The sequence below is a fragment of the Brassica rapa genome, chromosome A09 (assembly GCF_000309985.2).
Source record: "Brassica rapa cultivar Chiifu-401-42 chromosome A09, CAAS_Brap_v3.01, whole genome shotgun sequence".
Classification (NCBI taxonomy): Eukaryota; Viridiplantae; Streptophyta; class Magnoliopsida; order Brassicales; family Brassicaceae; genus Brassica; species Brassica rapa.
In genome coordinates, this window is record NC_024803.2 from 33,608,669 (window position 1) to 33,714,862 (window position 106,194).

General features: G+C 33.7%; 6 protein-coding genes, 3 long non-coding RNA genes and 1 other non-coding gene across 16 annotated transcripts; 7 read left to right on the plus strand and 3 right to left on the minus strand.

Annotated features, from left to right (window-relative positions):
• Window positions 1–24,683: 24,683 nt before the first annotated feature.
• On the minus strand, window positions 24,684–34,740 carry LOC117128554. The gene is made up of 2 exons (XR_004451917.1): window positions 32,221–34,740; window positions 24,684–32,143 (listed from the first exon to the last, which is right to left on the minus strand). It is a non-coding gene; the product is annotated as an uncharacterized LOC117128554 (long non-coding RNA).
• Window positions 34,741–35,210: 470 nt separating this feature from the next.
• LOC103841171 (lipase-like PAD4) lies at window positions 35,211–39,783 on the plus strand. Its single transcript, XM_009117694.3, has 2 exons — window positions 35,211–35,664; window positions 38,303–39,783. The coding sequence occupies exons 1-2, from the start codon at window positions 35,344–35,346 to the stop codon at window positions 39,623–39,625; spliced, it is 1,644 nt and encodes a 547-aa protein (XP_009115942.1). The 5' UTR covers window positions 35,211–35,343; the 3' UTR covers window positions 39,626–39,783.
• Window positions 39,784–42,622: 2,839 nt separating this feature from the next.
• On the plus strand, window positions 42,623–47,924 carry LOC103841172 (dof zinc finger protein DOF3.5). Its single transcript, XM_033281193.1, has one exon. The coding sequence runs from the start codon at window positions 44,546–44,548 to the stop codon at window positions 45,272–45,274; it is 729 nt and encodes a 242-aa protein (XP_033137084.1). The 5' UTR covers window positions 42,623–44,545; the 3' UTR covers window positions 45,275–47,924.
• A 1,544-nt stretch (window positions 47,925–49,468) lies between these two features.
• LOC103841173 lies at window positions 49,469–52,004 on the plus strand. 6 transcript variants are annotated; one of them, XR_627777.3, is made up of 8 exons: window positions 49,486–50,053; window positions 50,140–50,331; window positions 50,414–50,478; window positions 50,579–50,760; window positions 50,850–50,897; window positions 51,032–51,156; window positions 51,241–51,372; window positions 51,740–52,004. It is a non-coding gene; the product is annotated as an uncharacterized LOC103841173 (long non-coding RNA). The 6 variants fall into 6 exon arrangements; XR_627776.3 differs by having other exon boundaries at window positions 49,469–50,331; window positions 51,696–52,004; XR_004451870.1 differs by having other exon boundaries at window positions 49,491–50,331; window positions 51,244–51,372; window positions 51,696–52,004.
• A 458-nt stretch (window positions 52,005–52,462) lies between these two features.
• LOC117128531 (receptor-like protein 51) lies at window positions 52,463–57,706 on the minus strand. The gene is made up of 2 exons (XM_033281183.1): window positions 57,476–57,706; window positions 52,463–57,071 (listed from the first exon to the last, which is right to left on the minus strand). The coding sequence occupies exon 2, from the start codon at window positions 56,620–56,622 to the stop codon at window positions 55,816–55,818; it is 807 nt and encodes a 268-aa protein (XP_033137074.1). The 5' UTR covers window positions 56,623–57,071; window positions 57,476–57,706; the 3' UTR covers window positions 52,463–55,815.
• Window positions 57,707–57,966: 260 nt separating this feature from the next.
• Window positions 57,967–59,577, plus strand: LOC103841174. The gene is made up of 2 exons (XR_627778.3): window positions 57,967–58,011; window positions 59,215–59,577. It is a non-coding gene; the product is annotated as an uncharacterized LOC103841174 (long non-coding RNA).
• A 1,405-nt stretch (window positions 59,578–60,982) lies between these two features.
• LOC103841175 (E3 ubiquitin-protein ligase PUB22) lies at window positions 60,983–66,053 on the minus strand. The gene is made up of 2 exons (XM_009117697.3): window positions 61,677–66,053; window positions 60,983–61,143 (listed from the first exon to the last, which is right to left on the minus strand). Exon 1 carries the CDS (start codon window positions 63,109–63,111, stop codon window positions 61,804–61,806), a length of 1,308 nt encoding a protein of 435 aa, XP_009115945.1. The 5' UTR covers window positions 63,112–66,053; the 3' UTR covers window positions 60,983–61,143; window positions 61,677–61,803.
• Window positions 66,054–88,847: 22,794 nt separating this feature from the next.
• Window positions 88,848–90,955, plus strand: LOC103841177 (NDR1/HIN1-like protein 10). The gene has a single exon (XM_009117698.3). The coding sequence runs from the start codon at window positions 89,554–89,556 to the stop codon at window positions 90,460–90,462; it is 909 nt and encodes a 302-aa protein (XP_009115946.1). The 5' UTR covers window positions 88,848–89,553; the 3' UTR covers window positions 90,463–90,955.
• Window positions 90,956–95,897: 4,942 nt separating this feature from the next.
• On the plus strand, window positions 95,898–96,034 carry LOC117128745. Its single transcript, XR_004452138.1, has one exon. It is a non-coding gene; the product is annotated as a small nucleolar RNA Z247 (small nucleolar RNA).
• A 3,782-nt stretch (window positions 96,035–99,816) lies between these two features.
• Window positions 99,817–102,287, plus strand: LOC103841178 (NDR1/HIN1-like protein 12). 2 transcript variants are annotated; one of them, XM_033281199.1, is made up of 2 exons: window positions 99,817–101,088; window positions 102,184–102,287. In XM_033281199.1, the coding sequence occupies exon 1, from the start codon at window positions 100,316–100,318 to the stop codon at window positions 100,940–100,942; it is 627 nt and encodes a 208-aa protein (XP_033137090.1). In that variant the 5' UTR covers window positions 99,817–100,315; the 3' UTR covers window positions 100,943–101,088; window positions 102,184–102,287. The 2 variants fall into 2 exon arrangements, with proteins under 2 accessions (XP_033137090.1, XP_009115947.1); XM_009117699.3 differs by having other exon boundaries at window positions 99,817–101,085; window positions 102,181–102,287.
• Window positions 102,288–106,194: the final 3,907 nt, after the last annotated feature.

Here is a 106,194-nt window from a genome sequence, read left to right on the forward strand (position 1 = left end):
ACCAAAGTATTCAAGTAAACTGGTGATCTTCCATCTGTGGAAGGACTCTCCAAATATAGTGATCCATGTTTGTGAAGAGGGCACTTGTTTGGAAAAAAAGCTGGATTGGATGGTATCTTCGAGAGAGCCCAAACCTGGATAGCTGGAGGACATTAAAAAAACACATGATTTATCGATTCTCATGAGCTCCACATCTTGCACAGCAAATATCCCCTTGAATCCCCCTTGCTTGTAAATTCTTCTTCACTGCTATACACCCTGTCACTAATTGCCATATAAATGTCTCAACTTTGGTGGACATCGTATTTTCCAACAAAAAGCCTTCAAAACATCAACTGTGGGGCCAATCAGTAATGGTGGTCTTTCTCTATCCGGATAAATCCTCTCTACCTGATATCCTGATTTGACCGAATATTTCCCATTTTTTGTAAAGTTGCCATCCATCTTTATCTACCCGCTGAGTCCTGCTCAAATGGAATGCTTTCTATAAGTTTCGCATCTTGGGTATCTACCAAAACCCGAATTGCCTCCAAATTCCAAGTACGTGAAGTAGAGTCAATGAGAGACTCGACTTTAAGGTCCGGATATAAGTTGTGTTGATTTTTATTAGCTGGTCTCGAACGAGTGGTTGGGAGCCAAGGATCATTCCATACAGAGATAGAAGATCCTGATCCCACCCTTTTGATTAGTCCTTTGCTTACCAGAGATCTAGCAGAAATAATACTCCGCCAGCCATAAAGACGGAGAATATGAACGAATCGGTTTCCAAGGGTGAAGCATTCCTATAATACCGACCTTTGAAAACTCGAGAAAATAAAGTGTTGGGCTTTTCAATCAGTCGCCATAACTGTTTACCAAGCATCGCCGTATTGAAATCAGTGATGTCCTTGAAACCCAAACTCCTTCATCCTTATCTGCGCATACTTTGTCCCATGATTTCCAATGCATGCCTCTAGTGCTTCCCCCTGGGCTCCACCAGAATTGTGAAACGCACTCGTTATCTTCTTACAGTTGCCTTCGGTAAACGATAGCAGGACATCGTGTGATTTGTAATGCTGTAATCACTTTAAATGTTACTCCTTTCCTCCTTTCATCCTTTTGTGAAAACCTAAACGTCCACTCATTAACTCGATTATTTAACCGTTCTTGTACATAACTAAAAACTTGAATCTTTGAGCCTCCCATATTTTCCGGCAGACCAAGGTAAGATCCCATTCCTCCAAGATTCTGAATACCCAAGATATCCCTTAATTCTTGTCTAACAGACTCTTCAATCTTGTGTCCAAATTGAATTGAAGACTTATCAAAATTTATTAATTGTCCTGAGACTGCCTCAACTCCTTTAAAATCCGAAGAATTGTTTGACACTCTTCTATTTGAGCTTTACAAAAGAAAAGACTATCATCCGCAAAAAGCAAATTGATATCGCCGGACAAGCTCTCGCTATCTTCATCCCCGTTAATTGTTGGCCCCTCTCTGCCTTCTTTATATTTGCAATTAGAGCCTCAGTACATAAAATAACGTGATAAAGGATCTCCTTGCCGTAAGCCCCTATGGGGAACAATGAGGCCACGTGGTTGACCATTTATTAGAACCCTATATTGAACCGATGATATACATTCCATCATTAATTTGACCCAATGAATGTCAAATCCTAACTTCTGTAATAAGGCCTTAATAAAGTCCCATTCCACTCTATCATACGCTTTACTCATATCCGTTTTGATTGCCATATACTTTCCTTGACATGCTTTATTGGTCCGTAATCCATGAAACATTTCCTGAGCGATAAGAATATTATCAGAGATCAGTCTTCCTGCCACGAAAGCCGATTGAGTTTCTGAAATGAGCAATGGAAGATAGATTTTCAATCGCTGACACAAAACCTTCGAAATAATTTTATAGCCTACATACATAGACTAATTGGCCTCAATTCCGTCATCCTCGTAGGTCTCTCTGTTTTTGGAATCATACATATGTTAGTAATATTCAATCTCGTGTCCATATCTCCCGAGACCAAAAAATTATCACCATCTCCACTAAATCATTCCTTATAATATGCCAGGAGTGTTGGAAAAAAAGAGCTGTCATGCCGTCCGGCCCTGGCGCCTTTTCTGGATGCATCATAAACAAAGCTTCTTTGACCTCCTCCTCCGTCGCTAGTCTCAACAAGTGTTGATTCATCTGAGGAGTAATGGCCGGTGTAACCTCTGTAAGAAAACTATCAAATTCCGATGGGGAAGTGGTACTAAATAGATCCTCAAAATAATTTATTACCACTTTTTCCACCCCACTTTCCTCTGTAATCCAATTCCCATCCACATCATGTAAACCAACAATTCTATTGCGAACCCGTCTTTGCCTTGTTAAAGCATGATTTTATTTTTTATTAAGATCTCCAGATGCATACCACATGTTCCGGCTTTTCTGGTGCCAGTACCCTTCCTCATCCTTTTATGCATCCTGTAATTTCCTAGATACCTCCAGAATATCCTCCTGAGACCTAGAATTATCTGTTTGTACCTCCTCAAGAGCTTGTTGTAGTTCGTTTATTTTTTCCTTTCCATAAGGAGGATTATCTTTCCGCCATTTAGCAATTTCGTGACGACAGTTACTAATTTTTTCCACTATATTATGTGTTCTCCCTTCAATTCTTCCTTCATTATAGTCTATCCAACCTGATGTAATTGATTCCATGAGGCCCGTCTGTCCAATCCACCTCTTATCGAACCGAAATTGTCCTTTCCTCCTGGTAACTTTATCCTCAAGATAAGCCACCACTGGCCGATGATCAGATGCCACCATTCCAAGATACTCTGTAAAAGAACATGGGAATAAAGTATGCCATTTTTCATTCGCTAAAGCACGATCTAGACGGCATCTAACCATCACTGCCCTTTTTCCTTTTCCTCTTCTCCCTTTCCATGACATTTTGTTCCCCCGGGCCGGGAATTCGAGTAAACCGCTATTTCTTATCATGTTATTAAAAGGAATAAACGAATCTGCACTCCTCATAGACCCCCCCATCTTTTTCATGATTTCCTGTAATCTCGTTGAGATCACCAATAATAAACCATGGTTCAGATCGCGCCAGTCCATACCTAGTCAACCGTTCCCACACTTGCTCTCGCATTTTTTGAACTGGATCCCCATATACAAAAGTAAGATAAACCTTTTTGCCAAGAGCCTCCGCTTCCACATCAATCATTCGATTGCTAGAATATAATACCTTCACCTGAAACTCATTATTATAAAAAAGTGCTAAGCCTCCACTTCTCTCCAATGGATCCACTGTGACCAGATTATCATATCCAAAGTGAGCTTGAAATTTTTGAACAAAATCTGGTTCTTGCTTAGTTTCTGCTAAAAATAAAAAATCCGGTTTATGTTTATGCCGTTTCTCGCTCAAATAGCTTATAGTCCATTTGCTTCCCATTCCTCGACAATAAAAAATCCGGTTTATGATAATTATGTTCTATTAAGCTAATTTTTTTTGTATCATGTTTTTCTAATACCCTTTAGTATTTTTCAAAATAAATCAAATAAATAGTTTTACAAACAAAAAAGACTTAAAAATAGTAACTTGAAATACCTATATCAACTTATTAGTATTTCTTCAGTTCTAAAAATGTTTAAATCATAATTTTATATTTTGTTCTATAAAAATTAAAATTGACATTCTACACAGTAGAAAATGTAATCCACTTTTTTTATTGAATCTAATATGTTTAAAATACGTGATCTACATAAATAATATTAATCTAAAAATATTTGGAAAACACATTCCGCACTTAACCTATCATTCTAAAATTTGTAGAAATCGTAATAATTTTACTTTTTATTAGTTTTGAGTCGTTTGTAATTTACATGCATAAACTAAAAAGAAACTATTATAAGTAATAATATGCTGCTGACATTTTGGCAAAGGCTGAGATATAAAGTAATAGACTATTTGTATCTCATTATTTTGTACCAACATTGATTAATAATTCTCTGCATGAGGATTATATACATTCAGCTTAAAATCAATAAAATCGTCGTTATAAAAAAGAATATGCTGCTGACTTAAATGATCTCTGATTTTGAGTACAATGGTCATGGTTGATTCATTTACTAGTTGTTTGGATATATTAAATTGTATTATTCGTCTAAAATGAACAATAACTATTTAATTTTAATTAGGTTAAAACTCATTACATATAATTTGATATATGTTATTTTGAGAAAAAATTGGAAACTGTTGTCAAATCGATCGAAGTTGCATAAGTAATCTATACAAAGATTATGCATGTATACAAATTTTTGTGACCAAACTAAATCATAATAATTTATTAATACATTGGTTTTACTTACTTATTAGTTTTGAGTTGTTTGTAATTTATATACATAAAAATAGATAGAAGACTATTATAAGTAATGATATGTCACTGCTTAAGTAAAACTCTGATTTTGAGTATAAATAAAACTCTGATTTTGAGTATAATAATCATGATTTAGTCACTTATTCTTTTTTGGATATATTGAGTTGTACTATTTGTCTAGAATGAGCAATAACTTTTTTATTCTAATTAGGTTTAAAACTCGTTATGTATAGTTTAATATATATTATTTTGGGAAACAAATAGAAAAGTATTGTCAAATTGAAGTTGCATAAGTGAACATAATGGATAACCTATTCAAATTTTATGCATGTATATAAATATTAATGACCAAAATAAATCATAATAATTTTTTAATATATTTTTTTATTTGCTTATTAGTTTTGAGTCATTTGTAATTTACACGCATAAAATAAATAAAGATTATGATAAGTAATAATATGCCGCCGAATTAAATAGAGCACTGATTTTTTTAGTATAATAATCATGATTGATTTACTTACCCGTTGTTTGTATGTATTGAGTTGTATTATTTGTCTAAAATGAACATTAACGATTATCATTCTAATTAGGTTAAACTGATTAATTTTTGTTGCATTCATTTTATTTTTAAGTTCTAGATATGAAAATATAATATTCTCTTTTTAAAACAAACTAGATTTTGATCCGCACATTCGTCCGGATATTTTTCATTTTATGATTGTATACTTTTTTATATATTATAAATATTTTAAGCATATACTTTTAATTTTACTGTTATATATTGCGAATATAAACCTATTATTTTAGTAAATTGTATACATGGTAGCATCCATCATATTATTTTAGTAAATTTTATTGATATAGAATATTTTTTTGATGTTATGATATTAAGTTTTCTTTTTTTGTTATTAAATTAAGACTTCAAAATATTAGATTACTTTAATTTTTATAACATAGTTTGCTTTTTCGTGTTACATTTCAAAAAGTTATTCTTTATTATATATGATTATACCTTTTGAAAAATTTAAAACATTATCATTTTAAGTTTGCATACTTATTTTAAAATTTTATATTTTGTCAAAATTATTTGGAAAATTACACAACTATATTTGAGATGGGAGATTATATGATTTTCGAAATTTTTTGTTACTAAATTAATACATTATTTTATATAAATAATTTTAATTTCGGTAAGATTTTTATATATCTCTCAGAATATTTTTATAATTAATATAAATATTAAAATTATAATTAAAATTTGATTTGTCATTAATATTTTGAATGAATTATTAAAATTTCATAGTTTTCTAATAACATATTTTAAATAGTATATGAACTAAAGGTTAGTTATAAACCATTATATTTTTGTATATTAATTTTTTTAAACAATATATTGTTGAGAGTTTCAAAATAAAAAATAAAATAATATATAGTTGCAGATGTAAAAGTTTAACCTATGTTAATAAATTTATTTTTTCTAAAAAACATAATATAGTTTACGAATTTTAATGATGAGTGATAATTTATTTAAATGAAACTATTTTAAAAATAAAATAGATAAATTTACTCATATTTAATTCATATAGTACTTCTATTTTAATATAATCCATAATATAATTAAAATATATATATATATATATAAATATAGTATAGAATTTTATTTTCTTGTTTTATAATAAATTTTTAATTAACATTGAATTATAATGTTATATTAGTATTTACAAAATTAATTAAGTTTTATTTTATAAAATATTTAGAAGGTTAGTAGGATTTTGTTAGATTATTTCTCAACAGAATTTGTTATACTTAATAATAAATTGATATTTATATTTATTTTATTATTAATGTAAATAATAAAATATGTTAGTAGTTTTTTAGATGGTCCTAGTATGACTTGTTAACAGTAGATAAAAAATAGGACTCTGTTTTAATAGATTTGTACCTTTTTTTTTTTTTGTGAAGCTATGTTTTTTTCTTTTTGACAAAATGCTTATTTATATTTAAGAACTAATATGATCCTCATGGAGGTAGTTTGCAATTGAAATGGGAACATAAACGTGATAAGTGTAAGAAGAGAATGCTTGAGATGACGTATTGGTCAGAGCATCAGCATCTTTGTTGTTTTGTCTTGTTGTCCAACAAAGATACATGATTCAACTATTGTTTTCCAACACTATCTCTCTGATCCAGTTGTGGAGTCTGAAATTCTTCTTCCTGCAAGTACCCAAATCATAAAGTTGCTTACTGTAACCTTCAAAAATAACATACTTATCACTTGTGTCCATTCTCGTTCCATTTCAAATAGTAGCGCTTGTAGTTCCGCCTCCAAACTTTCTTTTAACTTAAACTTGACCTGCCCCTTGATACATTCCATCAGAGTCTCTGAATATTCATCCTGCTTTCAACAAAGAATCCTTGTTTGACCAACCTCCATGATATAATACAATGGAGGTTTCTGCCAATTGGAAATCCGAACATGATTAATAATAAACGGGTACCATAAACCTTTTATTAAGCCCAGCTCCATTCTCCCATCTCCTATTTAGCTCTAGATAGATCAATGCTCCAATGGTGATGACGGTGTTCATAGACTAGAGAGTTGCGTCTTTTCCATATTCTCCGTAATACCCATAACGGATACTACCGATGATATGAAGAGAGATTGATATTGAATTTGCACTCGATGATAGTTTTCATCTTTGATTCAATGTCTGCAGTGATGTCAAGAAATGATGTTATTAGGAAAACTTGACCTTCTCCATATCGCTTGGTGCATGTGGACAACTGAAGAACAAGTGGTGTGCAGTTTCTTCTTCTAAACAACAACGCCGGCACTGAGCATCACGACTAATGTGACAATATTTGAGGTTAGATCCAGTCAGTAATGTATTTGAAATGATCCTCCATAGAATTTCATCTTTGGCTGTGTGTAGTTTCCAAATCATCTTCTTGATCTCCACAGAACCGTTGGGTGGATTGACATTCCCTGGCTTCAATTTTGAGTGCAACCTATAGCCAAACTTAACAGTGTATTCTCGTGAATCTGTGTACTTCCATCCTAGAATCATCATTATCTTATTTGCCCAGTTTGATCTCCTTTATTATGATAGGCACTTTCTGGTAAAATGATTGTATATATTAGTTCATCATTCCAAATTTGTGTTCCTAGATGAAATAGTGAACTTACTGATATCTTTGTCATCTGAACTCCAGGGTTAATTCTTGGTGGGAAAGGAGGATCTGTTGGAAGCCAATCATCCGACCACCCATGTTTCTTGTCCATCTCCAATAACTACTATCATTCCTCTTTGAATTAGATTAACTTCTTCCATGAGTGACCTCCAGCAGTATGATGGTTTATTTCCTAACCTAGCATTGAGTATAGATTGTTGAGGAAAATAACACCCTCCAAAAGTCTAGCAACCAAACTATTGAGAGTTTGCATGATTCTCCATACTTGTTTTGCCAATGAAGCAATGCTGAAAATATCTGGATCTGGAAACACATTCCTCCTTTGCAATTACTTAGGCGGTCCAACTTAGCCAATGCATTCTCCTCCCTTGGCTCTTGCTCCACCAGAAACCTGCCAAAGTTTTATTGATTTCTCATATATTTCAGCTGGAAGCTTCAAAACATTTATAGTAGAAATAGGTAATGCCATTGCTACTGTCTTGATCAGGATTTCTTTCCCTGAATTTGTCAGATATTTTAAGGACCACCCTTTGGTTTGGTTCTGAATCTTCTCAATAATATACTGGAAACTGTCTTTCTTATTCTGACCAATCTATTCATGAAGTCCCAGATATTTTCCATTGCTACCGACATTATGGATATGAATAATACGTCGGAGATGATTTGTTTTCTCTGATTTGACCTTACTTCCAAATGTAACATCAAGCTTATCATAGTTAACTGCATATCAATATTTCTTCATATGTTGAGAGGATGCTTTTGATTGTTCTATAAGAATTTGGATAAGCATGGCAAAAGAACAATGCATCATCTTCAAATAACAGGTGATTGACTGAAGGACCAGTTTTGAGAGGTTGCATTTATGAGGAAATGGGACAAAACTTCACTGCAGAGAATGAACAAATACCAGACAGAGGGTCGCCTTATCTGATTCCTCTACCAAGGTGTTATATGTCCCCCAGGGGAGCCTTTAATCAATGTACAGAAGGTTATTGTCTCAACACATTTCATTATCCATTCTATCCATTTAATTTGTCTGTGAATCCTATGTGCTTCATTGTATCTCTCCGAAAGCTCCATTCCAGCTTGTCATAAGCCTTGGCAATGTCTGTTTAATAGTCATATATGACTTGGCCCAACGTTTAGTCTTGAGTGAGTGTAACATTTCCTGAGCAATTTGATATGAGATACGGTCTTGCGATTAGAATTACGGATTTATGAATTTCCTTTTAACATTAGATTAAGATATTGGTATTGTTCCTTTTTAATTAAGCTTAAGGTACTTATCCTTTTTAGTTTAGGTTAAGATCTCTTGTATCTTGATCTATAAAATAGCTTCTTGTGATTAATAAAGATTCAACTTTCAACAATTAACCTTAATCTCCAAGAGAGTTTAGGGTTAAAGGAAGCTTATAATTGTGATTAATAAATTAGCTACTTCTCTTTCTCTTCTTAACGTATAAAGACGAGATGGCAATCGGCTCATAATTGTGATATGTATGGAATGAAAGCCACTTGATTCTCTGAGATGATGGAAGATAGACGAGGGTGCAACCTTCCCACTAGAATCTTTGAGATTATTTTATAGCTAACATTACATAAAGCTATTGGCCGATATTCACTCATCCGTCTAGGGGCTTCTACGTTTGGTATCTGGCATATATTTGTGTGATTATGCCTTGGATCAAGAACCCCTACTTTGAAAAATATTTAAAATTCTTGAAGGACTACATCTTTAATCGTTGGCCAGGTTTGTTGGTAGAAAGCTCCAGTAAACCCATCTGGATCAGAGGCCCTATATCAAAAACAGCATTTCCTAATCTCATCCTCTGTGATATACTTTGTGAGTGCATCATTGATTCCTTTTGTAACATTCCCCTGAAAATTCTCAAAAGCAGAGGAATAATCTTTGGAGGTATCACAGGAAGAAGAAAAGAAATTGGTGAAATCAGTCTCAGCTGTAAGCAGCTGGAAAGAGTAACCAAGGTAGAACATCAAAGAACCTCAAATGTATCTATCCAAACTCATTTGGATGATATCATGAAACTAATTGAAGGAAAGAAATACATGTTCAAGCATATAAAAAGAGAAGAAAACATGAGAGCAGATCATTTAGTAACTCTAGCTAGAAATAAGAACTCTCCGTATGTTTGTAGCTTGGTTATTCTAAACTTTCTTGTAATTTCCTTAAGTATTCAGTTACAAAAAAAAAAAAAAAATTCCTTAAGTAATAAAATACAAAGTTGACAAAAAAAAAAAATCAATAGAAGGTTCTTATAAGTTATGGTTTTTCTCCACAAGATTGGACCGCTAAAGTTTTAGAAGAACATTTTATAAGTTTTCAACGATAATCTTCCGTATAAAAGTTAAACAATTATCTTAAATTATTGTTCCAAGAAGGGGCGGAACCAGAAAACTATTTTACGGGGTGTCAAAATATCAATGGAAAACTGTTTTTAGACCAAAAAATGATAATTATGTTTTTTTTTTTTTTTTTTTGTCATCAACTTTACAGACTCATATTGACTCTATAAACCAAACCGGGTGATCTGCATCCATGTGAACGACAAAAGACGGTTGCTTCCTAGCACTACGTGCTAGACTATCCGCCTTTGAATTTTGTGTCCGAGGTACATAGATAAGCTCTGATCGGGTGAAGCACTCTTTCAGGATCTTGATGTCTTCCAAATAACTTGCAAAAGCTGGCCACTCCTCTGGTTCCGAAACCATCTTCACCAATTGAGAACAATCCGTTGCAAACGTAACCTGAAATTGACGTAAATTCCTCATGCATTCCATTGCCCATAGTAACGCTTCCATCTCCGCATGAAGAGGCGAGAGACTAGCCCTAACATAGAGCTGGGTTGCGGGTCAAACCCGCCCCGCTGACCCGCCAACCCGCGGGTAAACTGATTTTTTTTACTCAAAAAATTTGACCCGCTTGACCCGCAAGAAAAAAATATGAAATCCGCACCCGCCCCGCTAAAATCCGCGGGTGATCCGCTAGACCCGCGGATAATATTAATAATATTAAAAATTATTAATTTAAATATTTTTTATTAAAATAACAATAAAATTTAATATTTTAAATATTTTTTATTAAAAATAATAAATATTAATCTATTTATAATTAAAATTAAATTATTTTTTAAAAATTTTCTATTTAAAAATAATATTTAAAAAAAAAAACTTTTTTTTTTAGTTTTTGCGGGTTGGCGGGTACCCGCACTGAATTTTAGCTGATCCGCACCCGCCCCGCATAAAATCACTCAACCCGCACCCGCTAACCAAATTTTTCAAATCACTCGACCCACACCCGCCCCGCAGCGGGTCAAATGGAGCGGGGCCCGCGGATAATGATTCATATTCCCAGCACTACCCTAACATTCCTTGACCCCAACAATCCATCAAAACCTTCCAAAGTACTGAGCCAACCTTGTCCTGAAAAATTAAAACCCTCTTTCCACGAGCCATCCGTAAAACACCATCTTCCTGGAATTGACGGTAATGTCATATTTATTTGTGGAGCCGTTCGCTGATCATGTAATACTTGTGCTTCAGCCCACAGTCTCAATTCCGTTTCTGCCAGTTTAAGCGTATCCATGGGATCCATGTCCAAATTACTGAAAACTTTATTATTCCTAGCTTTCCAGATGTACCAAAGTATTCAAGTAAACTGGTGATCTTCCATCTGTGGAAGGACTCTCCAAAATAGATGATCCATGTTTGTGAAGAGGGCACTTGTTGGAAAAAAAGCTGGATTGGATGGTATCTTCGAGAGAGCCCAAACCTGGATAGCTGGAGGACATTAAAAAAACACATGATTTATCGATTCCTCATGAGCTCCACATCTTGCACAGCAAATATCCCCTTGAATCCCCCTTGCTTGTAAATTCTTCTTCACTGCTATACACCCTGTCACTAATTGCCATAGGAAATGTCTCAACTTTGGTGGACATCGTATTTTCCAACAAAAAGCCTTCAAAACATCAACTGTGGGGCCAATCAGTAATGGTGGTCTTTCTCTATCCGGATAAATCCTCTCTACCTGATATCCTGATTTGACCGAATATTTCCCATTTTTTGTAAAGTGCCATCCATCTTTATCTACCCGCTGAGTCCTGCTCAATGGAATGCTTTCTATAAGTTTCGCATCTTGGGTATCTACCAAAACCCGAATTGCCTCCAAATTCCAAGTACGTGAAGTAGAGTCAATGAGAGACTCGACTTTAAGGTCCGGATATAAGTTGTGTTGATTTTTATTAGCTGGTCTCGAACGAGTGGTTGGGAGCCAAGGATCATTCCATACAGAGATAGAAGATCCTGATCCCACCCTTTTGATTAGTCCTTTGCTTACCAGAGATCTAGCAGAAATAATACTCCGCCAGCCATAAGACGGAGAATATGAACGAATCGGTTCCAAGGGTGAAGCATTCCTATAATACCGACCTTTGAAAACTCGAGAAAATAAAGTGTTGGGCTTTTCAATCAGTCGCCATAACTGTTTACCAAGCATCGCCGTATTGAAATCAGTGATGTCCTTGAAACCCAAACCTCCTTCATCCTTATCTGCGCATACTTTGTCCCATGATTTCCAATGCATGCCTCTAGTGCTTCCCCCTGGGCTCCACCAGAATTGTGAAACCGCACTCGTTATCTTCTTTACAGTTGCCTTCGGTAAACGATAGCAGGACATCGTGTGATTTGGTAATGCTGTAATCACTGATTTAATGATCACTTCCTTTCCTCCTTTTGTGAAAAACCTAAACGTCCACTCATTAACTCGATTATTTAACCGGTCTTGTACATAACTAAAAACTTGAATCTTTGAGCCTCCCATATTTTCCGGCAGACCAAGGTAAGATCCCATTCCTCCAAGATTCTGAATACCCAAGATATCCCTTAATTCTTGTCTAACAGACTCTTCAATCTTGTGTCCAAATTGAATTGAAGACTTATCAAAATTTATTAATTGTCCTGAGACTGCCTCATACTCCTTTAAAATCCGAAGAATTGTTTGACACTCTTCTATTTGAGCTTTACAAAAGAAAAGACTATCATCCGCAAAAAGCAAATGTGATATCGCCGGACAAGCTCTCGCTACCTTCATCCCCGTTAATTGTTGGCCCCTCTCTGCCTTCTTTATATTTGCAATTAGAGCCTCAGTACATAAAATAACGTGATAAAGGATCTCCTTGCCGTAAGCCCCTATGGGGAACAATGAGGCCACGTGGTTGACCATTTATTAGAACCCTATATTGAACCGATGATATACATTCCATCATTAATTTGACCCAATGAATGTCAAATCCTAACTTCTGTAATAAGGCCTTAATAAAGTCCCATTCCACTCTATCATACGCTTTACTCATATCCGTTTTGATTGCCATATACTTTCCTTGACATGCTTTATTGGTCCGTAATCCATGAAACATTTCCTGAGCGATAAGAATATTATCAGAGATCAGTCTTCCTGCCACGAAAGCCGATTGAGTTTCTGAAATGAGCAATGGAAGATAGATTTTCAATCGCTGACACAAAACCTTCGAAATAATTTTATAGCCTACATTACATAGACTAATTGGCCTCAATTCCGTCATCCTCGTAGGTCTCTCTGTTTTTGGAATCATACATATGTTAGTAATATTCAATCTCGTGTCCATATCTCCCGAGACCAAAAAATTATCACCATCTCCACTAAATCATTCCTTATAATATGCCAGGAGTGTTGGAAAAAAAGAGCTGTCATGCCGTCCGGCCCTGGCGCCTTTTCTGGATGCATCATAAACAAAGCTTCTTTGACCTCCTCCTCCGTCGCTAGTCTCAACAAGTGTTGATTCATCTGAGGAGTAATGGCCGGTGTAACCTCTGTAAGAAAACTATCAAATTCCGATGGGGAAGTGGTACTAAATAGATCCTCAAAATAATTTATTACCACTTTTTCCACCCCACTTTCCTCTGTAATCCAATTCCCATCCACATCATGTAAACCAACAATTCTATTGCGAACCCGTCTTTGCCTTGTTAAAGCATGATTTTATTTTTTATTAAGATCTCCAGATGCATACCACATGTTCCGGCTTTTCTGGTGCCAGTACTCTTCCTCATCCTTATATGCATCCTGTAATTTCCTAGATACCTCCAGAATATCCTCCTGAGACCTAGAATTATCTGTTTGTACCTCCTCAAGAGCTTGTTGTAGTTCGTTTATTTTTTCCTTTCCATAAGGAGGATTATCTTTCCGCCATTTAGCAATTTCGTGACGACAGTTACTAATTTTTTCCACTATATTATGTGTTCTCCCTTCAATTCTTCCTTCATTATAGTCTATCCAACCTGATGTAATTGATTCCATGAGGCCCGTCTGTCCAATCCACCTCTTATCGAACCGAAATTGTCCTTTCCTCCTGGTAACTTTATCCTCAAGATAAGCCACCACTGGCCGATGATCAGATGCCACCATTCCAAGATACTCTGTAAAAGAACATGGGAATAAAGTATGCCATTTTTCATTCGCTAAAGCACGATCTAGACGGCATCTAACCATCACTGCCCTTTTTCCTTTTCCTCTTCTCCCTTTCCATGACATTTTGTTCCCCCGGGCCGGGAATTCGAGTAAACCGCTATTTCTTATCATGTTATTAAAAGGAATAAACGAATCTGCACTCCTCATAGACCCCCCCCCCCCATCTTTTTCATGATTTCCTGTAATCTCGTTGAGATCACCAATAATAAACCATGGTTCAGATCGCGCCAGTCCATACCTAGTCAACCGTTCCCACACTTGCTCTCGCATTTTTTGAACTGGATCCCCATATACAAAAGTAAGATAAACATTTTTGCCAAGAGCCTCCGCTTCCACATCAATCATTCGATTGCTAGAATATAATACCTTCACCTGAAACTCATTATTATAAAAAAGTGCTAAGCCTCCACTTCTCTCCAATGGATCCACTGTGACCAGATTATCATATCCAAAGTGAGCTTGAAATTTTTGAACAAAATCTGGTTCTTGCTTAGTTTCTGCTAAAAATAAAAAATCCGGTTTATGTTTATGCCGTATCTCGCTCAAATAGCTTATAGTCCATTTGCTTCCCATTCCTCGACAATAAAAAATCCGGTTTATGATAATTATGTTCTATTAAGCTAATTTTTTTGTATCATGTTTTTCTAATACCCTTTAGTATTTTTCAAAATAAATCAAATAAATAGTTTTACAAACAAAAAAGACTTAAAAATAGTAACTTGAAATACCTATATCAACTTATTAGTATTTCTTCAGTTCTAAAAATGTTTAAATCATAATTTTATATTTTGTTCTATAAAAATTAAAATTGACATTCTACACAGTAGAAAATGTAATCCACTTTTTTTATTGAATTTAATATGTTTAAAATACGTGATCTACATAAATAATATTAATCTAAAAATATTTGGAAAACACATTCCGCACTTAACCTATCATTCTAAAATTTGTAGAAATCGTAATAATTTTACTTTTTATTAGTTTTGAGTCGTTTGTAATTTACATGCATAAACTAAAAAGAAACTATTATAAGTAATAATATGCTGCTGACATTTTGGCAAAGGCTGAGATATAAAGTAATAGACTATTTGTATCTCATTATTTTGTACCAACATTGATTAATAATTCTCTGCATGAGGATTATATACATTCAGCTTAAAATCAATAAAATCGTCGTTATAAAAAAGAATATGCTGCTGACTTAAATGATCTCTGATTTTGAGTACAATGGTCATGGTTGATTCATTTACTAGTTGTTTGGATATATTAAATTGTATTATTCGTCTAAAATGAACAATAACTATTTAATTTTAATTAGGTTAAAACTCATTACATATAATTTGATATATGTTATTTTGAGAAAAAATTGGAAACTGTTGTCAAATCGATCGAAGTTGCATAAGTAATCTATACAAAGATTATGCATGTATACAAATTTTTGTGACCAAACTAAATCATAATAATTTATTAATACATTGGTTTTACTTACTTATTAGTTTTGAGTTGTTTGTAATTTATATACATAAAAATAGATAGAAGACTATTATAAGTAATGATATGTCACTGCTTAAGTAAAACTCTGATTTTGAGTATAAATAAAACTCTGATTTTGAGTATAATAATCATGATTTAGTCACTTATTCTTTTTTGGATATATTGAGTTGTACTATTTGTCTAGAATGAGCAATAACTTTTTTATTCTAATTAGGTTTAAAACTCGTTATGTATAGTTTAATATATATTATTTTGGGAAACAAATAGAAAAGTATTGTCAAATTGAAGTTGCATAAGTGAACATAATGGATAACCTATTCAAATTTTATGCATGTATATAAATATTAATGACCAAAATAAATCATAATAATTTTTTAATATATTTTTTTATTTGCTTATTAGTTTTGAGTCATTTGTAATTTACACGCATAAAATAAATAAAGATTATGATAAGTAATAATATGCCGCCGAATTAAATAGAGCACTGATTTTTTTAGTATAATAATCATGATTGATTTACTTACCCGTTGTTTGTATGTATTGAGTTGTATTATTTGTCTAAAATGAACATTAACGATTATCATTCTAATTAGGTTAAACTGATTAATTTTTGTTGCATTCATTTTATTTTTAAGTTCTAGATATGAAAATATAATATTCTCTTTTTAAAACAAACTAGATTTTGATCCGCACATTCGTCCGGATATTTTTCATTTTATGATTGTATACTTTTTTATATATTATAAATATTTTAAGCATATACTTTTAATTTTACTGTTATATATTGCGAATATAAACCTATTATTTTAGTAAATTGTATACATGGTAGCATCCATCATATTATTTTAGTAAATTTTATTGATATAGAATATTTTTTTGATGTTATGATATTAAGTTTTCTTTTTTTGTTATTAAATTAAGACTTCAAAATATTAGATTACTTTAATTTTTATAACATAGTTTGCTTTTTCGTGTTACATTTCAAAAAGTTATTCTTTATTATATATGATTATACCTTTTGAAAAATTTAAAACATTATCATTTTAAGTTTGCATACTTATTTTAAAATTTTATATTTTGTCAAAATTATTTGGAAAATTACACAACTATATTTGAGATGGGAGATTATATGATTTTCGAAATTTTTTGTTACTAAATTAATACATTATTTTATATAAATAATTTTAATTTCGGTAAGATTTTTATATATCTCTCAGAATATTTTTATAATTAATATAAATATTAAAATTATAATTAAAATTTGATTTGTCATTAATATTTTGAATGAATTATTAAAATTTCATAGTTTTCTAATAACATATTTTAAATAGTATATGAACTAAAGGTTAGTTATAAACCATTATATTTTTGTATATTAATTTTTTTAAACAATATATTGTTGAGAGTTTCAAAATAAAAAATAAAATAATATATAGTTGCAGATGTAAAAGTTTAACCTATGTTAATAAATTTATTTTTTCTAAAAAACATAATATAGTTTACGAATTTTAATGATGAGTGATAATTTATTTAAATGAAACTATTTTAAAAATAAAATAGATAAATTTACTCATATTTAATTCATATAGTACTTCTATTTTAATATAATCCATAATATAATATAAATATATATATATATATATATAAATATAGTATAGAATTTTATTTTCTTGTTTTATAATAAATTTTTAATTAACATTGAATTATAATGTTATATTAGTATTTACAAAATTAATTAAGTTTTATTTTATAAAAATATTTAGAAGGTTAGTAGGATTTTGTTAGATTATTTCTCAACAGAATTTGTTATACTTAATAATAAATTGATATTTATATTTATTTTATTATTAATGTAAATAATAAAATATGTTAGTAGTTTTTTAGATGGTCCTAGTATGACTTGTTAACAGTAGATAAAAAATAGGACTCTGTTTTAATAGATTTGTACCTTTTTTTTTTTTGTGAAGCTATGTTTTTTTCTTTTTGACAAAATGCTTATTTATATTTAAGAACTAATATGATCCTCATGGAGGTAGTTTGCAATTGAAATGGGAACATAAACGTGATAAGTGTAAGAAGAGAATGCTTGAGATGACGTATTGGTCAGAGCATCAGCATCTTTGTTGTTTTGTCTTGTTGTCCAACAAAGATACATGATTCAACTATTGTTTTCCAACACTATCTCTCTGATCCAGTTGTGGAGTCTGAAATTCTTCTTCCTGCAAGTACCCAAATCATAAAGTTGCTTACTGTAACCTTCAAAAATAACATACTTATCACTTGTGTCCATTCTCGTTCCATTTCAAATAGTAGCGCTTGTAGTTCCGCCTCCAAACTTTCTTTTAACTTAAACTTGACCTGCCCCTTGATACATTCCATCAGAGTCTCTGAATATTCATCCTGCTTTCAACAAAGAATCCTTGTTTGACCAACCTCCATGATATAATACAATGGAGGTTTCTGCCAATTGGAAATCCGAACATGATTAATAATAAACGGGTACCATAAACCTTTTATTAAGCCCAGCTCCATTCTCCCATCTCCTATTTAGCTCTAGATAGATCAATGCTCCAATGGTGATGACGGTGTTCATAGACTAGAGAGTTGCGTCTTTTCCATATTCTCCGTAATACCCATAACGGATACTACCGATGATATGAAGAGAGATTGATATTGAATTTGCACTCGATGATAGTTTTCATCTTTGATTCAATGTCTGCAGTGATGTCAAGAAATGATGTTATTAGGAAAACTTGACCTTCTCCATATCGCTTGGTGCATGTGGACAACTGAAGAACAAGTGGTGTGCAGTTTCTTCTTCTAAACAACAACGCCGGCACTGAGCATCACGACTAATGTGACAATATTTGAGGTTAGATCCAGTCAGTAATGTATTTGAAATGATCCTCCATAGAATTTCATCTTTGGCTGTGTGTAGTTTCCAAATCATCTTCTTGATCTCCACAGAACCGTTGGGTGGATTGACATTCCCTGGCTTCAATTTTGAGTGCAACCTATAGCCAAACTTAACAGTGTATTCTCGTGAATCTGTGTACTTCCATCCTAGAATCATCATTATCTTATTTGCCCAGTTTGATCTCCTTTATTATGATAGGCACTTTCTGGTAAAATGATTGTATATATTAGTTCATCATTCCAAATTTGTGTTCCTAGATGAAATAGTGAACTTACTGATATCTTTGTCATCTGAACTCCAGGGTTAATTCTTGGTGGGAAAGGAGGATCTGTTGGAAGCCAATCATCCGACCACCCATGTTTCTTGTCCATCTCCAATAACTACTATCATTCCTCTTTGAATTAGATTAACTTCTTCCATGAGTGACCTCCAGCAGTATGATGGTTTATTTCCTAACCTAGCATTGAGTATAGATTGTTGAGGAAAATAACACCCTCCAAAAGTCTAGCAACCAAACTATTGAGAGTTTGCATGATTCTCCATACTTGTTTTGCCAATGAAGCAATGCTGAAAATATCTGGATCTGGAAACACATTCCTCCTTTGCAATTACTTAGGCGGTCCAACTTAGCCAATGCATTCTCCTCCCTTGGCTCTTGCTCCACCAGAAACCTGCCAAAGTTTTATTGATTTCTCATATATTTCAGCTGGAAGCTTCAAAACATTTATAGTAGAAATAGGTAATGCCATTGCTACTGTCTTGATCAGGATTTCTTTCCCTGAATTTGTCAGATATTTTAAGGACCACCCTTTGGTTTGGTTCTGAATCTTCTCAATAATATACTGGAAACTGTCTTTCTTATTCTGACCAATCTATTCATGAAGTCCCAGATATTTTCCATTGCTACCGACATTATGGATATGAATAATACGTCGGAGATGATTTGTTTTCTCTGATTTGACCTTACTTCCAAATGTAACATCAAGCTTATCATAGTTAACTGCATATCAATATTTCTTCATATGTTGAGAGGATGCTTTTGATTGTTCTATAAGAATTTGGATAAGCATGGCAAAAGAACAATGCATCATCTTCAAATAACAGGTGATTGACTGAAGGACCAGTTTTGAGAGGTTGCATTTATGAGGAAATGGGACAAAACTTCACTGCAGAGAATGAACAAATACCAGACAGAGGGTCGCCTTATCTGATTCCTCTACCAAGGTGTTATATGTCCCCCAGGGGAGCCTTTAATCAATGTACAGAAGGTTATTGTCTCAACACATTTCATTATCCATTCTATCCATTTAATTTGTCTGTGAATCCTATGTGCTTCATTGTATCTCTCCGAAAGCTCCATTCCAGCTTGTCATAAGCCTTGGCAATGTCTGTTTAATAGTCATATATGACTTGGCCCAACGTTTAGTCTTGAGTGAGTGTAACATTTCCTGAGCAATTTGATATGAGATACGGTCTTGCGATTAGAATTACGGATTTATGAATTTCCTTTTAACATTAGATTAAGATATTGGTATTGTTCCTTTTTAATTAAGCTTAAGGTACTTATCCTTTTTAGTTTAGGTTAAGATCTCTTGTATCTTGATCTATAAAATAGCTTCTTGTGATTAATAAAGATTCAACTTTCAACAATTAACCTTAATCTCCAAGAGAGTTTAGGGTTAAAGGAAGCTTATAATTGTGATTAATAAATTAGCTACTTCTCTTTCTCTTCTTAACGTATAAAGACGAGATGGCAATCGGCTCATAATTGTGATATGTATGGAATGAAAGCCACTTGATTCTCTGAGATGATGGAAGATAGACGAGGGTGCAACCTTCCCACTAGAATCTTTGAGATTATTTTATAGCTAACATTACATAAAGCTATTGGCCGATATTCACTCATCCGTCTAGGGGCTTCTACGTTTGGTATCTGGCATATATTTGTGTGATTATGCCTTGGATCAAGAACCCCTACTTTGAAAAATATTTAAAATTCTTGAAGGACTACATCTTTAATCGTTGGCCAGGTTTGTTGGTAGAAAGCTCCAGTAAACCCATCTGGATCAGGGGCCCTATATCAAAAACAGCATTTCCTAATCTCATCCTCTGTGATATACTTTGTGAGTGCATCATTGATTCCTTTTGTAACATTCCCCTGAAAATTCTCAAAAGCAGAGGAATAATCTTTGGAGGTATCACAGGAAGAAGAAAAGAAATTGGTGAAATCAGTCTCAGCTGTTCTTCCTATTTCCAATTCTCCTCGATGGATACAATAACCTTCCTCCACATGTATCTTATTCCTTGCGATTCTTGTCTTAGTAGCTGCATAAAAGAATTGTGTATGCCTATCTCCTGCTTGTAACCAGTGGTTCCTATTTTTTATAAGCCAATATTCTTCTTCCTCTCGGTAAGCTTCATTAAGTACACTCCTGATATGTCTGGTCTCCAGAGTAGAATATGAGCAAGTTTTCATCGCACAATCCAACTTTTTTAAGCTGTTTTATATGCACTGCTGCATTTGCTTCTACTCTTCCACTTGGACATTGAGAACCGGCAGTAATGTAAATTGACTTGTAATGGAGCATTGGGATCAAACCATTCCCAACTCCGTGCCATAGTAGACTGAAACCCATCTTTGTTTTATAAGCTTTTACCATAACAAATAACCTGGTCCTCTCTGCATTTTCCTTAGCATTACAAGCAAAGGCCAATGGTCTGATGCTTCAAAAGCTAAAAATTTTACTTTTGCTGTCGGGAACATGGTTAACCACTCTGAGTTGGCCATGGCACGATCCAAGAAACATTTAACATCATGGGTATAAAAATCTATATTTTAATTTCTTATAAATATTTACTTTTTTTTTATTTTATAGCTTCAATTGGTGACTACCTTTTATGAACAAAATAATGGTGAAATTTTTATTCTTTAATTTTTATACAAATCATGTCGATTTTTTTTTGTCAAATTACAGACGCATGGGTCACACTCTATTCATCTCATTTCCTTAAGATTGAAAAAAATTATGAAGAAAAAATTCCTCCTCCAAATTTGATGGGAAATGAATTGAACATAAATTCATATATTTCTATTTATTCATTTTCTCAATTGGATTTTTTCATTATATTATTCATTTTTCTGTTGAATTTAACGGTCACAAGCTGAATCCTATGTTGTTTATGAAAATATGAAGAGAATAACATAAAAAATCATTATATATAAATTATATATATTTCCTTTTTTATTATTCACACGTAATTTTTCAAAAAAATTAAAACGAAAATTAAATTAAAATTAGAAAATCAAATTGAATATTTTTAAGAATAAAAGAAATAAAACTATTTTATAATGAAAATTATGTATAATTTATCATTCATTAAAGTTAACTTTGTAATTGACCAATGTGAAAGTGACATTGACATATAGGACAAGATTTTTTCAAACAATATTATAAAGATTAATTCATAGAAGATAATTGTTGAACCAATCTATTCCATAATCCTTATTTCATATCTGCTAAGACTTGCAACAGAGATTGTTTTACATATACATTGGGTAGGAAACAAAGCACTATATATTAGAAAATCTGAATTCAGCAAAAAAAAAAAATTATTTTTGGCAGAATTATGAACTAATGGTGCACAAAAAGAATTATTTATTAACGTTTTTCTCTTTGATGCAGGCTGAGGAGGTTTAAAATGTGATGGATTATGACATTGGGTTGGGTTAAGTATTCATCATAAAAACCGTCAATCATAAGGTATATAACCAATTTAGTGAAACTTATGCAACCAAAAAAATCAGTAACCTTGCATCGATTTAGATATTTGAGATTTCGTTTCCATATGTGTAAGTTTAGATCTTTCCATATGCATTGATTTAGATTTTTGCGATTTTGTTTCCATATACATTAATTTAGATCTTTGAGATTTCATTTTCATATTTAGATCTTTCAGATTATATGCGTTGATTTAGTTAGATCTTTCGGATTTATTCCTCGATCTTTCTTTCCATATTTTGGTTTATTGTTTCCATATTCGCTGATGTTTGACATATTGTTTTGAGATTTTGTTTCCTTATTGAATATTGGTTTAGTTATAGACATTTTGGGATTTATGCCTTGATTTAGAGACCTTCCCATACTTCGTTTCCAATATTTTGGTTTCCATTTCCATTTTAGAGACATTCCCATAATTTGTCAATGCTTATAATGGATTGTTTGTATATGTGTTGATCTCTGTGTCTTTGTTAATAGGAAGTTGCTGCTGCTCTGGCTGGTTGTTCCCCTCTCCAGTTGGCATGGGTCACTGATCGATTTCTCCTTGGAGATGTTGTGTCCGTGAGGGTCTTCGTGAAGTCGCTCATCATGCGTCTCACCGAGGGCGAGAAGAAGACTTTGGCGAGCAACTTGATCCGAATTCCCTCTACTGTTAATCATCATCGCTTTGATCTTTGATCTCTCCATGCTTCTTCATGTTTAGAACTATCTTCTTTGATATCAAACTACTATGCTTTGTGTTTATATATTTTAATTACTTTTTAATAAAATTCGCTTTTGTTAATATATTAATATATATATTTTTAATTATGAGATAGATTAACACATGTCACATTTTTAAAATATATAATTCTCATGTGTCGCGATCATGTTAATTAAAAATTTTGAAAACCAAACTTTTAGAAAAGGAAAATTCTATTAAATAAATGGTTTTCAAATTTTTAGGATTTTGTAAAAATAAAATTTCTAAAATAATTACTACTAAATATTAAAGAATAAATTTTACTATTAAATAATTTTTAAAAGTAGTTTTTATCAAAATTCGTTTTTATTATCTTATTGTATATATATATATTTAATCATTATATATTTAAACACATGTCACAATATTATAAGGAAAGTTATTATCGAATAATTTTTTTCTAATTATCTTTTGATTAGGATTTAAAAAAAGAAAAATTACTATTGAATAATATTTTAATTACTTTTTAATAAAATTCATTTTTGTTAATATCTTAGTATATATATTTTTAATTATGAGATAGATTGACACATGTCGTAATCTTAAAATATATAATTGACATGTGTCGTTGTTAATTAGCAACTTTGAAAAACCAAATTTTATATTATATAATAATAATATAATAAGATATGTACATATAGCTCTTTTCCGTTCTTTGAGTGGTGGTCATGTACATAATACATTACATCCAATCAGTTAAATTTTTGATTTGGGTTAAAAGTTAGATTGTAAATTATTGTTTCCGATGTAATGTTTAATTGGGCCGTATACTTGGGTTAAAAGTAGATTGTAAATATTTTCCTAAAACAGAAAGTAAAAGGTTAGAGCAATTTATTTAATTTTTATTTTATAAGCGAATGAAAAATTGGGTAAATAAATCTATTGGCTGAGTTCACATCGTCTTCTAGCGATAAAGAGAGAGAAGAGAGAGATCTGGTTTTCCGGCCGACGGAGGGGCTTCCACAGTCACCGTCGGTCCGGCGTTGTGTTTTCTCTACCGTGTTGATTTCTTTGCTCTGTTTGATGTGTTTGGTTTTGAGAGGTAGGGAGCGTTTTTTCTCCTTTTAGCTTGGTTTTCTGGGAGGTAGAGGCTTATATAGCTCTGCTGTCGTCGGATCTTGTTCCCGGGAGGTGGAGGCTCTCTTAGCTCTGCGTCGCCGGCATCTGTGGCCTTTGTCCATGAAGGCGTTTGGTGGGTTGGCTCTGCAGGAGTCGTTGTAGTCGGCTCGGGGTGTCCCGAAAGATGGAGACGGTGGTTCTAGAGATTTGGGTTTCATTTCACTTTTCTTGTGTGCTTGGTGGTCAGATGAGATCTCGATGTTTGATGAGCTCTCTGACAGTCTGAAGATGGTTCTAGTATGGCGGCTTCGTTTGGGTTAAGGATGAGATCTCGATCAAAATCGATTGATGCTCTCCGTTAGAAGAAGCGAGAATGATGAAGTGGTATGCGGCGGATAAGATTTCGATTCGGTCGGTGAAAGTTTCTCCGTGGATCGGAAGGTTAAGAGTTCGCGATGTGGTTCTAGGTCCGGTGGGATCCGGTGAAGCTGCAGAGTTTGCGTGGCCGTGTCAGTGGCGGCACCCGTCTGCTAGGGTTTCTGTTTTGTTGGGCTTTAAGCCCGTAGTTTGTTAGCGGCCCGTTTGTTTTGGGCTTTTTCTTTTTTTGTTGTTGTTGATTTGGTGGGCTTTGTCCCTGGGCTTGGCCCGTTTATAATAATATCGTTGGGAAAAAAAAAAAAAATCTATTGGCTGAAAAAGGGGGAAAAGTACAATTCTCTGTGAGTTCTGATTTTCAATATAAAAAGAAAAAAAAACGCAGATAGACAGAGTTCAGGAACAATAGATCTGTAAGCTATGGTGGGGTTATCTTTCCGTATTGCTGTGGTGAAAGGTTTGACGAAGAAGAAGATGAAAAGATCCAAACTCAAACGGAATAGAAAAGTCCTCCTTCACAAGCCCGATTCAAAACCACCAGTAGCCGTTGACCTTCCGGAGCTCCCTGAGGATGTGTTGATGCAGATCTTGGCGAGATTGCCCGCGAATTTATTGATGCAGTTCAAGTGTGTCTCTAGTCTCTGGTATTCCATCATCTCATCCAGTTATTTCGCTAATCATTTCCGTAAAGTTCCATAGCCACTACGTGAACGGCGTCTGTTCATGTACCTAGTGGACAGGGATGGCCACGGCGACTATGCCCTGCTCTCTCAATTGATTACGAACTTGAAGGCGACAGTCTTCCAACTCGAGGAATATGTGACAATACCAGGAATGGGAGGCTGCTTGGTGAACCCTCTTGAGGGATTGATGTGTTGCAGAATTGGGAGAAGCGTGAGGATCTGTAACCTCACCACCAAGCAGCACGTGGAGTTGCCAATAGTTGTTTAGAATATCTTGGGAGATGATTCCAATATGTGGAACCACTTTGGATACGATCCTATTCAGGAGGAATACAAAGTGATTAGTCTAACTTGGGAGATGGCACAAGAGAGAGTAGTGAGATCCGACCATCATGTGTTGGTACTTGGCCCTGGAGCTTCTTGGAGGAGAGTCACCCAAAGCGTCGCTCCGCATCGTCCTTGCTCGCAAGGTATCTCCATGGACGGTGTCTTGTATTATGGTGCATGGACTGGCGAGAATACATTTGTGGTTGTGAGTTTTAACATGAGCTCCGAGAAGTTCAATTTGATCAAATTACCCCTTCATGCTGGCACCAATCTAATGAACTATAGAGGAAAACTTGCTGTCTTCGACTACTCCCCACATCTGGCGAGTGATCTGCGTTTGGACCTGTGGGTTTTGGAGGATGTGAGTCAATGGTCAAACAAGAAGACTTTTGTTTTGCCTATTTCAAACATCGATGTTATCATCCCGGGTGAGTTGTCCGTGAAGGGTACTAGTCGTGAGGGTATGGTTATGGTCTTCTCTAAGACTGATTACTGTTCATTGCATCTCATTTGCGATCTGTATACTTGTAAGAAGATAGAAGGGGTTATATTGTCCAAATTGCGGGAGCGCCTCCCTTTTGAGACTGAGTCTTTGCATACGACTTATTGGGATGATTTTGAGAGCATTATGTATTTGGAAATCTGAGCTACTTCTGTTTATTTGCAATCTTTCTAAAAAAAACAATTATATTTATACATTCATATTTGTGTATCACAACGTCTCAAGCGTATAAGAACTTGCATTTGCCCTGAAGGTTTTATATATTAGACATTTGATGCAAGCACTTACAAAGTTACAAGCGACAATTTTGCATAACGTTTTTATCAAAAAAAAATATATACATATATATTGGTGTTATTCAGTCATTGTATTTTAGAGGTTGATTGTTTGTAGTTTTTAAAATGATTTTTGGTTTTTGTTTTTGAAAAACTAGTTTATTTGCCATTCAAGATTTTACTAAAAATGATCCCCTAAAAACTAATTGTACACAAAAACCAAAATCTGTGTGTGTTTAGATTTCTGCCAAGTTCCAACTATGATTTTATTTTATTATATTTTTTATTTATCATTTTCTTTTTAATGGTTTTTTTTTCATATTAATCTCATGGTTATGCCTCCTTCCCACTCTCATACGTTCACTTCACTATAACATCATCAAAAGAAAATTGTACGTTATTAAAGTGATTATACATACAACTAGTTTGTAAGTACTAAAGAAGTTCAAAAATATTTCAAAAGGTAATTTTATTTTGAAAATTACTATTTTAATTAATTGCTATAGAAATTATTTATACAACAACCATAAAAATATATGTGCAAAATTATTTTAGAAAAAAAAATCATCAAATGTATGATATTATTATTTTATTTATAACACTTAATTACTTCTATAATAGCATTTGAGATCAAATATGAAAGGCATTCAAGATAAAATTAATGTATATTTATATGGAATTTATAATAGTTTTATTTTGTATTTACATTTTTTCAAATAATTTTGTAAATAAATTTATGTGTATTTTGATGACAGTGATTTATATTTTATTATTTTCAGAATAAATATTTTATTATTAATAATACTTTTATTTTATTAATTTTTAAAGTAAAAACCAAAAACCAAAACTAAAACAACCATTCGTGTTTTTCAAAAAACCAAAATCTACTCCACAATCAAAAACCAAAAATCAGAAACTAAAATCCAGAAACCAAAAACCAAAAACTAGAATCTAAACACTAGAAAAATAATCATCATCTTAATAGAATTTAAATGTAAGTAAAATCCATCGTTATTCCAATGATGATTATAAATTATATTTTAAAATCTAGTGTTATTGGATATGGTATTTATAAATTTAATTTAAGCTCTGGTGTTATTCCAATGAATAATTTAAATCTAGTTTTTAAAATCTAGTTTTATTCAACTTCAAAATATTTTAAAATTCTTTGTATTTAAAATTGATTTCAAATGATTTGTGGTGGATTTTCATGAACAAATAATTGAAATCAAAATCCAAGTACACTGCATAGATTTTAGAATTCATTAACTAAAAACAATGTTTAAATTTAAAATTTTAATTGATTATAAAACTTGACAATTGATTTTAAATCACCTATTGAATAACACTGATATCACTCAAATTACTCTAAATGATTTGTACTCTCTCAAATAAGAGGTCGAGTTGTAGTAATTAGCGATCAAACCCACAAGGATCTCTCGGGCACACAAAATAGATTAAACAGTTTATAGTTAAGCTAGGTCAATTATGAAAATAGTAAATTATAGTGGTAAACAAGGCAGTTGTTCCGTTGATTGTATTGAGGTTTTGTAAACAATTATGAGAAAGCGTTAGACTTATGGTTTCTATTCAAGTAATCATGATTATAATAGTATATAAGCTAGAGTAGTTTATTGGATATTCTAGAACTCAAACAAAGTAATAAACTATCAACTTTCGTTGGTTTAGATTATTTATTGTCTGGATCTTAGATCTCAACTGTCTTTTGTTGATCTGGAAAAAGTATCGATCGATACTATCAATGGAATTCATCGCAAATAAAATAAAGGAATTCATAAATATATTAAGGCTAGAAATAGTGGAGTTCCAATACGAATCTCTGAAGGAGTTTTGGACCTTCTCTCCAAATATACTAAAACCTTTGTTGTGTGAAACTAGAAAATAGGAATATTATAGAATGCGTGTGTTGCCTAGAACAAAGGTAGAACACATAAATATTAGGTTAAAAGTCAGCCAGGAGTATTTTCGTAATTATGTCTTGACTTGAGTTTTAAGCCGGTTGGTATTTGCGCGCTACGCTGTCGGTTGATAGCATAGAGTGTGCATCGATCGATGGTAGACTCTGAATGTCGACCTCGAACTTGTTCGATAGTCAGCTTCGAGCTTCTTCCCATTTTATCTCCAAAATGCACTCAAATCACCACTTTTCTCCAAATCATCCATGAACCTGTAAAAGTGCTAAAAGAACTCCAAAAAAACATAGATAGTTCCTAAAACACATATATACCATGGCTTAAAGTGGGTAAAATCCATGGTATATCACACCCCCAGACTTACCTTTTTGCTTGTCCTCAAGCAAAACAAAGGGTAGCATTTGCAAAGAGGATTTAAAACCAGCATGGACTCACACAATTTAAAAACTCATATCATCACCTCTACAATGTTGCAAGCCACATCAAATCAATTATAACTTTAGAAGTATCTTATATACCATATCTTAGCTTAGCAACCAAATCCATCTAACCAGCAACTTAGCTAATAATGTCTGACTCGTCTTTCTACTGGTCTCATTTAATACATATATAAAAGATGTAGGCTTTACCTTGGGAGTATCGATCAAAAGACACATGAACTCTTACTCAAGCAAGTTTCTGAACACACATGTAGTCTTATCTGATCCATTTCTTCCCTCTTTCTCTCTTCTCTAAATCTCAATTCAAATGAACAATGATGCTGATACATTCCATCTATATTCACCTTCATTTCGATTTTCTTTTTTTTTCTTTTTCTTTTCTTGGCAAAGTGTAAGCGAATAGTGGGTTCCTCGGTAATGTACCTACCTTTTGCTTCCAACGATGTGTGATCATTCCATTAGAGTAGAATAATGGGATCGCATGAGACACTCCTATTCCTCTAACCCGCAGGAAATCATTTCAATCTTTTATTTATATAGAGGCCCAAAAGAGAGAGAGAGAATTGAATCAGAAACACACAGACTTTTACCTTCTTAGATTTATTGATTACAGAGTGTATTAGAAATACCAAAGTGGATCACCTGCCTAGATACCAAATATATACCAAAGTAGATTTATTATGCTAGAGAGCGGTTAGATAATAAGTGAAATTGTAAAGTTCATTATCACTTTCTTGACTTAATAAAACGATTTTGAAAAACATTTTATAAAACTCATATAATAAACTAAATATCAGTAAACCTCCCCCAGACTTAGTTACACTGTCCCCGACCAGTGTCTATCCAGTCGGAGTTTGATGGAAAATAAATCATAAGTGCATAATGTAACAAGGTAGAACGATATACCTACTCGCTGATGTTGATTGTCGATCGACCTGTGTAAGTGCTCGTCGGTCGATTTTGGTGTGGTAATGTCGAACGATGTCAATCTGCTCTCATCGGTCGATAGACTAGGCAATCTTCTCCTTGGGTCTCTTTTTTTTTTACCTGCAATAAATTAAATGCAAAAATAAGTAACAATTTCGAAATAAAACTAAGTAAAATTACCTATTAGTGGGTTGCCTCCCACTCAGCGCTTTATTATAGTTCATGTTCGGAAACTCGCTAGGCGCTATCCGTACGGCACACTCGGGCCTAGCGAGTTAACATAAACTCGGAGATTAATCACAGACTAATCGGGATTAAGTTTTCATCATTTTATGTTTATATGCGTATATAAACTTGTATTTGCACTAGATTAATCAGAAATGCTCCAGCTCAAATGGTAAAAGTGTGGTTTTCTAGCGAAAAATACACCCCATTTCGTCTTGCATCGACCTGAGGGAACAGCTGGATGATCCTTGCTGGATGATTCTACAAGAGAGATCAGTGTTGGTTATTAGAGACAGATAGCGCATTATTTTTCAAACACAGGAAAAAAGCATAAAATAAATCATCGAAACATAGACAAGATCGCAACACAGGAACACAAGCTTAAATCATCAAAACATAGACAAGATCGCAACACGTGAACATATATTAGGAGGATTATAATTTTTCAATATCTAAAATCTGTCTAGATTGTCATTGTCTCACAAAAATCAAAACAGAGTAACCTGATCTCAAAACAAGGAATATAATCAGATTTTAAATCATCAAGAGAAAGACAGACCTGGCCATTCTAATTAACATGAAGGATAAAACCGTTGCACATTACTTAAATTTAAACCATTGACAACAACACAGCGCTGACGTTGGATGGTTAGCAATAGAGATAGCATTCATGTTAATTAGAAAGGCTCTGTTTTGGGATCACATATGAGTCATGAGTAACTAGTTTATTCAGTGAGCATAGTCCCGCACCCCAACGTATATTAGTAATATCTATAGCAATCAACTTCATTTGTATGCAGTGGAATTGTATTCCATAACTAATAAAAATACATATATAAGGCCTATCATTCCATCGATGTGAATCGTATCTTAAACATCACCTCCACGACACCCGCCATTCACTCATACTTATAATATATATATATATATATATATATATACTAAACCCGGAAAACTACCAAGGCTAACCGAACCTAGCAGGGAAATAAATATAACCACCATATCCATTAGATATTCCAAGATCGAACACTAACGCTGCATGCAGTTACACGGCCTCCAGGGTGCGACCCCATCATCGTGTCTTCGTGATCTTGTTCCGTATCACAAGAACAATTCACGGTAATGCGGGAACTTTCGGGAGAGTGAGTATACAATAAGACTTCACATGATTTATACTCATATATTTAATACTATACGTATGTATTAATACTTGAGAACAAGTACTTAGGTTTGGTATAAACCTCTATGATCATTCATAAATATTTATTAAGTGTTTACACTAAGTAAACACCTCGCCAATTCAATATTGATCAAGAGACAAAGCCTATCAATCATCTACATTCAGTATTGATCAACCATCTATCTAGACTCACCTTTGATTCTATGAGATTGGCTAATAAAGACTAGACTCGAGCTCAGGCTAATCACACTCTACTTCCGGTACACTTGAGATTCAAAACGGTCACAATTATCTGACTGATCCGACCACTCTCCTTGATATCTGAATTCAAACCAAGTGACTGAGCGGCTACAAGGAGTGACTGGACCGATCTAGCAAAACTTCACAACCAACTGATCAAAACAGAACACAAGTAATAGGTTTAGTCACTCTGTTCAGTTCATTAGCTTACACCTTTGCTAGGTGGTTCTAAGAAAATGATCAGTCTACGATCAAGTTCTTACCTAGACAGAAAACGGTTCTACTTAATGAACCAGTCTTATCCTTTAACTTTACTCGACCACTGACCTGAAACAGAGCAGTTCGTAACATGATCTTCAATCCAACAGTTCGGTTATGAAGAAGATATTTAAATCAGTTCCTAACAGCTTGGTTTACAACAAGGTTAATCAGTTTAGCTCAGGTGTAGTCCAGACCATGACCAGTTCATTTCAGATTAAATCCAATCAGTTCATAATAGATGAGATAATTCTATTCCAACAAACTGATTTATTCTGAAATAAATAAATCTAAACCGAAGAAACGTTAGACAATTGATCCATGACAACCGCTTAACTAAATAATATCTGATTCTGATCAAGACATGTCCGAGACAAGAGATTGAATCAGTTCCAAACAGCTTAGTTTACAACAAGGTTAATCAGTTTAGCTCAGGTGTAGTCCAGACCATGACCAGTTCATTTCAGATTAAATCCAATCAGTTCATAATAGATGAGATAATTTTATTCCAACAAACTGATTTATTCTGAAATAAATAAATCTAAACCGAAGAAACGTTAGACAATTGATCCATGACAACCGCTTAACTAAATAACATCTGATTCTGATCAAGACATGTCCGAGACAAGAGATTGAAGCTTACAACAACAACTGATGGCCATATGAACTCAGATAATCCTCCCCTTGAAACTGAACTCATGGCTGGACTGTTTTAAAAGCATAAATCAGAATCGATTCATCACAAAAACAGAACAAGACCTAGGGTTTACTCTGGGTACCTCACCTTCTGATCTTCTACACAGCAGGGAACTGAGCTAGAGGATGGAACAAAGTCATCTAAGGTCGTGGCTAATTTTCCCATATTTTTTTGTTCTGATTTTTCTCACTTTTTCTCTTCTTTCTCATTGTTTTCTCTCTGAAAATTTCTCTTGTTATGCTGCAGGTTATGAACGTCCAGAGAAGAGAAGAAGGTGTTTTAAAGCATAAAGAGTTACTTCAGATGAGGGTTTATTCCCACACAAGGCAAAGCTGAAGCTAGACAGGTGGAGACATGCTTCAGCACACCAAGCAGCACAAGCAGCTGAACTTTTTCTTTCCATGAAGAAAGCTACAAGCAGCTGAAGCAAGTAGTTTGTGACCAGCAAGTGACTTATTTAATGAACAAGTAGGCAGATAGCTTGTGACAGACACATTATAATCTAAATGAATCAAGCAGGCAGGCAGCACACATGACTCACAAGCGGCTGAAAGTATTCCTGACCAGTTCTCGATCAAATGTTTTCCGTCCATCGGTTCTCGTCCAGCTTAGATAAAACTCGACCATAATAATTAACATTTAGTCAGAACTATTATGAGCAGGTATTTTGGCCACAAGACAGTCTCGTCAAGAATAATTCACCGGGTCGATTTTTATTTTTAATTCTGGTCGAACCAACTCCAAAATGGTCGAGCGAGATTTTTCTCGACCAAAATTCTATTTGCTCGTGAGGGTTATGACACCACCACTGCTGTCCAGCTACCGCTGCGTCTTCCTTCCAACGTATTTAGTGTTTTATCAAGATCGAAACAGTTTTCATATTTTGCATAATCTCTGTTTGCTATTCTTGTATTTTTCGTTGGATGTGACCTTAAGCGCTTAATCTCAATTACAAGGTGACAATAATAACCATGAACTGAGTTCTATAACAAAAGAAGCAACTTGATTCATCTTGAAGAAATTACGAAACATGACAGTTACAGATATTGCGTTAGATGCTAACTCATAGATATATCAGATTAACTGGGAAAAAAATACATGTATGCATAGGGAGACCATAACTTGAAAAGTCATGCACTTGACTGACATAACTGTGTCAGAGTTAACGAATAACATATCTAGTGCCAAAAAAGAAAAAAAAAGTTTATTTGTCCACACATCTTTGTATTCACCATAGATGCACATGTTCTCTTAAGAAAGCTATGATTTGCATTTTGTATTGTCCTTCACGGATCCGAGCCCCAACAATGACAAAAAGACAGTGATGGAACTTTCACTGTTTTTTCCTTTATTGATTTGAAGTCTGGTAAGACTTTGGAAATTACCAAAACTTATGATGATAAAGAAAAGGAGACTTGGGACAACGAGCAAATTGATATAACGAAAGCGTCAGGAAAGTGTAACATCTCTCTAGTGGTGCCTTAGTCAGAACTTAACATCATCGGTTGATGTATGATTATATATCTTACGGAGAGATGTTGAGGAAAATACCAAACCTGATGATTACAAGATTTTTTTTCCCATCGGATGAAATTCATTCCAAATAAAGTTCACATTTTAATACAACAACTAACGGATGAAAGGTAATTTCCAGACACTAGAGCCCACATGATGGCGGCGACTTAAACCCACTCTGGGATACCTTACTGCAATACAACAACTAAGTAAAACCAGAAGAAAAACTAGATACTCAACTTTCAACTACCTAAAGGACGTAACAAGTTGACTTAGCAAAATTTAGAACTAAGAATAGGTTAGTGAACGAGAATTGTTTATCGCTGCTGCCTATAGTCCGCCACACGAGAAACTCCACTTCCTACACCCCAACACCACGACTTACCGCTGCTGCTCATGCCCGCCATACGATAACGCCCAAGAAACCAAAACTCTACGACTTCATAATCCGACAGAACGAACCTTTACCCGGTTCACACAATCTTCGGATACGGATGTGGCGCTTTTAGCGCCCACTAACTCTTAGATAGAAGCAATGATTATAAGATTACATAAAGATGATTACAAGATTACCTTACAGTTTTTTTGACAAAAGGTTTTCTTTAATGAATTAATTGGGTTTACATAAAGCAAACAAGCACCTAAACTAACCAAAAAGGGGGAGAGAGACCAGCAAACTGATGGTAAGAGTGAGGACACCATGACATTACTTATTCTACAAGAAAGGAAAAAATAGTTTTTTTTGTAGCTTCTTGTGATTAATCTCCATATCTTTGCCGATAAGTTACACTATGGTCCCGGCTCTCTGTCACTGGATTAGGCATACACAAAGTAAACATTTTGTCTCAGTTGAGATATGGTAACAGTAGAATGATCATTGTTCAAATTTGATATTTCATCTTGTTTTTTTGTCAATGATATTTCATCTTGTTTATGCAAGAGATTTTAATATATGTATAATAGTTTATCTTCCAATGATTCAAAGTTCAAACTATTTTTGCATTCCTTGTTTTTATCATTGCCCAGATTACATTCTAGTTATCCTTAATAAAAAGATGAGATGGACCTTTTACTCCTTTTATTTGATTAACAGTAAATTACCAAGTCATTACAAGGATCTATCATCTATCTATATCTGCTGAGAGCCATATACCAAAGTTCTAAGTTTCCTTTTAAGTCATGGTTAAGTCTTTACGTTGTAAGACTTTTATGGCCCCCATTAAGTCAATGAAAGAGTTTTAAGCTAAAAAATATTAGTTCCTTACTTGAAAGTCTCAGTCACATATTCAGGTTGTAATTTTCCATTATAGATAGATTCTTTCGAAAACTCTTTGCATATTAAAAGTTGCAATCTATGCCTAAGCCCAAACCATTCAGGTTACTGGGGATTATCAAATGCTTTGGCCTGCATATTTACTATATTTTGTCCTGGCCTGCATAGAGTGATAGAACTACAATAATGATTACAGAAAATACAAGAGGGACCCTTGTCCCTTTAGAATCATTATTTTACTAACTTTTTTATATATAAAAACCAGAAAATATTATCAAATTAATATTGATAAGGAAGACGACGATTCATCAAAAAGACAAGCACCACGAAGCGACATAGAAAAGACGCACGAAAATATGAGAAATTTTCATAAAAAATCTCTTTAAAAGCTAATAAATTTTAAAAATACAGAACACGACTCCATGGAAGAGTGCCGGTTCGAGACGAGCGAGTTACAGGCTTCGTTCATGATGTCGACTCCTTTATGGTCCAACTCATGGATTTTATGCAACGCCGCTGATTCCGCAGGAAACATTCAGATCCAGCACGTCGCAGGAATCATGTACGTTGCTTTACCGAAGGTGGAGATGAATCAACCTGGGAGTCTTGTGGACGTGGAAGTTGTCGGAGATGGTTTTTTCTCAGCCTTGTCCTCATCGTTGCCCTCTGGTGAGCCTCCTCTTATGGTCAACGGTGCAATACGTGACCTTTTTGTTTCATCGGGGCGCCTTATTCAAACACAGGTTTCTTCTCTCTCTATCTCTTTGTTTGAACATTTCTCTCTTTTTAAAAGCCTTTTGTTGTTTTTCTGATTATTTGTGATGCAATATTATTGTTTTTTTTCTTTTAAAAAGTATTATTGATTTTTAGGAAGATTAGTATTTTACGTATCTATTATTCGCCATTGAAAATGAAGTTCAATTAATGCGTTGACGTAAAATTCAACTAATGCTTCGACTAGGCACCAGTATGACAAATTTTATTTAGAAGGTAGAAAAAAGAGCACCATAACGATTTTGACATTTTTTTTATCGAGATTCTTAAATATATTTTAATATATTTTAAAACATTAATCATTTTCAAAACTACAAATGAATTCGAGTTTCCATTAATTAATTTGCCATTAAGCATTTGTAATATGTTAAATATACTATGAACTTTCATATATTTGTATTCAGAAAAAAAAACTTTCATAGATTCGTTAAAACTATCTCAAACTAAAGAAGATGATCTTTTCTCTTTATATTTTCTAAATTTTATTATAAACTCAGCAATTAATGATGTTAATTATGTTCCAGATTTGATTTGTGAGAAAATAATTTAAACTCTGATTGGTAAGATTTTAGAGTCAAATGGTGGAACCAAAAGTAAAGGAAAATTACTGTAGGACCACACTATAAGTGGAGTAGAAACTTTTCAGCCAAAAGGAAAGCAAAACACTTGATAACAATAACCTTTTTTTTTACCATTTTACTCCAATTTATTTTACTCTGATGGTTTACCAATTACAACCCTGAACTAACTCTAGTGAAAATGGTAAAGCAAAAAGCTGACCAAAATATTAATCTTATTTTATGTTTGTTAATCTCAGTCTTTCTTTAGCCAGATAGACAAACTGTCTTTTTCAGAACATCACCACCAACCCCTATAAGGCTATAGACTATATAGATACATAAAATAAAATAATATTTTGTTAGAAGAAATCCCTGAAAGATTCGAAGACATATCATTTTCCACGATCTCGTATTTCATATTATGACATTGTCGTGACCTCGGATATCACAAGCAACTGAAATTCAATTTTTGGTTTGGGTGCCACGTCCGTCCAAGTCATTTTAAAGTGATTAAAGGCTGAGTGAATGAATGTAGTGGCAACTTTATGCTAACGGTTCAATTAGCTTACCAAAATTGGGTTTTCTGGTTCGGTTTGTATCAGTTTTGCGCACCACTAGTCAAACCAGTCAATTAGAAGATAGGTTAGTCTCTCAATCGGTTTATAGCAGTAGAGAAAGCAAATGCGAACTGTCAAACTAAGAATTCTAAAAAATCTACTTACAAAAAGATTATTTGACCTATTCATTAACCAATTAAATTTTTGATCCTATCTTATATTTTCTATTATTTCTCTAACTATACTAACAATATAATTTTTTTCAAGAAATAAAATCCAACGTTTTTTAAGCACAGATCAAAATCTAGTTTATTCTGTTAAAATAGAATCACTATTTTTATATACTGTGACAAATCATTGTAAGACCATTTAATTAATTACACAGTCTGACATATTTTATTATTTACATTAATCAATCAAATAAATAACATTTTTATAATTTTTTAACTTTCTAAAAATCTTGATAATCAATAAAGATAGTAATAAAAAAATAATTTTAACTATAAATTTGAATTTTATTTTTAGTTATAACAAAATATGTTGACAAAAAATTTAACAAAATCAAACTAAATTTTTTTAATACTTTTTATGAAATAATGCATAAAATAATTTCATAATTAATAATATTTTATTATCATAAATTACTGTTAATTAAAATTTTATTATTAAAAATATAACTTATTTTATAAATTTTATAATTATAGTTTATATTATTTAAAATAATATTATTATATGAATAAATATGATAAATTATTTTAAGTTGGTAAATTATTCTATTTTTCTTTTTGAAGCTTTCATTTTATTAAATTATCATTCACCATTAAAACGGATTAAAATTTGTATAACATGTAATATTTTTATACAAAAAGTAAAATTATTAACATATGTTAACCTTTTATAGCTACAGCTATACATCTTCAAAAACATATTTTGGAAATATTTTTTACTTGATTATTATTATTTTTTTTTTTTATGATTATGAAAAAAAAAAGATTATTTTATACTATGAATTATCATACTTAACTTAAAAACGTAATAACAATCTATAAAAGTAAAATGTATAAAAACATCACTATATATTAATAATGTAATAAGAAACTAAACAGTAGAACTAAAAAGTTATACAATATATAATACTCATATGTAAATCATATATTTAAAACGTTTATGATATATTAAATTTATACAATTATATAATAAAAATGTTTGCACAGACGCATGGTTTAAATTCTAGTAAATGATTAATGCTTAGACATATGCAATGGTCGTCTGAATCGATTTTTTCTAAACAATTGTTTTGTTTATCACCAATTTTCCATTTAGATGTGTATTTATGTATCGTCTAAACTGATTTTTAGAATTTTGTAAAAAGTGTTGTTTAATAAGAAAGCATATCATTGAGTCGCTATAATCACATTAATCAATTCATACTAATCTTCAGTAAATAAACAAATTTATTGTAAGACTGATTAAATTTATTAACGTGACAGATCACACAAGGATTGGAAGTGGAAGAAACTAAACAAGTAGTAATTACAGGACATTCAACTGGTGGCGCGTTGGCCGCACTCACTGCACTTTGGCTTCTCTCACAACCTTCTCCGCCGCCATTCCGCCTCCTCTGCATCAGCTTCGGCTCTCCTTTGCTCGGAAACCAATCTCTCTCTTCCTCAGTCACCCGGTCACGTTTAGCCCACAAGTTCTGCCACGTGGTCTCCGTCCACGACCACGTTCCCAGAGGAAATGATGATCGGTTCTGGCCCTTTGGAACCTATCTCTTCTGTTCCGACAGTGGAGGTCTTTGCTTAGACAATGCTGATTCAGTTCGTGGGATGTTTCGTATACTCAACTCGACGGGAACTCCAAACATTGAGGAACATCAAAGGTACGGACATTACGTGTCCACACTCTCTCACCAGTTTCTTATATCTAGAACCTTTCGTGGTGGACGTATCTCAGACAATAGCTACGAAGCTGGTGTTGCATTAGCTGTCGAGTCTCTAGGCTTTTCTAATGATCAACCAAGTGGTGTGTCGGTCAAAGAATGCATAGAAACAGCTACAACAATTAGTCGTGCACCAATTCTGAGATCCAGTGAGTTAGCTATTGAACTTGGTAATGTCGTCCCATACAGACTAGAGATTCAATGGTACAAAGACAGTTGCGAGGCGTCACCAAAGAAGCTCGGTTACTACGATAACTTCAAAAACTTTTCAAATCAAAGAGAGTTAAGGGTGAACATGAGTCGCGCAAAGCTAGCTAAGTTTTGGGACGGCGTGTTTGAAATGGTGGAGAAGAATGAGTTACCTTTTGATTTTCATCTTGGGAAGAAATGGGTATACGCATCGCAGTTTTATCAACTTTTAGCCGAACCACTAGACATTGCATACTTCTACAAGTACACGTATTCAAGGACGACGGGTCATTACATGAAGACTGGGAACAGACCCAAAAGGTATGAAGTGATTGATAAGTGGTGGAAAGCAAGAGGAGAGCCTCATAAAGAGAAGCGTGCGAGGACTCGATACGCTAGCACTACGCAGGATACTTGCTTTTGGGCTAAGCTTGAGGAAGCAAAAGAGTGTTTGGATGATCTGACCTGCGAGAGTAGTGATGCACAGAAGCAAACTTTGTTACGGAAAAAGATTTATGAGTTTGAGAGATACTCCGCTACATTGGTGAAGATGAAGGAAGTTTCGAAAGATGTCTTGGCGACGAACTCGAGTTACAATGTGTGGGTGAAGAAACTAAGCGAGTTCAAGTCGAAAATGAGTAATGGAGTTATTGATGAGAGTGACGCAATGGAGACTTAGTATATATGATTAATAGCAAATCTAACATGATATGCTATATAACAACCTTTATCAATTGCTGTTCATGTTTATGTAATATTTTCTCATGTATGTTACTATATTCTAAGACGATGTTTATCTCTATGTTCAATAAGTCGATACAAGAGTTTTTAATATAATATTCCTCTGCTATATTGTAAAGAAATCACTAATAGTGCTTAGCACTACTTCAATATTGTAATATCTATCTGAAACATCCAAGAAAAAAACAAGAAAATAAACCTTATGTAAGTAATATATGAAAAATATTTCGGTGAACACTGAACAACATCTGCAGCAATAAGGGTCTGACTGGTTCAACCGCAGCGGTTGCGGTTGCGGGTGTTTGCAGATGCGGGTGGTTGCGATTTCTAGCGGTTTTAAGAGATTTGTACGATTGGTTCTGCGGTTAGAAATTGGTGCGTTTACGGGATACTTATGACTGGTTAACTACCAAATGCAGCAGCGGTTAAATAATAAATTAACAATATTTACATTTTATACAATTATAAAAATATCAAAAATAATAATATTATAATAAATATAAAAGTTATATTTAGAAAGTTATACTTTAAATTTTTTAAAAATTATAGAAAATATTTTTATTTTAAATTTTTATAATATTAATTAAAATATAATAGATATATTTTAGCATTTTTATATTTTTTTCTTTTTTTTTATAATTCTAATTCTAGTTTAATTTTTATATTGAATATTTTTATTTTTGTATCTATATTGTTTTGGAAAAAAAAAGAAATTTTTTTAATCATCTCCCAATCGCCCGCAACCGCAAACGCTAGCTGGAACCAGCTTTTGAATTTATGAGCTTCAAAGCGATTTGGAGCGGTTTAGTACGGTTTGAGCGATTGTTGCAAAACGCCAACAACCGCTACCAACCGCAAATGCTACGTTTGCGGGTGGTAGCGGGAAAACCAGTCATACCATTTTTTTATCCACGTCTTCAACATAAAATTATTAATATGTTAATTAGATGAATAAAATTTAATGCTGTAAAATTTGTTGTCTCATCTAATAAATGTCATCTGTAGAAAAACTCTCTCAAAAAAAGGTGTGAGTCTCTTCTTAACCAATCGCTTCTTTTATTTTCTGATTTCTTTTTCTTACTTTTTATTTTTATATTAATATTTTTGTTCAGATACTCTTAGTAAATTTGACCGATGTGGATGCCCTTAGAGAAAACAAGATAACCTATGATAAACATGTTTTATTTAAAAATATTTTTGTTCGTTTATTTTATTTCTTATATACGGTACAAATTAATATAATAGAGGAAGAGGTACTTACAATCTGCCAAAGATTTTTACAAAATTTAGATTATCGTACTGTAATTTTTTAAAGTTTTAGATTTTTTTTTTTTGAACGTCTGATTAATTATGCTATTACAATGATGAGAACATTACATAGACGATTTTACAGCCGACAATTCTACCACCTTGTGAGAATACACGCCTGACTGCATCACTCCGAGCCGTCCTATGAAATCCATGTTCGATGGTACGCCTGCACCAAAGTTTTAGATACTTTAATCTCTAAAGTTTTCTACTACAATATTTTAATTCTTACACAGCCGTCTATATGTTCTTATACTAGTATCAAAAAATTTATTTCATATGTTTCATATTAAGTGTCACTTTAATATTTTTTCTTGTTACATAAAAAGTGACGTTTTACAATTCAAATATAATTTATATTTACTTTTAGCTCAATATTAATTACAAACTGCATTGATTTTATAATAAATCCATTTATCTAAAATACTATTGATTAAATAAATGGTATTAGTGAAAAGATAAAAATATTTCAATCAATTTTTAATATGTATGAAAATTGTGTGAGTGGCACTCTTTGTTTGGATGGAGTATTTTATAAATTGTCTAAAACATTTTAAGAGGTGGAAATCTTTTATAGTACTTCTAGATAAACTCTATAAATTAGATACAATTTGGGATTTTCTAAAATGGATAAATGATTCATGAACATATAACTAAGCATAATCCAAAATGAAAATTTATTTTAATACATGTAATCCCCTATATATTATTTGAGAAGCATTGCAACATTGTTTTGTAGCCACATGTCATCACTAGAATGATTCTTAGAATCCTTAGAGAAATATGTTGGTCTATCTAAATATATAATAAACTTTTTATTAAACCACAATAAATATATTATTAATGTGCTTCATTATTTCCTTAAATAAGATTACGGAATTACCTAATGTGGCTAAAGTATATATAACAATTAATGATTTTGAATAATAAAGATTTGATAAAAATAAGTGTGTATTATATTTATATTTGTTTCATTTAAGCTATTAAAATAAATTAAACAATCATAGTAACCATATAATAAAAATTAAAAAAAAAATTATTTATATATTATATTTTGAATTTTAAAAAACGAGTATAAATTATTAAAACTGTTAAAAGTTTCATATTCAAATTTTGTGATCTATGATTTAAAACTTTTGTTATGACATGATACAAATAATTAAAAAATAATATAAGTTAAAAGTCTCATTTAATAAGTATCAAAAATAAAAGATATATAAATATATGTATCATTTTAAATTAAGCTATATGCCATATAAAAACACATAAATATCTTAGTTTTGAAATTTACTTTGAACATTTTTTTGATAAAAAATTTGAAAAATATTGACAACTTAATTTTTTTAAAATATTATAAATTATTTAAACCATTAATCCCATAGTGAAAATTTTGTTATCACTAATTAGACTTTTTGTTATAACAGGTATAAATGATAAAAAAATATGAGCAAAAAGCATCATTTAATAAATATTAATATTAAAATATGCCACATATATGTTACTATCATTTAAATTTAATTACATATCATATCAAATAGAAAAAAAATATTTTTTTGATTTATAAAATTTATTTATACATTTGCACCAATTTAATTATATAAGTAGTATATAATGACTTTTTAATTATTCAATATATATTTATTATTTCATAATATGTTATAAATATATAATATATAAAATAATTTATATATATAATGTGTATTCCGCGCTAGGCGCGGATCTTAACCTAGTATATACTACTCCCTCCGTTTCATAATACTTGATGTTTTGCCTTATTGCACAAAGATTAAGAAAGTTAGATTTGAAAAAAAAATACATTTTTAAAGATATAGTTTTTAAATCATTTAACCAATTATAAAAAAGACTGTAAAATCTAATTGGTTGAACAGTTTCCAATAAAGTTAAAATTAACCTTTTTTTTTTTTTTTTTTTGTCAACAGTTAAAATTAACCTTAAAACTTCAAAACTTCATGTAAATTGAAACAAAATACTTCTTCTAAAACATCATCTATGTTTCAATATTGAAACGGAGAGAGTATAAGCTAAGCTAGTTTTTAAGGGGACTTGAAAAGTGTATAGATAAACGTTACGACCCACATATGATTCTTGGAGATTGCCAAAAACACATGATCCAAGAAACTCTTTTCCCCATTCAGATTTTCCTTTCCAAATAACCTTTTTGTGTGTATCAAATAAATGCAAGTCAAAGTATACGAATATTTTCATACTTATATTCTCTCACCTTAATTTACATTCATAGATAGTTATGCATACCTTACATAACGTTTTCGTACTTTTTTTAATATGACCCGCACATACACAAGTTCCAATTCTTAACGTCTTCGACGTCGGGGCTAATCAACGTTTATTTATGAGTACAACGACTTGATAATGAGTACAGTGACGTGTTACATATAGAAAACATTTCGACCAAACTTTATATAAATATATTCACAATATATATTATTTTATAAGTTTTTCTAATATAAAACTCATATACAAGATTCCACATATTATACAAAGGTTCTATATAGAAGGAAAATTTGCAAAAAGATTCACTAATGTTTAGCCAATTTTATTTTTACTTAATTTTATTTTAAATTTTTTATTTTTATGTGTTATTTTGAAAAAAATGTCTTTTAATGTTAACTAACGATATCTTTACATATCTATCAACCACATTTATATACTTTTACATACACATATGCACATTGACGTAAACACATATATAACTAAATCTTCACTACATGTGAGGATTCTAAATTTCTTGAAAGTTGAAATATTATTTTTAATACTTCCTTTCACCATGACCAAATTGTACATAAAAAAAAAAATTTCTTCGACTATTATCTAAATTTGATTTGATTTTGCAAGCGTTTAGAAATTATAATATAAAATCATTGGTTCGAGATTAGGACTCACTAAAATTCATCTAACATGAAATTGAACAAATAATAATAGTTTTTATTTATCACCGAAAAAATCAAAAAATTCAAGCATTTTAACCAAACAAATCAAAATAAATATGAATTTAAAATGGTGGTTATATTTTTAAGAGATTAAAAAAAAAACTTAAAACCAAACTGATATCTAGATTAAATAGATCTCATGTCTTCTTATCTTAAAAATAATGAAATTAATAATTTCATTCCGCGCGACGCGTGTTATTACCTAGTAGTTTAGTAATCGTGCAGCCTCCATTAACTAAGCCGTACATATAGCTAAATGTACACCAAATAACCCTTCTCTGCAAGAGGCCATAGGCTTCTTCTTACTTCGCCTCGAAACTATCTCCAAGACAGTAAGTACCAGTTTTATAGTTCACATCTAATGATTTTATCATATCAAAGATTCAAAACCCTTAATCCTGTCTCCCCGAAGAAGCAACAGTGAGTGCACGCTTACGAGGCAGTTGCTCCCCCACACTTCCTCCACTCTCCAACCTACACGTGTCACACCCTTTCCACATGCACAAACTCACACACAAATTCATGCATGCGTATATAATACATTCTTATTGTTAGAGCCTTAGAGGAAAGAAGAGAGAGATATGGAGAGAACAGAAGCCTTGACGTCATCGTTTATATGGCGGCCAAACGCAAACGCAGAGATAACTCCGAGCTGTCCAAGATGTGGATCCTCCAACACGAAGTTTTGTTACTACAACAACTATAGCCTCACTCAGCCACGCTACTTCTGCAAAGGCTGCCGCAGATATTGGACCAAAGGTGGCTCCCTCCGCAACGTGCCCGTAGGCGGTGGCTGCCGCAAATCCCGCCGTCCCAAATCCTCCTCGGGTAACACTAAAACCGGCCTAACCGCTAATTCTTACAATTCCGGTGGTGGCTCACCAAACATAGATCTTGCTCTTGTTTACGCCAATTTCTTGAACCCAAAGCCTGACGAACACAAACGTCAAGAAAACTGCGACACAGATTTTCTAGTCGATGAACCTGCCGGCGCTTCGATGGAACCCTTATGGAGGGACATCGGTCATGGACATCATCATCATCACTATGAACATCAGGTGGAACACATTGTGCAGGAATGTGGTTACAATGAGTTGCCTCCATTTCCTGGTGAAGAGCTTCTGTCTATTGACACTAGTGGTGTTTGGTCTGAAGCTTTATTGAATGGTCATAACCATGTAGACGTTGGTGGTGTGACTCCGGCTCAGATTGTTCAGGATCCGGTGGTTCATTTTGCTGACAAATCCAATGACTCCACCAACCTCTTGTTTGGAAGTTGGAGCCCTTTTGAATTCTCAGTCGATGGATGATCTTTATTTGCATAAAAGTTTGTATTGTACTTATTATACATACATACACATGAATATATTATGGATCATTTACGAAAATAAGAAAGTTCATAATTTAAGTACAAATTTAAGGGGTAATATGTATACATAGGCTATCCTTTTTTGTGCTGTGATTCTCGACCTATATATATGATGCTATAATTAGTCGTTATCAAGATTTTCCCAAGAAGCCCACGTGGGAGGTCCTAATCTTTGGATTCGACTGAGATTTGCTGTTACTTCAACTTATAATTCACTGAAAGTGAGACGCACGTATGTGTTAGACTTGTAGTATCTCTGGCCTTTGTGTGTGTCCTTGTAGATCCTTCTCTAAAAGAGAGTGTCAGAGAAAGAGCATATTTGTTCCTACTTTTCCTTTCACTCCTTTCTACCATTATTAATCTCTTATTTCCCATGACTTATATTATAGTTCGGCTTTAAGTCAATGCCACCCATTGAAAAGATTAATGTGTATGATTTATACGATTTTTAACCTTACATACATATTCAATGGAATATATTATTCCTAGCATTTTTTCGAGATATGTGTCATGTATATGTAGATCCAACACATTTATATTGATAATGTAAAATGTAACACCATAACCAACTCGTTACCCTAGTCGTGAATCTTATTCAACATGTGACTTGTCACTTCTCACAAGTTAGCCCGTCTAACTCGTGGTTTATCAAGGATTGATTACTCCGTCGTCTACATGTGAGATCTAATCCTATAGGGATTGGAAATTTTATAGCTCTTACTACGTACCATGCGATAACTCATATGAGTACGTACGTAGGGAAATTAAAAGAAGAAATAAAATTTAAAGAGAGAAAAGAAGAAGAGAATTTATAGATTTGGTGAACAGAAGTAGAGGAAATTACGCAAGTTGTGTTCAGAGGTAAATAAGTTAACTTGGAAAGTTGTCTTCAGAGGAAAGTTGTTTAATGTCGAGCTTCTTGCGTCACACACGTTCCCATACATCTCCACTTGATCCAAGAAAATAGTAAACTCGTATGACTATGAAAAAGAGTTCTACATTTAAATTAATTTTTAGCTATAAACGATATTATCAAATATTGCCTACCAACTGACCAAGCCTGCTCAAAGTGAGATAAGAGTTCTTGTAATCTGTATATAAATAGTAAGCATCGAAAGGTAATTGGAAAAGATATTTTAGTTAAAATTAAAGATGTTAGCATCTTTTTATCATTTGATTTACCATCTTCATAAGAAACATTTGACTTTTCATCTGATATATGTAATAATCTATTATACAATCTAACTAGCTACAACATATGAGTTCATGGACAATGGATTTACTGTAATAAAAATTATGCTTAACTGTTTAACAGTTTTACCTACACATTACATCTATTCATCATACACCAGATCTGATTTACAAGAATGACTCTAAGGGCAACACATTAGTAACTCTAGTAAACTTGTATCCATGTAGTAAATGTTCTATTGAAGAATTGAACTTTATAGATGGTATAAAATGATTATCGTTTCCACAAAAACAACATAATTATATATGAAACATAATTTAATATTATATCAAGAAAACTATATAACTAGTAATATTCATATCAAACGAGAAATAGAACTAATCACCATTAAATTGTATAACATGTTCTCATATATGTTGTAATACTTCTGAATTTTATTTCTTTTGATAAAAGATTTTACTTCTGAATTTTTATATATGTTGTAATATTTCTGAGATTTAAAGATCAAATTAATAACCAGTAATAGTAGTGCATAAAAAGAAACTATTGAAAAGTCTCTAAGTTGAGGCTTCGCTTTCCATACATAGAGCGAAGACACGTTAAATTTGATTTTCAAGTCCTATTCTTAATTATTTTTCCGTAAAATAGATAGTTAAGTTTCCGTTGAAACATTGAGAATGAAGGGTGAGGTTACGCGTTCACACTAAAGTCGTAATTTGGCAAGCTAGTCATAGACTTGTAAATATAAAACATAACTTCTTTAAATTAAAACTCTATAAATTAATATACACTAAAAATATCTATAAAATAATATAATTTTATAATCTCAAACTGAGTTTTGGTTCAATTAGTATATCGATAAATTAATATCTCTATAAATTAATAAAAAAATTATAGTTTTGGTGTAGTCCCAACATTATTAATTTATAGAGGTTTCACTATACTAGAATATGACATGCGTCTTGCGCAGGGTAGTTTATTTGTATATATTATCGATAATTTTTATATATATTTGATCATTTTATTTATGCATATACAATATTTTTTGTTGTTGTTATATAATTTCTTTTCGATGGACCGGATCAATTTTTATTAAAAATTATGAAACAAAACTATAATTAATATATCATGGATTGACCAGATTGGACATTAAACAAATTATGACACAAAAACTTTACTTTTTTCCACCGAACACATTATTGAAAAAGTGAGCAGTATTGTTTACACAGTTAAATTACTTTTACATTTATTTTCCATATTGTTTTGAAAGATTTCAGATCAACCATCGAACTAATACATGTTATTTTAATGTTTTTAGTCGTATGCTTAAGGAAAACTTATATTTTTGTAATTTACATTCGTTTAAAAAAAAAATCAGAATATAACATATACAAAAATATAACATATAAAAAAATATAACATATAAGGTTGAGAAATTGCCACAAATACCACATTCATAGTACCACTTTTCATGTTTACACTAACCACTTTTACCCTCACTTTTAATGCAGGGTAAAATACAATTATACCCTTAGGGTTAACTAATCTAGACTTAGTGTTTAGAGTTGAGGGTGGGGTAGGGTTTTTGGAATGTGAAATTTATGATTCTAATAAATATATAAATACTTAAAAAATATATAAAAATTTTTAGAAAATAGTTTCAAACATAATTTTCGTTTTTCAAAAAGAAATTTGAAAAAAAAAAATTCAAAATTTTTCTTTTGTAGAAAAGTTCGAATTTGAAAAATTATAATTCGAAAACATTAAAAAAAATTTACATTTTTTTATGGGCAATTGTCAATAATAGCACATTTTGAAGTTTATGTCTCAAAAATGACACTAGAAGGAGAAAGTCACAAAAATGACATTTATTAAAAGGTAAAATATCCCTAATACCCTTGGTTTAAAATTAAATAAATAAACAAAAATAAATAAATAAAATAAAAAAATGAAAAAAATGAAAAAAAAGAATTTTTTGTTATAGTTTCAGATTATATGTTTTCAGATTCGAAATTTTTATAATTTTTTTTCTCGATTTTTTTTTTTTTTTTAATTTTCGTTTTATAATTTAAAAATACTTTTCGAAACTGTTTTTAAAATTTTTATTTTTTATTTTAGTATTTATTTTTTATAAAATTTTAAACCCTAATTCCAAAACCCCACCCCTTAACTCTAAACCCTAAGATTTGGATTAATTAACCCAAGGGGTATAAGTGTATATTTACCTCTTTAGTGAAACCTATTTTTGTGACTTTGATCCTTGAGTGCTAATTTGGGAATAAAAACTTGGTTTAGTGCTATCCTAGTCTTTTTCTCTTTTTTTATTATTTTTTTTTTTTTATTTTTTTTTTTATTTTTTTTTAATAATGATTTATTATATATATAAATAACAAGGGCGTCTTTTACCACTTAATGAAGAAGGTATTTTTGAAAATGTCTCATTAGTGATGGTAAAAATGAAAAGTGGTACCATGAAAGTGGTAAACATGTAATTTCCCCTATAAGGTTTCCTCATTTTTGTAATTTAAAGTCATTTTAAAAAAATCAAAATATAATATATAAGAAAAAATCTATTTTTTATTATATGGATAGTGTGATTGTTTAATATTTTTAATAATATAAAATTTAAAAAAATGAAGAAGGATGCAAAAATTGTTATCAAATCTTTATTATTCATAGTCATTAATTGTCATATATATGTTAATCATATTAGGTAATTTTGTAGCTTTTATTTAAGGAAAAATACACGATTCTTATATTTCGAGTTAATATAATGTTCTCTAGTAATTGAATTTGGACCAATATTTTTTTCAACTAAATCTTAAGCTGCCACGTAAGCTAAATTGACATCTTAATTAAGTGTCACCTAAACAGTATCTATATATTATACTAAAAGGGGAATATCCTCCCCTCTAAACCTATCCACGTCAGTTAATATATTCAGCCAATCAGAAAGCATTATTATGCTACGTCATACCAAGTTTTAAGTCAACTAATATAAAATCGGGCCAGGCGTTTGGGCCATTAATAATATCCACTGCCAATATGAAGCCCACCTCAGCAATACCAAATCTCCAATGAAAGTTATTAATTTATTATCGTGGCTGACTCTTCTTCTTCTTAGCTGTGTGAACGCTCACGGTCTAGCTCCTCCTCTCAATTGATGATTTTGAGAAACGTCTGCAATTATGACATTCAAGGAGAGGGATCGCCGTCGATAGTATCAACGGTGGAGAGAACGAAGACGAACCGGAGAAGAAAAGTGAAGAAGAGCAGAGAGTAAAACATCATCTGATACGAGAATCTTCTAGAACCCACCTTCTTTTTTATGAATTCTCTCAATCCTTTCCCCGTGACCACCGTCACATGTCTTAAGCTCGGAGATATATGCAGCTGCATCTCTCTGTTTATGTCTTTGTTTTCCTCTTTCTTCTCTTATCTGAATGTGGGTTTCTTTGAAAGGAGATGGATGTCCGAAGAGGAAATATTGATCTTACGTTGTTATGTATTGTTTGATTATTCAAAAGGGTCTATGTCATTCACCTAACCTTGCTTTGTGTTTAGGTTACTAATGGCAGATCGTATCTGATTTCCCGTTGTTCATTTTGTCTCAGGTGATTTGGCAAGGAAGAGCCCAAGACTCACGGTTAACAGATGAGAGCTAAGAAACAGAGGATGTCGACCATTGACACCAGAAGAGATTGAGTCATTCCTTTTACCTCAAGGTTTCTCCTAGATATGTCACATTATACTTTACCGGATCTTTTGCTCTCGATGCAACAATAGTAGTTGGTGGCCTTCCCAGGGTAGACATCTCTTAGTTATACTACTTCTTCAAAAAAAAAAAAAATGTGTCCTTTGTTAATGTAGAGATATTACTGGTCTCAGATTTGGGTGTTGTAGGGTCTTGAAGAAAACAACACGGGCTGAAGCATTAAGCATAGAAACAAGGGGTTATTGTTTATTTCTTCAACTCTATGACTATGTTCTTTACTGAACGATATTGGATTCAAAAGGTCTGACTTTTCTTAAAAAATGTATCTTCGCGTACAGGGACCTGTGTGTTTGTACATGCTGAGCATTCTATTGACTCGCCACTTGCTAGGGTGATCTGTATAAACACAGAAAATATACTTCTATCACAGCCTAATTGGCGCGAACAAGCCCTTAGTCGTGCGGATACTTCAATCCGAAGTGGTTCGGTTGGTGTTATTGTTGCTGACAGTGTAATTTAGGTGATTCAAATGTGATTAATAATGGATCGATGAGTTTGGTCGGAGTTATTTCTCTCCTCACGGTTTTATGTTATTATTTTTTTAAACAGGAGCACTTGAGTATAAGATGGGTGATGCTCATATGATTATCCAAGCCGGTAAGTTTTATTGACACCCTAAATATTCGATCCCTTTTTTTTTCCAAATGCTTAGAGTGTTTTGACTTCCTGTATCAAAAGACTCATCCATGACTGATCATTAGTTAAAATGTATTTGTTTCTTTGACATAAAGCTACGTGTCTTGAACTTCAAAGCATGGTAGTATTGAAAAGAAAAGGCTCGCCAAGGTAATAAAGAAAACAGTAAAAACTCGAGGAAGAGACGTCACTAACCAATCTCAGAGTCAGTACGTTAGAGGTAATAATGCTATAAGTTCATGTCATTTTCGTTGATGTTTTGGGTAGTTAGGTTCATGAAATAACAATACACTTTTCTATACAGCAGATACCAGATTATGAAAGAGTGTTTTGTGGAGAAGATAGCTGGAGTCATTGTAGAATTTGTAATCAGCGGATGATAACACATTGTGGTCTGGTTTAAAAGAAGCTAAATGAGAAACTATCTATACCAAAGGTAAACATCTAGAGTAGTTTCACTTGCAATCATTGTTTCGTCTGTCTTTTAGTTGGATGAATGCACCAATCTGACCAACTTTGATTCTCCATCTTACTATCTCTCGATCTTTAACTTTTATTTTAACGTAAAATCTCTCCTTCCACACTAATGCAGCTAAAAGCAAGTATGGATCTCTATTTACATTAGTTGAAGTTGTTGGGTAGTTAAGAAAGCTTAGTATAGATAAATAAATAAACAAGTAACGTTGAGGAAATTATATTATTTTCTTGGAAGAGATTATTGTCAAATTATATGATAATTTAAAAAGATTACGTCTGCAGTTATATTATTTTCTTGGAAATGAAGTGTGTGAACCTTCGAACAGGCATGGAGATTCTGCAGATGAGGAGAGTAAGAGGAACTCTGCAAGTGATGGGCCAGCGAAAGCTAAGAGCCCAAGATGTGAGAAGTAGAGCTCCCATTCATCTTCTCACTTATTGCATGCTTCAATGATGTTTAAGTCTTTTTTTCAGTTTAAGTATTGACTTATGATTTCCTTTCAGTTTTTGCTTTTCAGTGTTTTTTTTCCTTGAAACATTTTATCTACTTTGCATGATTAGCAGCTAAAAATCATGTTTACAGTTTTATCACTCTGCTTCATCAGAATTACATTGCTCAGTTTATTATTTATGTCTTCAGAAACAGGTTCTATTGTATATTTGATATCTATGACATGAAACGTAAATAGTTCAGAGTTTAGGAGAGGAAAGACATTAATATATGATTTTGTGATTACCATTGACCAATAAATTATCAAATAATATAAGCTACTTACAACCAAGCCGCAGACTTTAGATTCTTACAAGCCAAGAAAGATAGAAAATTTCATGTTCTTATCGTCACAAGCATCATCCCAACAATATATAAAGGCACTGATCCTTATTTAATTTATTATTAATACAATTACTAAACTGCAAGGACCTAAAATCTGTGGCAATTTTACTATTATTTTATTTATTAAATTGAATTTTGATTTATTACTAGGTGTTTTCCTGCACCATGTGCAATAAAGAATTTTTTTACGATTAGATATTTAAAATTTTAAAATATTGTAGAAATTTTTGAAAGCTTTAGTAATACAAATTGTATAATTGTACAAAAATAATAATATTTCGAAATTTGAAATGTTATATATGAATACATTAATTTTATAGGAGATGTATGAGCTATTACCATATTAACAAAATTACCAAAAAGAAATATCAATATTAAATGTATTATATGAATTATTACCATATTCTAATAAGTTTGCCAAAATATAAATCAACATTAATGAAATTATCCATGTCATATTTTGCCGGAAGCCATGTCATCAATTTTAGTAGTCATGTCATATTTGTTTTATGAAATTGATTGTAAAATGACATGTGACAATCAATTTGTATAAAACTAATAAAAATGATATAACATTGCATGATTGTCAAAAATTTAGCCTAAACAATATTTATAAAATTTGTAGGTATATAAAAAACTAATGATCTTACGATTAGATATTTTTTAATTTTTAAAAAATTGTAGAAATTTTTGAAAGCCTTAGTATTACAAAAATAATAATATTTTGAAATTTGAAATGTTTTATATGAATATATTTATTTTATAGATGATGTATGAGCTATTACCTTATTTTAAAAAAGTTTGCCAAAAAGAAATATCAATATTAAATGTAATATATGAATTATTACCATATTCTAATAAGTTTGCCAAAAATATAAATCAACATTAAATGAAATTATATATGTCATATTTTCCTGAAAGCCATGTCATCAATTTCATTAGTCATGTCATATTTGTTTTGTGAAATTGATTGTAGAGAAAACATGTGGCAAAATCACTTCGCAAATATAGTTTAGAGAATTAATTTCAAGTTTACTACTGCAGGAAAATTACAATTCTCTTCATCACTAGCTACGAGTACCTATATATGTTATCGGAGCTACAATTTAATGTTTCTTATATCATACCATATTTTTTTTAACAACAAAAGGCTAAGAAACTAGAAGGATCTCCCTGATCCGAGAGCCACCTCGGGGGAACTGAATCAACATAAACCATAGCAGATGGCGAAGTCCTAGCACCTCGTGCCAGCCATATTGCTTTTACATAGTATACTGATCACTTTTTCTTTTATGTTTCTTTTTTTTTTGTTACGATCATTAAGTTGTTCTGGAGACCATCGCTCAAGCTAATGTTCTTTGTTAGTTATCAAACTCATTTTTTATTTCATAAGTTGTAAACATATTTTATAATATCGAAGGATATTTGGTATTACATAAAAACTTCTTAATATACAAAAAAAAAATGCAAATTAATACAAGTTCAACAGAATAATTTATATAGTAATAAGATAAAAACTAATAATTCAGATATACAAGCCGCATAGCACCAACTTACCAAAATTATATAATAACAGTTGAATCAATAACTTCAGGCATAACCATCCTTTTAAAAGAGATGCATTACTCTGTATATATAAAAAAAATTACAATACAATCTCACCAGAAAAAACCCTACTCAATACTAAAAATGCAAGTTTAATTCAATTTAATAATATTATAAGGAAAAATCCGGGCGTAGCCCGGAAAAACCCTCTAGTTTTTTTAATTAGTAAAAACTTAATGTTATGGGATACTTTCGCATCTACGCTATTCCTGAAGGTTTACACTAACAACATTCATATAAGTGTGGGTTAGGAAATAGTTTATTTTTGAAACAACAAATTTGGCGTGAAACAAAAAAAAAACTTGTGATTTTAAATTCATACAACTTTGTCAAATAAGGTATTGACAAGAAAAATAAAACTTAAGTGTGTAAATGTTAAAACAAATGAACTGATGTTTATCTGTGCATAAAGTCTGAATTAAAATACTACTGCATGTGAACTAAGGTATAAATATGCTATCTTCAGTTACATATGATCTTTGATTGCTGATTTAAGCAATATCTTTTTTTACACATGACTACTTTTCTATATCTATGTTTTTCTTTATTTTTAGCTCAAGCTAATTATAGAAAACTCGAATTTTAATCCAAATCTTATAAATATAAAATAAAATTTACATTTTTTTCTAATCTGTTAAGAAACTAATTAAACAAATATTAAATTCAAAACAAAACTATTAACTTATTAAATATTAATTTATAGAACTCACACTGTATTATTATTCAGTCCTCCACGTTTACATTTATATGTAAACAGTAACACAGATGCGTCACTCGTGTATATTTCTAGAAATGTAAATTGTATTTTTTTCTTTTTGGGTTAGTTGTTGGGTATTCTGTCCATACCGTTTAACTACAACTGCAAGTGGTGGTCGTTGGAGGACCACCTAGATTCGTAGTTTTAACTCCTTTTAGATTGCGACGTGGTTGTTTGTCAGATCTGACTTTTGATTTATTACATTTATTATATACAATTGATATAAATATTCACAAAAACAATGCAGATTTATCGTATACTCTTTATGTTCTTTAAAGTTATATATTTTATATTTTTCACACATTTTAATTAAACACATTAAATTTACATAGCGTTTTGTGTTTATTTTTTTCTATAATTTTAAGCCAATAAAAATTTAACTAGTGCAATTAAATTTTTTGAAGTTTGCAATTAGTTAATAAAACATGCATTGAAAATATAAAAAATGGATCTTTTTGAAACAAAATTTTTCTCTAGAATATGTAATTTTAAGGAACGGAGGGTGATCAAGAATATGCAAGTCTCAAGAGCCGGTTCTCAACAGAAGGTGATCAAGCATCAGCTTAGGGGCCTGGTAGGTTTAAAAACAATTTAGGGAAGGGGGGGAGGGGGGGGGGGGGGGGAGGATTTCATCGATGATCTACTATAATTCAGATGGTAAAAGTTGGTTGATATAATGCTCACAGGTGAGGAGTTTGTATCTCAGGTTCAATATTGTACCTTTGATAGCACAGATTTGATTTTGCAGGACCAAATTTTTTTATCTGCTTCTATCCATACATATGTCTTGATCGGCTATGCAAGTCCCCTATATTTAACGTGATAGACGTATAGTACAAATGGCGGTCAACAGTCAGCTGCTCTTGTTTTTTTTAATCGGGTAATTATAAACGGATTAAATATACCTGGTACTAAAAGGAACTAATAAAGCCTTCTAAAGCTGTCCACGTCACTTATTAAATTTAGCCAATCAGAACATTTCAATTAAAACTTTGGGCTTTTGTTTCTAATGTATCTATATTAAGTGAAAAATGCCCAACGGCAGTGGGTCAAGAGAGTGTTATTAGTCCAGTTCGAATAAAAAGCAATTAGCCCAATTCAAAAAGAGCTTCCAACCCTACTATGGATCCACGCCGTCTCTTCTCCTCCCCCACTTCGTCTTCTCCGCTTGAAACCTTCTCGGCTGAGTTCTCATCGATTCACTTTCACACATTCAATTTTCGACTCCCGATGCTGTCGGGTATCTCGCCGGAGATCAAGTTCGACGACAAGTTTAAAGCTTTGAGGCTGGAGAGGAGAGTAATCGAAGTGGGTATTGGTCCTTTGATGAGATTATCGGATAAGTCGATGAATGTGAGATTCGAGTGGAAGGATTTTGGGATGTTCCCGGAGAGATTGGCGTGGGAGATGGTGAGGGAGACGATGTCGTGCATGTTCCCGAGGATGACGAATAGCCCCGAGGTGGAGACAGGGACGGAGGAGACAGTGATGTCGGTGAGGTTGACGAGGCGAGCGAGGGAGAGTCCCGAGAGGCGGGGGAAGGAGGAGACGGCGGAGAAGGAGTGGAGCGAGTCCGGGAGGTGAGGGGGAGCGGAGAGGGAAGGGCAGTTGTGGAAAGAGAGGGAGGTGAGGGAGGGGGAAAGGGCTTTGAGGGCTGTGGAGGAGATGGAGAGATCGGAGGAGCAGTTTGTGAAGGAGAGGGAGGTGACGAGGCGGAATGGGGAGCCGGTGTCGCAGGTTACGACGGTGGTGGGGGGTTTTTTGGAGGAGGAGGGGTGGTGGTGGTCGCAGGGGTTCTTGAGGGTGGGGATGTTGAGGGATTCGAAGGCTTTGAGCTGCTTTGGGTCGAGTGGGGAGGTGGAGGATGTGCGAGGGGGAGTGGGGGAGGTGCGTGGGACGGGGGAGATGGTTGGAGATGGGGTTGGGGAGAGGGAAAGGAGCGGCGTAGATAGTGGCTGAGAAGAGGAGTAACGGTAACGGAAGTAAAGGCTAAGTCTTGGTGTAGAAGACATGTAATGGAATAATACCAGTCTTTGTGAAAATGGGGGTTTTTACGTAGTCTTTGTGAAAATGGAATAATACGAGTCAATGGTGCGAAAGAACTTGCTCATGAGATCATGCAGAGAAGGTAAGAAGACAATCTAGACTGATAATATAGATTTTCACGTAAAAGCAGCAGAATCTATCAATTAACCACAAGAATAATCTCATTTCCAAATATTTTAAAAAACTAAAATAAAAGAATTAACAGAAGTATTGAATAGCATAAATTAAGGTCTTATAGAACAAGTCAAACCCAAGAGAGTAAATGTTATTTTCTTCCAATAACGTAAAAAAAAATATTCTCATATCTTAACCATTAACATCCTTCTTCAACCTTCCTCCGAGAGAATTAAATTTCCAAGGTTTCGTCATAAGAAAAAGTGGAAAGACACTATTTCTAAAAACACTACAGAAAAACCTAGCTTTCTGTTTTTTTTTTTTTTTGTCAATCAACTACTTCATTACTTAATTCAAAGGTTTACACTGCATTCAAACGTTCAAGAGCTGCTCGTGCCAAAGAGTCAGCTTGACGATTATCTAAACGAGGAATAAAACTGAAAGATAGTGGACAGAAGAGAGTGGCAAGGTTCCTGATGTCATGAAGGACACCTGCAATCTCTAACACGTCCAACCCTGATCGCAGGGCCGATACAAGGACCTGAGAGTCCGAGAATAATTGGATACTTTGAAGGTTGAGTTCTTTAGCTTTGATGAGGGCCTCTCGCATTGCTAGAGCTTCTGCCATAAGGGCAGAGCAGACGAACAGCCGGTTGCTTGATCCTCTGTGTAGCACAGCACCATCCTCATTCTTGATGATCCAACCTAGCTTTCTGTTTCATATCACCAAAATCAATAGTGAAATCACCATAGGAACTATCTACCAAGCTCTAACCAAAGCACTACTCCAAAAGACTACGCAAGTATAAGAAATTCTTTTACAAGCCAAAAGAATACAAATCTTAATATGGCTCTCTATCTGACAATTGGTTTTCTTCTAAGGTCCAGATATGAAAGGAATGGAGAACCCACCTCCTACACCCCCTTTGGAAACTGCAGGTACGTAGTATTATATAGAAAAATATAATAATCTCCACCCACATGATCTTTCTTTTATATTGAGCCTGACATATGTATAGAGTAATGTCTTTTGTAATGGAATTGAAAATAATTCATATATTTTTAATAACCAAACTTAATGTCACCCTCACAAAAAATTATAATACAAATGGCTTTCACCCAATTTTTTGTCTCCTCAGATATTATAAAATTTTAACTCATTCGAATTACTAAAATAGGGATCAAATGGCTGAAGAGTATAGCTGGTGAATTCTTCTTATAACAAATTGCTGACAGAATTCGTAAGTAAATAATAATAATTGCATCTTCCAATTTCGAATGATAAGTCGTATTGTTCTAAAAAAATTCAAAAGCCTTGCAAAACTTAAGATCAAAAGTCTTGAAGGAACGTAAATTGGAAATTCCTGAAAACACAACAACCATATAATCGATGAAAATATTTTTTAAATACATAACTCATATATCGTTTTGATAACCTAATAAAATAGAAAATAAAATATATTGTAGTATAATTACATACAAACTACAAAATTAAGAATTTCACTATAGATGGGATGAAGCTGCTCTCGACAAATCTGATAAAACTAAAGAAGGTTAGTAATCAATTTTTGAAAAATCATAGATTATTTTTTTCATTGAATTATTTGTATGCTATACCAAGAATCATATTTTAGTATTTGTTTTAACTACATATAATTGAATTAACTAAATATAAATTAACTAAACTTAAAATAAAAATAGATTTGTTTTCTGAAATTATTTTAAGAATATATATGTATATATCTAAAATCTTAGACTTAGATAGATTTTTCTATCTATCTATTTTGGTTACTTATAATAAATAAATTTGTATAAATAATTGTATAGTTATCAAAAATTAAAACTAATTTTTTAAAATTGTTGATATATAAAATACTAAAGATTTAACGATTAAGTATTTATTTAAGTATAGAATTTTTTTTTAAGTTTTGTTATGAAGTTGTATAATTATATTAAAACAAAAAAATATTTCGAAATTGATTATCATATTCGAATATATTTATTTTAGTGATGATGTATGAATTATTATCATAATTTGAAAATTTACTAAAAAAACAATATCAACATGAATTGTAATATATGAGTTATTACCTTAACCAAAATTATAAATTAACATTAAATATAATTATATATGTCATATTTAGCTATACAATGTGTCATCAATATTAATAGCCATGTCAATATTACATAATGCCAATATTCTGCTACTTAAACTCCAAATCCCCTAACTCCCGTTAAGTAGCCAAATTCATAAATATACTTATTCGACAAAACAAAACACTTTAAAATATTTACTAATCCGACCATGCACAAGCATCCATTCCCTATTCCATCGCGATAGGATAACAATGCAACCAACTCCTCAAAAAAAAAATCAAGCTCTTTTGCAAAAAAAAATAAAATAATTTTAACACCTAAAATTTTTTGTTTCCAAACTTCTACAGGGAACACACATAAAAAGAAAAAGAGGACGTCCACTCGGATCACGCAACAAACCAAAAGGTGTGTCATGACTCCTAAGATATAGTATTTCTTTATTCAAAATCATACCATTTTAAATTATGAATGTATTTCGTAGTCCACCAGATATGCAATCTACCAGCGTTCAAACCAAAGTTTTATGATTGTAAGTTTAAGTGAATTATAATAATATATTCTTTTTTTTGTAACTGATAAAATAATATATTCTTCACGGTATCTTTTCATAACTAATTGAGTTATCAAACTTGATCGCATAGGTGGCTTTGATAAGTGTGACCTTTATGGTGTACAATTCTTTTCAACCTAAAAACATTATTGTTCCTCAATATCTTTCATTCTGTTTGACTCCAACAAAATATTTTCTCATCTGTTTTTCTTCCTTTAAACTAATTTATTATCATCTATTTCCTGACATTTTAATCCATCCAACTATGTCAAAAACTTATAGAAAATGTCAACTTCCAAACAAAACATAATTGAACTTAGCAAATAAATTCTTAATAATATTAAAAAACGTTACTTAATAATTTCTTCAACCCCCATTTTCCGCGCGTAGCGCGGACAAAGACTCTAGTTCATTTAAAAGAACTGAATAAGAGGCATCGATAAGGTATCGCCATGATACAGTTTGATATTTAATTTGGACTCGAGTGAAAATCTCTAACAACGAAAACACTGTACATGGACCACGAGTCCACGACCGTTACTTGTCATATGTGTGTTACACTTTATTCAAATTTAACATATGCTGTTGTTTTATATGCGTACGTAAAGCTATCCCCTTTACATTGTTTTATCTCTTATACGTTTTGCATGTTCTCAAAGTTTACTCGTATCAATTATACAACTACAAATATCCTTACAGAATAATAAAGCAAAATGTAATCCAAATAAAAATTAACTTTGGGATTCTTTACAAATTAGCCGCGCGAAGTGGCGTAGTCGTAACTGTAACACGTTCACTTCTCGATGAATTCAATTCTTATTTTTAACAATCTTGCGGCAAGTTTGGGAAGTTGGAACTAACTTCGTCCCAGCTGAATATCCGTTGGATTGGCTTTCTCAGTCAGGTTACGCTTAAGTTAGGTGATCCGAATTAGAGGAGGTGCGGGTCAACTTGCATCGTGGGATGAAATGGAAGACTTGCATCGCGGGATGATATGCTATTTAGAATTGCAGTAACGTGCTTTGGATTTATATATATTGATCTCCTAAAACACAATATTTTGAATGCACATTCTCTTTGTCTTTCATCTATACCGATGTTGATATGTCTATATATAGATCGTTGAATTGTATATTTTAAGTTAGTTTTCCAAAATATTTCATGTTTAAAATAATTTCAAACTGAATGACCTGAAAATAAAATGATTTCAGTATATATAACATGGCCAGTGAAAGCCAACACGCATATCACGGATTTTGGTATCTACAAACAAATAACAAATCTTAAAGAGTATCTTGAAATAAAAAAATTAGTCATGGAATGAATGCCATGTCGACTAATTCCATATATATAATGGAACCCATACATTAATGGGGTTAGAGACTTAAAAATGTTGATCATAGGGACAAGCAATCGCATTGTTAGCTCCACAAACATAAATGGTCAGAAACGTTACACATGAAGCATACGTATCTCTTAAGATTAGGTTATCTACGCAATAAAAATGAGAAGTTGAAAGAGATGGTCTCCATTATTTTTGTGGAAATGAACAAAGAGAATACAAATAATGAAATAGAGACCCTTTAACAATAATGAAGAAGCAAGTGGGAACCTGTAGCCATGCAACTTGTGATTCCATTTATTTATTTGCAGTCTCTAATAATTCCATATAACAACCGACTATTATCGACAATTGAATGATATTACAAAAGCAAAAGAAATTCTGAAGGGCAATTGTCAATAATAGCACCTTTTGAAGTTTATGTCTCAAAAATAGCACTAGAAGGAGAAAGTCACAAAAATGACATTCATTAAAGGGTAAAATATCTCTAATACCTTTGGTTTAAAATTAAATAAATAAATAAAAATAAATAAAATAAAAATAAAAAATAAAAAAAATAATTTTTTTTTTATAGTTTCAGATTATATGTTTTCAGATTCGAAATTTTTATAATTTTTTTTTGAAATTTTTTTTATTTTTTTTTTTAATTTTCTTTTTATAATTTAAAAATACTTTTTGAAACTGTTTCTAAAATTTTTATTTTTTATTTTAGTATTTACTTTTTATAAAATTTTAAACCCTAATTCCAAAACCCCACCCCTTAACTCTAAACCCTAAGGTTTAGATTAATTAACTCAAGGGGTATAAGTGTATATTTACCTCTTTAATGAAACCTATTTTTGTGACTTTGAGCCTTGAGTACTACTTTGGGAACAAAAACTTGGTTTGGTGCTATCCTAGTCTTTTTCTCAATTCTAAACTTGGGTAAAAATAAACCACTCTATTTTGTTTGCTTTTAAATGAACTTATACTAACTCCCAAAGAATTGTTTGTATCTGATGAGAATTAATCAAACATATAAGTAGGTTCTTCTATCTTTGATGTTCAAGCTGGATACGAAGCATACAAGTTTCTTGGGACACAAGGTGACTCCCTCCAAACCCTAGCGTGAAGCTTAAGCAATTCTTTAGCCTTTTCTTTAGTCTTGTTCCCGCAACTCACTTGAAGCACAAGACACATCTTCGCCACAACTCCCAGTTGCAACATATCCTGCAATAGAGAAGGCGTCGCACAAAACCTCCCGATAGAAAGCAAAACCCTAACCGCCCTTTCACTAGTTATCTGAGAGACCCTAAGTATCTTCTTAGACACAACCGCAATAGCCGCACAATGATTCAAGAACTCAGCTCTTCCTTCTGCACACTGACATAACATATCAAGAACCACCATAGCCATCTCCAAAGTCCTTCTCTCAGATGAGAAAGTCTCATCCATCAAAAGCTCAATAATCATCGAGATCGCTCCAGCTTCCACAGCCTTGTGTCTATTCCTTCCCCATGGACATATTATCACCAAGATCTGCATTGCTGATTTCGTTGCCTTGTGAGAGATCTGGTCATGCAAGATCTGAACCACCTCGTTGAAAAGCTCACGTTCCAACAATATGATCTGCATTGGATCCGCAACTTCAAGAATCTTCTTGAGAAGAAAAGTCGCATAGGCTCTTGACTCGTAGATCCCACGTTGCATAATCTTAGTCAACGTTTTCACAAGATTTGTTCCCTTCTTGTTGTTTAAAAGACTCTTCCGGGCCGTCTCCGATGTGTCGAGATGATAGAGCAAGCTTAAAGCTTCGTCCATTAAGCTCCTAGAAGAATCAAACCGATTCTCTAGCATGTTTGACTGACAAAGATCGTTGAGATTCGACGAAGAAAGTGAAGGAGAAGGAGAGTTGTAACTATCTACCGAGTTGCTGACGATCTTGGCCAAGAACTCTGGAACGTTTGCAGCTTCTAAGCACCGCTTGTTCGTTGTATTCTCGGACACTATTTGACGAAGTCTTTTGAGGCATTTGACTTGGTTTTGATGTGAAGATGATGAATCTTTGATGAGCTTTTCGATCTCGGATTTAGAGATAGGAGGTTTTGGGGTTGGGATCCTCTCGATGCCGTGGGATGCGTTGAGAGTACACCAGGATTGGATCAAACGGCGTAGAGTATGGTTTGGTGTGAGATCAGTTTCGGTTATGACTTGTTTGGTGACCGGACATGTGTTTTTCTTACCGGTGAAGAGCCACTTCTCGATGCTGTCTCTGTCGTAGGTTATTCCGGTGGAAACTATCACCGGGTCCTTCATGATATCTAGAGAGATCGGACATAGAAAGAAAGTAGGAATCTCTATCTCTTGATCCATTTACTCGCCGGAAAGTATTTAAAAACTATGAACAAATCGACCAACGAAAGAATCTTTAAAATGAAAGTTTTGCTTCAAAGTGTAGTAGTTGAGATTTAGGAGATGTGAATTGGTTTGAAGAGAAGATGGTTGGGTTTTAAATATAAAGGATTGGAGAAATATTCAGAATTATTACAAAAGTCAACACGGAAAATACAAATACTTGCAACTCTTTTTGGATAGCTGTACCTATTCATTATTGAAAGGCGTTTATAGAACGAACGAGGAACGTATTTAGATTTGACTTTTTGGGTGGTGTTATAATGAATGCTTTTGTATAAAAAAAAGTAACGTATGAAGAGTGTTGACTTGTCAAAAAAGATGCGATTACGGCGAGGAAAGTGTAAATAGTTGCGAGGTCATTCGCAGATTGGTCGTGTGGCGGTGTTGATAAATAGTTTGTCTGCTTTGTGTTTTCTTTTTTAACGCACATGCCATAACTGCTGATTCCTCGCCCCTTTTTTTGCCATCACTTGTTTGACTTCTTAAAAAAAAAATCTAAAAAGCAGGCATATTTCAAAATTTTACTTATGAGTGTCTTATTCTTAAAAACATTTTAAGTTTTAACCGAAAGGTGGAGGAAGATTACTGTTTTTCGTCAACAAACACACGATTATCGTTTTATTTTGGTGATGTAGTTATTTTCTTGGTGCCGACAAAACCTAAGTGCCATCATCGGTCCGTTGTTTGACGCTGCAAATCTGATGGTACAATTTTAGACCGATGTTGCCTTGTTATGTTCAACTTTGTTTCTTTTCTGAATCCTTCCACAATATACTGCCCTATTCCTAAAAACATTTTAAAAATATCCTTTTTGAGGGAAAAACTTCAGTTATATATTTATATTTTCTTGATCAGGTAAATGGTTATGATGAATTTTTGTTTTAAATGAAGTTACTATTAAACTAAATAAAAGGTAATAACAACATTCTTTTTTTTTTTGAAATTTAGCATTCAGTGTACTTTAAAAACCATACTCATTTAGTTGTTATCTAATAAATGGACATATTGGTTATTTTCGTCTCAAGTAAAAAGTACTATAATTCAGTATAATAGATCATATATTTATATGAGTGAATTGGAAGTCTATTCGATATATTAAGCAAAACAGGATCTATTCTATGTAGATATCTTCGTGAACATATTTCATAGTATGAAAAAATGAACCGTTCGTGTTTGAAAAAATAAAATGAACTGTTCCACAAAAGCTAAATGATAGAAAACCTATATTTGACCAGTTAAATGTCTATACAAAAAATAAAGGTAATCACTAATAGACTAAATACATAAAGATGAATAAATGGAGTTGAGAGGAACAAAAAGATGGATAGGTCCATTTCTCCAACACTTCTAAAAACTAGTAGAACACATTTTTTGAACTTTTTATTGGTCAGTTTTAAAGTGAATGAGTTGAATTGTTTTCTATATTTTCAACTCAAATGATAAATTTAGGAAAATGTTTAATGATCCATTAACTCTTACATCATCAAAATAGTAAATGTTTAGATGAATTTAACCAACTTCTATTCCTCTACATACATGAGCCGCCCCTGGCATGAAACAGATAAAGCATGGGCCTGTGGCTGCCATTTATTAAGTATATAACCGGCCGCAAAGTTTTCAAACGTGTCAATTGTCTAGTGGTCAGTTGTTCAATACATCTACATTAGATGCAGGGTTCGAATACCATTATGTGCATAATTCTTTTTTCAATTTTCAGCCATTTTTTTTTCTGTCTTGACCTTGTGGTCTTAAAAAGTGTAGGACCGACTGTCTACATATATAACCATTTGCATCTACATAAACACAAATCTCGCCGTTCATAACGTATAGGTGATAGAACTCACTTCGAAAGTTGGTAAAAAAAAATTGATTTCTTTAACTATGGTCATTTTTTGGTGAAAACTATGGCCATATTTATTGCTATGTAGTGCAAATGCTCTAAAATAACGAAGTTATATTAGTCTTAAGTAATGAATTCCAACTCAATTTCAAGTTGCTCTACACCAAAATTTTAGCAAAACAAAAAAGAACAAAAAAAATCAAGTTGCTCTAGCCGCCACGGATTTCATGTACATGATTTTTGTTTTTGTCCATACGAAACTCGAAAGCATTTAACATGTGTCCTCATGAAAAAGTACCGAAAGTAGGATTTTTGTATTGTTTCGGTGAGAAACCCACTTGCTAGATACCACTTGGGTTTCGATGATGTATTGTTTCAGTGAGAATTTTTTTTTTTTTTGTCAGCGATTCAGTGAGAATTCAACTTGCTAGATACCACTTTGTGATAAAACAATTTTGCTTACATTAAATTTAAAAGTCAAACAATATGCTTTATAACTTAAACTAGATTCGGGCGGGTATTTATTTTCATATATGCATATATAGATATTTGTTTTACATAATTAGTATATACTTTTAATGTTACTCATATATTTAAATGTTTATATAATATTTCAAATAAAATAATTTTATAGTTTTAATGCTGTAAATTAATTAATTATTTCAAATCATCACATATATATGTTGTTTCTTATTATATAGTTTTATTTAATTTATTATGATCATGACCCGTAATTCAAAGCGGTAGATTTCCTTTAGCAATTTTTATCTTTATTCATTTTAAATAATAAATTATTGTATACAAATTTTTATAAGATAGGCTAATTTTGTGTACATGTATTGTATAGTTTACTAATGTTAACCGTTCTACCAACATATTATATTTTTAGCATAAATGTTTTATATTTATGAAAATAAAATATAATAACTTATTAATTTAAAATAATTTTATCATATTTAGTTCAATGTAATGGTTTTCTTTTAAAACGATATATATTATTACAAAATAGGTTAGAATTTTTTTTCATTTTATAAAAGATAACTGAATATATATATATATGTATAATAAAATTTCATTACTAATTATGAAATTAGTGAAAATATTTATATACAGTACTTGACAATTAAGATCTTGTTATAATATTTTTCAACAGATTTTTTTAGAAATTTTTAACATATATATATATATATATATATATAAATTAAATTAAAATATATTATGATTAGAGTAGTTAAAAAGATTATATATTATTAGCATTAAGGAAATACATTTAATAAAATTTCTAAATGATGGTCCAAATAAAATATCACACATGAAACAAGTCAGTACTTCTATTTTAATAGATTAGACTAGACTTTGACCCGCACGTCCGTACGGGTGTTTATTTTTCTTTTTGTTTCGAAAGAATTATTTATTTTATAATTAGTAAATATTTATTTTAATATTTAACATATAACCAATTATGTATTATTATATTTTAAAAATTGTGTCGTGAGAAGGTTTGTTGGTCGATATTGACCAAATGCTTGTGATATAGAAAATATTTATTGGTTGATATTGATCAAATGGTTCAATATATAATAATAATTGGAGTTATCCATGGAAAAGGTATTCAAATGATAAAAATTGTTTTTTCTTAGTTTTTATGCTCACTTTGTAATCCGGAGAGTAATGAACTAATAATATGTTCTTTGTAGAATTTTTATTGACTGAATCTATGAAAATTATATGGTTTATGTTTGCCAAGGTTATAATTTTATAGTGGATCAGTGTAGGATAAGAACATGCCATTGTATTTTTGGTATGATTCCAAATTTTTAAGAGTTTGGATTGCTTATAGGAAGAGGTAATGAATGGTTAAGATTTTTAATTAATTCTGGTTTTAGGAATGTTATTGAATTGACGTTTGTTTGGTTAACTACTATGTACAGTTTGGTTAGTTATTTAAATCAGATCTAAATGGTTTGATTTAAGTGTTAAATATGGTTTAAGGCTTTAAGCTAGTGTCATAGACTTGTAATATTTAAGGAAAACTGAGGGTTTATTTCAATTTGTACTCTAATTTTAATAGATTAGATACTTAATAAAATTATGATATTGGTTATTAAAACGTTTATTACATTTTAAGGGAGATTTATGAACAATGAAATAGCTTCTTTTTTTAATAATGAAATAACTTTACCTTATATCAAAAGTAGAAAACTATTTTCAGTTTTTTTCCGAATTAAGAATTTATTTTACATAATCTAATCCCTAATACATAAATTTTAAAGTTCAAAGTTCTTTGACAAAAAAAAAACTAAGCTTTAAATCTTGGTTAAAAACTAAACCATAAGCCCTAACCTTCAGCCTCTAAATACAAATCTTTAAACTGTAATCTCAACAAAATGTTTCATTTCCTTAATTTTCAAAGAAAAGTTTTAGTAGAAGTTTTAAGAAGTAAAGTAATGGGATAAAAGTTTCTAATTAAAGTGTTATGCTTTTTAGAAGAGAAATATATGAAGAATTCCATCCATTGTTTTGACGAAATTAGTACGTTTTTTTAATTATTTGAAGGCTAACGAAATTAGTATGTTATGCTCAATACATCTAACTTGAGTGTTATAAATATTTTAAATATATAATTTTATTTTAGTGTTATATATTGTGTAACTCTATAATATTGTTGTTATATTTCTTATTGGTATTATTAGTATATAGTAATTTTCTTACTACATTTTACTTTATTATTAATTTTTATTAATAATAATATATTTTCGAGCTAAATACAATAAAATAAAAATATGAAATAATCAAATAGAGAGCTTTCTTCAAAATATTAATTTTCTTCAATTTATAAATTTTACATATAATATATTTTTAAAATTTATTTATTTATATTTTAGAAAATAAATATGCTTAAGGTAATTTATATTTACATAATGTGTTCAAGAAAAAATACTTTAACATATATCATTTTAGCATTTTACGGGATTTATATGTAAGAACATTGTTTAATTAAATAATATAGTCCTTTTGTTTTGGTAAATCTTTACATAGTAGTATCTATTGTATTATTTTAGTAAATTTAATTGATATAGTATATTTTGGATGTTATGATATTATTATTTTTTAATTAAGACTTCAAAATATTAGATTGTCTTAACTTTTACAACATATATAGTTAATTCTTTCGTGGTGCATTTCAAAAAGTTATTCTTTATTATCTATGATTTTATCATTTGTAAAATTTGAAATCTTTTCATTTTGAGTTTGAATATTTATTTTCAAAATTTTGTATTTTGTCAAAAAAACTTCAGAAAATTACACAACTATTTTTGAGTTTGAAACATTACATAAATTTTGAATTTGTTTTTGTTACTATATTAATATAATATTATTAAAAAAATATTCGAATTTTCAGGTAATATTTTTTTAATTTTTTCTCAACAGATTTAAATCTGTAATTATATATTTATTTTTCAATGAATTACTAAAATTTCCTAGTTTTCTAATAACATATATTTTAAATAGTATATGAACTGAAGGTTATTTTTGATGAAAGAACTGAAGGTTATTATATACTATCATATTTTTGTATATAAATTTTTTTTAAAAATATATTATATTATTGAAAGTTTCAATATAATAAAAAAATAATATATATATTTGTAGATATACAAGTTTAACCTATGTTAATACATTTATTTTTGTATAAAAATATTATACATTTTACGAATTTTAACCCGTTTTAATGATGAGTTATAATTTATTTAAATAAAAATTTTAAAAACATAATTTTTTTAATTTTACCTATTTAATATAATTTTTCATATTTAATTCATATACAACTGTTATTTTTATATAATTTAAAATATAATTATAGAATTTATAAAAAATAGTATAAAATTATATTTCTTGTTTTATAATAAAATTTTAGTTATGTTGATTTATTGTAATATTATATTTCTTGTTTTATAATAAAATTTTAGTTATATTAACTAATTCATTAAATGGTCCTACTATGAGTTGTTAATAATAGATAAAAATAGAACTTTAAATTAATAGATTTGATTTATCTAAATAGACAATGGTTTTCAATCTTGCGGGTATATTTATTTGATATACGTGCATATAGCTCTTTTCCGTTCTTTGAGTGGTGGTCATATACATCCAATGAACTAAAATGTATTAATATATACGTATGTTGACCAGACAAAACACATATGAACATATACGTATATACATAAAATTTATGTATTTCATTTAGCTAAATTGTTAATTCCTTGATTCAAGTCTAAAGATGTTTATTTAATAGATGTTCGTTCCAATCAGTTAGCCTCGCCCACATCTTTTAACGAAAATTCCAATACTATGACGTAATCAGTAAGTTAGAATATGTGAAGAAAGAATTGCTAAGATACAAGTAAAAGATGTTAATTCTACAGAAGAATTTTATACACAATTTCAAAATACTTGATATTTATATATTTACGCCACTAAAGGTTTTTTTTTTCAGTTGATGAATGAACAAAATCAAACATTTGATTTTCTTAGAAAGGCAGCGACCATATTATCTGAATCAAAATAATAACATTTCTTTCCTTTGTAAATATTTATTATCTTAAACCATTACAGACTTTGCCTAAATTATTTATTTTCTTGTAACGAGTTATCATGAGTCTAGATCCACACATCTTCAATTAAGGACGAATCTCTTCCCAAACAAATATTCAAATCTTCGATCATCAATATCTTTCAAAATAACAAGAACCAATAAAATGATCAATATTTGATGTTTTGAATAATGTTAACATTTGAAGTATGTTACATTAAAGCTTCTCCAATGAATTACTTTTATATTTCACTCTAAAATATAGTAAATCTATTATAGAATGGAATATAAAAAAAATTATAGAATATCATTGGAAATGGTTTTAAAATTGAACATCACTCCGTGCTTGATTTGTAAGTTAAAGTTTACTGATTTTAAATTTCTCTTCAACAACCCAATAAAATTTTCAGACCGAATATCGTTACTAAAAATTATGTTTAATTATCCTTTTTAAAACGTTAAACTTATATTTAATGATCAAGGTATCAAATTCGTCCCACCACTAACGTGAATTTTAACTTCCAGATGAGGACGAATGTGAACAAGTACTTGATCAACTTACTTTGATTAATTAACTAATTCCTACGAGACGGTCAAAAAATGACCAATACGTATAGAAACAAGCGGCCGTTTTAAAACTAGTTATTAAAAATGACTTTGTCCTTTATGCCAGAAAAACGTTTTGATTTATAGAGATCGATGACTTGTCTTTTGAGAAAATCTAAGATAACTATACTCTTGGTCAAATAAGTAAAACCATGATATGGGCCAGTGGTAAAACGAAACCGTGCAGACATATAGAACAACATCAAGTCAATTAAGTATTATCATAGACAATACAAATATTCAAACGTATGTCAAGTTGTGAAATGGAAAGCATGGTCTTGCTCTTGGTTGTTTTATCCAATACAATTTTGTTACGTTGGATAATACACATTGAGGTAGTCTTATACAAGTTGATAGGTAATTCAAGTCTTATCACATCCCATGACATAGATTTTGCCACGGTGGAATATGTAAGTGGTACCTATAAATATTTTAAATAGGAATGCATAGCCTAGAGATAAGTTATTTGACATGGGACCAATTTGAAAAGGAAGTGTATACAGCTAAAACCCGCAAAATTGGTCAGAAAATAGACAGCTTCATACATGCTACCACATGGGTCTCACATTATTGGCTATTCTACATCTTCTTGGACACATAACCAACAATTCTTTTATTTCTCTGTTTTAATTGTTCCTACAGAGAAAATGTAGGAGTTGAATTGGCAGATTCATGCAACTTGATTGGTTAAATAACATATCTAACAATAATAAAGGGGGGGTATAAGCATCATCTAGGCCATCCACATCAGATTAAAAAATCAGCCAATCATATCCCTGAGACTGTCCACGTCAGCAGTCGGTGGGATCCACTTATTTGAATTTTTTTTACGATGATTTTGTGTTACTCGAGCATCATCTTATATCAAATGGGCTTGATAATAACGATTTTTGTGAGACGTAAAATGGGCTTCGTATCAAATAGTAAAAGAATGGCCCAGATGACTTATTTGATCGGTAAACTTTCTCCTCGATGGAAATCTAGGGTTTCTATCATCCGATTCAGATTCTTCGATCTCCGTGACTCTTTGTGTTTCTATGGAGCAGTCTGGCTTTCCCAAGCGCTACATCTCCCCCTATTTACCCTGTTCATCATTAAAGTTTCTAATCGTTACGTCTTCGTTCTTCGTCCCTATATATACTTCATGTTAAGTGCTTGAACCATGCATCTCAAATACACTCATCGATTTGTCTACTCGGCCCAGATTGTAACAACTACTCGAAAATGAAACTAGAGAAAGAAGAAGGTGACGGGAGGTGTAGACTCACTGTAGGACCATAAAGGATGAAGACGTTAGACGTAGAATAGTGCCATATCGGCGCATGACACACAGCTGCGGGCATCAAGATGTTTTCTCCATTGCAATAAGCACTGTATCAGGTTAAGCCAGACATAATTCTTATTTGAAAGTTACTATTTTTGAAATTTGATATTTTATTAAACTGTTTCCTATACTTCTTCTGTAGGCTGATCCTTAAACAGAAGCTAATAGACAGAAAGCCAGCTCGACATGGCACTTTTTCCGTAACCTTCACGTATGCCAGTTTAAATTTTTTTAATTGAGAAATTTTGCATTTTATTTTTTTTGGCTCATCGTGAACCAACCTAATAAGAAGGGGAACCATGGCAATCAGCATAATCCAGATCAAGTGAGAGCACCATAAGATGCCAAAAGGTGTGCGTGGAAATTGATTTGTTTTCCCAGTTTGGAACTAATCTATTTTTTATGTGGGATACGTTGATGGGTACGATGACTCTGTTCTGATGGCTAGAACGAAGTTATTTGGTTGCTAGCACAAACAGAGGCTGTAAGGCTATGTACGTCTCAGGCAGAGCTACCAGTACGGTTCTCAAGGATGGAACGGGAACGACAAGAGCACCTGTTGTGTCGTGCTAACGTGCTACAGAACTTGAGTCTTCCTTGGAGAATCCAGATCACTTTGAAACTTTGGCTGTCGTTTTCAACACGTCTACCAAGATGTAAACTTTCTTTATGTTTGTGGAGTGGGTTGATTCGAGATCGAAACTTTTGCTGATGAAATAGAGATTTTGTGTATGCATGTCAAGTAGATTTATGAGGCTAAAAGTGTTCACTGTACATTGGTAGGGAAAAATGCCTACGTAATGTTCAGTTGTAATGCTGGCGGTGCTATGGGAATGAACATAGTAATCAAAGGTGTGCATAATGTTATTGAGTTCCTCACCTATGATTTCCCTGACATGTAATCTCTAGCGAGTGTGGCTGCCTTGGTGGAGTTTGATATGCTCAGGAACCTCACCGTATATGCTGTTGCAGGCTCTCTAGGTGGGTTCAACGCTCATGCCAGCAACATATTGTTTTATTTATCATGGTTTACTTTTTCAGGTTGAGACATTGAGAAAAGGAACACAGTTTCCGTTTCAATAGGCAAAGAAACACGCATGGAGGTGTTGGGAATGAAGTCAAGGAGAGTAGCGACAATAGTGGCATGAGCAGTTTAGCCTGAGAGATATCTCTAATATCAGCAATTGCAGTTGGTCAACTGACAAGCAGTTACATGAAATACAATAGATATCTCTGGAACAACTACATGGACAGCAATAACGTTATCCGAAACTTGAACTTTCAAAAAGATTGAGCACAAAGAGTTTAAGTTTGTACCTTTTATCTTTTCAAGAAGTTGGAGGAAGCAAGAGAATACATTTATCGTCTTCCAAAACCAACACAAATAGCAGCTAAATTTTGATTATGTATGTTATTCATAATACATATGAAAATCTAATAATCCCGGAACATATAATTATTCTTGGCCTTTTGTGATTGTGGCACAACCCAATATGTGCATAAAAATATGTAAAAAGGTTAGTGATTTAAATAGATTATGGAACAAGTTTATTGAAAAGTAAACAAAGTCACTATTTTTAATGTTTTATCAAAGCAAGGTCAACCATAATGAAAAAAACTAGAGATGTCAAACAGGTTGGACCGTCCCGTCCCGTCCCGTCCGCCGCGGGCTGAGCATCTCGCGGGTCGAAGCGGTCCCGTCCCGCGCGGGCTGCGGTCTAGAGAAAGCCGGCCCAGTCCCGTACCGCCTAATTGCACAGGCCCTTACAAGCCGTCCCGCGGGCTGGACGCAAAAAGAGTGCAGCATGACGTTTCTCGACGCTGCAGGCTGCTCCAGTGACCACTACATACATAATGAATGATATATGAACACATGACCTATCTACTATTGGAGCTTAACAAAATTTTACATATATTAGTCTTGTTCTGTATTTTTTTTTCAATCTACGAGAGCATCGTTAGAGCCACTGGCTACTTCAGCAACTCGTATATATGTTAATTACTAGCCATTCAATCTGTTTCTTCAGATAACTTTGAAGAACTATAGTTTGTTGTTTGATCGTGAGTATAAAAAATTAAGTCTCAACTAAAGTAAAATTTAGAGAAACACCAAATGGTCCAAATCATAGTATTCAAAACCAAAAATCATGCAACTTAAACAAGAAATCTGAAATTGTAATTGAATCAAAACACCAAATCAAGATAACATTTCAAACTTGCTCATCTACTCATCTTCATCTTCCCCATCAACAATGGACTCAAATGTTGGTAATTTCTCTTCTTCTCCATCACCATCTATTTCTTCATCTACAAATATCAGTGTACAAGTCAGTAATGTTACTCTTACTAAAATTATAATGTGAGTTATTTACCATGTACGTAAGATTCATATCCTTTGATCCAATTCCTAGTGCATATCAGAGCTTGCACATTTTCTAGGAGTAGACGACTCCTATATTTGTTTAGAACTCGCGATCCAATACTGAAGGAGGACTCCAAAGCCACTGTTGTGATTGGAATACTTAGCAGATCACATGCCATTGCAGCCAAGTCACCATACCGATGCGCATTATCTTTCCACCAATCGAGGATGTCCAAGCTCTGGAAATTAGTAATGTCCAAAGGTGGTTCTTCAAGATAAGCTTCTAGAGGTGTCTTTCCACTAACAATTCCACTGACTTTGCGAAATGCAAAGAAATCCTAAGAAAATTAAAAAAAAAATATCAGAGAGGAAAAAAAAATTGGAGGCTGACGACAGAAGGAAAAAAATTGAACAGAAAAAAAAAATGCTTGTGAAAGATAAACACACTTCTACTCGTGAAAAAAATGCTTGTGTGAAAAAAAAAATAAACAGAAGGAAAAAAATTGAAAACACTCACATTATAGTTTCCAAACAGTCCCATTGATCCTGCCGCACAAGCTTTTTGCGGAACAGTGTCACGTGGCTCAGTGGAAGGTGAGTTATTCTTGGAGTTTTTGTCGTATGTCTCAAACAGAATACTGAGCTTGTCACGCAAATACTTCATCCCAATATTTGTCAAACTTCTCCTTCATCGGTCGCACCATGTATCTGACAATCTCATCTGCGCTTTCCTCATTTCTCCGAAGCCAATCATGGATCAACCAAACCTGATAGAAATACAGGTTTGCAGTCGGGTAATTCGAACCAGACATCAAGCTTGTGATCACAGCAAAAGGACCCAAAAAATCGCAGATATTAGCGGCTCTAGTCCATTCCTCATCTGTGGGCGCTGTTTTATAACCCTTCTTATCAAATGTCTCCAACTTAACAAATATTTTACGGTACTTGAGGGCTCTTTCAAGCATATAGTAAGTTGAGTTCCATCTCGTCGACACGTCCAGTATCAGCCACCCACTTTCTACTACACCCGCAGCATCCACACATTTTTGGAACAATTGTTCACGGCTTTCCGATCCTAATACATACTTAACACTCTCTCTTACTTTCTGCAAAGAGTCTCCAATAACCTTCAACCCATCTTGCACTATGAGATTAAGTATGTGAGCTGCACATCTTACATGAAAAAACTCTCCTCCACACAACAAATCATCATTCAAATTCAGCTGCGACTTCACAATGTCCTGCATGGAGTCATTACTTGTAGCATTATCTAATGTGACTGAGAACACCTTCTTATCAATTCCCCACTCTTTCAGTGACGTGAGGAGTTGAACCGCAATACTCATACCGGTATGTGGTGGTGGTAGAGCACAAAACGTCAGGATCCTGCTGTTCAACTTCCAATTCCGATCAATGTAATGTGCTGTCACACACATGTATCCTTCCCGTTTCACGGATGTCCACAAGTCAGACTTGAAGGAGACTCGTCCAGGGAGAGTCGCTAATTCCCTCTTGAGTGTGTCTCTCTCGCTTTCATAGAGTCTATACACATCTGCTCTCGCTGTGTTTCGACAAATGGTTTGGACATCAGCATTCAAATACTTCCACGTGTCTCTCACTCTTTCATACTCCACGTACGAGTAAGGTAGATCATGCTGGACTATTGTCTTAGCTACCATCTGCCTAAACACAGTATGATCATACTTGCGAGATACCACTTTTCCTTCGATATTGAGTTGTCGCTGCCTTCCTCGATTCCTTGGATACATTTTACATCTCTCCCGATGTCTTCTCAACCCACTGGTTCCATGCGAGTGAGATTGCCATGCATACTCACGTTTGCAATGATTGCATGCAGCTTTCAACTTTTCCATTCGGTTTTTCGACCACCTTGAAATCTTTCCAGACATCTGATTTTTGCCTCTCTTCCCTTTCCTCTTCACCGATTTCATCCTCATCAAACTCTTCTTCATCCAGTTCATCACCAAGCTCGGGTATGTCCTCTGCGACCTTCTCCTTCTTCTTTTGCGACTGAGTAGGCGAAACCTTCTTCTTTTTGGACTTAGTAGGCGACTTTCTTCTCCCTCCACGAATCACAGACTTCATAGGAACAGACTTCCCCTTACTACACGCCTGTGCAGACGAGCCAACGCCACCATCGATAGTTGATTGCAACATGGGTTTCCCCGTGGCTGTTCCGAAACTGGTCTGTCTGCGAGGCTTGGTTTTTTGGGTTGGTTGACTGATTTCAACATCAGAATCATCAGTATCATCAACAAGACTGATAAGCCTTTTTCTGCTTCCTTGCTGCTTCCCATCAGCACGAGTTACACCAGCTTCCTGAGAAGCGATCTGATCACCAGCCTCAGCTGCTGCAGCAAGAGTAGCTAAGACTTCCTGAGTGGCAAAGTCCACAGTATTTGGCGGGGTGTAATTCGGATCAAACGTCGACTGATCTTCGGACTGGCTCCTTGATCCCATGGTCTCTCTCGCTCTCAAGTTTTGTGTTTTTTTTTTCACGCCGTGGAATGAAATTAACTTTTTAGGGTTTCCTAAATTTTGTCTATTTTTTAAAAAATTTCTTAATATATTTTTGAAAATCTGTTATAATTGTTGATTTTCAAAATTCCAAATTTTATTATACAAGTACACAAACACAAGTAATCAAGCAAAGCAACGTAAACAAGCAAAGCAACGTAAACAGCAAGTGATCCGATAACCTACGCAAAGCCATCTAAACAAGTTAATGTTCTATCATATACGAAAGCAACCTAAACAAGTCAGTGATTCGATAACCTACGCAAAGCCATCTAATCTCGACTGTGTTCTATAGACAACTTACTAACCTGAGGTCATTAAAGCACCTACATTGGACGACTGGTAACTACTGGAGCAGCTGCTCAACGGACTCTTGTTCTCCTTGTGATAAATCCAATCCCTCAAGACAGAAAACAAACAAAAAAAAGACGTGTAAACAGTATGATCCACATACACAATGCAAAGAAGAAAATTATAAGCGGCTGGTTATCAATATGAATCGACAAGCAGGGACAAAATAAAGTAAGACCATACATGTTCAGTTGGATCCTGTATCTTCTTCTCTTCAACAAGGAGGCGGCTGGTTATCAATGAACAAGCTGGTGTGCTTATATCGTTTTGAGCCTACACCAGCTTTCACAGTGATTACCATCCGCCTCCTTCTCCATCTACATCAACAAAAAACATATAAGAGACTTGATTTGAGATTAAAAAAACATACCCTTGCAATTTTCAAAAACAAAAGACTAATCAGAGACTGAACACAAATACAAGAACAAACTGAATCGAGTTAAGACAAGCAGTGACTGAATAAAATATTCATTGTCTGGTAAAACTATACAGAAACCATATATTTTGGTGATTCATCTCACAAAAGAAAAACCAACAGAAGATATTAAAAAAAAAACTTGTAACATTACCAGAGATGGAGTCGAGTGCAACTAAGTCGTAATCAGAAACAAGGCCAACCTGCAAGGGGAAATCACAGCAGAGGAATAAGTAAGATCTCATACAGATAATCCCTATTGAAAAATATGTGATCAAACCGGTAAAGCATACTTCAAATAAATAAGCCGAGAAAGAGAAAAAGAGAAAAGCAATACCAGATTCCAATCATCATCAATTACACGCAGATGCTGTCTCCCTGTAATGAAATCACCAACTGTGTAAGCTCCGTTTTTACCCTGAAAGAAATCTCACACGATCAAACAAGCAAAGTTTCAAACTCTAAAGATGAAAAAGGTAAACAAGCGCACTAACCGGAACAGAGTTATTAACATCAGAAGGAGCTGCGAAGACGGCAAAGGCGGTGATGACCAACGGTGAAAAGTTGGAGCAACGACGAGGATTAGAGAGAGGAGGAGGAGGAGGAAGTGAAAATGATGAAGAAGAAGTTGGGTTGAGTAGTGGAACCCAAAATCGCTAATATCCTCTGTTTCTCACGGATTCCACCTATAAAAGAAACAAGTCTTTTTTTATGATGAAATCTAAGAGAAACAAAAGGTGGAAACTTGAGAGAAATAGAACAAGATGTACATGCATGTACCGCAGGAGAGCGCAGGAGCACCGTCGATGAAGAAACCATGACCGGAGCTGATGATCTTCTTCTTCAATGGAGAGTTCCTTCGCAAACTTCTTGTTATGTTTCCACGAAGCTTCACTGGAGGAGATAGAAGGCGAAGGGTAGACAGGAAGCATCATCGAAGAAGAAACCATGGCCGGAGCTCCATCTCGTGCGGTGGCGACTCCACTTTCACTCTCGCTCTCTCTTTTTTTTTCTTCAGGTGGCCGATCAAATGAAGAGAGAAGAAGCTGCGGGACATTAGGGTTAACCGCGGTCTTCTTCGGCCCATCCCGAACAGAGCCCATCCCGCGCAAGTCTATTCCCGCGAGGCCCGCGACATTGCGGGATGTCGGATCTTCGGCCCAAGCCCGTCCCGCCACAGGTTTAAACGGGCCTATCCTGCGGGCCAAGCCTTCTTTTGACATCTCTAAAAAAAACAAGTGAATCGAAGAGTTTTTCCGTCTCTTTAATCATCAAACTGAAGTTAAGGAAAACTAATAATATACTGAGAAAACACAACATATAATTTACGTATAATCAAAATAAATGGTGAAAATTATAACCAAATATAACAAAAAAAATAATAAACATTAGAAAATAGGAAAAATTAGTTTCATGATATAAAAATAGACTAAGGTATTTTTCTAAGTAAATGTAACTTAAAAACAAACCGACAATGAAAATATACGAAACATAAATAAAAGTAAATGACTAAGAATTAAACAAAAATATCAAAAGTTTTCTTCTAATAAAATAAAATAAAACATATCATCATTAAAATCACTCAACAGTAAATTGTAACAAGATTATAAAACTAATATTGAATATCCTAACATCAAACATTTGAAATCAGAAAGAATGATAAAGTAAAAACAAACAATCAAGAAAATAATCATTCATAGATAATACTGGTTAAATAGTGTTCAGAAATAGATATGTCAATTAAGGCTGAAGTCCGTAGTGCGAGTTCGCCTAGCCTTAAAAATTATTAGTCTTGAGCTTAACTTTATAAGTCCAAAAAACTGCACTTTTCGACCCAAACTCATGTGGACCTGAGTCCGTTTGGGCTAGAACTGACTCGAATACCCAAAACTTTATATTTTAGTTTAACTATTATTAATTTTGCAATCAAAACCATTATTGGCATTGACATATTATTTTAATATTTTTAATCTAAACTCTACTAAAACCAATATGAAAGTTGTTAATACGCCTTTATGTTTGATCATTACAAGTGTCAAATTTTGAATTTTGTAAATGTGCTTTTTTCTTTTACGTACAACATATTTTTTTCAAAATATAAAATATCAAACATTTGACCATGTTTATCATAAATTTTATTCTTTTACATATCTAGTTTAATTTTATACTTGATTATTTAAATCTGATTAAATTTGATTTTTAAATCATATGAATAAAGTAAAATAATTTTGAAAGAAGGGAAGTTTAAAATCATTTTATAATTTAAAATAAAAAGTTGAAATTGATTTTTTTAATGAAAATTCGCATGTACTTAAACAACAGAATAGACAATGATAAATTAATTTTCGAAGAGTTCAAAAAGCCATATTATCCTATAAGGACTGGGCTGGGCTATGAATTTGAAACCCAAGTTAATGAAAACTAATAATATACTGAGAAAACACAACATATAATTTACATATAATCAAAATAAATGGTGAAAATTATAACAAAATATAACAAAAAAATAATAAATATTAGAAAATAGTAAAAATTAGTTTCATGATATAAACAATAGACTAAGGTATTTTTCTAAATAAATGTAACTTAAAAACAAACCGACAATGAAAATATAAGAAACTTAAATAAAAGTAAATGACTGAGAATTAAGCAAAAATATTAAAAGATTTATTCTAACAAAATAAAATAAAACATATCATCATTAAAATCACTCACAGTCGACCTAAGAAATTTACTAAATTGTAACAATATTATAAAACTAATATTGAATATCCTAACATCAAACATTTAAAATCGGAAAGAATGATAAAGTAAAAACAACCAATCAAGAAAGTAATAATTCATAGATAATACTGGTTAAATAGTGTTCAGAAATAGATATGTCAATTAAGGCTGAAGTCCGTAGTGCGAGTTCGCCTAGCTTAAAAATTATTAGTCTTAAGCTTAACTTTATAAGTCCAAAAAACTGCACTTTTCGACCCAAACTCATGTGGACCTGAGTCCGTTTGGGTTAGAACTGACCCGAATACCCAAAACTTTATATTTTAGTTTAAATATTATTAATTCTGTAATCAAAACCATTATTAGTATTGACATATTATTTTAATATTTTTAATCCAAACTCTACTAAAACAAAGATAAAACTAAAGTAATATTTTGTAACGTCAAAATAATAAATGAATAAAAAATATATTATGTTAATAAAATAGATTTTAGATTTTAAAGACTTCTAATTCATGTAATATTACAAAATTCAAAAAAGATTTATTACAATTAATATTTTACCATTTGATATATATTAAAATAGTATTCTAAATCGATATTCAATTGTCAGTTTTCAACTATTACACGTAAAAAAAATATTATTAAGTACACTTTTTTTTTGAAAAGGGGGTTTTATATTTTAAATAGGTTATTGGAGTACTTTTTCTTTTTGTGAATTTATTTGAGATGAGATTTCGATTTTTAAACTAAGATAATTTTTTTTTTTAACATCAATTGTATTAATTATTCAAATGAGTTTACATAGTCATTATGCAACAAAGGTGAAATTGATCTAGGAATGTAATAATAAAATTCAAATAGTTCCAATGTATCTATCTTGGATAACTTGTCCGCCACTCCATTGTCATCTGTATTGATCCATTTGAATTCGACCTCCTGAAATTGTCTGCTCCACCATCTTGCTTCTCTAACCCAATTATACAAACCAAATTGTAGTTTCCTTGATTGAAGATTATCAATCATTTTCTTGTTATCACCTTCAAAGATCACTTTAGTATAGCCTCTTATCCAACATTGTTGCATAGCTACTATAAGTGCATTATATTCCGCTTCCAACGGTGATGTAACCAAACTCCCTTTCGCGTGTCCTGCTCCTTTGTATTCACCAAATTCACCACGTATTACCCATCCCACCTTACATTGATTTGTCGTTGGAGTAAATGATGCATCAAAGTTACATTTACTCCATCCTTGTCGTGGTTTACGCCATCTACTAGCTCGAATTGTACCAGATAATCCTCTGTTATTGTTCTGTTGAGGAGGGACCGTAGGTCTTGCCTTTGACCATTCTTGTGCATCTATTTTTGCTTGTTCCAGAGCTCTCCACCATTGTATATTCCGATGCTGGAATATTAGTGTATTCCTACTCTTCCAGATTCTCCAGAGAATACTTATAGGAAGATCTTGAAACTGTGGCCATCTTGGTGATGTGTTGCACATAAGACATACATCAATCTTCTCCTCTAATGTAGCTTGTACATTATGTAATGTGGTATTTGATATTCCTGAAGCTCGCCAAATACGTTGTGCATAAGGGCATTCAAAGAACAAATGTATCTCTGTCTCAGGAGCAGAACAACATCGCTTGCATTGATCGTCTTGTATAATATGTCTTCTTTTGAGATTGCTCCCAGTAGGTAATGATTTTGAAAGTAATCTCCACAAAAAATGATTAATCTTTGGTGGAGTAACATTTCCAGATTTTCCTCTTTAGTATTGGATCACCCCAAGTTGGAGTTGCCTGTTCTTGTTGCGGCAGATGGGTGCTTAACCAATAGCCAGACTTCACTGTGTATGTACCTTCCTCAGTGTAATGCCATCCTAGCAAATCCAATACCGCATGCGGACTTATTCTTATCAGTAAGATCTTCTCAATATCTTCATCAATTACCACTTCTCTGAGTTTTGCTATATCCCACCCAGTCCCATCTCTTTTAATGTAGCTGCTGACTGACTCTACTCGTGAAATATTATCTCTTGATCTTGGCGGCCTTGGAGGATGATCCGCCAACCATGGATCACTCCACATACTGACTGTAGTACCATTACCAATGAGAAATCGTAATCCTTGTATCAAGAGATCTCGTCCATATAATAATGACTTCCATACATATGAAGCTTTCCTTTTAGATTGTACTGTTAGAATGCTTTCCTCTGGGTAGTACCGAGCCTTCAAAATACGAGCAGCTAGACACTCAGGTTGTTGTAGTAGTCGCCATACTCGCTTGCTTAATAGTGCCTGGTTAAACCTTTCAAGATCTCTGAAGCCTAATCCTCCCTCTTTTTTTGGAACACATATCCTTTCCCAACTATACCAATGCATTCCTTTGTTTGATCCTGAACCCCACCAAAAATTTGCCAAAAGAGTATTAATTTCTTCACAGATGGTCTTAGGTAATCTGAAGATACTCATTGAATATATTGGCATAGCTAGAGCTACTGTCTTGAGAAGAATCTCCTTTCCTCCATGTGACAAAAATCTTCTATTCCATCCTTGAGTTGCCTCTTTAACTTTGTCAATGATGTACTGAAACATCTCTCCTTTCTTGTTGTTGAACTGTTCTGGTAATCCAAGATATTTACCGTTGCCACCTTCATTGAATATTCCCAGTAGTGCCCTCATCCTTGTTTTAACTGATGGTGACACCTTGCTTCCGAATGTGATAGATGATTTATTCAGATTCACTGCTTGTCCAGACACCTTCTCATATAGATTGAGAATCTGTTTTAGCTTCCTTCCCGCTTTTGGGTTAGCAAGATAATTTATGTTCTATACATAATTATATATTTTTTACATAACTCTAAAATCTCGGACTTGATTTTTGTATTTTATTAGTTGATTGTGTTACATATAATAGAAATACTTACTTCAAATTAAAAATATAAAAAAAAAATTTAAAATTTTTAGTTATAAATAATTTAATATACAAAAATTTACATACAAATAAAAATGATAAATGTAACAAATTTAAATATATTATCCGCGCGTAGCGCGGAGAAAGGATCTAGTATTTATAGTTATGTTTATACATGCGTATAGTATCAGTTAAAATTCCTTTTTACGAAAACGGCATAAATGTGTGTTGTGAATTCATTTTTAGTTTTGTTATTCTGTGACTTGTGATATCAAAACGTTTGTTTTTTTGCTAAGAGTATCAAAACGCTTAAACTATAGACGATCTTCAATATGGAGAAACATATATGAATTATACATATAACCTCTCTTTGATCAAAGGGTTCGTGTATAGCCGAGGCATATCCACGACTTATCCAAAAAAATCCACGACTTCCGAGATGGGGAGAGCAGATTAGTTTGAGTCTTTTATCAGGGCATAGTGGATTCTCACATCTCATACAACCCAGAGTTTTAAAAAGTACACATGATAAAGATTATGGTGGATCAATCTAGTAAATCGATTTGGAAAAAAAAATATTTTAAAAACGTAACAATTTTTTTTGCAGTTTTATAATTGATATAAACTTCACAGAGTTGACAAAAAATATCGAAATGGAAAAAAAAAATATCGAAATGGAGCACGGGAAAAAATGAAAATAACATGGCGGGGGCGGGGGGAGCAAGAGTTGGCTACGCTAATGTTCAAGTCCCTTAAGGTACAAACACAAATTTTCCTGTTTTGGTCAAGTACACAAGTCACTTTAAATGATGATTTTGATGAGAGGAAGGAGCTGAATTTTTCCTAGTTAGTTTAGGATAGTACTCATATACTATTGATGTATATACCCGGTTTAGTGGTTTAGTTAGAAGTGTGGTTATCTTAACCAATTGTAAATCCTAACTATATATACTTGTAAATGCTCATTTTAATAAACAAGAGATATTTTTATATTGTATCTCCTTCTTCTCTCCCAAGCAACCTTGTTCGTAACATGGTATCAGAGCTAATATTGAGCTTGATTTTTACTTGATCTATCTTGCTCGAGCTCGTGATTCATCGATCTACAAGTTGCGATGGTTTCTGTGAAGAAGTTAACTCGTCGATCGACTCGTTTGACGACCCGTACAGCTCCGATAGCTTCTCCGGCGATCTCTGGTCCGGATTCTCAGGCTTCGCAGGCGACTACCGGTGTCGATCTTATGAACTCGATTCACTCTCCGTTCTTTATGCATACTTCCGATCATCCAGGTCTGATTCTCATTTCCCTGAAGCTTGATGGATCGAACTTTGATGATTGGGAAGCAGCCATGAAGATAGCTTTAGATGCGAAGAATAAGATTGGATTTGTAGATGGATCGCTTCCTCGTCCTCTTGAATCTGATTTAAACTTTCGTGTATGGTCTCGTTGTAACAGCCTTGTTAAGTCGTGGATTCTTAACTCGGTTACAACTCAGATCTATCGGAGTATTCTTCGTTTGAATGATGCGACGGATGTTTGGAATGATCTACATAGCCGTTTCCATATGACTAACCTTCCTCGGACTTACAACCTCACACAGGAGATACAGGATTTGCGTCAAGGTTCACTTTCCCTCTCTGATTACTTTACTAAGTTGAAGACATTGTGGAGTAATTTGGAGAACTGTGAAGAACCTGATGATCCTTGTGTGTGTGGGAAAGCTCTTCGTCTTCATCAAAAGGCAGAACGAGCTAAGATTGTGAAGTTTCTGGCTGGTCTCAACGAGTCATATGCAGTCATCCGTCGTCAGATCATCATGAAGAAGACTTTACCTTCTTTAACAGAGGTGTATAACATTCTTGATCAGGATGATAGCCAGAAGAGCTTCACCTCTGCTATATCACCTGCTGCATTTCAAGTTTCTGAGTCTCCTAATCTACCTCAGAATACTTCGACCATATGCTATGTCCAGTCTGGTGCTCACAAAGGGAAACCAATTTGTTCTTTCTGCAACAAAGTTGGTCACATTGCTGAGAGATGCTACAAGAAGCATGGTTTTCCACCGGGTTATAACATGAAAGGAAAGACACCTGAGAAATTTCAGAAACCTTCTACTTCTGTGACTCCTCAAGTGAATGTTTCTACTCAGCTAGACGCAAAACCTGCTCCCCTTGACAACTTGATTGGGAATCTTTCTAAAGATCAGATTCAACAATTCATTGCCCTGTTTAGTTCTCAACTTCAGAGTAATGCAGTTGCTGGTTCAGGTGATGCTTCTACATCTCAGACACCTACTGATCTCCCGGGTATCACTTTCTCTCAGTCTACCTTTTGTTTTGTTGGCATACTTACTGTATCTCGGCATACTCTTAATACCAATACATGGGTTCTAGATTCGGGTGCTACATATCATGTTTCTCATGATAAAGCATCTTTCATTTCTTTGGATATGAATGTGACTAGCTCTGTGAATTTGCCTAATGGTTCTTTAATAAAGATCAGTGGAGTGGGCAATGTTCAATTAAACAAGCATATTCTTCTCAAGAATGTGTTGTTTATACCGGAGTTTCGGTTAAACCTCATCAGTATAAGCTCCTTGACTACTGATCTTGGTTCCAGAGTTATGTTTGATCCGTCTACTTGTGAAATACAGGATCGTACCAAGGGCTCGACGATTGGTCAGGGTAGAAGAGTGGGTAATCTGTATGTGCTGGATGTCAATGAAGCTTCTGTGATGGTGAATGCAGTTGTTGATATTGGTACTTGGCACAACAGACTCGGACATGCCTCGTTCTCAAGACTTGATTTGATCTCTGAAGCTTTGGGAACAACAAGATCCAAGAATAAAGGGAATTCTTTCTGTCATATATGCCATTTGGCCAAGCAGAAGAAACTTTCTTTTCCTTCACCAAACAACATATGTAATTCAAACTTTGAGCTTTTACATATTGATGTTTGGGGACCATTTTCAGTTGAGACAGTGGATGGTTTTCGATATTTCTTGACTATTGTGGATGATCACTCCCGTGCCACTTGGGTTTATTTACTACGTACAAAGGATGAAGTAATCAGCGTGTTCCCTGCTTTTGTGAATCAAGTAGAGAATCAGTACAATGTGAAAGTTAAATCCGTGCGATCAGACAACGCTCCAGAATTGAAATTCTCGAAGTTCTTTCAAGAAAAAGGGATTTTTGCTTACCATTCTTGCCCGGAAACACCAGAGCAGAACTCTGTGGTCGAGCGAAAACACCAGCACATCCTCAACGTAGCCAGAGCCTTCATGTTTCAGTCTCAGCTTCCGCTTGCCTACTGGGGTGATTGTGTACTGTGTGCGATCTTTGTCATCAATCGTACACCGTCTCCTCTGCTTGGTAATAAGACTCCACATGAAGTTTTAACTGGTAAGATTCCTTCTTATGATCAAATGAGGACTTTTGGCTGTTTGTGTTATGGCTCTACTTCTCCGAAACAGAGGCATAAGTTCCAGCCAAGATCAAGAGCTTGTGTTCTTCTGGGATATCCGTCTGGTTACAAGGGTTACAAGCTACTTGATTTGGAGACTAACAAGATTTCTATCTCGAGAAATGTCATCTTTCATGAGGAGATATTTCCATTGGCTTCGTCTCCTATGAATGAAGCTGCGCTGAAACTCTTCACACCGCCTTTGTCTTCAGGTAACATACCTTTATCTTCATCATCCTCTTCAGAAATTTCTCCATCTCCTGTTCTTCCACCACAAATTTCTTCCAGACCACGTAAACAACCTGCTCATTTACAGGATTATCATTGTTATACGTTGGATTCTGATCTACAATATCCCATTTCGTCTTCTCTTTCATATTCTAAAATCTCTCCATCTCACTTATCATATATCAATACCATCACAAAAATCCCAATTCCTCAATCATTTTCTGAGGCAAAGGATTCTAAAGAATGGTGTGAAGCAGTTGATAAGGAGTTTAATGCTATGGAAGATACAAATACTTGGTCGGTTGCTACTCTACCTGCTGGAAAGAAAGCAGTTGGTTGCAAGGTTCTTTATTCTCTGAAGTTTAATGCGGATGGTACTCTTGAGAGGAGGAAGGTTCGTGTTGTTGCTAAAGGATACACACAGAAGGAGGGTTTAGACTACACTGAGACATTCTCACCAGTAGTAAGCTCACTACTGTTCGGTTTCTATTGAAGGTAGCTGCATCTCGGAAATGGTTTCTTCATCAACTTGATATTTCAAACGCATTTTTGAATGGTGAGTTGAATGAAGAAATTTATATGAAGATCCCTGATGGCTATGCAGAGCGGAAAGGTCTTACTTTGCCTAAAAATGCTGTGTTTCGTTTGAATAAATCGATTTATGGGTTAAAGCAGGCATCACGGCAATGGTTTCTGAAATTTTCCGCTGCTTTGTTGAGGTTGGGTTTTACCACAGGCACTGGAGATCATACTTTGTTTTTGAAGTCTTGTGCTGATGGTCATTTTCTGGCAGTGTTGGTCTATGTTGATGATATCATTGTTGCTAGTACTAATGAATCTATCTCCAAGTCTCTGATTCAAGACTTATCTCAGCAGTTTAAACTCCGGGATCTTGGTGTTTTGAAGTATTTCTTAGGCTTGGAGATCGCTCGTTCAAGTGAGGGCATTTCTATTTGTCAACGGAAATATGCTTTAGAGATCCTCACTTCTTCGGGTATGTTGGGTTGTAAACCTACATCTACACCTATGATTCCTAATCTTCATCTGTCCCTTAAAGATGGTGAACTGATCTCTGATCCGGCGATGTATCGAAGTCTTGTTGGTCGTTTGATGTATTTGACGATCACACGACCAGATATTACTTATGCGGTGAACCGGTTATGTCAATTCTCTTCAGCACCACGTTCTCCTCATCTTCATGCCGTGTATCGAGTTTTGCAGTACATTAAAGGAACGGTGGGTCAGGGGCTCTTCTACTCTGCTTCTGATGACTTGACTTTGAAAGGTTTTGCTGATGCGGACTGGAATTCATGTCGTGATAGCAGACGTTCAACAACTGGTATGGCTATGTTTCTTGGTGATTCGTTGATCTCCTGGCGTTCAACAAAGCAAGACACGGTCTCTTGTTCTTCTGCTGAAGCAGAGTACAGAGCATTGTCTAATTCTTCTAAAGAGATGGTTTGGCTTATCAAGTTATTGAATGATCTGAAGGTTCCTCAGATTCACACTCCTATATTATTCTCTGACAGTACTGCAGCTATCTACATCGCTACTAATCCGGTTTTTCATGAGAGGACTAAACATATTGAGAATGATTGTCATTTTGTTCGGGAAAGGCTTGATCGTGGAACTCTCAAGACTCTTCATGTACGGACTGAAGATCAGGTTGCTGACCTATTCACGAAGCCTTTGTTTCCTTATCAGTTTGAGCATCTTAAGTCCAAGATGAGTCTTCATAATATCTTTGGAAGCTCATCTTGAGGGGGCCTATTGATGTATATACCCGGTTTAGTGGTTTAGTTAGAAGTGTGGTTATCTTAACCAATTGTAAATCCTAACTATATATACTTGTAAATGCTCATTTTAATAAACAAGAGATATTTTTATATTGTATCTCCTTCTTCTCTCCCAAGCAACCTTGTTCGTAACATATACCTCAAGATTTTTTTTATTCAATAGAAAATAAGATAATGTAATGCGAAAAATGAAAATCCAATAGAAGAGAAGGTAATGTAATACAAAGAACGAAAGACAATGAAAATCCTAACCAAGCTGCATTGGTTCAAATGGTAAAGGAGTTCTAGCTATAACTTCTATCACATGGCTTAGATTCGTGTTGATCATTACATTTTAAATTGGAATAATATGTACATGGATGTAAAGCTTCATAAGATTAGTTTTTGGGCGTAAACATCTTTGGGGTACATACAGTTATTAAAAAAATAGAAAATCAAACATGGTATCTGTTAAATATATTATGGGGTTATTTGTAAAATAACCAAATAAAAAAACATAATTAGATTTTTAGAGGGATGGTAGAGAAAGATAGGAAGAGAGAATAGGAGAGAGAAGTGATTTTGGTTAATCGGTAAATTTGAGTTTTTATGTTTGTAGATGCAATTTCTGATATATTATGAAGAGAAGAGAAGTTTCTACGAGGCCCATTTGTTCACAGTTGCTATAAGGCCTACGGAAGATGGACTTAAAATAAACACACAATTGGGAACTTACTAAAAGGAGGTTAACTCTCGTCTCTTGCTCTGCAAGTTAACTTGCCCGGTCTCCTCATCCGAAGAGTAGTTAGTTGAAAGATTTGTCTTTCACTTGGCAGTAAAAATTGGGCATAAGAAGTAAACCACATTCTTAGATTATTAGCTTCTCCATCATTATACGTAAAATCTGAAAGATCCATCACATTACCAATTTTCAAGAAAATGCATATTAGAAGAAAAGCTTAAGTTGATGATGATGATGAAGAAGAAGATTTAGGATAGGTGTCAATTTTCAAGGTTTGGTCTTCTTTTGCGTTTTCTTAAACTAATTTTAGCTCAGCCATGGTGGATTTACTATTTTTATCCAACTTGATTAGTGTCATTCTTTTAACCCAAAAAAAAACAGAGAGAGAGAGCAAAAAAAGTGTTTGGTTAATCTTCATGCTTTCCACTAACCTCCCTTTTGTTTATCCAAATCTTTTCCTGGAAATTTTTCATTAGTTTCAAACTCTAAATCAGAAAGAGAGAGGTAGGAGTGCAACACAAGGATGCCTTCTCCTCCGGAAGAAGGAACCCAACCCAAAACCGATTCGGGTTCGGGCCCGGGTCAAACCTCCGAACGTGATACCAATCAACCACCACCTCCTACACCGCAATCTCAACCGCCTCCACCGCAAACGCAATCGCAACCGTATCCGCCGGTGATGGGCTATCCAGGTTACCCACAAGACCCGTACCAAAATTATCCAAACGCATCTTACCAACACAACCAATACGCCTACGCGCAAGCCCCACCCGCTTCCTATTACGGTTCTTCTTACCCCGCTCAGCAAAATCCGGTTTACCAAAGACCAGCTCCTTCCGGTTTCTTCAGAGGAATTTTAACCGGTTTAATCGTTTTAGTCGTCCTCCTATGCATCTCTACCACCATAACATGGCTCGTCCTCCGTCCTCAGATCCCGGTTTTCTCCGTAACCAGCTTCTCAGTCTCCAATTTCAACCTAACCGGACCGGTTTTCTCCGCTCAATGGACGGCTAATCTCACGGTCGAGAATCCAAACACGAAACTGAATGGATACTTTGATCGGATCCAAGCATTCATCTACAACCAAAACGCGATCGAAGAAGACGACTTTTTGGCGATGGCGTTCTTCCAGCCAGTTTCCGTGGCGACCAAGAAATTAGTTTTCATTGGTGAAACCCTAACGGCAGGAGGGAAAGAACAACCTAAAGTACCGAGTTGGGTCGGAGAGGAGATGAAGAAAGAGAGAGATACTGGAATGGTGTCGTTTGATCTAAGAATGTTGGTTTGGGTTACTTTCAAGACTGATGGTTGGTCGGCGCGTGAGAGAGGGCTTAAAGTGTTTTGTGGGAAGTTGAAAGTTGCGTTTGAAGGAGGATCTGGAAACGGTGCCGTTTTATTGCCTAAGCCTCTTCCTTGTTTGGTTTACGTTTGATCCTTCTTGATTTTTTTTTTATCTTAACGTCTCTTGTAATGTTCGATTGTTTATTATACAAAGTCCATAGAAATCTCGTATAAGAAACTTAAAAGAGCAAATATTCGATTCAACTGCAGATCTAGCTTGTGAAAAGAATTATAATCGTTATTATATCAACCAATCTATAATCCAAATGTTGATTTAAACCTCTGGTTCAGGTGGGTTTATATCACTTCAGGAATGATCATGGACTAAGCCTAACGAAACATTAACCTTAGACTCCCAGATTTTTTTTAAAAAAATTACATGTTGAGATGAAGAGATATATGAAAGAAGGATATCAAAGGTACTAGACTTGAGACTGTAGCTACAGTACTCGGCCCAGAAAGGAAGAAGCCCATGACAGCATATCTCAAGTTCTTAAAACCCTTGTATCCTCTCTATATAAACTTTATAATCTCTTCATTAAGATTAAGGCAATATAATAAAAAGTCTCTGGTCATTTTTTGAATTCTCTCTCTAGCCTTTAATCTTATTTCCAAATCTCATTAATCTCTAATCTCTAATATTCTCTAATCTCTTTAATAATCCTCTCAAATCTCTTTCTAATCTCATTTATTATTCAAGATGTGTAGAAATCTTATGGTATCAGAGCCAGGTTGAATGTTCTTGAGTTCTTGAGTGTTCTTGAGATTATCCAAGGCTAGATCTTTGAAAATCTCAAGAAAGTTTCTGTTGGTGTTTTTACTGAAGAACTAGCCTAAAGCTGGTTTCTTTGGTGGTTTGGAGAGCTCAGATCCGTGTTCAAGCTTAAAGGTCAAGTCTTTGAAGTGTATTGGTGCTTTTGTGTACTAAAGGAGAGGTCTTTGAGGTGTTCTTAAGGATCTAAGTGAAAAAGTTCAAGTCTTTTCAAGCTAGTGGGTTACTAGAGTCAAGATTGAAGCTTTTTGAAAGATGGAAGATAGTGGTGGAGTCTACATGAAAATTGCTACCAAGTTCAAGGGAAACAACTACCTTGTGTGGTCTAGGATGGCCAGGAATGCTATTGGAGGCAAGGGATTGCTCAAACATCTCACATCCAGTGTGATTCCAAAGCAAGAGATCAAAGAAAAGGAGGAAGAAGAGGACGAAAGTGAGACTGCATATGATAAATGGCAACAAGCTGATTGTATGGTGATTAATGCTCTTCTTGCCTCCTTGGATCAGAACTTGATGGATGCTTATAGCTACTGTGATACAGCTAAAGAACTTTGGGATACATTGAAGCAAATCTATGGAAACACCTCAAATCTCAACAGGGTCTTTGAGGTGAAGCAAGCTCTCAATAGTCTAGTACAAGAAGATATGGACATTGAGAAGAATTTGGGCAAGTACAGAGCACTGTGGTCTGAACTAGAGATGTTGAGGCCAAATACCATTGATCCAATGGAGCTTAACAAGAGAAGGGAGCAGGATAAAGTCTTTGGACTGCTTCTCACTTTGAATCCAGCATATGGAGGGTTCATTCAGCACATGTTGAGAGATGAGACTTTACCTAACCTAGAAGAGGTGTGTGCTAGGATCCAAAAGGAATATGGGAACATGGAGCTGTTTAACAAGAAGGGAAAGGAGCTAGCTTTGGCAAATCAAGCAGCGCAAGCTCAAGGAGATCAGGGAGAACTTGCACAAGCTAACAAGGCCATCCATGGCAAGTATGAGAAGTTTGGTGGGAGTTGTGATCACTGCAAGAAGCAAGGCCACAAGAAGAGCCAATGCTGGCTCCTACATCCTCATTTGAAGCCAGCCAAGTTCAAAGAGGCCAAAGCTCACATGGTGGAGAGTAGTGGTGGTGGTGCAAGCAAGGAACAGGCTGGAGAGATGGATAATGGGAAGTCTTTGGTGGCTTATACTGGTGGTTCTAGTTCTAGAGGCAGCACTAGTGGTGATGAATACTTGAAGAGATCAGACTTGGATGTTCTCATCAAGCTCTTCAAGGAACATGGTAACACCCTTGCATAGTAGCAGAAGGTGGTTTCATGTTCTAGTGCAGAAGCTGAGTATAGAGCCATGCTGAAGCTTACCAACGAGTTGGTGTGGATCAAGGGGATCCTGAAGCACTTGGAGATTGATCAAGCTACACCAATGACCATGCATTGTGACAACCAAGCAGCAATCCACATAGCCTCCAACTCAGTCTTCCATGAGAGAACCAAGCACATTGAAGTAGATTGCCACAAGGTGAGGCAAATGATTGGTCTTGGAGTGATTCTACCTTGCTACACCAAGAGTGAAGATCAGTTGGCTGATGTGTTCACTAAGGCTGCGCGGCAAAAAACTATGGAGTCCATCCATATCAGGTTGGGACTCATAGATCTTGGCAAGAGAAACTAGTACCCCTTACCATGAGGTCTTTACTCTTTTTCCCTCATCAAAATTTTGTCCCAATGGGTTTTTCTTTGGTGAGGTTTTTAATGAGGAAGATATCATGGCTTCCAAGCTTGACTTGTTCCACATGGTCAAGCTTGAGGGGGAGTGTTGAGATGAAGAGATCAAGCTATATGAAAGAAGGATATCAAAGGTACCAGACTTGAGACTGTAGCTACAGTACTCGGCCCAGAAAGGAAGAAGCCCATGACAGCATATCTCAAGCTCTTAAAACCCTTGTATCCTCTCTATATAAACTTTATAATCTCTTCATTAAGATTAAGGCAATATAATAAAAAAGTCTTTGGTCATTTTTTGAATTCTCTCTCTAGCCTTTAATCTCATTTCCAAATCTCATTAATCTCTAATCTCTAATCTCTAATCTCTTTAATAATCCTCTCAAATCTCTTTCTAATCTCATTTATTATTCAAGATGTCTAGAAATTTTATTACATTGAAATAGGCTTCCAAATAAAAAGTTTCAGGTTCCCAATTTTTTTTTAAAAATAGTTCAAATATTTAATAAATTGTTTAAGGCTTCCTAAATCAGTCAATCGATCAAAGGACGGTTCGATTTTGTTCTTGATTGTTAGGAGAAAATCAATGAATGATCATCGATGGAATGAAGGGGTTAAGAGGAGTATCATTAGACTACACAGTTTGTTATTGAACCGTGTACAATCACCACAAACAAAACCAAAGGAAACAATATTTAAACAATGGTTCAAAAACGTGAACCCACAAAAGCTTTGGAAGAGTGGTAACTACAAGTCTGGGAGACTACTACTGAAAGGCAAGATATATGAATCTTTGTCTTGGTTCACAAGGATATTAGGATTAAAGTTAAACGCTTGAACCAAATCATAAAAGAAACAACTGTGAAAAATAAATCTTCCTTGGCTTGTTGACATATGTTCCTTTGGATATTTTAATGTGGCCCATTCGAGCTTCATTGTTATTTGATTGCTCTTAGTTTTCTATGTTGAAACAAAAAAGAGCCGTCAGAGCTCTATAATGCAAAAAGTTGATTCGATGATTCTGCATATGGCCGAGAATAAAAATTTATTGAATGGGATTTGACTTCTCATGAACACGGACCACGTTTGCTGGACATGTTGGAAACTTCTCCTTGTTTTAAAGTATCATACTGCGTAAAGATGCATAGAGAACTCACACCTTGCTTGTCTACGTTAAGGAAAAGTATACTATATTCAGTTTTCTCTTTTGAATGTAGCTAAAAAAAATACTCCAAATTTCTTTGGATCAACCACTCAATCCTCCATGAAATGGAGTAATAAAACGTCAAAGAGATGAGTATATATCTCGATTCTTGAATAAAGAAACCGATTTTTAATTTAGAAGAATGTTGATGCTAGTAATTGCCTTTGTCAATATTTCTGAACTTTATTAGTCTACACTTCTTCCACTCCCAAAACTTAAAAACACTTCTGTCTTCTATCTTTTTTAAAAGATAGGAGTATTAAAACAATGCTATTGATAAATGATATACTTTTTAGTACTCCGAAAGTTTCATTAAGTTTATACTTTTTCTATTGTATTTTTAAACATGAAAATATGTTCTTATATATATTCTAATAGATCTCCCATGTTTTGTTGCATACATTCCATCAAATTCTTTTTGTTTTCTAAGCTTCCAGCCCTTGACTTTTTTTTTTCTTGCAAGTTTCTTCCACGAGCTACAGTGTTTATTCCATAATTTTACATTTGAATCAAAGAATATTTTTACAAAAATGTAATACTGTGGCAATTTCTTAGAATAATTTTGAACACCGACATCAAGTATGACTTAGACATATCGATATAACCAGGAATTATAGTATAACTTTGTTTCCACATGGGAACATAAACAGTTAATGCCGAACTGCCAATTATTTTACTTCCAGTACAATAAACCACACAATAAAGATAGGCTTTACACTTTTTTAGAAAGAAAAAAAAAATTACTCTACCAATCCCCAACCATAAGGGCATCTGCATCAGTGAACTCCATAGAAGGGGTTCACAAAGTATTTTTTTATTATTATTTTTTTCTGTTTGATTTTTGTTTTTTGAAAAAAAAAAAAAAAATTAATTAACCGGACCAATCGCGGGCCGCCACGTGCCGTGGAGCCTGCGCTACAGTGATGACCCGGGTTCAGTACAGTGAACCTCTAGAGGCTGAGTTCACAAAAATGAAAATATTTTAATATTTTTTTTTTTGGGAAAGGTGTGAACCTCTGCATTGAATCTTCTATAAGATATGGAAACAATATATATCTAACGTTCATATTATTCCTGTAATTATGTAGGATGATTGCTATCATCAATCCTCGTATATTTCCATTCCATATTGTATAGCTCTTCCTCTGTATATATACAGAGCTCTATTGTTATGAATAAATTATCATTCCATATTCAATATGGTATCAGAGCCATAGATCAAAAACTCTCCAAATATTTTCTTCTTCATTCTGTTCTTCGTCTCTCTCTTTCTTCCTCTTCACGCCATACCTCTGTGTTTTTTTTTTTTCCTTTTTTGATTATTAATGGGAGAAAACTCTTCTGCTGAGACCACTATGGTCTACATAGCAAGAGATCCATCCACGACTCTTCTATCGGTGAATATGTCTAATATCACCAAACTCACCAACAACAACTACATCATGTGGAGTCGTCAGATCAAAGCACTCCTTGAAGGGCATGAACTCCATGAGTTCATCGACAACTCTAAACCGACTCCGGAGGCCACCGTCATCACCGATGGTCAATCTGTTACTAATCCAGACTTTGCACCCTGGAGACGTCAAGATCGCCTCCTTTACAGCGCCATCATCGGTGCAGTCTCACTGCCACTACAATCGGTGGTTTCCAGCGCTAACTCAACCTGTGAAGTTTGGGATCTCCTTGCTACTACCTTTGGCAATCCATCTCGAGGTCACATCCAACAACTCAAATATCAACTCCGCACCTGCGCCAAAGGAACCAAAACTATTAGCGAGTACCTCCGACTCATCAAATCCAAGTCTGACGACTTAGCTCTGCTCGGAAAACCTCTTGACCCTGAAGATCTTACTGATCAGATACTCGCAGGTTTACCAGAAGATTACAAGCCGGTTATTGATGCTGTTAATGGGAGAGACAAAACCATATCATTCTCTGAGCTACATGAGAAACTCCTAAATCGAGAAGCAATGCTTCTTTGTACCGAACCTGCTCCTAATGCTGTTATTCCAACAGTACCTGTTACTGCTAATGTTGCTACACCTCGTCCAAAACAACATGGACAAAACAACTGGAGACCTCAGAACTCTCGCAACAACTCCTCAGGCTATTACCAGAACAACAATCGCCAAACTCGACCATATCTTGGTCGTTGCCAAGCTTGTGGTGTTCAAGGTCACTCCGCCAAGTACTGTCCAGAATTCAAGATAGTTCGTGGCTCCTCTGGCCAACCGTGGCAACAGGCTCCACCACAACAGAACTGGCGTCCATCAGCACCACCTCAACAACCATGGCATCCAACGGCTAATGCAGCGATGGTCACCGGTGATTCCTCAACCTGGCTTCTTGACTCTGGCGCCTCCCATCACATGACATCGGACCTTGCTAATCTATCACTACACTCGCCATATAATGGAGGAGAAGATGTCATTCTCGGCGATGGTTCAGGGCTCTCCATATCCCACACTGGTTCTTTATCTTTACCCTCTCTCAAACGACCTTTCTTTCTCGATAATGTTCTTTACGTACCGTCTTTAGATAAGAACTTAATCTCTGTTTTTCAACTCTGTGATACTAACCATGCTTCGATTACATTTACTCCAACCTTTTTCCAGGTAAGGGACTTGACTACGGGGGCGCTTCGTCTGGAAGGCAAACCTAAGAATGGCACCTACGAGTGGCCAACTCATCGTTCTTCTACACCACCATCTCTTGCTTTTGCTTCGGCTATTAAGACTAGTTTATCGGATTGGCATTCCCGTTTGGGCCATCCAGCTTTACCAATACTTAAAACTATGATTTCAAAGTTTTCTTTACCTTTTTCTTCTACTGCTTCTTTCACAAAGCCATGTAGTGCTTGTTCAATTAATAAAATGCATAAGCTTCCTTTCGGTTTATCATCGGTGCAATCAACACATCCCCTAGATATTGTTTTCTCCGACGTCTGGACGTCACCCTTGATTTCAGTCGATGGTTTCAAATACTACGTAATTTTCGTTGATCATTTTACAAAATATACGTGGTTTTATCCTTTAAGAAGGAAGTCACAAGTTTATGAAATTTTTGTGAAGTTTCGAGCCCTGGTTGAAAACCGATTTCAATTCAAGCTTAAAACTATTTACACCGATAACGGTGGTGAATATATGGCGTTATCGACTTACTTATCCACCCATGGGATTTCGCATTTCACCACCCCTCCCCATACACCCGAGCATAATGGCATTGCAGAACGGCGTCATCGACATATTGTCGAAACAGGTTTGTCCCTTTTGACGCAAGCTTCCATGCCAAAGTCATATTGGACTTATGCTCTAGCAACTGCGGTGTATTTGATAAACCGAATTCCCACACAAATTTTATCACTAAAATCTCCATTTGAAAGTCTCTTCGGAACTATTCCAAATTACTCAAAACTTAGAATTTTTGGATGTTTGTGTTTTCCATGGCTTCGACCATATGCTGCAAACAAACTTGATTCTAGATCATCTCCATGTGTTTTTCTTGGTTACTCAACCACTCAAAGCGCATACTTTTGTTTAGACCGTGTGACAGATCGTATTTACACGTCTCGCCACGTTACTTTTCATGAATACGTTTTTCCTTTCTCATTACCTAACCCACTAACTTCTGTTGTCTCTCCTGATGAAAGTGTTACAGAGGATATGGCTTCCCTTATACCACAGGTTTCTATTGTTCCAATCAAATCTCCTTCGCCTGCTCCAACAACTGCACCATTAGCACCATCTCCTGCAACTGAGCCATCATCTTCTTCACAACCGGTCGCGCCAACAACAACAACAAGCAACAGCGCCGCAGAGAATCAAACCCACCAAACTGCTTCTCCGGCTGCTCCACCAGCTCCACCAGCTACATCAGCTCCGACTCGGGCGTCTACACGCTCACGTAAACCAGTCCAGAAGCTCAATCTTCGAGCTACAGTAACCCCTTGCACTGAGAAAATTCCAACCTCAGTTCAAGAAGCTTTGAAAGATCCCCGGTGGCGCAAAGCAATGTATGAGGAGCTTGATGCACAACTCAAAAATCACACGTGGGATGTTGTTACTCCGGACAAGCACATAAATCTTGTTGGTTGCAAATGGGTCTTCACCATCAAGAGAAAGCCGGATGGGTCTGTGGATAGGTTCAAAGCTCGTCTTGTAGCGAAAGGCTACAATCAGAGGCCTGGAATTGATTTCACCGAAACTTATAGTCCTGTCGTCAAGCCAACGACCATACGTTTGGTTCTTAGTGTTTCTGTCTCTAATCAATGGCCTATAAGACAATTTGACGTTAATCATGCTTTCTTGCAGGGCAAACTGGACGATGAGGTTTATATGATGCAACCTCCGGGGTTTACGGACAAAGACAACCCAACTGGTGTATGTAGACTTCGCAAAGCAGTTTACGGACTGAAACAAGCCCCACGCGCTTGGTATAACGAGCTGCGCGCATTCCTGATACAGTCTGGTTTCAAGAATTCTATTGCCGATCCCAGTCTCTTTATCTACAATCTTCATGGCGTCCTTCTTTATATGCTCATCTATGTTGATGACATAATCCTTACCGGCAACAACAATGCCCAACTACAGCAATTCATCAACTCCTTATCACACAGATTCTCTCTTAAAGACTTGGGGAATCTCTCTTATTTTCTTGGAATGGAAGCTCATCGTACTTCTGAGGGTTTATTACTAACACAACATCGCTATATTGCAGACTTGCTACATCGGAACAAGATGACAGGAGCAAAACCAGTGGCCACTCCCATGTGTCCGAATACACCGCTCACTCTGCATAGTGGTGCTCCAATGCAAGATCCTAGCCATTACCGTGCTGCAGTGGGTAGTCTCCAGTATCTCTCCTTGACCAGACCTGATATCTCCTTCGCCGTTAACAGACTCTCTCAGTATATCCATCAACCCACCACCGAGCATTGGCACGCTGTTAAGCGACTTCTACGTTACTTGGCGGGAACGGCAAATCAAGGAATTTATTTTCCTACTCGGAACTCTCCTACGCTGCATGCGTTCACAGACGCAGACTGGGCAGGAAACAAGGATGATTACACGTCCACTGGCGCCTATATAGTCTACTTCGGTCGTCATCCCATTGCTTGGTCTTCCAAGAAACAAACTGGTGTTGCACGCTCCTCCACCGAGGCGGAATACAGGTCCGTAGCATCAACGACTGCAGAAATATGTTGGATCACATCTCTCATCTGTGAACTTGGTCTCAAAACCACAGGAGTGCCGGCTGTCTATTGTGACAACATAGGAGCCACATACCTAGCAGCTAATCCGGTGTTCCATTCCCGAATGAAGCACCTAGCCTTGGATTATCACTTTGTTCGGCATCAAGTCCAGGTTGGGAACGTTCGAGTCTCACATGTCTGCTCTGCTGATCAACTCGCTGATGCCCTTACCAAACCACTCACCCGACCACGATTTCAGTCACTGATGATCAAGATTGGCCTCGCTAATGGCGGTCCATCTTGAGGGGGCATATAAGATATGGAAACAATATATATCTAACGTTCATATTATTCCTGTAATTATGTAGGATGATTGCTATCATCAATCCTCGTATATTTCCATTCCATATTGTATAGCTCTTCCTCTGTATATATACAGAGCTCTATTGTTATGAATAAATTATCATTCCATATTCAATATCTTCAATGCAGATGCCCTAAGCTGACACATTCTAACATCGAAATTAAATATATTTTTGATCTGAGTTCTCTTGATTTACAAATTTGCAATTTCAGAATAAGAATATATGCACATGCGCCATGTTCTAGTTTCGACTACCGAAACAATAACACCAAAATAGACGCATATTGTATTTTAACCGAATCAATCATGAGGGAAACTTCTTCCATCATCGCAACAAAATGAAATAAATAAACTCCACTAAATGTCAAAAGTACCATTTCCCAAAAATAATGATCATATCCACAAGTTTTGTTTGTATTATTTTTGTTTGTTAAAGATTGTTTTTTTGGGCATACGTATGTTATACAACCGTTGCTTATGTATCTGTAAAATATACAGAAAATGTTAATTGATCTATACTCTATTGTATAGTCTAAACTCCAAACACAACGTGCATAGTACATAGGCCATTACATACAGTTACAATATAATACGCACAACCATCTTTCTCCCATCATTACTTGCCACGACCACCACAAAGGGAAGAAATATATCACAAAGAGAGAGAGAAAGAGGCAGCCCAGTGGTAAAAGATGTCAAAAGATTGCGGTAACCACGGTGGAGGCAAAGAAGCAGCCGTCCGGCGAATCTTAGCCGCCGTAATAGCCTTCATCATAATAGTCCTAATCACCATCTTCCTAGTGTGGGCCATACTTAGACCCACCAAGCCAAGATTCGTCCTCCAAGACGCCACAGTCTTCGCTTTCAACCTCTCGCAACCACACCTCCTCACCACAAACTTCCAGATCACATTCGCATCTCGTAACCCAAACTCCAAGATCGGTATCTACTACGACCGTCTCCACGTCTACGCTACGTACCGGAACCAGCAGATAACTCTCCGTACGGCGATCCCTCCAACGTACCAAGGCCACAAAGAAGACAACATCTGGTCTCCGTTCGTGTATGGAACGGCTGTTCCCATCGCTCCGTACAACTCCGTCGCGTTGGGGGAGGAGCAAGGACGTGGATTCGTAGGGTTGATGATACGCGCTGATGGGCGCGTGAGGTGGAAAGTAGGGACGTTGATCACCGGAAAATATCATATCCATGTTCGGTGTCCGGCTTACATCAATCTTGGAAACAAAGCTGCTGGTGTTATTGTCGGTGACAATGCCGTTAAGTATACGTTGGTTACTAAATGCACTGTGAACGTTTAGAACATTGAACAACGTTAAGTTGCCTTTTTCTATTTTTTTAAAATAAAATTATTTATAATCAATCATTTTCTTTTTATGAACTAATTCACCAAACTTCTTTTTCCACCAGCAAGATAATATTTTTGTTTCACTAGTTGTTGTTGTTAGACCATCTCCAATGTATTTCTCTATTTTTTTCTCTATAATAGAGGAACTCTATAATAGAGGTGAGTTTCTCTCCAATGTATTTCTCTATTTTTCCCCCTAAAAAGGAATATTCTTGGAAGATTCTTTTTTTTATTTTACATTTTACACCTCTAACTTGTAAATGTTAAAAATTAACCCATTCATTATATTTTTTGAATTTTTTTCATAAAATTGCAATATTATTTAAATTAAACATTTTATTACAAAAGACATTAGACAAAAAAAATAAAATAAAGTACCATTATCTAACAATCATTATTACTAAATGTTTCTCATAATGATCAATTAATGCATTTCGAAGTGAGAAATAAGCTTCTTTATCTTTGATTTTTCTGAATTGACTTAGAAACTCTTGGAATCGGTTATTTTCATTATCTGGTATTTGGACATCCGGAGGTGGAGCTTCTCTTCCAATTTCAATCGGTGCATCGAGATCACGCTCGTCCTCAATAATCATATTATGTAAAATTATACATGTAGTCATTATATCATGTTGTACTTTTTTTTCCAAAAACGTACATGCCTTTCACAATCGCAAAACGTGATTGTAAAACTCCGAATGCATGTTCTACATCTTTTCTACATGCTTTTTGTTGTGCTGCAAATATTTTTTCTTTGGAGTATTAAGTTGTTTTAATATGTTGTATTGATTAATATTTAAATAAGAAGTCTTTGACTTTTAAATAAAATAATAACTTTTTTATTTTATTTTAATTATAATTGACTTTTAAATAAATAATAATTTTTTATTTTAATTATAACTATAGTTATAAAAATTAATAATTAGTATGTAAACAAAAAGGTGTGATTTTATATTGTAAGAATTGTATTTCTTCATACACAAGTATTTTAGTTACAATCATAAAATGTTTGAAGACTATTTTGTAAATAAAAAAGTTTGCCTCTATTATAGAGGAATGCTATTTTTTCCCCTAAATATAGAGGAAAAAATAGCAATCTCTATTTTAGGGGAAGAAATAGGGATGGGTTGGAGCTAATTTTACTCTAGTATAGCATTTAGAGGCAAATATAGGGAAGGGTTGGAGATGCTCTTAAGATTAGTGTTGATTACTATAGAATAGTACTTACAATCACGATGGTGTGTGGTTGGATTTTATTGTAAATCCACATAAAGCGAAAAGATGTATTGGTACTGGTTCTTTTGTGTTTCATCTTTTTGTACTTCATAGCTTTACTACATGAGAAGACTGTAACTCAGTAGGATACGCTAGTGAGTTATGAAGTATAAAATATTTTAGCAGCCATAACCTTTTTCAAGTTGTATAAGGCAATGTGAAGAGGAATATATTGTTGGTGGAGAGAGTAATAATGGTAATGAAACTAATATAAATTGCTCGAACCGAATATATGCTCATAATAATTTTATAGGATAAAGTATATACTTTTTAATGGGGAAGTGTTAGGTGGCCTGAAAATAATCGGAATGGTTGGTGAGGCCTAAAACCAAAACCATTCAATAACTAGCCACTCTATTTAACCGGTTTGTGTATCCACCTCTGCTGTATGCTGTTGCGGGTGAAAAAGTTGAAAACTAGTATGTGCTCGGTAATAATATAAACTCTTATATCTTGAACATTTAGCAACCCCTACAACTAAGAAATCCGAAGAAAAGAGGCTATAAAATTCTAGGAAGAGCAATATACGATACAAAACCATAAAACTAACGGTCTACATCTTCCTCATTTTGAACCTCATAAATTCAAATCATCTTAAGTCAAATAATTAATAACCAGGTAATGATCCGTGCCATGCGCGCGATGAGCTATATATGCAACAAAATATTTACAAAAAGCAGTAATTAAAATGCAAAACAAAAAAAAAACGAAACTCATATTTAGTTTGTTTGACTTCATACATAAAAATTTATTATATTTTGCAAGCAAACTTTACACAAATCAAATACAAGAATCTCTTATGTTCAAAGTTACACTTTGTAATTATGGCAATACATTTAACCAATAAAAATGTACTAGGTGATAACCCGCGCCCTACACGGAGTAAAGAGACTTAAAGAGATCATACTTGAATATTATTACGGTAAAAGTCAAAGACACAAATATTACATATTATATAATAAGGGATTCATGGAAAATGTGTATGTCTATATAAAGTAAGCTTCGAATTTTTTTTAAAAAAATTATGTTATTGGTTTTTGTTTAATTAAAATATAGTTCATGGAATTCAATTTATAAGAGTAAGCAAGAAATCATATAAAACTAAATATGAAGTAAAGATGAAACGAAACATAGAGAATATAATTATTTTTTTCATAAAATAAATTGTGAATATAAGACAAAACGAAACATAGGTAATCGAATAATAACACATGAAAGGAACAAAATATAAGGAAACAAAAAAAAATAGAAAACCGAGAAAACCACAATTGTTGTGAAAAGTGTCTTCAGAACTCTTCATTTGCAATCCTATAAAGAGCAATAACAAAAGATACAGTTTGCGAGACTAAACACAGTTATTTAACAAAATCAGTAGACAGAATATATTACTTCATTTTGAAAGCATCGATTTTTGGAACATTATTGGGTTCAAACACAATTTTCGAAAAATCATCAATGTTAATAATTGACATTTAAACAATGAGAAATTGCTTACATGCTATATTAGCTGGTTTCTATATATATATATATATATATATATATATATATTACTAATTGGGAATCTGATGTGGAAATATATTTAAACTATTATGTTTTGATAAGCCATAGACTACAATTATGTATCATAACTGAAAGCACTTAATTGGACATTAATTTAGATTACTATAACTGATTAGTGACTATATATATGTGTGGTGTAATCTTGTAAGCTGGTTAAGCTTCGACCTCAACTTTCAGCTAGTAGTTTCGGTTTATATTGTTTTATTTGACTGCTAGATCTTAAGAGTTGCTTCTTCTTTCCTGTCTCTGTTGTTTCTTAGTTTTTTTTCCGCTACTTGTATCTATGTAATTTCTGTCGAAAACTCTGAAAATTGGTGTAAAATCTTAACATTTTTATCCAAAAAAAAACATTCACACGGATAATCAATCAAAAATCGAATATGTAGTAGAAGGGCAGGAACTATTTAAAGTAAAAATTGGGACTGTAAAATGTACCAGAAAATCTCACCCTAAAGCAAATTTAGAGATCATGTGAGATACCAAATCAGAATACATAAATTACAGTTCCTCCAAGGCACATGAGGCAAAGCGTGTTACCCTGAAATCATATACCTTGTTGTCTACCACTATCGTCAATTTAGAACTTCAGAACTTCATGCAATAGCTTTTTGTAACATTTTAAAGGTCATATTTGACCTTAAAAGGATTACTGGAATCTTTCATCGCAACAACCATTTTCCTGCACTCAAAACAACGATGAAACTAAAGTGTATTCACACAAAACACGTACAGCTACGTCATTGTACATCAGAATCGTACAATTTGGCCAGAGAAACTCGGAGAAGCAAACGTAGCACCAGGTTTTGGGGCCATCGGCTAGCCATTGACTGATGGCAAGTTTCTTCAGTATCTGAAATAAACCTAAAAAGTAAAAGGATTAGTTGGTAAATAATAAAAATGATTGATTTAAGAAGACTATATGAAAAATGATAAATGAATAGAGGGTTGATGGCATATGTTGTAATTTTTATAGTAAATAAAGGGTTGTTTAATATGTAGTGTGAGAAGGCTTGTGGTATTGATACATAAGCAATGACAAAACTTGTTATTTTTTTTGGATCAAAACTAAGATTGTTTTGTTAAAATGTTTCTCTATTAATAAGAAAAGGTTAAAAAGCACACCTATGTTATGGAATAAAGCGATCAATTTAGTTCTCACTAAATTTTAGAATTTTACTTTTTCTTTTACAACTAATTTTATATTGTGTTCGAGGCTACGGTCGTCTCTAGCCATATGTATAGTAGCATATTGTCACGGTCCATTTTGGAAGTCCAAAACGTCCATGAAGACAACCATGTATCAGGCCGGGCCGAAACAATCCAAGCCCGCTATACTTAAGTTTCTTAGGTGTGAAGTACCTTTGTAAAATATCTAAGTATTTTATATTGTAAGAAATGTGTGGAAATATGTAGAACAATTAAGGATAAGGTACTTAGGGCTGAAGTTACTTCACGTTGAAGTGATTCTGTAAAATAGGGGCTAAGTTCCTCATTTGCAAATCATTATGAACTTAATAAGAAATCAGTTCATAAAGCTCTAACATCTCTTTAAAACGCCATACTTTCTTTCTCTAAGTGCTGATCATTATCGAAGAGGCTGACTTAGCGTTTCTTGAGGAAGAAAACTGCTAAGGCCGCATGTCCTCATTCGAGTGAAGAAAACGGTCCATCACAATATGCTACGATTATGAATTACCTCTCTTTTGACAAATCAAGTCACATGAGCCTGTGAAGTTACTGAATAAATAGGAAAATGGATTTGTCAACATTTGCAGTTTTATCACAAATGAAAGGATGGAAAAGTAAAAAACATAATATTTCTTTTCAGCACAAGGCCATAACATAGTGAAATTGGGCATTTAGCTTTTTCGGCCCGTAAATTTGCAACAGTGCAAAATGATATAATCGACCAGACCGTAATGGTTGGTCAATGAAGACGGATGTTGACGGATATTTTCAGATGCAACCCATCAACAAAAATGTAAGCGTATTTAGTGAGTTAAATTTCTTATTAACTAGAGGAAATATGTATATATATTCAAATTTTGTGATCTGATCATTTTTTTCTTTATTTCCAATCAGTCAGTTACCACAAGATCATGTGAATTTTGGAAAATTTGAGTTTTCGATTGATGTATGTTGATATCTCATGATTTTAATGAAATTTAGATTCATATTTAAGTTTAATATGATCATTTTAGATTGCATTTAGGTCTTTATGTTGCATTTGCATACTCATTTGCATATCATAGGGGTTGGATTGCACAAATGGAAGTTTGGAGCCAAAATGTGAGGTTGTTCTAATGTATTCAAGACTTTGTGGCTGATTTGGAAACCATCAAAAGTCGAGGGACCAATGCTGCAAATTCA

Excerpts from the sequence above, each read along its gene's own strand:
- LOC103841172 (XM_033281193.1), top strand. The coding sequence starts at position 44,546 with ATGGAGAGAACAGAAGCCTTGACGTCATCGTTTATATGGCGGCCAAAC.
- LOC103841178 (XM_033281199.1), top strand. The coding sequence starts at position 100,316 with ATGTCAAAAGATTGCGGTAACCACGGTGGAGGCAAAGAAGCAGCCGTC.
- LOC103841177 (XM_009117698.3), top strand. The coding sequence starts at position 89,554 with ATGCCTTCTCCTCCGGAAGAAGGAACCCAACCCAAAACCGATTCGGGT.
- LOC103841171 (XM_009117694.3), top strand. The coding sequence starts at position 35,344 with ATGGAAGAGTGCCGGTTCGAGACGAGCGAGTTACAGGCTTCGTTCATG. Across the intron at positions 35,665-38,302 it reads GGCGCCTTATTCAAACACAG|ATCACACAAGGATTGGAAGT; the intron begins GTTTCTTCTCTC and ends TTAACGTGACAG.
- LOC103841175 (XM_009117697.3), bottom strand. The coding sequence starts at position 63,111 with ATGGATCAAGAGATAGAGATTCCTACTTTCTTTCTATGTCCGATCTCT.
- LOC117128531 (XM_033281183.1), bottom strand. The coding sequence starts at position 56,622 with ATGTCTTCTACACCAAGACTTAGCCTTTACTTCCGTTACCGTTACTCC.